The sequence below is a fragment of the Spermophilus citellus genome (genome assembly GCF_964194105.1).
Source record: "Spermophilus citellus genome assembly, chromosome: 5".
Taxonomy (NCBI): Eukaryota; Metazoa; Chordata; class Mammalia; order Rodentia; family Sciuridae; genus Spermophilus; species Spermophilus citellus.
The window spans coordinates 166,663,597-166,782,469 of NC_138186.1; the positions used below are offsets into that span (position 1 = coordinate 166,663,597).

The following is a 118,873-nucleotide window of genomic DNA, read 5'->3' on the forward strand; positions in this document are numbered from 1 at the left end:
TTTAATGGCATTTCTTAATTTCTTCTCAGCTGAAAACACAAAACTCAAGAGTGCTCAGTTCCAAACCAGCCCTCGAGCAACTCAATGTGGAGGGTCCTCAGTGTCAAAGTCTCCTTTTCTCTGGGTCCAGAGGGTCTTGAGGCATTCATGCAAAGAGGTTATCTAAAGGCCAGTCAGCTGCCATTCTTTCTCCAGAACCAAACAGTGCAAGGGGTTATTGTCTGTCCCAACTATTACAGAGGACTAACCGTGGTTCACCTTCCAGATTCATCCTAAGAGGAGCTGGAAGGCTCAGGAGGCCATTATAAGTCCCATCTCTAAGGATGTCCACAGGGAGGTGTGTTCACTTGATCTGCGCACACACGAAAGGGCATGAAGTGGCTGACGCAAATGAATTAAATGGAAAGTGAAATGGGTAACAGTGGAAATCAGAAAAGCACAGGTAGCACCGGAGATGAAGGCCAAGGGGAAAATAAAGATGTGAACATGCAGGCCACGGTCATGTGTGGTCACATTGCACCAGGTACAGGGTGTGGGCTTTCTGCACTCAAAATAAAAAGAAAAACCTGGGGCCGGTGGGGAGTGACCAGCATTCTCTGCAAGCCACCTGGTTCCTGGGTAGGGCTGGTGGAGGAGGCAGGAGACACACGGGCGGCGTTTGCTCTGAACAGTTTCTGCCGTGGATCTTCCTGGGGATACAGGCTTAGAAGCCACCCTACAGTAAACGCAGCTCTGGCTGTTTTAAGCACCTCTATTGAGATCTGCTTCACTAGACATCAAAATCACCCATCTAAAATGTACAGTTTAATGGCTTCTAGAATAATCACAGGCTTACATAACCATTGCCACAATCTATTTTTACAACATTTTCTCCTTCCCCCAAATAAAGCCCATGCCCATTGGCAATCACGCCCCAGATCCCCACAGCTGTGGATCTCTCTCCGGTCTCTATGGATTTGTCCATTCTGTGCATTTCCTATAAACGGAATCAGACAACGCGTGGTCATTTGTGACCAACTTCTTTCTTAGCAGGTTTTCAACCAATATTACAGCATGTATCTGTATTTCATTCCTTTTTATTGCCAAATAATATTCAGTCGCATGGACACTTCTGATGCCTCCTTTCATTAAGCAGAGAGTGATTCTAGGGTGGTGGTGGGGTAGATGGCTTTCTAACTGTCCGTGAAATTAACAGGATATCTAAGGAATTTGATGCATAGTTAGTCTTTCAAATTATGGCTGTACATTTTTTCCAGGTGGGAACTTGATCAAATTTGAGCAGAAACAGCCCGCATATATCCTGGTGGGCAAGACAGATTCTGGGGCTGGCCAACAGTGACACACAAACTTCAAAAATTAACTGATCAGCTGATGGGATTGAGAAACTTTGGGGAAAATTAAGAAGCCTAACCAAGATTCATGCTCACAACAGCAGTTTTCCATCTGTGTATGGAACACCCAGTACACGGAGAAGCACTTACCGTCAAGTTGGGGTTTTACTTAGAAAACATTCTGGCTCTCCCATAGCTTGTGAACAAAAAATGAAGGTACATAGCACAGAGCCCATCTCAGACTTGACCCTGAAGATTTCCAGAGCAGGAGTCAGCATGGCCCATCATGATCATAGAAAAATCTTAACGCACTGACAAAAAGCTTGAATCTGAGAATGTGGCTTCCACATCAACCCAAAAATGACTAGACTGTCAGGCGAACTTCCGAGTGAGAACATGAGTTCCCCTGCTGCATACCCTTCCTGGATACAGACTGATGAAATAGGGGCGAATTATGTGCCCAAACAAAACCATTTTGAGTTTAATGTAGGTGATTTAAAAATCATTCTTCTTATACAATTTAGGTTGTAGGGTCCGTTATCTACTGATTGTGCTCCTAGTTTATGATAAAAATAATTTAGGAGGATACTCATCTTTCTAGTCTGAATGGCTCTTTTTTTCCTGCCCTGGCATCGAAACCATTCCACCTCTTGCTTGTGTGGGAAGCAGAGGACACGGCACAGTTCCTCTCTGTACCTCATGGCCACTACAACTCAGGCATAGGACTGAGGTGCAGCCTATTAGAATCTTCCGGTCAGGACTGTTCCATTCATTAAGCAGATGTCCACTAAGCCCTGCTTGTGCCTGGCACTGTTTAAGGCACTGCAGATAAAAATAATAATAAGTAGAGAAAAAGGACAAAGAGTGACAGAGGTATTATTATGTTTCTGTGGTGGTCAGGGATGGCATCTGTTATTGTTTAGATATGAGGTTCCCCAGAAAAGCTCATGCAAAAGACAATGTAAGAAAATTTGGAGGTGAAATGATTAGGGTGTAAGAGTCTTAACTTAATCAGTGCATTAATCCATTTGAATGGTCAACTGGGTGGTAACGTTAGGCAGGCTGGGCTTGGCTGGAGGAGGTGGGTCACTGGGTGCCCCCATGAGTGGAGCTCTCTGTTTCTCTGCTTCCTGGTGGCCAAGTCCTGAGCTGCTTTCCTCCTCCACACCCTTCTTGAGGTTCTGTGGCACCTCAGGCCCCCCCAAAATAGAGTTGGCTGTCCTGGGACTGAGGCCTCTGAAATCAAGAGTCCTGAATAAACTTCCTCCTCTAATATTGTTCTTGAGGGGTCTTTTGGTCACAGTGATGAAAACAGCATCTCATAGAAGTGGCATCTGAGCAGAGGGCTGGCTGGAGCGAGGAAGCTCCGTTTAGAAATTAGGTGTTGCAGCGGCAGCAGAGCCAAGGGAACAGGAAGGGGCTCCCTGGCTCCTGCCCATCGAAGCTGGGACAACATGGGCACAGAGGTGACAATGGTGATGACGACACGAGACGGTACTGGAATGAGGAACTGACCCGGTTGAGTTCAGAGAAATGGAGCTTCTAAAATCAGAGTGGGACTGAGCAAATCAGGCTCTCCCACGGCTGTGATTTGTCTGCATGTCCTCCGAGGGTCCGTCGTGATTGGAGGCTTGGGCCTTCAGGGTGGGGATATTGGGAGGTAGAGGAGGTTTGGGAGACGGCCTAGAGGAAGGTCTCCCGGTCTTTGGGGGCCAGCCCTCGCAGGGGATTGTGGGACCAGTATATATCTCTTTCTCTGCAGCTCAGGGATGACTGCTGTTCCCACACCTTCCACCATATCCCATCCTCACAAGAGAACAGGCCAGTGTGGCCTCCAAAATTGTGAGCCAAATAAACTTGCCTTCTCTAGTAGGTTAATTGCCTCTGGTGTTCTGTTGTAGCCATGCAAAGCTGGTATTTTCATTTTGCTCTTCTTAGACCTATGACTATGAAAGAGAAGTCGGAGGGTGAGAGAAAGTTGCCAAGCACAGTGAGTGGCCTGTCTTTGTCAGACCAGGAAATGAAATACAGTTTGTTGAAACGTTAAAGAAATAAAATTGATATTGGTTTGTCCTTAGTTGATTGGCAAGGAACAAAAACTGTTCTGTTTCCTCCTTTGTAAAATGGCAATATTAAGAGAATGAACTTTGGATATTTCTAAACTGAGGTTCCCTGTCCCCGCCCATCAAGGCCCTCCATCCATCAAAGCCAGGGACGTAAATTGTCCCAGGGGAAGGTAGGCTACAGCTTTGACCAAAAAGTCACATTCTTGGCTTCTGAGCTTAATTCATACAGAGTTTTGGAAAGATGGAGCAGAGTCGACTGTACGGAAGCCAAAGCGTTCTTGATTTGCAAAAGCTGCCTCTTCAGAGAGGTTTTGTTTTGTTTATTTTTTTCGCATTTCTGACGACTTGGCATGGCATCTCCATAGCAGGCCTCCTGGATTCTGCGGAGTTGACAGGGAAATCATGGGTAGGAAAAAATACACCACGATAAAGGAGCAATTTTCCATCCAAACAGAGATAAGTGCTCGAGCAACCAGGCTGGCGGGAAGCCGGGGCTGGCAGGCCGGGGGTCCAGGGTGGGAGGGGGGCCACAGAAGAAAAGCCTCGATGGGCTGAGGGACTTCAGAGCCAAAAGGCTCTAGAGCACCTTCCTGGGGGCAGTGCAGGACTCTGAGGGCAACCTCCATGGGAAAACCCATAACCAGGGGAAGTCACACTGGATGGGCGAGAGGCCACCCTTGAATTAGGCAGCTCTGTCAGGAAAACAGATACCACCTGCAGGAATCGGACGGGGCCATTTGGTTCTGTAGATGACAGAAGGGCTGAAAGGGCAGACAGGACGTGAGGACCCCCAGAGCCTGTAACATTGGACTTGGCCCCCTGGGGAGGGGCTAGAGGATGGAAGGTGTTGCTGAGGCCAGGAAGCCTGGGTGCTGCCCAGGAAGCCAAGAGGGTGGCTGACATATGCTGGCTCCTCCACTTCTCCTCCTGCCCCTGCTCCAAGGCCTCCAACTGACTAAACCCAGCTGACACCAGCAGGCATGTCACCTGAGAAACACAGCCTCCAGGGCTGGCCCTCTGAGATAGGTGGCTAATTGCTAGAGAGTGGCTCTCAGGACAAATGGGCTCAGAAGTCACCATGACCCAGGGACTGTGTCAGCCCTGGTGGACCAAAGACTTAGGGTGGGAGCCCAGTGAACTCCAGGCCCAGCCAGAACCCAGGTGCCGAGCAAAGGATCCCAACGCATGCCCATGGGGACAGAAGAGACACACAAGGTTTCAATATATTGGTGGCATCGGGAAGAGAGCAGGCAGCAGCAGGGTTGTTCTCTCTCTTCAGCCACCTAAAAACTGGCTTCATGCACCCGTGTTCCAGGATGCCCGCTCTTCTCCTGAGACAGAATCAGCAGTGCCAGAACCCACCAGGCCCCAGCTCTCAGTGCAGGTGACCCTGCAGGCAGGCTGCCCTCCCACAGTCATACTATGTTGTCACTCTGCTCTGACAGCACCTCCTGCTTTTCCTCCAGTGTCTCTCGCTGTTGGAAATGACTTGAATGTTAATTTCAGTGCTGGGCTCCCCTCCTATGCTTCTAGCCCACACTCCTTGAAACTGGACCTCGATGGTTTTGCTGTTCCTTGGATTCCTGGGGCCAAGCCCAATGCCTCCGCAGTATGGTGCTCAGACGGCATTTGCTGAAGGGAATAAATGAGTGATGGAGGAATGGGGACAATGGGGTCTCTTCCCTCAGCTCTGCCAGTCTGTCCAAATAGCCTCTCTCTGCTTGTGCCATCAGACTTTGTTCTTGGAAATGGGGGCCAAGAGGGCTGCAGAGATGGGCTGAGGCAGCAGGACCTGGAGGGGACACCAGCTCCAGGAAGCGGTGCCATGGGTGGGAAGAGCACCCACCAGACCCGAGGGATCTGGAGCCACACAGCAGCTGCAGCCACAGGCCCCCTGTCCCAGAACCAGCTCCGGAAGCGCCCCTCACCTGCTCAGCACTTCGTACACCTCTGAGAGATTGGAGACCCGTGGGAAATGCAGCTCCTGAAATTGTGGAGAACAAATCACCAAGAGAAGAATACTGTCCATCTGCTTCAGGTCTTGTCCAGTGGCCGCTGAAGTGTCCTGGAGAACCCCATGCCCACCACCTCTTCCTTCTCCTCCAGCGTCCCAACTGCCCTCACTCCTCAAGTGCAGGGCCAGGGACCCAGATCCTGGGGTTCCCCAGAGGGCTCCCCACAGTCCAGGCTGGGAACGACTGCCCACCACCACCTCACACCACCTCCCTCCGCAGATGAGCGTCGGGGTCTAGAAATACGGAACCCGAGGCGCTCCACAGAGGCCTGGACACTTGTGGACTACCAGGCATTCTAGAACGAGAGGGACGGGGAGTGCCTGGCCTCGGAGTCCTAGGAGTTCATCAAAGCTAGAAACCATGAAGTACAAAAACTAGAGCCTTTCTGGACAAAGAGGGACCAAGGGACCCACTCCTATTTTTGTGGCTTTTTTTCTTGAATAGCTCAATTTAATTACTTAAGAAAAGCTACCTTGTCCACACTTTAGTATCTCTTCTCTCGGTTTTAATTTCACTTCAATAACTTTTTAATATAAAAAGTTACATAAGGCTCATACCTCAAATCTTAGGTAGGTAGTAAACTTTGTGTATACTTTTCCCTGTTCAACAAAATATATAACTTTCATAGAATTGTGATCACTAAGATACTAAGGTATATATACTGATATTTTAAAATAGGCCATTTCTGATTTTGAAGGGATACAAGCTTATACTGTGAAAACTTGTGGCATACAGAGAAGCCTGAGAAATAAATTAAGAATCTTCCCACGAGATAACATTTTAATGCATGTTATTAGCTTTTTGAAGGTAACTCTGCTCGGAATGCATGCACCCCGCTTGCCCCCACAAGTGTGGTCATGAGGATAGAAAGGGCCTAGAGGTAGCTTCAGTGATGGGTTGTCTATTAGGTCTTCCCCACAAAACACCACCATCCCCTGGAGTCCAACACACAACAGTCCAAGCTATTTCATTAAGTGTCAAGACCCATAAAAATCATCACCCAAGCTCTCTTTGGCCATAAAAACAGACATTGGAGGACCCTGTATGGCTCTGCTCCCACAGAGAACTGGTCGAAAGCAGTTCTCTCTCCACGCTTGGAGCCAGTGAGGGAGCACTTGGCACCAGCTGAGGTTTCCAGAATTGGGTCTCAAGATGACAGCAATTTGACAGCTGGGACATGAGACAACACAATGATGGTAGAGAGGGACAGCAGCAGAGTGAATGAGTCTGGATGACACTGGGACACGAGAGCCACACTTCTGACATGGGGACACCAGAGGCTCTCTTCCAGAACTGGGAGAAAGGAAGTGCCCAGGGAGCCCAGAGGACCAACCACCACCAGGGGGCGTTTGCTGAGGTCCCACAAAAGGGCAAGCCCTGTCCTTATGGTTTTTTAGTTGTAGTTGGACACAGTACCTTTATTTTATTATTTTTATGTGGTACTGAGGATCAAACCGAGTGTCCCACACATGCTCGGTGAGCATTCTACGGCTGAGCCACAACCCCAGCCCCACTCTATTTTTGTTTGATTTTTACTTTTTAAGACAAGGTCTCGCTAAGTTGCCCAGGCTGGCCTTGTATTACTCCTCTCCTCCTGCCTCAGTCGCCTGCCCCTGTAGTGGAATCACCTTTATGCAGCACCACGCCCAGCTTAGCCCTGACCTTCAGATGTTTGTCACGTGTCCTGTTTTCTTAACCTGTTTAAAATCACGCCAGGGTAATTTTGTTGTGATTAACAAAATGGTTGACAGCTCTGATATTTGAAAAAGAAAAACAAACCATTAAGGATATCCAATGGCTCCAGACCCCTGCAGGCAGCGTGGGAAGGAAGAGTTGCCCACCCTGGTGGAGGCCGCTCCTGCTCTGGGTCTCAGAGCCTCTACTCCACAGGGCTGGAAGAGCCAGTGCTCCCCTCCAAGGTCCAGGGAGAAGCAAATGAACCATTTAGCTGCAGTGCAGGGACAGCCGAGTCTAGCGTGCAGCCATTGCCGGACACGACCACAGGTTATTGCTTACAAGGGACAAGAGCGTCCTCCCTGCCACTTGGGGCATCACTCTGTAGGGGCCCTTGCTATGTAGGCGCCAGCCCTCCTCCAGCCGGGACCTGCCAACCTACTGTCACAGTTACTCAGCTTTCCCTCTAGGTGGAGGGCAGCAACTGCCTAGCTTCAGCCTTGAACCATGCCACCAGCCTGCAGGGACAGGAGACTGTCTGCATCCCAAAGGAGCTTACACCGCAAAGAAGACACATGTAACTAGGGACAAAATGGCTTCATAAATAGAAGAAGCACGGCAAATACAGTACAAGGTGACAGAGTAGCACCTCCATGAGGCGGTCACAGGGACCTGGTAGGAGGGAAGGTGTAAGGCACCAGCAGCCCCCAGGAGGCCGACTCCACTCTGAGGCCACCCTGCAGCCACCCTGCAGCCACCAAGCTCATCCTGCACACACTCTGAAGGTGGCAGTCAGCAGCTGGTACAGGAACTGTGGAAACAACAGCCAGGACACGTTAAGTGCTGCCACCTCACGCAGCCTCAGACTAGAGGCCATGGTCTCAGCCTCCCACAAGTAGCCTGGGTGGGTGTTTTCGTTTAGTGCCTTTTAAAAATTTTTGCTGCCATCCTGATCTGACTCCCCAACCTCCAGAACCAGGAGAAATATATACATGTCTGTTGCTGAAGCCCCGCACCCAGTCTGTGGTTCATTTCTCCATCACTCACCATTCTGGTTAATAATACCTGACGACTTTAGTGTTGCTTTTGTGGGTGCATGATATATCCAGTGCCAGACATCTTAGCGCATGACTGTTTTCTCAACAGGTTATTATTGCAGCAGAACTTCTGAAAAATGCAGATGAATTAGTCAGACAGAAAATTCATCCCACATCAGTTATTAGTGGCTATCGACTTGCTTGCAAGTAAGATTGTTTGCATTCTCAGGAATTTTTTATTTGACACAGTACTTATAAATAGTGTTTTAATGTTTTGATTAATAATTAAATTTTGGTTTAAAAAAGTTGTGTTTTAACAACCAAGTAACACTTGAACTAGAGCCAGTAATGATTTTTCCCATATGACTACCACATTTTCTTCTAATAATAGACTTTAGTGGCTATGCTTATGGGATAGATTAAAGTTGCCATGATCTGAAGAGGGAGGATTTTCAAGTGTTCTCCTTCTATAGGAAATGGCTGAACAAAAAGTCCTTTCCTTTGACATTTTGAAACTGTTACATGTGATAACATTAGGGCTGGGATTGTGGCTCAGAGGAGAGCACTGGCCTCGAATTGCATATGTGAGGCACTGGGTTCGATCCTCAGCACCGCATAAAAATAAAACAAAGATATTGTGTCCACTCATAACTAAAAAATAAATATAAAAAGTGTCTTTTTTTAATGTGATAACATTAAAAGGTTTGAGTACTGAATTGACTTTTTTTTTCTGTCCCTTTAAACAGGGAAGCAGTGCGCTATATCAGTGAAAACTTAATTATTAACACAGATGAACTTGGAAGAGATTGCCTAATTAATGCTGCTAAGACTTCCATGTCTTCCAAAATTATTGGAATGTATCCTTGCATCCAAGTAAAGTTTAGCACCCCTACCCCTTTGGTGGGTAGAGTGCTAGGGATTGAACCTGATTTAGGTTTGGGTTTTTTTTTTTTAAACAGTAAAAGTTTTAACTATCAATTTAATGCAAATTGATAAATCTGTCAGAGACATGACATTGTGTTGAAATTGCCTGTTGCTGTCTTTGTATTTCAAGGGTAAAAATATAATGTAAAGCATGTGTAAGTGATATGAACTGTGGATGGTGATAAGTAATAAGTCACTTTGATAAATATTTTTTCTTTGATGAAATTGCTAAAAAGAAAGTCACTTTCAATTGCCTTTGATTTTTATGTGTACCCTTTGTTCATTCGTTCTGTTGTTATCCTTAACTATCAGCTTAGAGATGGTGATTTCTTCTCTAATATGGTAGTAGATGCTGTACTTGCTATTAAATACACAGATATAAGAGGCCAGCCTCGCTATCCTATCAATTCTGTTAATATTCTGAAAGCCCATGGGAGAAGTCAGATGGAGAGCATGCTGATCAGTGGCTATGCACTTAACTGTGTGGTGGGATCTCAGGGTAAGGTTTGAGATTTAATCATAGAATGAGATTTCTATAGTTAAAATACATCTTTTGTAACTTGAGCACATAAAAAAAGTTAAGATGCGTGCAAACTAAAAGAAATATCTCCCCTTAATGCCTTTATATTTAAGGCTTAATAATTTTAATTTTAATTTTAGGGATAGGTGTATTATGTGAACTGAATATTGTTATAGTTATTACAAAATATTATGTTCACTTATAGGCATGCCCAAGAGAATAGTTAATGCAAAAATTGCTTGCCTTGACTTCAGGCTACAGAAAACAAAAATGAAGCTTGGTGTACAGTGATTATTACAGACCCTGAAAAATTGGACCAAATTAGACAGAGGTATGTTGAGGGGTTTTTTGGTTTGGTTTGGTTTGGTTTTTTAATCTGTTAGTACTGGGGATTGAACACAGGTTCTTGGCGACCACTGAGCCACATTCCCAGCCCTATTTTGTATTTTATTTAAAGACAGGGTCTCACTGAGTTGCTTAGCAACTCACTTTTGCTGAGGCTGGATTTGAACTTGTGATCCTCCTGCCTCAGCCTTCCTCTGCCAGGACTACAGATATGCATCACTGCACCCGGCCCTATATTGAGAGATTTTTTACCTTTGTCAGGGGTGTTTGTAAAACTCCTTTGTGTTGAACCAGGCGACAGTAGACTGGAAAGAATGAGTTTTCTCATAGGACAGAATAGTCATCATTCTGATGGCTATAGAACTGGACTTTTTAAGTATCAGAGTTTTAGAAAACTTAACATTTACCCAAATCAAACTGTTCTACATGAACCTCTAGAAAAAAAATAGGAAATGTGATGATGTTTTAAAAGGGATTTGGGGTGCTATGACTTCTGTGAAAATTGAACTTTTTGTGGAATTTTTGGCTTTATGAATTGATTTGAGATTAAAGGTATAAAAGCCAAGAACCTATTTCCTCAAAGAAGCAGTTCAGACTTTTTGCTACTGTATACTGGATACTATGGACTGCAGATGGTGTTACTCGATTGGCATACAGGAAGAGCTAGTTGTGAAGGTAGTTTGCTCCCAGGGATTTTGCCTGCTTTCTTCCACTTTATCCACACTCATTTTATTATTATTATTATCATTATTTTTAACATGTAGTAACTACATATTTGAGTGCAGTGTGGCTTCACTTTGGGTAATGATCAGACCAGAATAATCATTATCTGTTGCCTCAGACATTTATTTGTATTGGGAACATTCAGAATCCTCTCTGCTAGCTATTTTGAAACATTCAGTTAGTTCTTCCTGTCCCTGCACCCATTCAACTTTTTGCATCTCTCCCCCACACCCTTCCCAGACTTTGATAACTGCTGTTCTATTCTCTACTTCTTCTTGGGAGTGTGTTTTTATTTTTATTTATTTATTTACTTTTTGCTGTTTGGTTACTTTGAAGAAACAACTAACCAAAGACTGCAAGAAATCTTTGCAAAAGCTAGAAATGCTGCCCATCTTCGAAATCTATATGCATGTGTATCCTTTTACTCTTTCCTTCTATCATAGGGGAATTCTCCAGCAGTATGTTTTCCAGAGTCTGTTCCCTTAGAGCCCTCCTTCATTGATTGTTCTTTAACAACTGCATCTTTAAGTCAACTCTTCCTTTGCTGGATTCCACTTGGAGCTCTCCTGTCCTTAAAGCATTTTGCTCATCCACCTGACATAGTTACTCCCTGTCCTTTCTTATCAACCAGGTGCCACAAGAGTGATATAAACATGTTTGCTGGGACTTTACTTTTCGATCCCTTTTTCATCCCTCTTCTCCAGTGTCAGGGCCACTAATAATAACACTAGCATGAAAGTCAGTTGACATCTCCAGCCTCCTTTTTCTTGATCTTTATCAAGCCTTTGGCCAATTCTGTCTTAACATGCCTTTAAAGAGGGGAGGCTTTCCCTCAATCTGGGTTATTCCCAGTCTTTGTCTTCTTGGGCTTACACAGTTTCTGCTATGTATACAACTATAATGTGAGTTCTGAATATAGAGATGGAATTATTTCTTTGGCTTTGTAGCCTTGGTTCTTCAGTATCTGGTACACAGTACTTATTTAGTAGACCGGGTGAGTAGTAGTACTCTATAAAATAATAAACTAGCTAAGTATGGTGGTACATCCTTGTAGTCTGTAGTCTCACTTACCTGAGAGGCAGAGGCAATAAGTATGGTAAGTCTACAGATGAGTAACAGTCGTTTTTGATCATTTAAGTTTTATGTACTGTGCTTGATTGTGCTTTAATACAACTGATAAGTGTCATTAGTTTATAATAATCATCACTACATACGTGTGTCCACTGCATTGTGACAAGATAGCTGCTATAATGCTAGTAGGTGATAAGGATTTTTCAGCTTCATTATAATTTTTTATAGGACCACTGTTGTTTATTTGGCCTATCATTGACCAAAATGAATGCATGATTGACTACTTGAAAAAAATCTTTGAATAATCTCATCTACTCCATGACTTCAATTGTATATTGACTTTGAATCTATATTTCCTTACTAGAGTTGCTTATGATTTATATACTGACTTCCTCTTTGCAGCCTTCCCTGAATAACAGAGACTTTAAACTTACAACATCCCAAACTGTGCTCTTGATTGCCCATACCTCCCATTTACCTGTGCCTGTAGTTTGACTTTCGTTCACGCTGTCGGTCCTCATAAGGGATACTTCTGTATCTCCAGTTACTGTCCCCATGTCTTCAGTCCTTCATCTTTCCACTGCAACTTTCATATGGACATTGGCATCCTTTTGAAAATACAGATTCAAAGGATAGCAGGGTATGGTTCAGAGGTACAGTATTTAGTACTTACCTAACATGCATGAGTCCCTGGGTTCAAGTCCTCACTCCATGTAAAAAGAAGCAGATTTGGTAACACTACTGTTGCTTAGAAACACCAGCATCTTAGCCATATAGACTCTTTAATGTGGTCTGCCAGGTTCATATTCTGGTCCTACTTATTTCTGCAGTTTAACTCTTGATCCCTTTATTAAACATTTGCCCTGAGAAATTGGTAATTCCCGATAAGATTCTTGAAGGCAGGGCCTCCTATTTCTTTCTAACCATACTTGATAGGAACTCAAATTGGAGTTGAGGAGAGCAAAGTGGTTAATTTTAATTTTGCTTCTGGGTAGGAAAGAACAGTTGATATAACTTAGCCTACAGTTATTTCATGGTAAGTATTTTGGAGTTTTTAATTTCGTGGTGCTGGTAATTGAACCCAAGTCTTTGTGCATGCTAAGCAAGCACTGTACCATTGAGCTACACTAATCTTTGTGAAAAGTATTCAATGGAAGTTAAGAGTTGTAGTATTAAAAAACACAGAAAGTAACGAGTTAACGAAAATACTTTCTCTGTAGAGAATCAGATATCACCAAGGAGAGAATTCAGAAGATCCTGGCAACTGGTGCCAACGTTATTCTAACCACTGGTGGAATTGATGATGTGTGTCTGAAGTACTTTGTGGAGGCTGGCGCCATGGCAGTTAGAAGAGTTTTGAAAAAGGATCTTAAGCGTATTGCTAAAGCTTCTGGAGGTACTACAACTGCAAGATCTTGAATAAAAAACCTTGTGTGGATATGCATTCTCTGGCACAAGCCTTACATTGGAGTACTGGCACTGAGCAGCTTCAAAAACACTCAGCACTGTCCACGATAAATATAGAGCTATTTTTCATGAACTGGAAAAGTTCTTTAGTTTGTTGGGAATTCATGAACTGATTTTATTCACTTCAAAATGATATAGTTTCATATTAGTATAAAATATAACTTAATTATCTGATAATTAGCTGTAAACCTTTAATTTGTAATGCATCACTTTTATCGTAAATGTTTCTTTATTTAAGACTTTAATATCATGGGAAACAATATTTAGAGATCTTTTTAACTCCTATAGCAACTATTCTGTCAACCCTGGCCAATTTGGAAGGTAAAGAAACTTTTGAAGCTACAATGTTGGGACAAGCAGAAGAAGTGGTCCAGGAGAGAATTTGTGATGATGAATTGATCTTAATCAAAAAGTAAGAGCTACTTTCCAAATTAAAGCTATGCACATTTCATTGAGTAAAAAATTTCCTTCCCATTTATTTGCTGCTGTAGTCTCTCAGTGATATAAGCAGTTATATGCGTGGGATAAAACAATATTGGGCCATTGTAAATTGAGGTGAAGTTAGTTTCTTCTCTTCTGCATGGTCTAGACAGTGTTTTATATTTTATATATATATATTTTGTTTGTTTTTCGTGTGGTGCTGAGGATTGAACTCACAGCTTTGCACTTGCTAGACAGATGCTCTACCACTGAGCCACAACCCAGCCCTCTTTTTTCACTTTTTACAATGCTGGGGATTGAACCCCAATTCCTTGAGCTTGCTAGACAAATGTGGTAGAGCTATCACAAAGCTACATCCCAGCCCTAGACATTCTTTTTGTACAGTATTCATAAATGTTCTTTTTTAACAGTTTTACTTTTTGTTCTTATTAGTACTAAGGCACGAACATCTGCATCGATTATTTTACGTGGGGCAAATGATTTCATGTGTGATGAGATGGAGCACTCTTTACATGATGCTCTTTGTGTGGTGAAAAGAGTTTTGGAGTCGAAATCTGTCGTTCCTGGTGGGGGTGCTGTAGAAGCAGCCCTTTCCATATACCTTGAAAACTATGCAACCAGCATGGTAAGAGTTGATTTTCAAGAGGGGTATAATTGGCATTTTGTTAACATGCTTTGTCTGGGTTCTTAATCGCTGCTGTGAACCTTAGGATTTTCCTTTTTGAAAAGAACCTAATTATCTTTTCCTTTTAGGGCTCTCAGGAACAGCTTGCAAGATCTCTTCTTGTTATTCCTAATACACTGGCAGTTAATGCTGCCCAAGACTCCATAGATCTGGTTGCAAAGTTAAGAGCTTTTCATAATGAGGCTCAAGTTAATCCAGAACGTAAAAATCTAAAATGGTAAGCATATAGTTTTTCTCCTTTTCACAGTGATCATCATGAGAACATTGTAAGGTATAGGCAATAGTAATCATCTTCTAGGAAGGACCAATGTTTATATTTGGGCTTTCATTGACCAAAATGTTATCATGCAGCACATAACGTGTTTTAGATGTCTGGGAACAGGGTTTCTTCCTTTTTGTATTGCACAGTGCTGTGTTTGTTAAGTGTAACCATAAAGCCAGTATTTCAAGATTAATATTTGAATGGAATATTTGGAATTAACAGGCCACCTAAGCAACCTGTGGGAAATCATTTAATCAGCTATCTCACCTTAATTGTAGGATTGGTCTTGATTTGATCAATGGTAAACCTCGAGACAACAAGCAAGCAGGAGTGTTTGAACCAACTGTAGTTAAAGTGAAGAGCTTGAAATTTGCAACAGAAGCGGCAATTACCATTCTTCGGATTGATGACCTTATTAAATTACACCCAGAAAGTAAAGATGATAAGCATGGAGGTTATGAAGATGCTGTTCCCTCTGGAGCCCTTGATGACTGATCTGAATCTCCCTTTTATTTATAACAATGTTAAATGCAATGTCTTATACCTTGAGTAGTATACATTAAAGTACAGCATGCTATCAACTTCTGTTTTGTGAAGATGGTCTCCATCCTCACTTTGGTCATCACAAACTTTATTAGTTTAAAAAGCTCAGATTGCTTTAAGTAGTGTGGTTAAGTATTTCATCCTCTCTGAACACACATTGCTATTCCCATCCCACCTCCCACACACAGGGCAGCAACACCACGGGTTCCACCAGTTCTCTCCAATGTGTGTAACAGCGTCACAAGAATTCTACAGCCAGATGCTCCAAGAGGATGGCCCAAGGCGATGGCCCCTCCCTCAATGTTGACCTAAGAAGAAAAAGATTTGTCTTAGATCCCTTGATCTCCAGATAGAGGTTAAAATCCCAAATATCTTTGTCCACTTAGTGTCAAAACTTTCAAGCTCAATTTTCATCATGACTGCTTAGAAATAAAATCATAACCTTTGATATGCATTGGTGACAACCTTTTGTTATTTTTTAAAATAGTTTTTAGTTGTTGATGGACCTTTATTTGTGTGTGGTGCTGAGAATCTAACCCAGTGCCTCACGCATGCTAAGCAAGTGCGTTACCACTGAGCCACAACTGCAGTCCCCCTTTGTTATTTTGTAATTAATCTGTCCCAATATCATCCACTGCCAAGCGGACAACCCTAAAAATATCTAATTTCATATTTTCATTGTACTGATTTTTCTTTTTATTTACCTTCTCTGGGTTTAATCCAAGTTCTTTAGCTATTGCAACAGAGACAGCTGCAAAGGGTTCATTAATTTCAAACAGATCAACATCTTCCAGGGACCAGCCTGCCTTTGCAACCTAAAGAAAGATAAATGGGATATAGGTCTGGTTGAAAGGCTTAAAGTTAAACCTTGTTTGTTGACTTATGAAGATAATGTTCCACATTTAAGGATCTCTTAAACTACCACTATGTGGTGTTCCTAGATCAGCCCAATGATTTAGTTCTATCCAAAAGGTTAAGGGTGTGCTGTTTAAAAACATCCCTCAAAAGTTCCAAATTCATAAATATTGAACCAGTAGCATCAGTCATGTCCATGTAAGATGATGGAATAGAAAAGAGCCGAATGCTGCTCTTCATGGTAAGAAACAACTCAAAGCTACCAATAAGGACTTGTGTTTTACAAAGGGAAAGAGCAGATGAAACCTGACAAAACCAAGCACAATCCTGGCATCCCAAGTAGTAGGAAGACTAAGCAGAAATTAGAAGTGAAGTGAACTGAATACAGGAACACAGATTATTGGTCTAAAGAGTTCTTACCTAGAGTGAAGGATGAGATCTAAAGTTACACTTACAGCTTGCTTTATGGCTGGAATAGGTCCTATTCCCATGATGGAAGGTTCCACACCTGCTTGTGACCAAGAAACAATCTCTGCTAAAGGTGAAAGCCCACGATTGTTAGCTTCTGACTTCTTCATGAGAACCACAGCTGCTGCACCATCATTCATTCCTATAAAATGGAAGCGACTTGATTTCCACGATGCTCATTAATTTTACTTAAAAGAATTTCACTTTTCCATTTGAAGACATTAAATTACTTGGCCATCTTGGCAAAGCCATTTGCCACAATTCAGACTTTATAGTGTAGAAAAGCCATTTGGGGCTAGGAATGTGGCTCAGTGGTAGAGCATTTGTGAAACATGCATGGGGCCCTGGGTTTGAGCCCCAACACTAAAAAAAAAGTGAATTGGTATGTTTGACCCTGCATGTTGGCATGTGCCTGTGATTCTAACCATAAGAGGCTGAGGCAGGAGGATCACAACTTAAAGGCCAGCCTGAGCAACTTAGCGAGATCCTGTCAAAAAAAAAAAAAAAATTGTGGATGCAGCTTTGGTAAAGTGCCTTGGTTCAGTTACCATATTGGGAATAAGAGAAAGAATGGAGAGGTTATAGAAGTGGAGTAGTAGAGACTTAGGAAGTCTCTACTGGAATAAATATACTCGGGAATCACAGAAGGGTACTAGGAATTTCTGTATTAGAAAAGCATAAAGGCAGCTGTATATCTTTTTTTCCTTTTTTTTTTTTAAGAGAGAATTTTTAATATTCTTTAGTTTTCGGCAGACACAACGTCTTTGTATGTGGTGCTGAGGATCGAACCCAGGCCACAAGCATGCCAGGCGAGCGCGCTACCGCTTGGGCCACTCCCCAGCCTTATACTGTATTTTCTATGTCTAGTTGGACTACCAAGAAATCAAATTCAATATAGGCTAATGATCAAATAGAATTCTTCCTTAAACTAAAATGAATTTTAAGAACCATTTTGTGTATAAAAAGGTATTCACTTCACTTGTTAGACCTTGCAGAAAATAGATCTCCCCAGATACCCATCAAAAATTGAACCTGAAGCATTAGCTGGGGTGATGGTTCCTGTTCCATCCGTAACAAAGTAGGGCTTTAGCTTGGATACGGCTTCAAGGTTAGTCCCATGGCGAGGAAACTCGTCTGTTTTAACTTCAGTGAGACCTACAAGAAGAGAAGCCAAGATTTAGATTGTCCTGGGAATGATAGGTTTCCCAGAAATGAGGATTCATATTTGGCAGAAAGATTGTTAATATATACCCACTCATTCCAGTAGAAGAAAAGTACAATTACTATATGTTCCAACCTTTCCTGAGGGAGATGTCAAAGCAAAAGGTGCTAGAGTTTGCATCATAGCACTTTTGGCTGGTTAAAACTGAGTGAATCAGGATGTCTTACAGCCAATCTCAAGATTGCCTGGAGGTGAGATGTCAGTTATCAATGAAGGAACTTGATTGCAGCATTCTGTGTTAGACAATGACATGTGACCATTCTCTAGAAGATCCATTCTCTAGAATATGAGTCCCACACAGAAGCAACAGGAATTAATGGATGTTGACTTCTGAGGTTTAGTTTAGCTTATATGGGAAATAGGTCAGCTGTTGCCCCTTAATAATCACAAGCCAATGGCTGATAACAGTTTTCTATGTTACCATGTCCCATAAATACAGCATCTCCTCTCCCCTACATTCAGATATAACCAGGATAATATCATTGCAATCTGAAAAACCTAAGATAAAAATGTATAAAAATTCCTATATATGATTCTTACTATAAATAGGTCAAGGTTTAAATTATGATTTTTATTACCCACCTTTTCTAGAAGATACAAATACTGGTACAATCTCTTTATCAAAATGGCCAGCTTTCTGTGCATTCTCCGTCCTGTTCTGGGACAGAACTGCGAGCTTGTCCTGATCTTCTCGACTCACTTGCCATTTTTTGGCTACATTTTCAGCTGTGGAAAAACAAAGTAAAACCCAATATTTTCATAAACTGGCTTTTGGTAGTTCAAGCTGTCCACACTTAAAGCAGTGCTGACCACACCTACTAGCAGGCTTCCTAGTGGGCTGAGGTGCAATGCTGGGCGCTGTCTGCAATGCCCTGTCCTGGCAGCGATCTGAAAATGCTGCAATGACTCAGGCCACTTTTGCCCCATTTGCTTTAACATTCTCTTTCCAAACCATCTGAGTAAAAGCTGGAGATACACTGTCCTTTCACCCCTGAATTTTAATTTCAGTGTACATGTCCCAAAAACAAGGCCTTTTTTTTTTTTTTTTAACATAACCACAGTTATAAAAATCAGAAAATTTAATACTACTGTCTAATTCTTGGTCCCTATTCAAATTTAACCTATCATCCTACTAGTCAATAGGAAGATATTTTCTTCTTCAGTACAGAATCCAATGCAGGAGTATATATTACATCATTTAACTATTCATCTCTAGTATCCTTTAATCTGGAACATTCTTTAGACTACCTTTGTGTTTCATAAACTTGCTCTTCCAGCTCTGAGATTCTTCAGCATGGTCTGCTCTATGAAAAGGACTTTGAACTACACATTTTCTTTTTCCTCTTTAACTGGAAATTTGAACCCAGGGCCTTGTGCATGTTAAATTTGAGGAGCACGGGCCAGCTATTTTATCAAATGTCCTCAATTTGGGCTGTCTCATGTTTCCTCAAGCTTCTATGTGACAATTTTGCTTAAAGGCAGAATACCACCAAATGATGGCATGATCTTTCTGGAATCTTGTCAGGGCATGATCTTTCAGGAATCTTGTCAGGACATGAAAGTAATCAATGTATCCCAGATGACGTCAGATTTGGTCCCTGGTTACAGTGGTATCTGCCAGGTTTCTAACTCTACAGGTACTATTTTTCCATTTATAACTAATCAGTAAGTTATGGGAAGTTGTTCTAAGTCTAGGAAAATATCTTCTTATTAAACTTCTTCATTAGTTTTAGCTTTCATTCATGATTTCTAATGCCAACATTCTTTTGATATGGACTAACTGGTTTTATATCAAAAAGAAGAGTTTGCCTTTACAGACACTACTGAAATTAAAGCCTCAACCCCAGTACAATAATAGTGGATGATCTCAACACACCTCTCCCATCAGTATATTACTCATCCAAACATAAATGCAGTCAAGATTCTTTGGACCTAAAAAATTTAAATCAAATGGACTTAACAGACATCTATAGAACATTTCATTTGACATCAGCTTAATATACTTTCTTCTTAGCTGCTCATGGAAACATCCAAAATAGAATATATTTGAGGCCACAAAGCAACTCAGCATATACACAGACACACAGAAAAAGATACAAGTCCATGCATCTTATCTGATCAAAATAAAATGAAATTAGGAAAAAAAAACTAGAAAAACTATTTTAACACATGGAGATTTAACAACACACTTATGAATGATGAATAAGTAAGTGATAGAAGAAATTGGGAGAAATTTAAAAATTCTTAGAATCCAATGAGAATTGTGATATAACATACCAGAACCTCTGGGACACTATTAGAACAGTTCTAAGAAGAAAGATAGCTGAGTGTCACGTCACATAAGAAAATCAGAGAGGGGGCTGAGGATGTGGCTCAAGCGGTAGCGCACTCGCCTGGCATGTGTGCGGCCCGGTTTCGATCCTCAGCACCACATACCAAAGATGTTGTGTCCGCCAAGAACTAAAAAATAAATATTAAAAAAAAAATTCTCTCTCTCTCTCTCTCTCTCTCCTCTCTCACTCTCTCTTTAAAAAAAAAAAAAAGAAAGAAAAAGAAAATCGGAGAAAACCCAAATAAATCTAATGATGCATTTGACTTGAGGGTCTTGAAAAAGAACAAACCAATTCCAAAACCAATAGATGGAAGGAAATAATTATCAGAGTCAAAAATCAATGAAATTGAGAAAAACATATAAAAAGGAACAATGAACAAAGAATTTTTTTTTTAAAGATAAACAAGATTGATTAGCCCATAGCCTAACAAAAGAAAAAGACCCAAATTAATACGATTAGAGATGAAAAAGGAGAAATCACCACAGACATCACAGAAATTCAAAGGATATTAGGGATTATTTTGAAAACTCCAATAAATTGGAAACCAAGAAGAAATGGATACATTTCTAGATATATATGACCTACTAAAGTTGAATTAAGAGAACAAAAACACCTGAGCAGACCAATAACAAGTAAATGAACATCTAGGAATAACCTAACCAAGGAGATGAAAGACCTCTACAATGAATATTAGAAATTGGAGACAACCCAAGAAAATGGAAAGACCCTCCATGTTCATGGATAATTAATATTGTTAAAATGGCCATTTTGCCAAAATCGATATACAGATTCAATGTAATCTCCATCAAAATACCAATGACATTCTTCACAGAACTAGATAAAGCAGTCCTAAGATTCATTTGAAAGAATAAAAGACTCAGAATAGCCAAAGCAATTTTTTAAAAATATTTTCTTAGTTGGACACAATACCTTTATTTTACTTATTTATCTTTATGGAACCCAATACCCCGCATGTGCTAGGTGAGTGCTCTACTGCTGAGCCACAACCCCAGCCCTAGCCAAAGCAATTCTAAGTAAAAAAAAAAAAGAAAAAAAAATTCTGGAAACATCACAATACCTGACCTCAAATTATACTATAGAGCTATAGTAACAAAAACTGTAAGTGCTGGCATAAAACAGATAATTAACCAACGGTACAGAATAGAAGACAGAGACAAACCCACTCAGATACAGTCATCTGACCCTTGACAAAGGTGCTGAAAACACTAGAGGAAAAAAAACAGCCTTTTTAACAAATGGTGTTATTCATATGTAGAATAATGAGATTAGCTCTACCCTGGATCAAAGACCTAGGAATAAGATCAGAAACTGCAACTTCTAGAAGAAAATGTGGGGTCAACATTCTAACATATAGGTGCAAGCAATAACTTGGTCAATAAGACTCTAAAAGCTCAGGAAATAATGCCAAAAATTAATATATGGATGGCATCAAATTAAAAGCTTCTGCACACAAAAAAAGAAAGAAAAACACCAACAATATGAAGAGAACCTATAGAATGGGAGAGAACCTTTGCTACTCTTCTGACAAAGGATTAATATACAGAATATTTAAAGAACTAAAAAAAACTTAACACCAAAAAACCAAATAACCCAATTAATAAATGGGCAAATGAACTAAACTGACTAAACTGACAGTTCTCAAAAGAAGAAATACAAATAAATGGTCAACCAATACATGCAAATGTTCAACAAAGTTAGCAATTGGGAAAATGAAATCAAAACTACATTGAGATTTAGATTTCATCAACACCAGTCACAATGGCAGTCATCGGGAATACAAACAATAATAAATGCTTGAGAGTATGTGGAGAAAAACGAACACCTTTACACTGGTGGTGGGATTGTAAATCAGTACCACCACTTGGAAATCACTGCAGAGATTCCTCAGAAGACTAGAAATGGAACCATGTGACACAGCTATACCACTTCTCAGTATTTATCCTGAAGAATTAAAGTCGTCATACTATAGCATACACACATACCCATGCTGATGGTAGCAAAATTCACAATAGCTAGCCCAACTAGGGAAACAGCCTAGGTGTCTGTCAATGGATGACTGGATAAAGAAAATGCGGTACATACACACAATACAGTTTTATTCACCCACACAGAAGAATGAAATTATATCATTTATAGGAAAATAAATAAACTGGAGAACACTATGTTAAGTGAAATAAGCCAAATTCTGAAAGTCAAGGGTCGTATGCCTTCTCTCACATGCAAAAGTGGAGAGGAAAAAGGAAAAGGTGGTAGGGTATGGAATCTCATGAAAGTCAAAGGGAGATCAGGAGAGTAAAGAAAAGAGCCAGGGGGAGGCAGGAGGGGAGAACCACTGGGGAATGATATTGGCCAAATAATATTGTCATGTTGTCATGTGCATGTAGGAACATGTAACAATGAATTCCACCATTACATACAACTATAGTACCCCAATAAAAAATATGGAGATGGGTGCAGTGGCACACACCTATAATCCCACCAACTCAGGAGACTGACGTAGGAGAATCACAGATTCAAAGCCAGCCTCAAAAACTTAGCAAGGCCCTCTCACCATAAAATCTTTTAAAAGGGCTGGGATGTATCTCAGTGGCAAAGTGTCCTTGCATTCAATTCCTATCACAAAAAAAAAAAAGCATGAGTTATTTTGATTTAACAATTGCATTATCAATAAACATAAAACCAGGGGCCTTCTAGATAGCTGGCTAATATGTAACGTGGAGTGCAAAAAAATAGTTAAGTACCAGTGCCGCAGTCTGGCAGGGCACAAAATGACCGAGCCTCCACGAGGCTACAACCTTTGGACAAATAGCTTAAGTAAATAAGTGACCTGGAGACGGCACAATAAGCCAGCTTCAGAGAAGGAATTCAGTGCCTTCCCAACCTCTCAGAAGCTACAGCCAGAAGCCATCTTGAGAAAGATCCTGTTATATGCAACTATACTGCTGTAGGGGTACAAAAGCTGGCATAAACACAATCTCCAGGGCTGGGGATGTGGCTCAAGCAGAAATGCGCTCACCTGGCATGCGTGGGGCGCTGGGTTCGATCCTCAGCACCACATAAAAATAAAATAAAGATGTGGTGTCCACCAAAAACTGAACAAACAAACAAACAAACAAAAACCCCTATAATCTCCAGTAACACCCCGCTATGTTGACTGGAAATGCAGTCACATGAGACACTCCTGGTTTGGGGCAGTGTCGCCAACACAAACTTGCCCAGAGCTTTACCCTGCTGAGAGCACTCTGGAATCAGTGGTTCCAGTGAACCTGGCTTCTGTGATGGGGAGCAATACCAGTTGGTCTGGTTTTTGCAGGGCCCAGGTCTGAAGGCACTGGGATTGAGGATAGCAGATCACCTGGTTCCCGGGATCCTCAATCAGCCCAGAACTCAGTGATTCAATTGCCACTCCCACTTTGGGGGCTCTGGCATTTGCCACAATTCTGGGTCACAGACTAAAAACCTCCAGAGCAAATATACTCCTGGGACAGGTGGCTTTCCACCCAAACTTGGTGAGAAGTTCTTGACTGCCACAGCCCAGCATTTGCCAGGCCCTGGATGTGCAGGCTAAACCCTCTGAAGAGAATATACCTCTGGCACAGCCGACGTCTGCATTAACTCACTGGGCAAGAAAGATCTGACACAACCTGCATGCACCCCAACTGGTTTGAGAGCTGAGGAAATTCCAGCAAACTACAGCCCCCATCCCCGACCCTCACCCAGTACTTGATGGATTCCAACCCTAGGAGACCCAGGGAAATGACGGGCACAGCTAATGACCAGCGGCCCTCACTCGCATTTCCTGAGCACCTTGGCCAGGAGGAATTATTGACTCCTGTTATTTTTTTGTCATTGTTACTTTTTATTATTTATTTTCTTTTAGTCTGTTACTTTATTTCATTTTAAATTTTTAAGTGCCTTTCTCGTTTTTTTTCCTTTTTATTTCTATTTGTATCATTATCTTTCTCTTCCTTCTCCTTTTTATTTTTTTATGTAAGTATTCTCCCCTTGGTGTTTTGTCTGTTTTCGTTTTGCTTTATTCTCTCTCTTTTTCTTCCAGTGCTGAAATTGGGCTCAAGGCCTCATGCACACTAGGACAGACGCTCAGCCTCTGAGCTACAACAGAAGCCCGCTCAAATCCTGGCAGAAAGTTCTACTTAAAGAAGAGGGACATGAGCCCTAAGCTGTGAACCTGTCCCCATGCTGGCTCCCAGGCAGAAACCTCCACAGTGGTGCAGAGAGAAGACGCACAACAGTGGCTGACATCGCATCTAAGTGGGTCCTCTACATCAACCACAGCCATACCTGACCCACTGTACACGGCTGGTAGGACGGAAAGCGATTCCCACAGAGGAGCCGTGAATCCAGCTGCTGCCCTTCCTGGTGAAGCACCCAGATCTGCACTAGTCTCCAGTAAAGACAACAAGAGCTTTAGGGCCAGGTGCTGTAGCGCACACCTGTATCCCAGAGGCCCTAAACAACTCAGTGAGACCCTATCTCTACATAAAATATTAAAAAACGGGCTAGGGATGGCTCAGTGGTTAAGTGTCCCTGGGTCCAATCCCCGGTACCAGAAAAAGAGCTTCAGGTGCTTCAACACAACGGAAGCAGCCAGCATCATCATCATTTATAACAGACCTACTATGAATAGCATCTGGAAATCTCCAGCTCCTGATAGGACTGCCACTCTCATGGTAGAAGTGGCCACAGAGGCACATCCCACATATTATGCTGCCCACACCACTCTGAAGCACCAGAGTGTCTCTTGGTATCGCCCACTCTGAAACACTACACTCTGTGCAAACCCACAAATCACAACTAAAGAAGCTACAGGGAGATTACACACTATGGAGTCCAGTTGAAAATAAACTCAACACATACAACAAACCAATATCCCATGTTTCGCTAGCAGAAGAAAGCCTCATACTAAGAAGGACACCACATAAAAGTGGAAGAGAGATTAATCCCAACAGATTTGCAAATCTCAACACAGAAATACAAGAAATAGAAGGAAAAAAAAAGGTAATGCCACCTAAAGTTCATAACTCCATAATAACCGATTTCAGAAATCTTAAAGTGGATGAAATACTAAACAAGGAATTCAAAAGAATGATTTTTTTAAGCACTCAAACAGTTGAATGAATTGAAGAAAACAATGCAGAATGTGAATGAGCAGTTCAAAAATATAGATTTTGAAAAAGAACCAAAGAGAAATCTTTGAAAAGAAATGAAAAATTCATTTGAAAGCCTCAAGAACAGTGGATTAAACAAAAGAAAGTATTGAAGCTTGAAGACAGATGACCTAAAAGTGGAGGAGGGACTAAACGGGACTCTTAGGGGTTAGGAGGAGGTTCAAGCAGCAGCAGCAAAAGCTACACCAGCAGCATTCCAGCAAGTGGTTTTCCAGGGGACACTCTCAGGAGTGCTGCCCTGTGACGTTTCCTACTTTGTTCTTGATTATTCTCTTCACTTTCTTTGCCTTCGTGTATTAAAATAATCAAAATCTGTCATCTTGGCTTTCTTTTCTCTAGCTTCAGTCTTCTTGGCCCACTTTGTGGCCACACATTTTGTACTGATATCTGCCTTCTGCCAGGCCTGTGGGACATACTGCTGGAGGACACTGTGTGGTAACTTAAGGATGGAGTCAGTTAGCCGCAGGCATTTGGGAGGCACGGCCTACTTCCTTGCCTGAATACACTCCATCCTCCAAAGCCCTGTTCTGAACACTGGCATCTACAACTGTGACCACTTTCTGGCATGAGGCCCAAAGGAAATGTAGGCTAGCCAGCCGATCACCATAAAGTACTGAACACCATATACTTATCAGGGTCCTCTGGGTGCCATTCCACACTCAGCTTGCCAGTTAAGACAAAGGTCAAGTAGGCTGGCTGCTGGATCTGGAGGTTGACTTGTTTCAACCTTTTTAAAGTTAGTGTATTCTCAGCTACCTCTGCCTTACCTGTGATACCCATATGATAGTTGTGAAATGCATCTGTCAGACCATCGCAGAGTATACTGTCAGCCAGCGGCATCTCCCCCATTTTTACTCCTGTTCTCAAGTGAGCCAAATGAGGAGCCTGGAAACAAGAAATAAAAGTGGATTTAAGCCAGAAACAGTGGCACATGCCTGTAATCCCAGCTACTCAGGAGGCCGAGGCAAAGGGATCACAAATTCAAGCAGTCTGGGCAACTTAGCAAAACCCTATCTCAAAATAAAAGCAAAGAAAAAAAGAGGCGTGCCGGGGCTGTAGCTCAGCACAAAATGCTCCCAGGTTCAATCCCTGGTCCAAAAAAAAGGGAATGACTACTCTCCCACCTACCCACTACCACGGCTCCCTCAACCCTGTCCATTTGGTGTCTTATTTCCTTAAGAATCCCATTTGTAGCCAGGTATAGTGATGCATACCTGTAATCCCAGCTACTCAAGAGGCTGAGGCAGGAGGAATCAAAGTTCAAGGCCAGAATGCACAATTTAATAAGATCAAAATAAAATTAAAAGAAGTTGAGGATATAGCTCAGCGGTAGAGGGCTTGAGTTCAACTCCCAGTACCACCACCCCCTCAAAAAAAAGAAGCAGAATCCCATTATTCTTTCCAGAGAGGGAACTAATTATCTGTAAATTGAAGCAATCACCTAAGGACTTCCGTAATGCTAACAATGTGTTACTTATTTTGACAGGAGACATAATATATACAATGAGAATAAGTAGGTTGACTAATAAGAGGGATTTCTGGGTAGAAATTTCTTAACTTCCACCAACTCACTGGCACCTGTAACCGAATGGAAAGAGTAATGGGCTTGGATCCAAAGGACTTGTATTTAGCCAGGCAGAGTGGCACATGCCCAAGTTCCAGCACTCAGGAAGCTGATTCAAAAGGAGCTCAGGATTTTGAGATCTGCCTGGAAAACATAGCAAGACCTCTTCTCAAGCTGGGCACAGTGGCACTTGACTGTAATTCCAGTGGCTCGGGAGGCTGAGGTGGGAGGATCGAGAGTTCAAAGTAAGCCTCAGGAATGGTGAGGCGTCAAGCAACTCAGGGCTGGGGATGTGGCTCAGTGGTCAAGTGTCCCCGAGTTCAATCCCTGGTACCAAAAAACAAAAAACACCCATCTCAAAGAAACAAAACAAAAGCTGTGCTTAAATGCTGACTCTGGGCATCAATTTTCTTCCCCGTAAATTGGGAATAATATCATCAATCCTACTGGGCTTTTGTGACGATATGTACAAAAGCACTTAAGAAAGTATATCATAGGATCCCATCAAAACCACCGATCATTTTTGCTACCTTCATTCTGCCTCTTTCTGACTCTCTGCAATAGCTGAGAACTGGCCTCTGACTAGTGGATTCCCAGATCAGACCTGAGCCGCCTCAGGGGATATCCTTTGTCTTTTCACCTCTGTGCCAATTAGAGGATGTGACTTAGTGAGACAATTCCCACCTGGCAAACCTACTGGAGAAGAGCACCGCTTTGCAGTTCTCTTTTCCACATTGTTTACCTCCAAAAGGTCAACAAAGTCTGGTCCCTGGGTTTCTCCTTGGCATATGCAGGAAGATAAAAGTTAACATCTAGGGGCTGGGGATGTGGCTCAAGTGGTAGCGCGCTCGCCTAGCATGCATGAGGCACTGGGTTCGATTCTCAGCACCACGTAAAAATAAAATAAAGATATTGTGTCCACCTAAAACTAAAAAATAAATGTTAAAAAAAATTTAACATCTAAATTTGACTTTCTTCAAAATGGAAAGAAATTTAAAACCAAGGACAAAACTAACATTATGAGTTTGATTCAGAAAATACTGTATGCTTCAGTAACAATACTTTGGAAAAAATGGGTTCTGTTCCAGTTGAGAGGTTTTTTTTCAAATGGAATTTCCCTTCCAATTTGAAGACTAATACACACTTAGGTAGGGTCAAGGTTGAGTCCAATTTTTGTTGACTTACTATCGATTCCAGTTCTGATAGGCATCAGCTTATTCAGCAATGGTATGGGCACAAGTTTATCAGTGAGAGGTCACTGAGAGGCATTTTTTCAAAGGACTTACCTTGCTCATACTTTCCATGCCTCCTGCAACCACAATGCTGGAGTCACCAACCCCTATAGACTGGGCTGCAAGACACACAGCTTTTAGGCCTGACCCACAGATCATTTGGCAGCTCCACGCTGGAACAGGGTATGGAATCCCTGCACCCATACTGGCTTGTCTAGCAGGATTTTGCCCACAACCTGGAAGAAGAACAGAAGACTCTACACAATCAAGGAGAAAGATAAAATATCAGGGTGCAACTACATGTAAAATTGCCAACTATGCCACCTGCCACTTTTGAAAGCCCACTGCTAAGTTGCACTGAAAGCACAAAGGCCTATAAGTCTCCATGAGTCAGTCTAGCCCTTGAATATAGATTGCCTTGTGCTGCTCTTCAGCTATTTAACAGATAGAAGCTTTCTCCTCCACAAAGAAATTCTTAATACCTTAAAAAGACAAAACCCTAAATTTAGGAAATGATTACTGAACATAACAGTGCTAGCATTTAATAGAATGAAAATGAGGATTCCTATCTGACACAGTGCTTATCCCTAACTGTTTGATTAGTGCCTGGCACACAGTAGGTGCTCATTGAATATTTATTACATGATTGTGGAAGATACCTGGTTTAAGAAGTATGGTGGATCTGTGTCCGTGTGCTACCTCCACTTCAAACTGTGACCTTGGGAAGTTACTTGACCTCTCAAAGTCTCATTTACTCATTTGTAAAATGCAGATACTAGGATTCAAGACATTTATTAAAAGGATTAAGTGAGGCAAAAGGGAAACACATAGCATAGAGTTTACAGGCCCCGCACTTAGTAGGCCCTCAATAAACAAAGCTGGGTTTTTTTGTTTTAGGTTTTTTTGTTTTGTTTTGTTTTACCAGGGATTGAACCCAAGGGCACTCAACCGCTGAGCCACATTTCAAATTTTTTATTTTATTTTATTTTTTTTAAATTATTTTATTGTTGGTTGTTCAAAACATTACATAGTTCTTAATCAAATTTTTTATTTTGAGACAGGGTCTCATTAAGTTGCTTAGAGCCTCTCTAAGTTGCTGAGGCTGTCTTTCAACTTGTGATCCTCCCAGCCACTGGGATTACAGGCATGCACCACCATGCCCAAGTTCACAACCATATATTTTTTTTAATTTTTAAAATTATTTAATTACATTTTTAGTTGTAAATGGACACAATACCTTTATTTTATTTATTTATGTGCTGCTGAGGTTTGAACCCAGTGTCTTACACATGCTAGGCAAGTGTTCTACCACTGAGCCACAGCCCCAACCCCCACAACCGTTTATTTTTATCATAATTATGTAAGATATACTATAGAAGTCAGTGAAACAGCTGGGTAGGTATCAGTCACACAACTATAATCCCAGCAGCTTGGGAGGCTGAGACAAGAGGATTGTGAGTTCAAAGCCAGCCTCAGCAAAAAGCAAAGCACTGAGCAACTCAGTGAGACCCTGTCTCTAAATAAAATACAAAAAGAAAATAGGGCTGGGATGTGGCACAGTGCTCAAGTGGCCCTGAGTTCAATCCCTGGTATCAAAAAAAAAAAAAAAAAAAAAAAAAAAGAAGTCAATGAAACATGGAAGGAGGTATGAGAGAAACCAGTAGTGAAGCACCCTATGAAAAATGAAAAAATCTGAATTACAGGTCTGGGAAAACAGGAAGGAGGAAGGGGCCAGAACACAATCAGGCTGAGGTTGTTACAGTCATACTTTAAAGTCTTGGAGAGTCATGATAAAGTGTCACAATTCATACAAATCTTTTAAGGTTCATAAGGAGAAGCTGAGCAGAATTAGGAAGAGGAACTGCAAATATACGTTGAGTATGTCTGTTCTGAAGATACAAAATCCTCCAAAATGTAAAACTTTTTGAGTGCTGACATGTCATAATATTCCACACAAGATCTAATGTGACAGGTCAAAGTTAAAAGTCAGGTTCCCAAGGGGGAAAAACAAAAAAAAAACACCTTCCAGGCTCTTTAGCTGTGACACAAACTTTTCATGAACCAATTAAAAATATTATATAAAATTACCTTCAGGCTGTGTGTATAAGGCATATATGAAACATAAATGAATTTCAGGTTCAGACTTGAGTCCCAGCCTCAACATATCTCAGTATGTATAAGCAAATATTTCAAAATTTGAAAAAAAAAAAACAAAAAACAAATTGAAAACACTTCTGGTCCCAAGCATTTTGAGTAAGGGATATTCTACCTGTACACAGATAAATGCATCAGGTCTCAGACAGGGTAGGGGCAGAAGTTAGTTTTGGGTATTATGAATTATTACTACAATTAATTAGAATTTATACTATTGAGTGAATATGAACTAATATTTTTGTTTGTTTTGGTGCGGGAAAGTGAACCCATTACCACATACATGGTAACCATGCACTCTACCACTAAGCTACACTCCTAGATCCCCAAAATGAGTATTAATATCAAATTAGGTATGGTCACTGATCACTGATTTATAAACCCAGCAGGAACTGGAAGTACGATGGGGGCATTCTCAGGACTCCTCTTCCTCCAGACAGTGACAAGCACAGTGCAGGCACATAGGAGGAATGTAATACATTTTCACTGATGTGTGGAGGACAATGCATTTCTTCTATGTATCAGGCTGGCCCTGCTTCTAAGGAATGGAAAGGCAGTGTAGGTTAGTGATGTAGGAACATGCAAGAAAAGCATGTAAAGAAGCCGAATCCTGAGCTGAAGAAGTTGCAAGGCTGGGAGAAGGAAGATAGGATAAATCCTAGCAGGGGGAATTTGGGGCAAATGTATGGAGGCACTTGTGTGTGGTGTTGTGTGCCCGGGGTCGGGGGACGGGGCTGTTTCTAATAAGCCCATCCTTTCCTGAGGTCACTCAGGAGTTACCTGCTGCCAAAACATGTCCCAATATAACCTCGGAAACCTCTTCCGGAGCCACTGAGGCCCTTTTCAGGACTTCTTTGATGACAGCCGAGCCCAGGTCCTGGACAGGCACAGTAGATAAGGCACCATTGAATGAGCCTACAAAGAATTGTGGAGAGAGCAGAGATCTGAACCCTGGGCGCGCTGCAGAAGCCCACCACGCGCTTCGGGACTCCAGGAGCCTGAGCCAGGGCGATGGGCGCCATCTAGAAAGGCCACGGAAGGTGTGGATGCGGCCCCACGCTGCCCAAAGGAAAGCAGCCGGCGCTCGGGCGGGCCAAGGGTTCTGCCGCACTAAGAGGCAACCACGGCTGACGGTCGCTTTACCAGACCCGCTCCGCCCAGTGCCTGGGCTCAGACCACCAGTGGTTCAGCCCCAGCGACCACAGCTGACAGGTGGCGTGTCCCGGAGCTGGCCAATCAGGGGTCTCTCAAGAAGGCGCCTCCCTGTGCCAGCCAATAGGAGGGCGTGGCAGCACAGTGGCTCTACCACGAGGAGCCAATCCGAGGACGAGGGGCGGAGCGAGCGCAGCAGGCGAGCAGGGGGCGGCGCCGCAGGCCCGGGCTAGGGAGGCGCAGGGCGCTGGAGCCCTCCGGCAGTACTGGGGGTCGCGGGCGGACTATGACCCCTCCTGGCCACCCTTTTCCCACACCACACAGGCCCGACCCTCGGCGCGACTACTGAAGCGCAGGGGGCCCGGACCCCGCGCCTACCCGCCAGTCACTCACCTATGACAGTCCGCGCCGCCGAGACGATGACCACGGGGTCTGGGCCTGCATTCATCTTGCCACGACCACCTCTGCCCAGCGCCGCCTGTGAGTGCGGTAAAGCTCTTCCCGGCGGCTTTCAGGCCGTGCCTGGGGGCGGAGCCTAAGGCAGCTCCGCCCCCGCCGCCTCCGCGTGGTCCGCTCTGCGCAGGCGCGAGCCCGGGCGGCCGGGTGGCTGCAGAACGCGCGGTGTGGTCGGGGCCGCGCTTTCAGGAGATGGGCACCGAGACCAGGCGAGGCGTTGGGGGACCGGGGCCAGGGCGCGGGGTCCGGGTCTGCGGATGCGCACGGACACACCTTGAATCTTTATGTGGACCTCCGAGGGTTTTTCAGAACTAGAGAATGGAGTTAACAAAAGAGTATCTGTCGTCAGCCCAAGACTTAATCCCAAATCCTGCCACCCGTAGGACTGGGGACAGCTCCTGGGTATCCTTTTGCCCCCAGTGTCTTCCAAAGTTCCTCCACATTTTGCCTGGTCGCCAGTAACCCTTCGTTCTCTCTGGGCGCTACATGGGTTCTTTGGCGCGACCGGGAGGACTCACCTTGCCTTTGGTGGGCCGGCACTACCGGCCTCTTCTAGAAGGTAAGGAACTGGACTGTCCTCCTGTCTGACAATCAGAATTTCCTTTGATGGATAGTTGACCGTTTGGATGATGAAAGGCAAAGGGTGTGTGTATTGAGCGGGGTCTCTTCTGTTTCAAACTCTTTCTGTACCCTTTTGGGCCCAAATCAGAATCTCCTAGCTTTTTTTTTTTTTTTAAGATATTGATGAACCTTTATTTGTATGAGGTGCTGAGGATCGAACCCAGTGCTTCATGCATGCTAGGCAAGTGCTCCACCATTGAGCACAACCCCACAACCCCAGCCCCAGAACCTCAGTGCCCTAGTGCCAGCTTTAGCTCTTTCCTCTTGGAAATACCTCTGCAGGCCAGCTGTGGGGCTTCCACTGTTCTGAAAGAATACCCATCCTGTTTGCTTGCCCAGCTCGCTGGCTTGCCTGCAGAGAACTGCCATGTTCTCAGCAAGGCAGAATCTACTATGCTAGGAAGGAAAGGGCTTCTAGGCAAGCACTGCAGTTGGTTGAGAACACTATATGATGGAACAAGAGAACGTGTCACAAGATTGTGGAGGGAAAAGCTGTTGACAAGTCTGGAGAAAGAATCCTCCTGAACTTCAAAGTAGACTGAAAAAAATCATTAGGTACTGGGAACCTACTTTAAGATTTGCAGAGATGTAATGGGTCAAATAAGCCAGAGCAGATAATTGCAGTGTAGGCCCCAGAGATGGGTCTCTGAGAGGGAAAAAATTGAATAGTGGTGTTTCCTTTGAAAGAAATCCTTAGGGTCTGGGGTAGTGATGGGAACAGCAGTGCACTGCAATTCTCTGCTTTCTGATAATCCAGACGCTGTCCCCTATCCCCGAGCGTATGAGAGTCCAAGGAATTCAAAGAACTTTCCCCTGGTTTCAGGTTTATTCTAGCATATTTTCCTCTTAACTCTGGCCAGTCTTCACTCTCCTTTGTGGTTTTGCTCTGCTGCCCCTTAACATAATTCCCAAGGTTCCTACTTTGCATTCGTTCCCTTGTCCCTTACTAACAGGCAATTGCATGGCTTCAGTTACCACCTGATGTTGACAGCTGTGAAGTCCTATCCAACCTCCTTGTCTCTTGAGCTGACTGGTCTTCTCTACTTAAGTTTCCCATCAGCACATCAAATTTAACACAATTAAGCCAAAATCATATCGAACTCTTCCCACCTTTGTTTCTTCTCTATTTAAAATCTCACTGAGCAGTCTAACAACTATCTTCTGTTACGAAACCAGAAATCTACACCCTTTGAACTTCACTTACTTCAGGAAAGCTTCCAATTTCCTGTATTTGGTGACCTCCCACTCCCACCCCCTAGTGTCTTATACCTCACCTTACCTTTCATTTACCATATAATTCCTAATTTCATTTGTCTCCTCTACTAGACTATAAGATCTGCATCATGACCTTGTTATGTAGCTCCTAGCACATCAGGGGCATTAAATATGAATACATTCTTCTGGAGACAAGAATAGATTCACTTGTCTCCTGCCTGGAGGCTCTATCTAGAACCAGCTTAGGAGGAAATCTTGAGAAGGTAACTTTTTGTTGAGTGGCATGCAGCAGCTGTCTTCCAAGAAATCCTCAATATTGACTAAAAAGTATGTATGGGCCAGATGGGGGCTAAGAATATTGAGGAGGAAAGAAGAGAAAAAAAGTCTTAAGTTAGATCTAGAATCATGTTACCTGGGCTGCTTAGCAGAGGAAGTGGGTGGGTAACCACCATAATTTCCAAGTGCTTATAAGTAGCCACCATTTTACTGGTATTACAGAGCTAGTTTGTCCTGCAGAGGCTTTGAAACCATTCTTGGTTGTTTCATAAACAGTTGCAAGGATCCAAGTCAGGTTTTAGATACAAAGCAGAATTCACCAACTTACCAATTAGCAAATTGGTATTCGTGTGAGGAGTGGTGAATCCCCAGTGGATTTGCGTAGGATGGAGGTTGGCAGTGTGCTCTGTACCACTAAGGGTAGCTCCACACTGCCTCGTCACAACTGCCCCATAATAGGTCCAGATCAGAGATAATTACTTTATTCAGGGCTATAAAGTATTCATTATAGCCATGGAGACAGATGAATGCCCAAGACACCATCATCATAGAAGAGTAGTGAATAATGATGGAGTACAGGGAATAAAGAGCTATTTGTGTGAGAAATGGGGAACATCTGAGAGACAAAACTGTCAGCATAACTTTCCATAATTCTGTGAAAGTATCTCGGAAGTGGTCAGCCACATAACAGCTGAGAAAACAAGCTCATCCATGGAGCTCTAAGTAACAAGTACTAACAAAACAGATGTTCTTGAAATCTTCCCTGTAGTAGCATAGAGGCATTCACTACTTTATGTGAATGTCAATTGGTCCATCCTTCAAGGAAGACTTGTTTTTTTGTTTGTTTGTTTTTTGTTTTTTTTTGTTTTTTTCTTTTACTGGGAAATGAACTCGGGGGCACTTTACCACTAAGCTATATTCCCAGCCCTTTGTGAGACAGTCTCACTAAATTGCTGAGGCCTTGCTAAGGCCAAGGCTGGCTTTGAACTTGCACTCCTCCTGCCTCAGTCTGAGTGGCTGGGGTTACATACAGGTGTGCACCACTGCACCTGGCTTGTGAAAGGTTTTTATTCCTCTTATTGGTATTTCCTTCACAGGCCAAATTTGACATTTTTGTCAGTGCTGTGGATAACACCAGCCTAGAGCCTGCCAGGCCAGCACTCTACCATTGAGCTTTGCTCCTAACCACCAAATTACTTCTAAGAGATAGTACTTAACTAAATCCATTAAATTAATCTATGTCTTTAGCTATATACTTAAAATCTGCATAATTGTAGTTTTTTTGGTTATTCCATTGCCATTTCACGTGATTGTGCCCAACTTTTTAAGTATTTGGCACAGCTGTCATTAAGACTGCTTGAGTTGGCATCTCTGGTTCAGGTACAGTTCTTTTTACTGAAAAATGAAGGAAGACTAACAGTGTCTCAATTCTTGGAATCATAGTTCAGCTACCAGCTTTGAGGGGGATATTACTGAGGGAGCTCTAATGGCAACACTCTAAAGGGGCAGCTCTAACACTAACCTGTTGAAAAATTAAAGGATTCTTTAAGTAAAGCTATTATTATCTCTTCTTTTTAAAATCAACTGCTCAAATAAATTTTTTAAAATACTTTTTAATTTTTATTGGACACAATACCTTTTTTTATTTATGTGATACTTAAGATCAAACCCAGGGACACACATATGCTAGGTGAGCGCTCTACCACTGAGCTACAACCCCAACCCTGCAAATAAAAATTTCTATTGGGAGTAGTTTAACAAAGGGAGATGGACTTAAAGGACTGGAACTTCACTGTGATACAGTAGTGGCTGACATTTACTGAGCAGTCACTATGTACTTGGCACTTGCTGTGGACCAAATGTTGGTGCCCCCCCATTCATGTGTTGCATCCCAATGTGAAAGCGTTAGGTGAGTAATTAAGAAGAATGGAGCCCTATGGATAGGATATGAGAAATAGGGCATCATCCTGAAGGATCTAGCAAGAAGGTGGCCCTCTGCAAGCCAGGAGGAGGGCCCTCACTGGGAACCAAATCAACCAGCATGTCAAACCAAACTGATCTCAGATTTCCTAGCCTCCAGAACTGTGAAAAATAAAAGTGTTTGTTGAAGCCACCCAGTCTATAGTGTTTTTGTTAAAGCAGCCCAAGCTAAGACAACATTGTTAAAAAGCATTTAGGCATGTATAAACTCACTTAATGGTATTCTATGGGGGAAAAAAGTGAACCAGAGAGTTTACATAGTTTTTCCCCACTCATGTAATAAGTAAGTGGTAATGACAAGATTCAAGTCCACTAATTCCAGAAGCCGCTTTTTCAACCTGAATATTGTGATATCACCTGTTTTCTTACCAGCAGTCATACCAGCAAACATCATCCAGTTCCAAAAATAAGGAGTATTGACTGTGTACAACCCTAAGTCCTTTATGTTATTCATCAAGGCAGATTCAACAGAAACATGAAAACTGGTAATGTCACATTAAGAAGTCTACACAAGTTTAGTCATAAAATTGCACTACTCCTTGAAAAACTAATTTCCTATTGCACACCAATGATAACAGGAGTGGTGAGTTCCATTCCATAGATATCCCCCCTGCCCCTAGTACTGGGGATCGAACACAGAGGTACTTTACTATGTTGCATGTCTAGCCCTTTAAAAAAACAATTTTTTTTTTGTTTAATCTTGAGACAGGTTCTCACTAAGTTGCCTTGAGCTTGTGATCATCCTGTCTTACCCTCCTCAGTTGCTGGGATAATGGGCATGTACCACCACACCCTGCTCAGGGAATATTAATTTAGCATGTGTCAAAATGTTTAATCAGGGGGCTGGGGATGTGGCTCAAGCGGTAGCGCGCTCGCCTGGCATGTGTGCGGTCCGGGTTCGATCCTCAGTACCACATACCAACTAGGATGTTGTGTCTGCCAAAAACTAAAAAATAAATAAATATTAAAATTAAAAAAAAAAACAAAATTTGAGAGTCATAGGGATTGAAGAAGGCACAGAGATTCAAACCAAAGGAATGGACAGCATATTAAATGAAATAATTCTAGAAAACTTCCCAGAGATGAAAGATGGAATGGATTGCCAAATCCTGGAAGCCTACAGGACCCCAAACATTCAAAACCATAATAGACCAACTCTAAGACATATAATTATGAAGATAGCCAACGTACAGAAAAAGGAGAGAATATTAAAAGCTACGAGAGAAAAGAGGCAGATTACATTCAGGGGTAAACCAATTAGGTTAACGGCCGATTTCTCATCACAGACTTTGAAAGCGAGAAGATCCTGGAACAATGTATTTCAAACGCTGAAAAATAATGGATTCCAACCAAGAATACTGTATCCAGCAAAATTGAGCTTCAAATTTGACAATGAAATTAAAATCTTTCACGTTAAACAAAAGCTAAAAGAATTCGCAGCAAGAAAACCAGCTCTGCAAAGCATTTTGAGCAAAACACTACAAGAAGAGGAATTGAAAAATAGTGCCCAAAACTAACAGCAGGAGGTATCTCAGTAAAGGGGGAGGAAAGTAACCAAAAAGTAAAACTAGCCAAACTAAAATAAATAAATAAAGAAGCATGACTGGAAGTACAAATCATATCTCAATTGTAACCTTAAATGTTATTGGCCTAAACTCACCAATCAAGAGACATAGGCTAGTAACCTGGATCAAAAAAACAAATCCATCAATATGCTGCCTTCAGGAGACTCATATGATAGGAAAAGACATACACAGGCTGAAGGTAAAAGGTTGGGAAAAATCATACCACTCACATGGCCCTCGGAAGCAAGCAGGAGTGGCCATACTCATATCGAATAAAATCAACTTCAAACCTAAGTTAATCAAGAAGGATAAAGAAGGACACTATATACTGTTAAAAGGAACCATCCACCAACAAGACATAACAATCATCAATTTGTATGCACCAAACAATGGAGCTGCAACGTTCATAAAACAAACTCTCCTCAAGTTCAAGAGTCAAATAGACCACAACACAATAATTATGGGTGACTTCAACACACCGCTCTCACCATTAGACAGAACCTCTAGACAATAACTGAATAAAGAAACTATAGAACTCAACAACACAATCAATAACCTAGACTTAACCGACATATATAGAATATATCAACCATCATCAAGGGGATACACGTTCTTCTCAGCAGCACATGGATCCTACTCAAAGATAGACCATATATTATGCCATAAGGCAACTCTTAGTAAATATAAAGGCATGGAGATAATACCATGCACCATATCTGATCATAATGGAATGAAATTGGAAATCAATGATAAAAGAAGGAAGGAAAAATCCTACATCACATGGAAAATGAACAATATGTTATTGAACGATCAATGGGTTATAGAAGACATAAAGGAGGATTTGAAAAAATTCTTAGAGTCAAATGATAATACAGACACAACATACCGGAATCTATGGGACACAATGAAAGCAGTTTTAAGAGGGAAATTCATTTCTTGGAGTTCTTACCTCAAAAAAAGAAAAAACCAACAAATAAATGAACTCACACAACACCTCAAAAACCTAGAAAAGGAAGAGCAAAACAACAGCAAATGTAGTAGAAGACAAGAAATATTAAAATTAGAGCAGAAATCAACGAAATTGAAACAAAAGAAACCATTGAAAAAATTGATAAAACTAAAAGTTGGTTCTTTGAAAAAATAAATAAGATAGACAAGCCCTTAGCCATGCTAACGAAAAGAAGAAGAGCGAGAACTCAAATTACTAACATATGGGATGAAAAAGGCAATATCACAACAGACACTACAGAAATACAGAAGATAATTAGAAAGTATTTTGAAACCCTATATTCCAATAAAATAGAAGATAGTGAAGATATCGATAAATTTCTTAAAGCGTATGATTTGCCCAGATTGAGACAGGAAGACACACACAATTTAAACAGACCAATAACAAAGGAAGAAATAGAAGAAGCCATCAAAAGACTACCAACCAAGAAAAGCCCTGGACCAGATGGGTGTACAGCGGAGTTCTACAAAACCTTCAAAGAAGAATTAATACCAATACTTTTCAAGCTATTTCAAGAAATAGAAAAAGAAGGAGCTCTTCCAAATTCATTCTATGAGGCCAACATCACTTTGATCCCAAAACCAGACAAAGATACTTCAAAGAAAGAAAACTACAGACCAATATCTCTAATGAACTTGGATGCAAAAATTCTCAATAAAATTCTGGCGAATCGAATACAAAAACATATCAGAAAACTTGTGCACCATGATCAAGTAGGATTCATTCCTGGGATGCAAGTCTGGTTCAATGTACGGAAATCAATAAATGCTATTCACCACATCAATAGACTTAAAGACAAGAACCATATGATCATCTCGATGGATGCAGAAAAAGCATTTGACAAAGTACAGCATCCCTTTATGTTCAAAACACTAGAAAAACTAGGGATAACAGGAACTTACCTCAACATTGTAAAAGCTATATAAGCTAAACCTCAGGCTAGCATCATCCTAAACGGAGAAAAACTGAAGGCATTCCCTCTAAAATCTGGAACAAGACAGGGATGCCCTCTATCACCACTTCTATTCAATTTAGTCCTCGAAGTACTAGCCAGATCAATTAGACAGACAAATTAAAGGCATAAAAATAGGAAAAGAATAAATTAAATTATCGCTATTTGCGGATGACATGATAATGTACTTAACAGACCCAAAAGAGTCTACAAAGAAGCTGCTAGAGTTAATAAATGAATTCAGCAAAGTGGCAGGTTATAAAATCAATACGCATAAATCAAAGGCATTCCTGTATATCAGCAACAAAAACTCTGAAATGGAAATAAGGAAACCACTCCATTCACAATATCCTCAAAGAAAATAAGATACTTGGGAATCAACCTAACAAAAGAGGTGAAAGATTTATACAATGAAAACTACAGAACCCTAAAGAGAGAGATAGAAGAAGATCTCAGAAGATGGAAAAATGTACCCTGTTCATGGATAGGCAGAACTAACATCATCAAAATGGCGATATTACCCAAAGTTCTCTACAAGTTTAATGTGATGCCATTCAAAATCCCAACGGCATTTCCTGTAGAAATAGACAAAGCAATCATGAAATTCATATGGAAAAACAAAAGACCCAGAATAGCAAAAGCAATTCTAAGCAGGAAGTGTGAATCTGGAGGTATAGCGATACCAGAGGTCAAACTGTACTACAAAGCAATAGTAACAAAAACAGCATGGTACTGGTACCAAAACAGGCAGGTGGACCAATGGTACAGAATAGAGGACACAGAGACTAATCCACAAAGTTACAACTATCTTATATTTGATAAAGGGGCTAAAAGCATGCAATGGAGGAAGGATAGCATCTTCAACAAATGGTGCTGGGAAAATTGGAAATCCATATGCAACAAAATGAAATTGAATCCCTTTCTCTCGCCATCCACAAAAATTAACTCAAAATGGATCAGGGAGCTAGATATCAAATCAGAGACACTGCGTCTGATAGAAGAAAAAGTTGGCTACGATCTACATATTGTGGGGTCGGGCTCCAAATTCCTTAATAGGACACCCATAGCCCAAGAGTTAATAACAAGAATAAACAAATGGGACTTACTTAAACTAAAAAGTTTTTTCTCAGCAAGAGAAACAATAAAAGAGGCAAATAGAGAGCCTACATCCTGGGAACAAATTTTTACCCCACACACCTCAGATAGAGCCCTAATATCCAGAATGTACAAAGAACTCAAAAAATTAAACAATAAGATAACAAATAACCCAATCAACAAATGGGCCAAGGACCTGAACAGACACTTCTCAGAGGAGGACATACAATCAATCAACAAGTACATGAAAAAATGCTCACCATCTCTAGCAGTCAGAGAAATGCAAATCAAAACCACCCTAAGATACCATCTCACTCCAGTAAGATTGGCAGCCATTATGAAGTCAAACAACAATAAGTGTTGGCGGGGATGTGGGGAAAAGGGTACACTTGTACACTGCTGGTGGGGCTGCAAAATGGTGAGGCCAATTTGGAAAGCAGTATGGAGATTCCTGGGAAAGCTGGGAATGGATCCACCATTTGACCCAGCTATCGCACTTCTCGGACTATTCCCTGAGGACCTTAAAAGAGCGCACTATAGGGATACGGCTGCATCAATGATTATAGCGGCACAATTCACAATAGCTAGACTGTGGAACCAACCTAGATGCCCCTCAATGGATGAATGGATAAAAAAAATGTGGCATCTATACACAATGGAGTATTATGCAGCACTAAGAAATGACAAAATCATAGAATCTGCAGGGAAATGGATGGCATTAGAGCAGATTATGCTAAGCGAAGCTAGCCAAGCCCTAAAAAACAAATGCCAAATGTCTGCTTTGATATAAAGAGAGCAACTAAGAACAGAACAGGAAGGAAGAGCATGAGGAAAAGACTACAGTAAACAAAGACGAATGGGGGGAGAGAAACGGAGAGAGAAGGGAAAGCATACGGAAATGGTAGGAGACCTTCGATGATACATAAAATTATAAGAGGTCATGAGGGGCAAGGGGGAGGGAAAAAAAAGGGAGAGAATTGAACAACAGCAGGGGAGGTAGAGAGGGAAGATGGGAGGGGAGGGGTGGGGAGGGGGGATAGTAGGGGATAGGAAAGGTAGCAGAATACAACAGTCACTAATATGACATTATGTAAAAATGTGAATATGTAACAGATGTGATTCTGCAATCTCTATTTGGGGTGAAAATGGGAGTTCAAAACACAATTTGAGTCAAATGTATGAAAGATGATATATCATGAGCTATGTAATGCTTTAAATAATCAATAAAAAAATTTTAAAAAAATAAATAAATAAATATTAAAATTTAAAAAAAAACCAAAATGTTTAATCATATAAAAATTCAAATTGTATATTATTTTTCATTCACTTTAGAAGACTGAACAAAAGGTTAATCAAAAGTGCAAAAGCTGGGGTTGTAGCTCAGTGGTAGAGCACTTGCCTCTCAGGTGTGAGGCACCAGGTTCGATCCTCAGCACCACATAAAAATTAAAAAATAGATATTGAGATATTGTGTTCAACTATAACTAAAATATATACACATATATATAATTTTTTTTTTTTTTCCTGCAGGCCAGGCAGTGGTACATGCCTACAATCCCAGCAACTAGGGAGGCTGAGGCGGAAGCCAGCCTGGGCAATCTGTATCAAAAAGCAGGGATGGGGCTGGGGATTCAGCACAGTAGACTAGACATCTTGCCTAGCAAGCACAATACCCAATAATGAAGGAAAAAAGGTTTTTCATTTTTTACAGTTCTGGGGATTGAGCCCAGGGCTTTGTGTATGCTATGCAAGTACTGTACCACTGAGCCACATCCACAGCCCAATACATTATTATTATTGTTAATAATTATTTTTAGTTGTAGTTGGACACAATACCTTTATTTTATTTATTTTTATGTAATGCTGAGAAATGAACCCAGGGCCTCGCACGTGCCAGACGAGCACTCTACCATAAGCCACAACTACAGCCCCCCCAGGCAATAATAAATAATTCTCTCTCCTCTCTCACTCTCTCTTTTTTTTTTTTTAAAAATATATATATATATCATACATATATATATATCATATAGATAGATAGATAGATAGATAGATAGATAGATAGATTTTTTTTAAGTCGCCAAACTGGGGCATAAGTTTTAAAATTTAATACTAATATGCAGCTTAGCTTTTACTGATGTGGAAAAAGATTAACTATGAATCACAACGATCAGGGATTACTTAAGACAAATAATGCAAACATAAAAATGTCTACCAAATTAGGAGTGCCTTACTTTCAATAGCTCCATTTCCAAATGCTAGTGCCATATACTGTAGTTCCTATAAGCACATGCACAGCAATGGCAGAAGTAAAATCAGAAGCCCTGATAACAGCTTTACTTCAGCCTCAGCAATACTGACAGAAATTACTGGTACTTTTAAAGGTATTAATTTAAGTATATAACTGTGATAATAACTTTGGGATGTGGATAGGGACAGTATGACATTCTTTTCACTGAATTAAGCTCAAAATGACTTTATTGGTTAAAAATATTTTAATTCTAGTTTTTCCTTGTTCTAGTAGTAATGCACTTTCCTGATACATTACTTCTGAGTGCATCTGATTCTATCAAGACTTAGAACTTTAAAAATGGGAGCACTTGATAGATAATTCTTAATCTTTCAAGTAGTATGGCAAAGTTCTTTTCACTATCACAGCTTATGTTCTAACCCAACAAAAAGCCTGTATAAGTTTCCTTACAAAAATCTGTGGAACAGTAAAACCCACTTTAACACTACTCAAATGAGTACGAGGTGAAACTCACGAGTTAGCACATGACAAGGGTTTTATTCTTTCATATTTCAATTATATTAGCTGGTGTTCTTCATTGCTACTGTAGCTTCAGATTTATCCCATTTTTCATAAGCATCCTCAGACTTACCCTCCACTGAACAAGCACTTAGAAACCAAACAATGAGGAAATAAGATATTACGGACAACAACAACAAAAAAGATATAATGAACACCACTGTCAAAGGCAGTGGAATTCTCCCCACTTGGCTACCAATGCTGCAACAACTTTATCTCTTGCAAGGCATACAGCAATTAAATTGAAAATTCTTTTCTATGAATTTAAAAAAGATTAGGAAAAGAAAGCTGTAAAACACATTAATGACCTGACTTAACCCCATATAAAAACATCGAAAATTCTATTGCAAGCTGGGCATGGTGGTATACGCCTATAATCCCAGCGGCTCAGGAGGCTGAGACAGGAGGATCTCAAGTTCAAAACCAGCCTCAGCAAAAGCAAGGCACTTAGCAACTCAATGAGATCCTGTCTCTAAATAAACACAAAAAAGGGCTGGGAATGTGGCTCAGTGTTCAAGTGCCCCTGATTTCAATCCCTGGCATCCCCCCCAATCAGCTCCCAAAAAAATTCTATTGCAAAAAAAAAAAAAAAAGATTTAAAAAACTCATCTTTTTATAAATAGTTGATCTAAGATAACACTATCACTTCTAAAATTAGTGATAACTCAAACACAAAAACACTTTTCAAAAAAACTCTGTAATTTTATCTCATTTTTATTAATTATCTCATGTAAAATTTATGTGATGCATCACACACACACACACACACACACACACACACACACACACACCAAAAAAAAAAAAAAAAGGCTTGGGGTTATAATCAGGGGTGGAACCTATGTTTAGCATGTGAGGCCCTACATTCAAGCTTCAGCACCTGCCCCCAGCAAACAGGGAGTGGGGTGCAGCTCAGTGATAGAGCACTTGCCTAGCATGTGCAAGGCCTTGGGTTTGATACCCAACACAACTAAATAAGTAAGTAAAATGTTTAGGAAACAAAACATACAAAATAGTTGAAAGTCAGGACTGGAGGGGCAGGTCTATAACCCCAGCAACTGGGGAGGATGAGACAGAAGGATTGCTACATATTGAGCTGGGTTGCAGCTCAGCTGTAGAGCCCTCCTCCTAGCACATGCAAGCCCCTGGGTTTGATCCTCAGCACCACATAAGAATAAACAAAAGTATTATGTTCAAGTACAACTAAAAAATAAATATTAAAAAAAAAGGAGGATCGCACATGAGGCTAGCCTGGCCCTGTTTCAAAACAAAAATTAAAAAGGCCTGGGTTTAATCCCAGTACCAAATAAATAAATAAAAAGTGTTTGAAAGATGAATAAAAAGTCAGGGTCATTCCTCTCATTCAAATGTTTCTTTCTTTTTCTTTTTTTTTCATTCATTCAAATGTTTCTGAAATAATTTCTAAATTATACACACACACACACACCCCATTTCTAAAACCAAATAACTCACAAAACAAATACAATGGGAAATATTTGAAGAGAAGGATTTTAAAAAAGGAATGAAGAAATGAACATTGTATTTCAAGGTGAAGGGAGGCCCGGCAGGCTATTTTGCAGAAATGAGCACACAATTACCTATGTGATTAAATGCAAACTGAAAACTGCCAAATACTAAAACATACCTCTTTAAATGTGCTGAAACACAGGCTAAAATGTATGCATTATACACATGAATGAAATATTTTGACTAAAGTGGAAAATATAACTCAGGAATCTTTCTCCCATAAAATTAAAGCAGAAAAATACTAAAGTGGAAAAAAAAATACCACACATACACAAACTCCCATTCTACTTGAATTATTACACACTGATTATAATCGATGGAGCATTATTATTATTATTTTTAAAGAGAGTGAGAGAGGAGGGAGAGAGAGAGAGAGAGAGAGAGAGAGAGAGAGAGAGAGAGAATTTTTAATATTTATTTTTTAGTTCTCGGCGGACACAACATCTTTGTTGGTATGTGGTGCTGAGGATCGAACCCGGGCCGCACGCATGCCAGGAGAGCGCGCCACCGCTTGAGCCACATCCCCAGCCCCGATGGAGCATTATTTGTTCCAAATTAATAATGTATTTTTAGTACCCAAAGAACTTTGGATTTATAGCCTAATTTTACAGAACAAAATTTCATTAAAATAAATTATGATTCACTAAATGGAAATACTATGTAACCATTAAAATATAGTAAACTATATGTACTAAAAAATGCCCAAGAGAAAAAAGGAAGGTGGTGGGGATCTACAAATCATTTGTATGTAATGGTATAATCACATCTGTTTAAATCAATACACATAAAATGATTGTGTATGCATACAAATTATCTTGATGATACCCAAGAAATTCAACAATGGTTACTACTCCTGGAAAGCAGAGTGGAAGAATGAGGTCACATCCAGGAGTGACACTCACTTTTCATTTCTACCTTTTTCCAAGTGTTTCAATTTTACATACAAGCATCTATTATCTTGTTCATTTAAGAGAAAAGTTTTACAATAACATGAATAATAGCCCACAGACCTCAAAGTGACTGTACCTAAGTGGCAAAGAAAGATGCTAGCTAAATTTGAGTACATGTTAATTGATACATTTGATGAACTACCTTTTGACCTACTATAAATACAGTTAGGCCATAAATCTTAAAAAGCACAAAATAAATACAAAAGACTTAATGTGGGCACAATAAGATAATTTAAAACACAATTTTTAGAAGCAGATTTCTTGCTGCAAAGTCACATAAACCACCTCAACCCACCCTCTGCCCCATAAACTCCCTAAAGCACAAACATACAAGATACCTACAATTGATTTGAATGATTAAGAAAGAACTTAAGTCACCCTTGTTAAAACTGCACTTAAACGATGGGACAAGCTGGAACATTTATCTTCTACTCATCTCAGACTCCATTATCACCAAGCGAAAATTCAAATTGGTGACTTATAGAATGTTCTGATGAAAAAAAAATTCATCTCCAGGATTGGATGGAAGCATGAAGAAAAATAATGCCTCATTTATCTAAATGATCATATGAATTTTCTAGAAATGGTCACTATACCTTTTTTTGGTTCGCAAAATGTCTCACTTAGGCCAGCCCATAGTTCCAACATATTATGTCCCCAATCTTCTGGCAGGCACCCTGTGAGACTGTCCCACATTAATTTCTACTACAATATCCTAGGACAAAGTGTCAAAAAGTAATAAGTATCAAGTCTCCTTGTCTTTTATGATACCAGCTGGAACAAAGTAGGTCTTTTAAAAATGAGATAGCTTTTTCCTTCACTTTGAGAGCACAGCAACCATTTTTCCAAAATGAATCTGCTCTCCATAGCCCCCCAAAATTAAAATGTTAAGAGTACAACAAAATCATAGTATTCCTTGAACTTTGGGGAAAAAAAAGCGACCATTCCAAGGCACATTGAATTTAATATCAAGAGTGTAATACAAAAGGCCCCAATACAAGGAAGGAACACATTCCCCCATTAACACCAGTGACAATGCTCTTTTAACATGTGCCTGTTGAATGGGATGGGGACTCATGAAGTTCACTACTGAGAAAAAATAATGCAGTGAGTCTCATCATCACAGCCAGTGTCCTTATACAATCTAGTTGTGAAATGAACGTTCATAACGCTTCACACAGTTTAAACCTGAAGTTCAATACCACACCTTCATGTCTGCACAGTCCTCAGTTGTCTGCTGTTTTTAAAACCATTCAAAGAGGGCATTATGTAAAATTGTGGATGTGTAACCGACGTGATTCTGCAATCTGCATTTGGGGTAAAATTGGGGGTTCATAACCCACTTCAATCTAATGTATGAAGTATGATATGTCAAGAGCTTTGTAATGTTGTGAACAACCAATAAAAAAAATGTAAAAAAAAAAAAAAGAAGGGAAGAGGATAGTGACATGCCAATTCCCTTGGCAGAAAGAAGCTACCCTCGGATCCCTGCTCCAGCAACCATGAGTCAACAGGTTCAAGGAGATTGTGGAGTCCAAGGTATTTGGAGGTGGAAAAAATCTGTAAAACAGCTCCATCTTTCATTTTATCCACTCAATTTTCTATGATTGTAGGAAGTAAGTGACGATTAGAACCCTGGATCACAGGACCCAGTCAAAGGAACCAACACTAATTTTGCATAGCACCTCTGTCCATCTCTTCTGTCCTCTGGGTACCTTGCTAAGAGAAATGAACATTATTTAGAATTTTGTTATTAGTCCATAATTTATACTTAATATTTTTAACTAACATCCTTTTCATCATCACTTTCTATGACTTAATAGTGTTGAATTTATACTGTGTAAATTCCATCTAATGTAAATGATGTCTTCTTATTTTTTACCCACAAAATATCCAAACTTACAACCAGAGGAAAAACCATTAAAAACTGTTATAGCAGTAAATTTGGGGTGGGACATCATGGGCAAGAATTACTTTCCAATTTCCTTTCACACTATATTTTCACAATTTATGTATTTCAGAAGTAATATGCAAATTAACCACAGGAAATAAAATACCACTTGACAGTAGAATATATGTGTTTTTCTATTTCCCAGGTCTGTTCGTGATTATAACAGGGGTTAGATATTTTGACTACCTTAATCCGTATTTGTATATAAATTATCTAAGCCATTGCAATATCTGTGGTTTATTCATGAGATTATTTTGAACATGAAAAAGATAATTTATATAAAGCATTTAACAGATAATAAACATTTGAAGAGTGTTAGATATTATTAATTAATCTTATAGTATTCAATTTAAATAGACTTTTTATCCAGAAAATGATAGAAGACACTCCTTCTAGCTTTCACAAACCTAAATTATAATGACGAGTTAAAACGATGCATAATAGAAGACACAGGGTGAAATAAACTGTTTTGGAAGCAACAACGATTTTTATGATTTCCTCACTTTATCCTAGAGTGAAAAAAATGAGGGAAAAACCTTGAGTAAATACACCAAGTATTATATTCATCATCTACTATAGGCCAAGTGCTGAAACCTAGTAGTGAGCGACATTGATAGGTTCCCTATCCCTGCTGAGCTTGCACTTCATGATGAAGGACAAATATTAAGTGCATAATGTTCAACTGCGGTGAACATGAAGAAAGAAACAGCAACAAACAGGCCTCTTAATTAGTGAGATCTGAGTCAACACAGACTTCCTTGAGGAGATGGCAAGATTGCGTACCTTACATGGATATAAGATGCCATTTTTTTTAGAGATTTGAAATAATATGAACTGAATTTTCAAACTTACACATGTGGATGTAATAACTGTAATGAAGCCATCTTAAACAGTAGATTCTGAAGTTCTGGGCTATTGAACATAGCTAAAATTGCTTTGGGAAATCCCTCAAGTTGTAAAGGGAAGGAGGGAAGGAAGGAAGGAAGGAAGGAAGGAAGGAAGGAAGGAAGGAAGGAAGGAAGGAAGGAAGGAAGGAAGGAAGGGGGAAGGAGGGAGGTAGGGAGGGAAGAAAAAGGGAGAGAGAGAAAGAGGAAAGGGAGAAAGGGAGGGAGGGAATAAGAATGGGAGAGGGAGGAAAAGAAAAGAAAAGAAATCAGTATATGTAGTAATATTTATGTGATATTGACAAGGTTAAATTTTAACTGAACCCTACTATGTGCCTGGAAAATAGCAAAAGTTAAGAAATCCACCCACTCTTCTGTGTTCCAGGAAAGGATTTAGTTTAAAGAACATATTTTTCCAGATGGCTTAGATAAGACTTTCAGCTGACCCTTATTTACCTATGATGAAACCAGACAGACTCTGCAAGTTCTCTCTCTCTCTCTTTTTTCTTTTTTTTTTTTTTTTTTTTTTGGACTCATATATGATTAGCTAAACTGCACACCCTTACTGACCAATGAGAACAAAATGCTTATTGACCAAATAAGAGCTTTGCTCTTTCCTCAAGGTCTCTGAACTTTAGCCCAACCTCAACTAAATCAGTACACAACTCCCTTTATACAGGCCCTAGAGAGAGGAGGCTGGTCTCAGAGTAAAACATTCTCATGTAACCCTTGCATCTGTCTTCCCCTCAGCAGTCACCCAGTTCTTTCTACTCTTGTTTACTACCCTATTCACCTAACAAGTGAGAGGCTTGCCCTTTTCCCAGCTTGCAATAATCCCTTCAAATAAAGTGTCTCTTTACTAAAGTCCAGATTTGATTTTGGACACTATCTACTGGAATTCAATCCAAAATCTCTCAATAAGTCATGGACAACAGGTTGACTCTAGCATTTGAAGAATTTAATGTTTCTCAGTTACTGAACAGATAAAATGTCTACCTGGTAATGCAGCACACATACCAAAAAAAATAAAATAAAAAATTATGTAGCTCCAAACATAAAAATAAATAAATAAATAAATAAATAAATAAATAAGCTAAAATTACAAATTGTATTAGTCTACTTTTCCATCGCTATAACAAAACACCTGAAGTTAGGTACTTATAAGAAAAGAGTCTTATTTATCTCACAGTTTGGGAAAACAAAAGTTCAAGATCAGCAGGCCCCATTCATTTGACCTCTCTCTGGTGAGAGCCTAGTGATGGATGGCATCATGGCAGGAGAGCATGTGAGAAGCACCTCAGAAGAGACAGGTCAGAGAGAGATTCAGGCGTCAGGCTTGAACTTTTATAACGACATATTCTTTAAGAAACTACCCAGGATCCCATGAGAACTATGTTCATTTTTTCTGAGGACAAACCCCCAATGACCTAACCACCTTGCAGCAAGCCCCACCTCTCAAAAGATTCTGCCACTCAACATGGCCACCCCGAGGGCCCAGCTTCCCACAAACACAAAAACATCCTAACCACACTACCTTTACCATACCTGAGAAAATAGCAGTGTTCTCTAAAGTCATTAAGTATCCACTTGGTGTTATAATATATAAAATACAGCTTGTTGTTGGAGTCGACATCCAGATAAGATTCATTTATGATTCTACATGTCTCTTAAGCCTCCTTTAGTTAGTCTTTAGGTGTCCCCCTTCCCCCTTGCCACGCACACACACCTTTTTTTTTTTCTTGCAGTCTTTGTTGAAAAAACTTGCTCATTTGTTTCATGGAGGGTTCTGAATTCTGGACCTTTGGCCCACATCTCCGGGGAGCTCAGCCACCACCCTGTCTCCATGTGTGAGAACCTCAGTTTGTTTCACATCCAGTCTCTCTGGGGGATTATTTCCTGAGTGTGCACTTCCAGCCACCAGGTTGTCTCGCCTCTGTGGTGCTGTTGGCCATTGATGGTGATCACCTGGATCAGATGGCCGTGGTCCTCCTTCAGCCCCGCCGCCAAGGGACTCTTGGCAACTTCTGGAGACATCTTTGATCACGGTGCCCAGGGAGTGTGGGTGCTCCTGGCACCCAGTGGGAAGAGCTGAGGATGCTGCTGAACACCTGGGAGGCACAGGGTGGTCTCCCCCGACTCCCACCTACAGTTTTCTGGCCAACCTTGCCAGTGGTGCAGAGGTCTATGATCACTTCACGGAGTTTCAGAACAGTGATGTCCTCCGTCTCCCATTCCTTCCTCACTTATTAGCTGGAACAAGTTCAGTGTTTTGCCAGACTTACTTCCTCTACGCCTTCTCTCTCTTTCATTTTTTTTTTTTTTTGTTATTGTTGAAAAACTTAGAAGCAAATCCCACACATCGTGTCGTTTCTCTCCTACACTCTCAAAAATATTTGGCATCCTTTTACATGATCATAATGCCATTGTCACAATCAGAACTAGCAGTGCTCTTGGTCCTTCTCCACTTCCTATTCAAATTTACCTCACTATCTCAAATACGCCGCTCACCCCCTTTTCTTTTTCCATATCAAGATCCAAACAGCCCTCATTGTAATAGGTGTGCCTGTCTTAAGAAGTGTCTAACCTAAAGTGGTTGAGCTCTCTTTCTAAGCCCCTGTAGATCTGAAAATATGTTAATCTGATCCCTAACCTGACTCACAGGTCTGCTGGTGTCAAAGACCCGGGGCTTGTCCTCCCAGGGTCCATGTAAACTTGCTCATTCCTGAGGATTCCTCCCTCTAGAGGCAGCTTGCGCCTTGAGAGGGGAGGGTTCCAAGGTGAGCAGGGTCCCTGTGACAGATCCCATCCCTCCAGCTTCAGACAGGAATGCTTCCCTCAGCTCTGGCTCTGAATCCTGAGCGGATGTCTGCTGAAGGCTTGGGGGAAATGTCCTGGACTCTAAAAGAGCCACTTAGGAGACGATTTCCTTCTGGCATTTCCAGGGGTGGGTGAGACACCTGGGACAGCCCTGTCACCTCAGGATTCAGCTCAGGAGGAGGCAGTACTAAAGATGTCAGAGGGAGACAGGGACAGCACCTGGTCCAGCCCCTCTAGCGCTGCTCTATCTTTGGGCTTAGTGATAGAGCAAGAAAATATGTATTATTTTAAGAACTAATTCCAATGTTAACTTCTGGTATTTTCAGCTAAAACATCCTCACAGATACATTTTTAGTTGAGTTTCTGAGTTTAAATTGATTGACTCTCCAGATCCCTTTAGAAGACTGACCTGATTAGGGCCCACTAGGATAACATTACTTTTCATTAATTTGGTCAATTGATTAGGGACCACACTCCAGGGGAAAGGATTCTACCAGGTGTTTCCACTGGAGGCAGGAATCTGGGGCCATCTTGAAGTTCTGACTCCCAGAGCCAACTATCACTCCCCAAGTGTTGCTCATATTTCTCGTCTGCTAATGTTGCCAGTCCCCTCCCTTTCATCTTAGTGGACTGTAAGTGTGTGTGATTAACTTGTTATCTTTAACTCAAAGTCCTTGAGCAGTTTGTTTTGGAAGCTGTGGATTTATTCTTAATCAGCAAATACTGTTTTATACCACAGACTTGTCTGGGAATAGATGGCTGACCGCCTGCTGGGCACCTTTATAAGAAATCTTCTGGAGGAAAAAATCCATCACTTGATGGCACCCAAAAGTAAGGTACCCAGAGGGGCAGCTCCTTGCCTGCTGGTGAAGTCCCCCAAACTCCACTTTCCCAAGAGAGAGGGAGGGATGCTATTTTTTGAAACGTGTTTTGATGTATTTTTCTTCTCGGAAGAGCTTGTTACCGTGGTGCTCTAGCCCGAGGCTAAGGCTTCTGTGTGTGAACCAGGGCCAGGGCCTGGACCCTGCACACCCTGGCTGGAGTTAGAGTCTAAGAGTTAGCTGCAGCCCTGGTTGAGGGAGCAGGGTTCTGGGAACTTCCAAGGCCTGGCTGGGAGTGTCATTGGCCTCCCCTGGAGCACTGGAGCATGGACAGTTTGTTTTAAGAGGGAGCCTGGGGAGTCGAGGCTGATGAGGGGCGAAGCCGTAGAAGGGAAAGGAGATGTGCTTCTTTCCAGGCTCCCAGGCCCGGCTGATGACAATAGTCAGTTCAGTTCTCTGCAGACTCCTGATGGATATCCTACGACTTAATCCCATCCTGACAGTGTCTGCCTGGAGTCTGCGTCATATCCCACAGAGTGGGCTCCAGCCTACAAGATGCTCCCCACTTCAGAGGTCAGGGACAAGTCTGGGCCTCCCATGTGACTCCTGACTATGAACTTTGGTTCCCAAGACCCCCTCCTCAGGGCGGGGGGATGATTTTCTAGAACGGCTCCCAGAATTTAGGGGAACACTTTCTGTCCATTGACCATTTAACATAAGGCAGAGGCAGCCAGATGACGCACAGGGTGCTGGGAGCAGGACGGGACGGGAGCTTCCAGCACTTCCCACTGGCACCAGCACAGAAACCCTCCAAGCCCGTCTTTGGGCTGTTGGGGAGGTCCTATAAGTAGGACATGAGAGACATCATTGGCTCCTGGCAATGGACTGGACCTCCAGTCCCCTCCTGTTTCCTGAGGGACTTCCCAAAAGTCTCCTCACGAACATAAACTCAGGTGTGACTCAAGGGCTGTGTTATGGTTCCCATATGGGGTGCTCCCCCAAAGCTCCTGAAAATGCAGTGTTCAGAGGTGAAATGGTTGGATGGTGAGAGCTGTAACCTCGTCATTTCTTCCTAGTTTGAATGAACTACCTGTGTAGTATCCGCAGGCAGGCGGGATGTGGCTGGAGGAGGGGGTCGCTGGAGGTATGCCCTGGTTCATCCTTCTGTAGCCCTTGTCCAGACCTGTAGGGGACAGGTCGGGAGCTCAGGGGAGCCCAGCCATTGCTCTGGGGTGGCTTCAGAGTGCAGACAGTAGAGCTAGATGGAGCTAGGGTCCTGAGATGACCTCCCAGGGGGCTTCTGAGCCTGCAGCAATCCCAAGGTCACCTGTCATGGTGCAAATAGTTAAACAGAGAATTGCCATTTGATCCACCAGTGACAGCAGGGACTTGACAGATCCCACTGCGCCGATGTGCACAGTAGCCTGATACACGGCAGCCACTTGGGGAAACAACCAAGTGTCCACCCATGAACGAATGCATGCACACAATGGGGTCTACACACGCAACAGAACACGGTGCAGACTCAAGGAAGAAAGGAATTCTGATACACAATGAATGCTGTGACACGCAAGGACCTTGGGAACAGGCTGAGTGAAGTAAGACAGGTACAAAAGGACAAATGATGGATGATTGTACTTGAGTGTGGCACCTGAACAGGTAAATCCATAGAGACAGAGAAGGGGAGTGGTGGGCGGGGTGGGTGGGGTGGGGAGCTAGTGTTTAATGGTTACCCAGTTGCTGCTCAAGATGATGAACATGTTCTGGGAATGGATAGAAGTGATAGTTGTACAACATTGTGATTGTACCTAAAGCCATTAAGTTGTACACCTTAAAAATGGTTAAAACGGTGATTTTTCATCTTATGTATATTCTACTCCAACAAAAGTTCTTTTTAACAAGCTACTGCACTGTTAAGTGAAATATATTCTATCCCTTATCTTCTTTTTAACATCTTTATTTTATTTGTATGTGGTGCTGAGGATCGAACCCAGTGCTCCGCACATGCCAGGCGAGTGCGCTACCGCTTGAGCGACATCCCCAGCCCCTCTACCCCTTGACACATGCACTTCTGTAACATTTGGAAGTCTAGTTACAAATTTAGAATTTTTAAACTCTTCAGAGCCTTCCTAGGCTCTTCCTGAACTTGGCTCTGCCCCTCACCAGGAGGGGTCTCACTTGCACATTATGGGTACCCCTGGGAACTCCAGCACATCACTGCACACAGCCCCAGCCTGGCCACCGTTAGCCCAGGGGTGTGTGCACAGGCAGCCCTTTATCCTCAAGGGATAAGGCTGAGCTGGCCTGGGAAGCAGGCTCAGAGCTTTCTGGCTGGAATAGCAGGTGCTCTGAATATGACCTCCATCAGGAGGCAGGCACACAGCCTGGGCCCTGGGGCCTCTGATCTTGGGGTGGGACAGGATGGAGAAGGCTATGGGGGAGTCTAAAGGGAGGGCTCAGGGCAGGGACCCCCTTCACTGGCCTAAAGCAGTGTGGGGTAGTCTAGGACCCTTACTGCCTGCCATGAGGAGCCTGACGGGGCTGGAGAGGCCAAGAGAACCTGCAGTGGAGTGTGGTTGCTGCTCTTGGTGTCTGAGCCCCTCTGATGTTGGGGGAACTTCCCGCCGTGGGACAGTCTCCCTTTCCCAGCCCTCCTTCTGCTGGGCATGGACATCTGACGTGCCACAGCCAGTCAGATAGACCTGGTCCTGACTTTGCCTCTGCTGTGCCGCCCAGAAGGGGCAGGGTCACAGGTGCTGTCTGTAGTAGGGGTGACAACAGCAGAAGACGACGCGTGCGTGCAGGGTGCTGGGTACCAGGGTTGTGGGGCTGCACTGGGAAGAGGCAGCAGCGTGTCTTTGCGGGGCTGGCTCTGCTGTCAGGATCGGGCTGTGGTTTCCAGCACCTCCTGATGCCTTTGATTTCGTCCTCCCGGAGGTTCTGAGCTGGTGACGTCTCTCTTTCTACTCCACTTGATGGGTGCCTATTTGTGTTCCTGAGGTTAAGAACCCTGACTCGCAGGTCCCTTGGTGCAGGTGTGATTCAGAGCCAGAGGTACATGTGCCCTGCCTTTTGAGTGGCTTTAGGTGAGGTCTACCAAATGACTGATTCCAAGAGGGTTCCTGAGAACCCATGGAGAGAAAGATGAGTTCAGGAATGATCTAGAAGCATGTTCCACTGGACTGCAATTACTCCAATCTTTCAAAGTAGTTAATAGTGAGGATTTTGAAAGTTTTTAGCACAATATCTGAAGAAATAGATATGTCAATTACCCTGATCTTACCAATGATGTACTGAAATGTCCCACTGTACCCCATGAATATGTATAATTGCTACTATTTTACTAAAGATCCATTAAAATAAAAACTTATTTTTTAAAAGATATCCTCTAACAATCCAAGTGTCCACTAACAGTTACATGGATAAACAAAACATACTTTATACTATGTTGGAATATTTTTCCAAACTTAGAAAGAAGAGAAATTCTAAAACAAGGTACAATGTGGATGGACCCTGAAGGTGCTGTGCCAGTGAAATGAGCCTGTCACAGAAGGACACAGGGTGCCTGGAGAAGTCAGCATCACAGAGGAAGAAAGCAGAACGTGGAAGGGCGGTGGCCAGGAACTGAGGGCAGGGACTTAATGTTTAATGGGTACAGAGGTGCAGAGTCTCAGTTTGGGAAGGTGAGAAGGTTCTGGGGATGGGTGGAGGGTGGAGAGCGTTGCACAGCAATGCCAATGTGCTTAACACTGAACTGCAGCCTTCAGGGTAATCAAGACGCAAATGTTACAATGTGTAGATTTTACCATAGTAAAAATAATGAGGGGAAAGGGGGAGGAGAGGGGGGAGGAGGGAAGGGGAGGGAGAGGGAGGGAGAGGGAGGGTGAGTGGGGGAGCACTCTTTGTCTGAGAGTGAGATTTGAACCTTACGCCATATTGGATTTCGGGTTGGCCCTTCAGAACGGGGTTCAGGACAGTGATGTGGAGTCGCTGTTGGTCATGTCTGAGGTTGATCTTTCACGTGGGACACACCTCAGAGGGAAGGACCCCTGGCTGGGGTCACACAGCGGCTGGGGCCACATGGTGGTCACAGCTATAACTGTTGGGTCCACGAAGGCTGAAGCTGAGTGATGAAGGCCAGGGTCTCATTCCTGCTGTCCTGTCTGCAGGTAACTGAGAGTCTTCCCAGGAAGGGTTAAGTAACCCTGGGCCCAAGGAGGGCAGGAGCTTTTCCTGGGGGAGAATTGGCTAAGATCGAAGCAGAGAGCCCCTCCCCACAGAGTGGCAAAGTCCAGGGCACCAGTGGCTCCGTGCCACTTCAGCTAAGGGAAGACACAGAGGAAGACGGTGGGATGGCCCTGCGCTGAGGGAGTTATGAACAGAGAGCAGATCTTTTTGTTTACAAGGGCCCCACAATTTACTGTGGAACTGGAGTGAAATGCGATCCAGTCCTGAGTACCTCAGAGGCATGTTCTATGGTGCTGGCAAACAGCTGCTCTTTCCCCTGGGAAATGTCTACTAGTTCTGGAGATATTAGATGATATCTTGAGACTTCTAGGAGGCAAATTTTTTATCCAACATGACAGATTATAGTGATTCTTTAAAAAAAAAATCAAGCCAAACCACAGAAGTGTTGGCTTTATTAATTAATTAACTTATACTGAGGGTGAACCCAGGGGTGCAGTATCACTGAGCTACACTCCCAGCCCCTTTTTCGTACTTTCTGACAGGGTCTTGCTAAGTTGTTGAGGTTGGGCTTGAACTTGCAATACTCCCAAATTGCTGAGAAGTTCACAGCACTGTGTTTGACCAGAATAGAGGATTCTATATGAGAGCTCTGGGTCTGCTTGAGGCAGAATCTACCACTGGATTCAGCATCCCAGCATATGGGCTTCCTGCCAGAACCTTCTGGTGTCTGGGTGTGCACGGGGGACACACCTCAGAGGGAAGGGCTCATGCAGAACTGCCCACCAATCACTACCCAGAAGGCCTCGACTGGAGACACGTCATGGAACTTTCCACAGGTCCTGAGCATTGGCATGCCCACAAGTCTCCAGGATGAGACTACAGGCTCCCCCTTTGTGCTGGGGACTCAAGTGGGAGCCTGACCACCCGTTTCTTTTTTGAAGGAGTAAAGAAACAGAAAACCCATTCCACTGTGCGACTGATATCAGGAACAAAACACAAGACCACAGCAAGCAGCCACCAACGTGGTTTGGAGCATCTTGGACTAGAATAGGCCATGGCTGCCTGCCAGACAGAGGGGGTTTGGGAGCTGTTGGCAGAGAGAGTCTCTGGGCTCTAAAGACAGGAACAAAATGGTCAACTGCCAGAACCCCTCTGTGTCTTGAGCTGCAACAGTTTAGGACCTTATTCACTGTAGTGGGCTGCACCATGTCCCCCAGATAAATGTGTTGAAGCTCTAACTCCCAGTACCTCAGCAGGCAACCCATCAAGAGTTAGGGCCTTAAAGGAGGGATTCAGTCAAGATGCGGTCATAAGGGTGGGCTCTGGTCCAAGATGGCTGGTGTCCTCAGAAGAAGAAGAGTTTAGGACGCAGGTGGTTGCACAAATAGAGAAAAGATCTTGTGATGGTGGGTACTCACGTATGAATCAAGGGAAGGTCACTCTGCTAACCCCTTGACCTTGGGCTTCCAACCTCATCCCCCAGCCTGAGTACTTTGTCACGGATGACCTACACAGTGGGCATAGGTAGGAGAGGAGAAGGGAGGTGGACGAGATGTCATGATCCACAGGAGACTCTCTTGCCTGGTGCTGAGCTTTCCCTGTGGGCACCACGTAGACAGATCTGGCTGGACGGATGATTCTGCTTCCTCGGATTGGGGGTGGGACGGTGGTCACCATGTGGGGAAGGAGCTCTCCCGGGTGGGTGTAAGCCTCAAATGCATGCCATCAGGGGCAAGGTGGAGATCCCTAGCCCAGGTGTGGGCTCCAGGGCAGGAGCAGCAACTCCATCCTGCACAGGGCGAGCGGGTACGCAGAGCCCACACACGGCCCGGTGCTGGCCAGTACGCCAGGTGGGAACCCGCCACTCTGGAGAAACAGAGTGGGGACAGTCCAAGCTCCTCTCTGGTTGGGCAAACACCTGGAGGAAAGGAAGTCTGTGGGGCCTCACCACGTTCTCACCATGGGACCCTGAAGGCTTGTCCCTGGCCCAGCCTGCCTCACTCTATAAGGTCATCTGCCGCAGACACGGGAAAGGGGGAAAGGGGGCTATGATTTGAGCAAGACAGAAAGATCAGGAACATCTTGCAGAGCAACCTTTTCCATGGACAGTGAGTGGATGAACCATGACAGGTTGGGAAGAAGGAGAAAGTCACTGGGGTCCAGATGGGGCAGAGCCTCAGGGTGGCCTTCCACATGCAGGGGATGAGGATCTGCTGGGCAAGACTCAGCTTGAGCTGACCCTCTTGCTCCTGGTGTCCCTAAGGTCATTTCATTGTCCACAGTGAAGGAGAGCCTCCTCCATCCCCCAGGCCCTGCCCTGCTCTGCCTGCCTGTGGTGTAGGGGCAGCTGTCTCCTTCACAGTCCTCCACCACAGAGTGGGGAGTTTGAGTATCTACTAAGGGCCTGCAGGGGTCCTGCTGGAGGGGAAAACAAGATAGGGCCATTGGTTATTGGTTCACATACCAATTGCCTGTTTAGGATCTAGCGAGGATATGTGCTAAAAAAGCCCAGAGACAGATCTCCGTGTACCTGTTTCTGCTCACTCCCTGTTTTTTCCTGGACAGTTTGCTTGCTTTAGTCTTTTTAAAAATCAGTTTCATGGATATGTACTTTATATGCAAAGAAATTAGCATGATTCAGGGGGCAGGTCAATGACTATTGATGACCGCACACACCTTGTACCACCACAGACAGGGGACAGGAAGGACGGCGACAGGGGAACTGGTTCCTTTCATCTCAATCATTGCTCCCCCAGGCACCATCCCTCAGCTTGCACATGGGATTTTTCAATAATGTGGAAATGCTTTTGTTTTCTCTGAACACATAACTATCAGAGGGCTGGGTTGGGGTCCAGAAGAATCCTGTGTGCTCAGGGAGCTGGCCAGGCCCCACGGGAAGCCCACACCTCCTACCTGGGGACGTTGGGTCTCCAGAGTTACCTGAGCAGGTCAGGAGAATGTTCTCCAGTGCCTTCCTGGTGCAGAAGCAGGTGTTACAAGTTGAATTTGTGTCCCCCAGAAAATATGTTGAAGTCCAACCCACGGTATGTTGGGATGAAGCTCATTTGGAAACAGGGTCATTGCAGATATAATGAATCCAGATGAGGTCATCCTGGGGTGGAGTGAATTTATATTGGGTTAATCCAACATGTGGTCATAGAGGCAGAGACTGGGGTGCTGTAGCCCAGACAAGGACACCAAGAGTGGATGGCCACCTCCAGAGGCTTGGAAGGGGAAAGGAAGGATTCTTTCCAGTCTGGAGAGGCCTGACCCTGCTCACGCCTGGACTTTGAGCCTCCATAGTGTCAGAGAACGCAGTTCTGCTCGCTGTTCCAGCAGCCCTGGAAAACTGGACTTTTTCATTGTACGGTCCCCACCACACCACTCCAGTGATCTTCCGTTACCTTCTTCCCAAGTCCCACCAGTTCTATTGAGTTGGCTTTTTTACAGTTTGTATTGTAAAAACAAAGAAGTGACTTATTGAAGATTTAGACAGAAGTTCAGATGGCACATTCTCTGACCCTCACTGGCCTGCCCACCACAGCAGAGGGGCAAGGACTCTGCAACAGCAGCTCAGGTTGGCAAGCACCTACTGGGAGGATGTCTTGCACCACCCCACTTCCTTCTTTGCAGCTTCATGAGATGGGCATGTCATTGTCTCCATCTTGCAGTTGAAGAAACCCAGGCTTCACTCGAGGTCGATAGTGGTAGAATGGGGTGGAAAACACGGGCAGGTCCCACACAGGAGGCCACGTGTGTCCCACTGCCCCCTCTTCCCTGGGCACATCCACCAAGAACCACCACGCAATGTTTGCTGAGCCCTGCTCTGGCCACGGGAACTCAGGTGTTCAGGTCTGGCTGGAGGTGGAGACGGGAATGGGTGACTGGGTTGTCCCTCTGTGCACGTTGGGGTAGAAGGAGTATAAATGGGTCCATTTGCAGAGTATGAGGCTTAAAAATCACCTGGTAGCAGCCTGTGGTCAGGTCCCACTGGCCGCAAGCTTCCCTGTTGTGCTCATGTCCAGCAAGGCGGCTCCCAGGAGGGCGCATCTCCATGAGGGAAGCTGTGAGTGCAAAGGTGGCTTCTCTCTCTTGTGTGCTCAGGGTGGGAGAATGCAGCTTCAGAGGAGCCATGCTGGAGATCTTGGTCAGGAAAGGCTTCCTGTTCTAGAGCCTTCTAGATCGTTCACCTCAGTTTTGTTTTGTTGACAATCCCAGGGTATGAGAACTATTTAAGGGATTTGAATGTAATTCAAGTGAATCTTGATAAGAGCCTGGATTGGGCTTGGTTTGATCTACATCCACAAGCCTCTGTCCTCTGACCTGACCTTTCTGCATGGTTCCACGGATTCCTTGGGGGGTGGGGAGCCCTTGGCAGGGCTCATGCATCTTGCCCTGTTTGTGGGGGTCTCCTGCATTCATCATCATCCATCCTTCCCCCTCAGCACATAGGATTCCAAACTCTCACGCCCACTTCTGAACCTGCCCTGTCTCAGGCCTCGGAGGACATATTGACACTGGCGTCTTCTGACTCAGTCAGTGACCTGAGGTGGCCTAACATGGGCCCGTGGTCAACTGAATTTTCCTTGTCACCAGAGCATAGGGGGAGAGAACTCAACAGGAAATGCTGAAAATCCCTTGTCTCTCATTGGACAATACAGGCTCCTCGGCAGGGTGGGCTTGACAATCTTGTTTCTTAGCCACTTTACGTGGTGGTGAGTCTGCAGAATAAAGAGCAAATCTCCAAAGGTCAAGGTGACATGCAGTCACACACGCACGGTCAAGTCAGCCTCTGGAAGTTCACCGTACTTTCTTTTTTCCCTTGAATAATGATGAAAATTGAGACCAAGTTGTCTATTTTACACTTTTGTAGGCAACACTCATTTCTAATTTTGTTTACTACAATATTTTTTTAGGAGTAACTGATGGTAGCTGGGTAGCTTGTCTGTTGTCACAGTTACCCGAAATATTGAACCATTCTTTTCTGGGTTGCAGATGTTAAGTATCTCTCTTTGGGACACTCAGCAATGGGCCCTGTATGTGGTATAGCATTTGGGTGTTGTGCAAGTTAATTTTAGACCGATGCAGCAAGTTCTTTGCAATTTTTTACCAAAATTGCTTAGTAAATGCACACTGCGTCATGATACATCATTCTGGTTTTAATAAAGAAAGTTAGCAAGTTGCTTACCCTCTAAAATATGAAGGTAATGACAAAGATGTCCCACATATACCCTAAACAAACATAAGTCATTAGTGTTGTGTCATGCCACATCCAGGGAAAGTACTTGCTAAGCGTTAGTTATGATCAACAGAGACAGATTGGTCCAACGAAATATCAACAAGGGCTCTGATAGGTTTACTAACCGTCACAGGGAGCCAGACATCTGTGAGACCATCTATCAGTAATCAGCCCTTACTTTATTCTCAGCCCTGTGGACTCAATACAGTTCCTTTCCCAAATGACTTAGAGTCTGGCTGGAAAAATTAGACCAACATGATAAAAAGAATGAGAAGACAAGCAATATTGGAAATTAGGGTACCAATTCTAAACATACTTGATTTATTCAACTTATCTGTTGGCTCAACCAACATTAAACAAGTAAGACAGTTCCTGCTTCAAGGAGCAAATTTTTGTGAGAAAACAGATCCATAAACAAGTAACTCTAATGTAATTTAATGTATGCAACCATGGAATTTAGAGAACTCCCTCTGCTAGGATTCAGTGTTGCCACCATTTAAGTTTCTTGTAGCATCCCTAGCATGCAGTATACTATCATTTGGAGGTGTCTTTTTTTTTTCTTTTCTCAGTATCTTTAAGGATTTTTTGGATGAAAAGGCATTGTTTGCCAAAATCCACAGTTATTGGCAGAAAGCTGACTTCTGACTAAATTAGTAATTTTGAACATTTTTCTTTTATGGTACATTTGCAAAGGCAGGTCAAATATGTGTCTTAAGACTTCTGAGCATGAAAAGGAAAAAAAAAATACCCTATTACCCAATTTATAGTATTCCATCAATACAAAGTAATTGGCTGCTGCTCAGGAGAAATGCAACTATTCCAGGTGCAGAAATTGGAGAGGCGACTCTGTTAGTGTGGTGGGAAGGGTGTTAGTCAACCTGTGAACACAGTTTTGATTCTTTTACATCTCTTTTCTGTAGAGCCTCGGAATGCTGATCATTATCTCCAAAGGAAAATTTAGAAGTTACAGTTCTGTGAACAGCCCAAATACTGCTGGCCAAGTATGCGGCTGCACCCAGGGAATATTCAGAACAGCCAGCAGAATGAACCCAAGGCAAGGCTCCAAAAATATTCTTTCTCAACTTGATTTTTGCATGATGTTTAGACAAGGGAGAGCATGTGATGATAATCTAGGTAGGGGACAGAGGGCCAAGTGTCTCTGTAGCAGATTGGGTGCTGATCCAGAGGACAAGGAAATTTTCCAGTTATTAAAATGATGGAAACTGCTTGATACTTTGGTCTCTACCGATGGCCACTGTTGGGGCCCAGAAAGGCCCTAGCGATTCTGCCAGGTTGCTTACCAGAATTTATTAACGACTATTTGCATTAGCAACATCTATGAGCACCTCTCAGGGAACCCTTTCCAGCATTGGGAATTTTAATTTTTAAACCTTTGAAATCAGTAAATACATTTGGTAAAATTTGCATTTGTTTGGCTAATCATGAGAGGGGATATTTTCTGTGTCTTTGCTCATTTTTCTGTTGGGAGTCAGTAGTTTTTCTTATAAATTGACATGAGCTTTCTGTAGACTGAGCATGTTCATCTGTTTTAGCCTGGACCCAGAGAGTCTCCCCAGGGGAAATCTTAAGTGGGCCAGAGAAATCCAGGGCCAGTTTAAGGAGTGCTGGGCTTAGATGATTGAAGTGTTCTGATGCTGCGAGGCTTCAGGCTGATGCTGAACTCCTCTACTTGCAATTAATTTTTTAGTCTTATTCCACCCCACAAAATTGTTGCAGATACCATAAGCTACTTGAGTAATAATTTGGGCGTGGAGCAGCTGGAAAGAAGAAACGGAAGTGAGGAAACAGCAGGGAACTTTAGTGTGTCACTTGGAATCACAGAAGAAATAAATCCAGAATCTTATTTCTCCTCAGAGTTTGCAAAGAAGGCATTTCCATTTGATACAGTGTGGGCTCCTGCCTGAATGTGTATATTGCAGTTTAGTAGCAAATCACTCAAATCTTTTTCCTTAGCCACTGAGGGAAAAATGTGTGAAGATTCCGGTGACTAAACTCAGCTATAACACTTTTTTTTGAGCTAAGAAATACTCTCATTGAAGTCAAATTTATATGTAGTGAAATACACAAATTTTTATTATTCTCCTGGGTCCATTTTGGTAGATGCATACACCCACACAGGCCACACCCCCACCAAGACCTGGCACATCCTCACCTCTGAAAGTGCCCTCATGTCCCCTGCCAGCCAGCCTGCCATTTCCAGTGGAAAATGATCAGGTTTCTATTACTATAGACAAATTTCACCTCTTCTAGAATTTTACAAACTATCTTTGTGTGTGTGTGTGTGTGTGTGTGTGTGTGTGTGTGTGTAACTTCTGTCACTCAGCACCATGATTTTGGGATTTATCCATGTTGTTACAAAAGGTTGCTCCTTTTTATTACTAAATAGTACTCCATTGTATGAATATACTTCAGTTTGTAGATCCAGTTTCCTCCTGATGGACATCTGCACTGTTTCCAGTTTTGAGTTTTTATAAGTAAGATGGTTATAAACATTCTTATCTGAATCTTCATGTGGATATAGGTTTGAATTTCTCATAGATAAATACCCAAGAGTAAAATTTCAGGGTCACATGGCAGATGTCTGTCTCATGTTTCAGGAACTCCCACTCAGTTTTCCAAAGTGGTGGTGCAACACCAGGGAGCTAAGGAAAAACCTTCAGATTTCTAATTATCCACATCTTCACCAACATACGGTGTGAACAGCCTTTGGTTCATAATCTTTTGCACCTGCATTTTAATGGCTATGGAATAGCCTTTCATAGCTTTTAATCTGCAGTCCCCGGATGTTTAATGAGGTCGAGCACTTTCTCAGGAGCTTATTGGCCAATAGTATGTCTGCTCTTGTAAAGTACTTGTTCAAGACTTTTGCCCATTTCTGAAAACCAAATTATCTTTCAAATGTCCTGTTTTCTTTTTTTCCAGTTGAAGAAAGTCTTCATACATTCTGTGTATAAATCCTTTGTCAGAAATCTTGCAAGAATTTTCTCTGAGAGGCCCAGTCTCACAGCCTGCATGGATACCCTGCTCAGAGGAGGCACTGGGTGGCCTTGGCGTCAGAGCCAGGGCATCAAACATTACTGTTAACATAGAGTCCATCTTTTTTGGTAAGATTGATAAAATATTAAGGTTTTAGAATCCATGTCCCCAAGAAAGAAACTATAGCTTTGAGCATCTGCTTCAAGTTTTAAATCATAAAGTCCTTTCAGTTAACTATGTCTTTTACGATTAATTGAAAGTTATTTTTCTTTCCCCTTCCAATGCCAAAGTAGAAATCAAGGAATTCTGCTGCATGTAGATGCCTTAATTAACTCACTGGTCCTCTGGTGGAAGTACCCAAGAATATAAGCTGTGTCATAGTCTTTCTCCCCAAACTGTGTGTTTATATGTGACATCTGTAGCTTTATGGAAAGACATGGGGGAGGGAGATATCATACCAACAATTGAGAAAATCATAAAAAGAAAAAAGTTTTTTTAAAAAAAAGCATTTTCTCTGAGTCTGTGGCTTGCCTGGAATTTTTTTTTTTTAACTGTGCCTTTGATGAGCAGAGGTTTTTAATTTTGAAGGAGTTCATTTTATCAGTTTTTCTTCCTTTGTTTTTTCTCTCCTCCCTCCCTTCCTCTCTCTCCCTTTACTCAGGATCGGGACCACACCTACAGGAACAGACCCACTTTCCTGGTGGAAAATGAGCCACTGAACAAAGGAGGGGACTGGGCTTATATAGGTTGTGGGTGATTTAGTGAGCGTGTCAGTCTGGGCACTGAGGAATTTGAGTTCGGGGCTGGGGGTCAGTGGCCAGCACCTGAAGAGGCATTATCTTGGAAGAGATTAGTGCTCCCTAGAGAATACCACTTTAGGATTGATGACACATTTTTTCCCCTACCTGCGGCCAGCATCTGAAAGAGATTTACCTTGAGAAAGTCTGGCTTTTCCATTCCCTTTTCCCAGGCCTCATTATTTGGGGGGTTTCATTTTCCATATCCAATAGCTCCTGCCCACTCTGTCAACCATGGCACCCTCAAAGTCACCACATGGGTTAGGCGTTGGTGGGTTCCACCACACTCTGTCCCCTGTGTGAGTGTGTGTGAGTGTGTGTGTGTGTGTGTGAGTGTGTGTGTGTGTAGGGCTGTTCAAACCTGGGCTCAGATCCCTCCATCAATGCTTGATTGTGGTCCTGGGCAAGTTCCCTGAGTCCCCAAGGCTACCTGCTTCTTCATGCTGGTGGGCATCTGCCTCCCAGGACACAGAAGGATGTTGCATCCACTATCAGAAGGGCTTGTCACAGCAACTGTCAGTAGTGAGGACCATTGTGGACAGTTTTTAAAATTCCACTCTTGGTGCCTTCCGGGGATCACCTGTGGGGTTTGACTGAAACTTTGGTTTCTTGATGCAAACAGTGTTGTGGGGGCCCAGGTGACAGGGTGGGACACATTTTACTAAACCAAGTTCAGGGAAGGTATCAGGAAGTTTTCCTCAAATTCTCCTCAGGTAGCAATTCCACCAGCAACACGTCTCTGTGGCTCGAGCGCCGGCTCACTCTCCCGAGACCCCGCAAAGACAGTTCAGGGCTAGGCAGAAGAATCTCACCTGGGGTGCATTGAAGGAAAGGACAGTGTTGAGAGTGAAAATCAATTGCAAGGAAAAGTCAAATCAAAGGTAAGACGAAAGAAAGAAAACAATCCTATTTGGTTATTTCTTTGCAAAGATATCTGGAAAGAAACCAGGAAGGAAGAATGCAATAATATTTTGCCCACTGAATATTTTTTCCTAGCTGTAGATGGACACAATGCCTCTATTGTGTTTATTTTTATGTGGAGCTCACACATGCTAGGCAAGTGCTCTCCCACTGAGCTACATCCCCAGCCCCACACACTGAATACTTTCAAAAGAATATTTCTGTAGAAAAGTTTTATCATGGGCTGGGGTTGTGGCTCAGCAGTAGATGGCTTGCCTCTCACGTGCAAGACCCTGGGTTGGATCCTCAGCACCACATAAAAATAAATAAGTGAAATAAACGTGTTGTGTCCAACTACAACTAAAAACTAAAATATTTTTTAAAAAAGAAAAGTCCTATCATCACACAAAAAAGAGAGCAGTTGTGTTTACAACAAAAACAACATTGACCAGTGTAAAACCCTCTTATGTTCCCTATTTTTGTGCTATTACGTGGCCTTTCTGTTCTTAATAAATAATTCTAACGATGATATTCATTACTCTATTTCTTATAATCTTTCTAACCCTTCTGGAAATAATTGAAATGATCCCTTCCTGAACTTTGATCACTTTCTTAAAAGTATAGAACTTTTTAAAGAGGTGGCTGTTTCTCTTGAGGGGTAGGATTGCTAGATGGAGTTAACAAAAATATTAGATATACATGATGCAAACTTGTCAACCTACCAGACTTTTTTTAATGGCATTTCTTAATTTCTTCTCAGCTGAAAACACAAAACTCAAGAGTGCTCAGTTCCAAACCAGCCCTCGAGCAACTCAATGTGGAGGGTCCTCAGTGTCAAAGTCTCCTTTTCTCTGGGTCCAGAGGGTCTTGAGGCATTCATGCAAAGAGGTTATCTAAAGGCCAGTCAGCTGCCATTCTTTCTCCAGAACCAAACAGTGCAAGGGGTTATTGTCTGTCCCAACTATTACAGAGGACTAACCGTGGTTCACCTTCCAGATTCATCCTAAGAGGAGCTGGAAGGCTCAGGAGGCCATTATAAGTCCCATCTCTAAGGATGTCCACAGGGAGGTGTGTTCACTTGATCTGCGCACACACGAAAGGGCATGAAGTGGCTGACGCAAATGAATTAAATGGAAAGTGAAATGGGTAACAGTGGAAATCAGAAAAGCACAGGTAGCACCGGAGATGAAGGCCAAGGGGAAAATAAAGATGTGAACATGCAGGCCACGGTCATGTGTGGTCACATTGCACCAGGTACAGGGTGTGGGCTTTCTGCACTCAAAATAAAAAGAAAAACCTGGGGCCGGTGGGGAGTGACCAGCATTCTCTGCAAGCCACCTGGTTCCTGGGTAGGGCTGGTGGAGGAGGCAGGAGACACACGGGCGGCGTTTGCTCTGAACAGTTTCTGCCGTGGATCTTCCTGGGGATACAGGCTTAGAAGCCACCCTACAGTAAACGCAGCTCTGGCTGTTTTAAGCACCTCTATTGAGATCTGCTTCACTAGACATCAAAATCACCCATCTAAAATGTACAGTTTAATGGCTTCTAGAATAATCACAGGCTTACATAACCATTGCCACAATCTATTTTTACAACATTTTCTCCTTCCCCCAAATAAAGCCCATGCCCATTGGCAATCACGCCCCAGATCCCCACAGCTGTGGATCTCTCTCCGGTCTCTATGGATTTGTCCATTCTGTGCATTTCCTATAAACGGAATCAGACAACGCGTGGTCATTTGTGACCAACTTCTTTCTTAGCAGGTTTTCAACCAATATTACAGCATGTATCTGTATTTCATTCCTTTTTATTGCCAAATAATATTCAGTCGCATGGACACTTCTGATGCCTCCTTTCATTAAGCAGAGAGTGATTCTAGGGTGGTGGTGGGGTAGATGGCTTTCTAACTGTCCGTGAAATTAACAGGATATCTAAGGAATTTGATGCATAGTTAGTCTTTCAAATTATGGCTGTACATTTTTTCCAGGTGGGAACTTGATCAAATTTGAGCAGAAACAGCCCGCATATATCCTGGTGGGCAAGACAGATTCTGGGGCTGGCCAACAGTGACACACAAACTTCAAAAATTAACTGATCAGCTGATGGGATTGAGAAACTTTGGGGAAAATTAAGAAGCCTAACCAAGATTCATGCTCACAACAGCAGTTTTCCATCTGTGTATGGAACACCCAGTACACGGAGAAGCACTTACCGTCAAGTTGGGGTTTTACTTAGAAAACATTCTGGCTCTCCCATAGCTTGTGAACAAAAAATGAAGGTACATAGCACAGAGCCCATCTCAGACTTGACCCTGAAGATTTCCAGAGCAGGAGTCAGCATGGCCCATCATGATCATAGAAAAATCTTAACGCACTGACAAAAAGCTTGAATCTGAGAATGTGGCTTCCACATCAACCCAAAAATGACTAGACTGTCAGGCGAACTTCCGAGTGAGAACATGAGTTCCCCTGCTGCATACCCTTCCTGGATACAGACTGATGAAATAGGGGCGAATTATGTGCCCAAACAAAACCATTTTGAGTTTAATGTAGGTGATTTAAAAATCATTCTTCTTATACAATTTAGGTTGTAGGGTCCGTTATCTACTGATTGTGCTCCTAGTTTATGATAAAAATAATTTAGGAGGATACTCATCTTTCTAGTCTGAATGGCTCTTTTTTTCCTGCCCTGGCATCGAAACCATTCCACCTCTTGCTTGTGTGGGAAGCAGAGGACACGGCACAGTTCCTCTCTGTACCTCATGGCCACTACAACTCAGGCATAGGACTGAGGTGCAGCCTATTAGAATCTTCCGGTCAGGACTGTTCCATTCATTAAGCAGATGTCCACTAAGCCCTGCTTGTGCCTGGCACTGTTTAAGGCACTGCAGATAAAAATAATAATAAGTAGAGAAAAAGGACAAAGAGTGACAGAGGTATTATTATGTTTCTGTGGTGGTCAGGGATGGCATCTGTTATTGTTTAGATATGAGGTTCCCCAGAAAAGCTCATGCAAAAGACAATGTAAGAAAATTTGGAGGTGAAATGATTAGGGTGTAAGAGTCTTAACTTAATCAGTGCATTAATCCATTTGAATGGTCAACTGGGTGGTAACGTTAGGCAGGCTGGGCTTGGCTGGAGGAGGTGGGTCACTGGGTGCCCCCATGAGTGGAGCTCTCTGTTTCTCTGCTTCCTGGTGGCCAAGTCCTGAGCTGCTTTCCTCCTCCACACCCTTCTTGAGGTTCTGTGGCACCTCAGGCCCCCCCAAAATAGAGTTGGCTGTCCTGGGACTGAGGCCTCTGAAATCAAGAGTCCTGAATAAACTTCCTCCTCTAATATTGTTCTTGAGGGGTCTTTTGGTCACAGTGATGAAAACAGCATCTCATAGAAGTGGCATCTGAGCAGAGGGCTGGCTGGAGCGAGGAAGCTCCGTTTAGAAATTAGGTGTTGCAGCGGCAGCAGAGCCAAGGGAACAGGAAGGGGCTCCCTGGCTCCTGCCCATCGAAGCTGGGACAACATGGGCACAGAGGTGACAATGGTGATGACGACACGAGACGGTACTGGAATGAGGAACTGACCCGGTTGAGTTCAGAGAAATGGAGCTTCTAAAATCAGAGTGGGACTGAGCAAATCAGGCTCTCCCACGGCTGTGATTTGTCTGCATGTCCTCCGAGGGTCCGTCGTGATTGGAGGCTTGGGCCTTCAGGGTGGGGATATTGGGAGGTAGAGGAGGTTTGGGAGACGGCCTAGAGGAAGGTCTCCCGGTCTTTGGGGGCCAGCCCTCGCAGGGGATTGTGGGACCAGTATATATCTCTTTCTCTGCAGCTCAGGGATGACTGCTGTTCCCACACCTTCCACCATATCCCATCCTCACAAGAGAACAGGCCAGTGTGGCCTCCAAAATTGTGAGCCAAATAAACTTGCCTTCTCTAGTAGGTTAATTGCCTCTGGTGTTCTGTTGTAGCCATGCAAAGCTGGTATTTTCATTTTGCTCTTCTTAGACCTATGACTATGAAAGAGAAGTCGGAGGGTGAGAGAAAGTTGCCAAGCACAGTGAGTGGCCTGTCTTTGTCAGACCAGGAAATGAAATACAGTTTGTTGAAACGTTAAAGAAATAAAATTGATATTGGTTTGTCCTTAGTTGATTGGCAAGGAACAAAAACTGTTCTGTTTCCTCCTTTGTAAAATGGCAATATTAAGAGAATGAACTTTGGATATTTCTAAACTGAGGTTCCCTGTCCCCGCCCATCAAGGCCCTCCATCCATCAAAGCCAGGGACGTAAATTGTCCCAGGGGAAGGTAGGCTACAGCTTTGACCAAAAAGTCACATTCTTGGCTTCTGAGCTTAATTCATACAGAGTTTTGGAAAGATGGAGCAGAGTCGACTGTACGGAAGCCAAAGCGTTCTTGATTTGCAAAAGCTGCCTCTTCAGAGAGGTTTTGTTTTGTTTATTTTTTTCGCATTTCTGACGACTTGGCATGGCATCTCCATAGCAGGCCTCCTGGATTCTGCGGAGTTGACAGGGAAATCATGGGTAGGAAAAAATACACCACGATAAAGGAGCAATTTTCCATCCAAACAGAGATAAGTGCTCGAGCAACCAGGCTGGCGGGAAGCCGGGGCTGGCAGGCCGGGGGTCCAGGGTGGGAGGGGGGCCACAGAAGAAAAGCCTCGATGGGCTGAGGGACTTCAGAGCCAAAAGGCTCTAGAGCACCTTCCTGGGGGCAGTGCAGGACTCTGAGGGCAACCTCCATGGGAAAACCCATAACCAGGGGAAGTCACACTGGATGGGCGAGAGGCCACCCTTGAATTAGGCAGCTCTGTCAGGAAAACAGATACCACCTGCAGGAATCGGACGGGGCCATTTGGTTCTGTAGATGACAGAAGGGCTGAAAGGGCAGACAGGACGTGAGGACCCCCAGAGCCTGTAACATTGGACTTGGCCCCCTGGGGAGGGGCTAGAGGATGGAAGGTGTTGCTGAGGCCAGGAAGCCTGGGTGCTGCCCAGGAAGCCAAGAGGGTGGCTGACATATGCTGGCTCCTCCACTTCTCCTCCTGCCCCTGCTCCAAGGCCTCCAACTGACTAAACCCAGCTGACACCAGCAGGCATGTCACCTGAGAAACACAGCCTCCAGGGCTGGCCCTCTGAGATAGGTGGCTAATTGCTAGAGAGTGGCTCTCAGGACAAATGGGCTCAGAAGTCACCATGACCCAGGGACTGTGTCAGCCCTGGTGGACCAAAGACTTAGGGTGGGAGCCCAGTGAACTCCAGGCCCAGCCAGAACCCAGGTGCCGAGCAAAGGATCCCAACGCATGCCCATGGGGACAGAAGAGACACACAAGGTTTCAATATATTGGTGGCATCGGGAAGAGAGCAGGCAGCAGCAGGGTTGTTCTCTCTCTTCAGCCACCTAAAAACTGGCTTCATGCACCCGTGTTCCAGGATGCCCGCTCTTCTCCTGAGACAGAATCAGCAGTGCCAGAACCCACCAGGCCCCAGCTCTCAGTGCAGGTGACCCTGCAGGCAGGCTGCCCTCCCACAGTCATACTATGTTGTCACTCTGCTCTGACAGCACCTCCTGCTTTTCCTCCAGTGTCTCTCGCTGTTGGAAATGACTTGAATGTTAATTTCAGTGCTGGGCTCCCCTCCTATGCTTCTAGCCCACACTCCTTGAAACTGGACCTCGATGGTTTTGCTGTTCCTTGGATTCCTGGGGCCAAGCCCAATGCCTCCGCAGTATGGTGCTCAGACGGCATTTGCTGAAGGGAATAAATGAGTGATGGAGGAATGGGGACAATGGGGTCTCTTCCCTCAGCTCTGCCAGTCTGTCCAAATAGCCTCTCTCTGCTTGTGCCATCAGACTTTGTTCTTGGAAATGGGGGCCAAGAGGGCTGCAGAGATGGGCTGAGGCAGCAGGACCTGGAGGGGACACCAGCTCCAGGAAGCGGTGCCATGGGTGGGAAGAGCACCCACCAGACCCGAGGGATCTGGAGCCACACAGCAGCTGCAGCCACAGGCCCCCTGTCCCAGAACCAGCTCCGGAAGCGCCCCTCACCTGCTCAGCACTTCGTACACCTCTGAGAGATTGGAGACCCGTGGGAAATGCAGCTCCTGAAATTGTGGAGAACAAATCACCAAGAGAAGAATACTGTCCATCTGCTTCAGGTCTTGTCCAGTGGCCGCTGAAGTGTCCTGGAGAACCCCATGCCCACCACCTCTTCCTTCTCCTCCAGCGTCCCAACTGCCCTCACTCCTCAAGTGCAGGGCCAGGGACCCAGATCCTGGGGTTCCCCAGAGGGCTCCCCACAGTCCAGGCTGGGAACGACTGCCCACCACCACCTCACACCACCTCCCTCCGCAGATGAGCGTCGGGGTCTAGAAATACGGAACCCGAGGCGCTCCACAGAGGCCTGGACACTTGTGGACTACCAGGCATTCTAGAACGAGAGGGACGGGGAGTGCCTGGCCTCGGAGTCCTAGGAGTTCATCAAAGCTAGAAACCATGAAGTACAAAAACTAGAGCCTTTCTGGACAAAGAGGGACCAAGGGACCCACTCCTATTTTTGTGGCTTTTTTTCTTGAATAGCTCAATTTAATTACTTAAGAAAAGCTACCTTGTCCACACTTTAGTATCTCTTCTCTCGGTTTTAATTTCACTTCAATAACTTTTTAATATAAAAAGTTACATAAGGCTCATACCTCAAATCTTAGGTAGGTAGTAAACTTTGTGTATACTTTTCCCTGTTCAACAAAATATATAACTTTCATAGAATTGTGATCACTAAGATACTAAGGTATATATACTGATATTTTAAAATAGGCCATTTCTGATTTTGAAGGGATACAAGCTTATACTGTGAAAACTTGTGGCATACAGAGAAGCCTGAGAAATAAATTAAGAATCTTCCCACGAGATAACATTTTAATGCATGTTATTAGCTTTTTGAAGGTAACTCTGCTCGGAATGCATGCACCCCGCTTGCCCCCACAAGTGTGGTCATGAGGATAGAAAGGGCCTAGAGGTAGCTTCAGTGATGGGTTGTCTATTAGGTCTTCCCCACAAAACACCACCATCCCCTGGAGTCCAACACACAACAGTCCAAGCTATTTCATTAAGTGTCAAGACCCATAAAAATCATCACCCAAGCTCTCTTTGGCCATAAAAACAGACATTGGAGGACCCTGTATGGCTCTGCTCCCACAGAGAACTGGTCGAAAGCAGTTCTCTCTCCACGCTTGGAGCCAGTGAGGGAGCACTTGGCACCAGCTGAGGTTTCCAGAATTGGGTCTCAAGATGACAGCAATTTGACAGCTGGGACATGAGACAACACAATGATGGTAGAGAGGGACAGCAGCAGAGTGAATGAGTCTGGATGACACTGGGACACGAGAGCCACACTTCTGACATGGGGACACCAGAGGCTCTCTTCCAGAACTGGGAGAAAGGAAGTGCCCAGGGAGCCCAGAGGACCAACCACCACCAGGGGGCGTTTGCTGAGGTCCCACAAAAGGGCAAGACCTGTCCTTATGGTTTTTTAGTTGTAGTTGGACACAGTACCTTTATTTTATTATTTTTATGTGGTACTGAGGATCAAACCGAGTGTCCCACACATGCTAGGTGAGCATTCTACGGCTGAGCCACAACCCCAGCCCCACTCTATTTTTGTTTGATTTTTACTTTTTAAGACAAGGTCTCGCTAAGTTGCCCAGGCTGGCCTTGTATTACTCCTCTCCTCCTGCCCCAGTCGCCTGCCCCTGTAGTGGAATGACCTTTATGCAGCACCACGCCTAGCTTAGCCCTGACCTTCAGATGTTTGTCACGTGTCCTGTTTTCTTAACCTGTTTAAAATCACGCCAGGGTAATTTTGTTGTGATTAACAAAATGGTTGACAGCTCTGATATTTGAAAAAGAAAAACAAACCATTAAGGATATCCAATGGCTCCAGACCCCTGCAGGCAGCGTGGGAAGGAAGAGTTGCCCACCCTGGTGGAGGCCGCTCCTGCTCTGGGTCTCAGAGCCTCTACTCCACAGGGCTGGAAGAGCCAGTGCTCCCCTCCAAGGTCCAGGGAGAAGCAAATGAACCATTTAGCTGCAGTGCAGGGACAGCCGAGTCTAGCGTGCAGCCATTGCCGGACACGACCACAGGTTATTGCTTACAAGGGACAAGAGCGTCCTCCCTGCCACTTGGGGCATCACTCTGTAGGGGCCCTTGCTATGTAGGCGCCAGCCCTCCTCCAGCCGGGACCTGCCAACCTACTGTCACAGTTACTCAGCTTTCCCTCTAGGTGGAGGGCAGCAACTGCCTAGCTTCAGCCTTGAACCATGCCACCAGCCTGCAGGGACAGGAGACTGTCTGCATCCCAAAGGAGCTTACACCGCAAAGAAGACACATGTAACTAGGGACAAAATGGCTTCATAAATAGAAGAAGCACGGCAAATACAGTACAAGGTGACAGAGTAGCACCTCCATGAGGCGGTCACAGGGACCTGGTAGGAGGGAAGGTGTAAGGCACCAGCAGCCCCCAGGAGGCCGACTCCACTCTGAGGCCACCCTGCAGCCACCCTGCAGCCACCAAGCTCATCCTGCACACACTCTGAAGGTGGCAGTCAGCAGCTGGTACAGGAACTGTGGAAACAACAGCCAGGACACGTTAAGTGCTGCCACCTCACGCAGCCTCAGACTAGAGGCCATGGTCTCAGCCTCCCACAAGTAGCCTGGGTGGGTGTTTTCGTTTAGTGCCTTTTAAAAATTTTTGCTGCCATCCTGATCTGACTCCCCAACCTCCAGAACCAGGAGAAATATATACATGTCTGTTGCTGAAGCCCCGCACCCAGTCTGTGGTTCATTTCTCCATCACTCACCATTCTGGTTAATAATACCTGACGACTTTAGTGTTGCTTTTGTGGGTGCATGATATATCCAGTGCCAGACATCTTAGCGCATGACTGTTTTCTCAACAGGTTATTATTGCAGCAGAACTTCTGAAAAATGCAGATGAATTAGTCAGACAGAAAATTCATCCCACATCAGTTATTAGTGGCTATCGACTTGCTTGCAAGTAAGATTGTTTGCATTCTCAGGAATTTTTTATTTGACACAGTACTTATAAATAGTGTTTTAATGTTTTGATTAATAATTAAATTTTGGTTTAAAAAAGTTGTGTTTTAACAACCAAGTAACACTTGAACTAGAGCCAGTAATGATTTTTCCCATATGACTACCACATTTTCTTCTAATAATAGACTTTAGTGGCTATGCTTATGGGATAGATTAAAGTTGCCATGATCTGAAGAGGGAGGATTTTCAAGTGTTCTCCTTCTATAGGAAATGGCTGAACAAAAAGTCCTTTCCTTTGACATTTTGAAACTGTTACATGTGATAACATTAGGGCTGGGATTGTGGCTCAGAGGAGAGCACTGGCCTCGAATTGCATATGTGAGGCACTGGGTTCGATCCTCAGCACCGCATAAAAATAAAACAAAGATATTGTGTCCACTCATAACTAAAAAATAAATATAAAAAGTGTCTTTTTTTAATGTGATAACATTAAAAGGTTTGAGTACTGAATTGACTTTTTTTTTCTGTCCCTTTAAACAGGGAAGCAGTGCGCTATATCAGTGAAAACTTAATTATTAACACAGATGAACTTGGAAGAGATTGCCTAATTAATGCTGCTAAGACTTCCATGTCTTCCAAAATTATTGGAATGTATCCTTGCATCCAAGTAAAGTTTAGCACCCCTACCCCTTTGGTGGGTAGAGTGCTAGGGATTGAACCTGATTTAGGTTTGGGTTTTTTTTTTTTAAACAGTAAAAGTTTTAACTATCAATTTAATGCAAATTGATAAATCTGTCAGAGACATGACATTGTGTTGAAATTGCCTGTTGCTGTCTTTGTATTTCAAGGGTAAAAATATAATGTAAAGCATGTGTAAGTGATATGAACTGTGGATGGTGATAAGTAATAAGTCACTTTGATAAATATTTTTTCTTTGATGAAATTGCTAAAAAGAAAGTCACTTTCAATTGCCTTTGATTTTTATGTGTACCCTTTGTTCATTCGTTCTGTTGTTATCCTTAACTATCAGCTTAGAGATGGTGATTTCTTCTCTAATATGGTAGTAGATGCTGTACTTGCTATTAAATACACAGATATAAGAGGCCAGCCTCGCTATCCTATCAATTCTGTTAATATTCTGAAAGCCCATGGGAGAAGTCAGATGGAGAGCATGCTGATCAGTGGCTATGCACTTAACTGTGTGGTGGGATCTCAGGGTAAGGTTTGAGATTTAATCATAGAATGAGATTTCTATAGTTAAAATACATCTTTTGTAACTTGAGCACATAAAAAAAGTTAAGATGCGTGCAAACTAAAAGAAATATCTCCCCTTAATGCCTTTATATTTAAGGCTTAATAATTTTAATTTTAATTTTAGGGATAGGTGTATTATGTGAACTGAATATTGTTATAGTTATTACAAAATATTATGTTCACTTATAGGCATGCCCAAGAGAATAGTTAATGCAAAAATTGCTTGCCTTGACTTCAGGCTACAGAAAACAAAAATGAAGCTTGGTGTACAGTGATTATTACAGACCCTGAAAAATTGGACCAAATTAGACAGAGGTATGTTGAGGGGTTTTTTGGTTTGGTTTGGTTTGGTTTTTTAATCTGTTAGTACTGGGGATTGAACACAGGTTCTTGGCGACCACTGAGCCACATTCCCAGCCCTATTTTGTATTTTATTTAAAGACAGGGTCTCACTGAGTTGCTTAGCAACTCACTTTTGCTGAGGCTGGATTTGAACTTGTGATCCTCCTGCCTCAGCCTTCCTCTGCCAGGACTACAGATATGCATCACTGCACCCGGCCCTATATTGAGAGATTTTTTACCTTTGTCAGGGGTGTTTGTAAAACTCCTTTGTGTTGAACCAGGCGACAGTAGACTGGAAAGAATGAGTTTTCTCATAGGACAGAATAGTCATCATTCTGATGGCTATAGAACTGGACTTTTTAAGTATCAGAGTTTTAGAAAACTTAACATTTACCCAAATCAAACTGTTCTACATGAACCTCTAGAAAAAAAATAGGAAATGTGATGATGTTTTAAAAGGGATTTGGGGTGCTATGACTTCTGTGAAAATTGAACTTTTTGTGGAATTTTTGGCTTTATGAATTGATTTGAGATTAAAGGTATAAAAGCCAAGAACCTATTTCCTCAAAGAAGCAGTTCAGACTTTTTGCTACTGTATACTGGATACTATGGACTGCAGATGGTGTTACTCGATTGGCATACAGGAAGAGCTAGTTGTGAAGGTAGTTTGCTCCCAGGGATTTTGCCTGCTTTCTTCCACTTTATCCACACTCATTTTATTATTATTATTATCATTATTTTTAACATGTAGTAACTACATATTTGAGTGCAGTGTGGCTTCACTTTGGGTAATGATCAGACCAGAATAATCATTATCTGTTGCCTCAGACATTTATTTGTATTGGGAACATTCAGAATCCTCTCTGCTAGCTATTTTGAAACATTCAGTTAGTTCTTCCTGTCCCTGCACCCATTCAACTTTTTGCATCTCTCCCCCACACCCTTCCCAGACTTTGATAACTGCTGTTCTATTCTCTACTTCTTCTTGGGAGTGTGTTTTTATTTTTATTTATTTATTTACTTTTTGCTGTTTGGTTACTTTGAAGAAACAACTAACCAAAGACTGCAAGAAATCTTTGCAAAAGCTAGAAATGCTGCCCATCTTCGAAATCTATATGCATGTGTATCCTTTTACTCTTTCCTTCTATCATAGGGGAATTCTCCAGCAGTATGTTTTCCAGAGTCTGTTCCCTTAGAGCCCTCCTTCATTGATTGTTCTTTAACAACTGCATCTTTAAGTCAACTCTTCCTTTGCTGGATTCCACTTGGAGCTCTCCTGTCCTTAAAGCATTTTGCTCATCCACCTGACATAGTTACTCCCTGTCCTTTCTTATCAACCAGGTGCCACAAGAGTGATATAAACATGTTTGCTGGGACTTTACTTTTCGATCCCTTTTTCATCCCTCTTCTCCAGTGTCAGGGCCACTAATAATAACACTAGCATGAAAGTCAGTTGACATCTCCAGCCTCCTTTTTCTTGATCTTTATCAAGCCTTTGGCCAATTCTGTCTTAACATGCCTTTAAAGAGGGGAGGCTTTCCCTCAATCTGGGTTATTCCCAGTCTTTGTCTTCTTGGGCTTACACAGTTTCTGCTATGTATACAACTATAATGTGAGTTCTGAATATAGAGATGGAATTATTTCTTTGGCTTTGTAGCCTTGGTTCTTCAGTATCTGGTACACAGTACTTATTTAGTAGACCGGGTGAGTAGTAGTACTCTATAAAATAATAAACTAGCTAAGTATGGTGGTACATCCTTGTAGTCTGTAGTCTCACTTACCTGAGAGGCAGAGGCAATAAGTATGGTAAGTCTACAGATGAGTAACAGTCGTTTTTGATCATTTAAGTTTTATGTACTGTGCTTGATTGTGCTTTAATACAACTGATAAGTGTCATTAGTTTATAATAATCATCACTACATACGTGTGTCCACTGCATTGTGACAAGATAGCTGCTATAATGCTAGTAGGTGATAAGGATTTTTCAGCTTCATTATAATTTTTTATAGGACCACTGTTGTTTATTTGGCCTATCATTGACCAAAATGAATGCATGATTGACTACTTGAAAAAAATCTTTGAATAATCTCATCTACTCCATGACTTCAATTGTATATTGACTTTGAATCTATATTTCCTTACTAGAGTTGCTTATGATTTATATACTGACTTCCTCTTTGCAGCCTTCCCTGAATAACAGAGACTTTAAACTTACAACATCCCAAACTGTGCTCTTGATTGCCCATACCTCCCATTTACCTGTGCCTGTAGTTTGACTTTCGTTCACGCTGTCGGTCCTCATAAGGGATACTTCTGTATCTCCAGTTACTGTCCCCATGTCTTCAGTCCTTCATCTTTCCACTGCAACTTTCATATGGACATTGGCATCCTTTTGAAAATACAGATTCAAAGGATAGCAGGGTATGGTTCAGAGGTACAGTATTTAGTACTTACCTAACATGCATGAGTCCCTGGGTTCAAGTCCTCACTCCATGTAAAAAGAAGCAGATTTGGTAACACTACTGTTGCTTAGAAACACCAGCATCTTAGCCATATAGACTCTTTAATGTGGCCTGCCAGGTTCATATTCTGGTCCTACTTATTTCTGCAGTTTAACTCTTGATCCCTTTATTAAACATTTGCCCTGAGAAATTGGTAATTCCCGATAAGATTCTTGAAGGCAGGGCCTCCTATTTCTTTCTAACCATACTTGATAGGAACTCAAATTGGAGTTGAGGAGAGCAAAGTGGTTAATTTTAATTTTGCTTCTGGGTAGGAAAGAACAGTTGATATAACTTAGCCTACAGTTATTTCATGGTAAGTATTTTGGAGTTTTTAATTTCGTGGTGCTGGTAATTGAACCCAAGTCTTTGTGCATGCTAAGCAAGCACTGTACCATTGAGCTACACTAATCTTTGTGAAAAGTATTCAATGGAAGTTAAGAGTTGTAGTATTAAAAAACACAGAAAGTAACGAGTTAACGAAAATACTTTCTCTGTAGAGAATCAGATATCACCAAGGAGAGAATTCAGAAGATCCTGGCAACTGGTGCCAACGTTATTCTAACCACTGGTGGAATTGATGATGTGTGTCTGAAGTACTTTGTGGAGGCTGGCGCCATGGCAGTTAGAAGAGTTTTGAAAAAGGATCTTAAGCGTATTGCTAAAGCTTCTGGAGGTACTACAACTGCAAGATCTTGAATAAAAAACCTTGTGTGGATATGCATTCTCTGGCACAAGCCTTACATTGGAGTACTGGCACTGAGCAGCTTCAAAAACACTCAGCACTGTCCACGATAAATATAGAGCTATTTTTCATGAACTGGAAAAGTTCTTTAGTTTGTTGGGAATTCATGAACTGATTTTATTCACTTCAAAATGATATAGTTTCATATTAGTATAAAATATAACTTAATTATCTGATAATTAGCTGTAAACCTTTAATTTGTAATGCATCACTTTTATCGTAAATGTTTCTTTATTTAAGACTTTAATATCATGGGAAACAATATTTAGAGATCTTTTTAACTCCTATAGCAACTATTCTGTCAACCCTGGCCAATTTGGAAGGTAAAGAAACTTTTGAAGCTACAATGTTGGGACAAGCAGAAGAAGTGGTCCAGGAGAGAATTTGTGATGATGAATTGATCTTAATCAAAAAGTAAGAGCTACTTTCCAAATTAAAGCTATGCACATTTCATTGAGTAAAAAATTTCCTTCCCATTTATTTGCTGCTGTAGTCTCTCAGTGATATAAGCAGTTATATGCGTGGGATAAAACAATATTGGGCCATTGTAAATTGAGGTGAAGTTAGTTTCTTCTCTTCTGCATGGTCTAGACAGTGTTTTATATTTTATATATATATATTTTGTTTGTTTTTCGTGTGGTGCTGAGGATTGAACTCACAGCTTTGCACTTGCTAGACAGATGCTCTACCACTGAGCCACAACCCAGCCCTCTTTTTTCACTTTTTACAATGCTGGGGATTGAACCCCAATTCCTTGAGCTTGCTAGACAAATGTGGTAGAGCTATCACAAAGCTACATCCCAGCCCTAGACATTCTTTTTGTACAGTATTCATAAATGTTCTTTTTTAACAGTTTTACTTTTTGTTCTTATTAGTACTAAGGCACGAACATCTGCATCGATTATTTTACGTGGGGCAAATGATTTCATGTGTGATGAGATGGAGCACTCTTTACATGATGCTCTTTGTGTGGTGAAAAGAGTTTTGGAGTCGAAATCTGTCGTTCCTGGTGGGGGTGCTGTAGAAGCAGCCCTTTCCATATACCTTGAAAACTATGCAACCAGCATGGTAAGAGTTGATTTTCAAGAGGGGTATAATTGGCATTTTGTTAACATGCTTTGTCTGGGTTCTTAATCGCTGCTGTGAACCTTAGGATTTTCCTTTTTGAAAAGAACCTAATTATCTTTTCCTTTTAGGGCTCTCAGGAACAGCTTGCAAGATCTCTTCTTGTTATTCCTAATACACTGGCAGTTAATGCTGCCCAAGACTCCATAGATCTGGTTGCAAAGTTAAGAGCTTTTCATAATGAGGCTCAAGTTAATCCAGAACGTAAAAATCTAAAATGGTAAGCATATAGTTTTTCTCCTTTTCACAGTGATCATCATGAGAACATTGTAAGGTATAGGCAATAGTAATCATCTTCTAGGAAGGACCAATGTTTATATTTGGGCTTTCATTGACCAAAATGTTATCATGCAGCACATAACGTGTTTTAGATGTCTGGGAACAGGGTTTCTTCCTTTTTGTATTGCACAGTGCTGTGTTTGTTAAGTGTAACCATAAAGCCAGTATTTCAAGATTAATATTTGAATGGAATATTTGGAATTAACAGGCCACCTAAGCAACCTGTGGGAAATCATTTAATCAGCTATCTCACCTTAATTGTAGGATTGGTCTTGATTTGATCAATGGTAAACCTCGAGACAACAAGCAAGCAGGAGTGTTTGAACCAACTGTAGTTAAAGTGAAGAGCTTGAAATTTGCAACAGAAGCGGCAATTACCATTCTTCGGATTGATGACCTTATTAAATTACACCCAGAAAGTAAAGATGATAAGCATGGAGGTTATGAAGATGCTGTTCCCTCTGGAGCCCTTGATGACTGATCTGAATCTCCCTTTTATTTATAACAATGTTAAATGCAATGTCTTATACCTTGAGTAGTATACATTAAAGTACAGCATGCTATCAACTTCTGTTTTGTGAAGATGGTCTCCATCCTCACTTTGGTCATCACAAACTTTATTAGTTTAAAAAGCTCAGATTGCTTTAAGTAGTGTGGTTAAGTATTTCATCCTCTCTGAACACACATTGCTATTCCCATCCCACCTCCCACACACAGGGCAGCAACACCACGGGTTCCACCAGTTCTCTCCAATGTGTGTAACAGTGTCACAAGAATTCTACAGCCAGATGCTCCAAGAGGATGGCCCAAGGCGATGGCCCCTCCCTCAATGTTGACCTAAGAAGAAAAAGATTTGTCTTAGATCCCTTGATCTCCAGATAGAGGTTAAAATCCCAAATATCTTTGTCCACTTAGTGTCAAAACTTTCAAGCTCAATTTTCATCATGACTGCTTAGAAATAAAATCATAACCTTTGATATGCATTGGTGACAACCTTTTGTTATTTTTTAAAATAGTTTTTAGTTGTTGATGGACCTTTATTTGTGTGTGGTGCTGAGAATCTAACCCAGTGCCTCACGCATGCTAAGCAAGTGCGTTACCACTGAGCCACAACTGCAGTCCCCCTTTGTTATTTTGTAATTAATCTGTCCCAATATCATCCACTGCCAAGCGGACAACCCTAAAAATATCTAATTTCATATTTTCATTGTACTGATTTTTCTTTTTATTTACCTTCTCTGGGTTTAATCCAAGTTCTTTAGCTATTGCAACAGAGACAGCTGCAAAGGGTTCATTAATTTCAAACAGATCAACATCTTCCAGGGACCAGCCTGCCTTTGCAACCTAAAGAAAGATAAATGGGATATAGGTCTGGTTGAAAGGCTTAAAGTTAAACCTTGTTTGTTGACTTATGAAGATAATGTTCCACATTTAAGGATCTCTTAAACTACCACTATGTGGTGTTCCTAGATCAGCCCAATGATTTAGTTCTATCCAAAAGGTTAAGGGTGTGCTGTTTAAAAACATCCCTCAAAAGTTCCAAATTCATAAATATTGAACCAGTAGCATCAGTCATGTCCATGTAAGATGATGGAATAGAAAAGAGCCGAATGCTGCTCTTCATGGTAAGAAACAACTCAAAGCTACCAATAAGGACTTGTGTTTTACAAAGGGAAAGAGCAGATGAAACCTGACAAAACCAAGCACAATCCTGGCATCCCAAGTAGTAGGAAGACTAAGCAGAAATTAGAAGTGAAGTGAACTGAATACAGGAACACAGATTATTGGTCTAAAGAGTTCTTACCTAGAGTGAAGGATGAGATCTAAAGTTACACTTACAGCTTGCTTTATGGCTGGAATAGGTCCTATTCCCATGATGGAAGGTTCCACACCTGCTTGTGACCAAGAAACAATCTCTGCTAAAGGTGAAAGCCCACGATTGTTAGCTTCTGACTTCTTCATGAGAACCACAGCTGCTGCACCATCATTCATTCCTATAAAATGGAAGCGACTTGATTTCCACGATGCTCATTAATTTTACTTAAAAGAATTTCACTTTTCCATTTGAAGACATTAAATTACTTGGCCATCTTGGCAAAGCCATTTGCCACAATTCAGACTTTATAGTGTAGAAAAGCCATTTGGGGCTAGGAATGTGGCTCAGTGGTAGAGCATTTGTGAAACATGCATGGGGCCCTGGGTTTGAGCCCCAACACTAAAAAAAAAGTGAATTGGTATGTTTGACCCTGCATGTTGGCATGTGCCTGTGATTCTAACCATAAGAGGCTGAGGCAGGAGGATCACAACTTAAAGGCCAGCCTGAGCAACTTAGCGAGATCCTGTCAAAAAAAAAAAAAAAATTGTGGATGCAGCTTTGGTAAAGTGCCTTGGTTCAGTTACCATATTGGGAATAAGAGAAAGAATGGAGAGGTTATAGAAGTGGAGTAGTAGAGACTTAGGAAGTCTCTACTGGAATAAATATACTCGGGAATCACAGAAGGGTACTAGGAATTTCTGTATTAGAAAAGCATAAAGGCAGCTGTATATCTTTTTTTCCTTTTTTTTTTTTAAGAGAGAATTTTTAATATTCTTTAGTTTTCGGCAGACACAACGTCTTTGTATGTGGTGCTGAGGATCGAACCCAGGCCACAAGCATGCCAGGCGAGCGCGCTACCGCTTGGGCCACTCCCCAGCCTTATACTGTATTTTCTATGTCTAGTTGGACTACCAAGAAATCAAATTCAATATAGGCTAATGATCAAATAGAATTCTTCCTTAAACTAAAATGAATTTTAAGAACCATTTTGTGTATAAAAAGGTATTCACTTCACTTGTTAGACCTTGCAGAAAATAGATCTCCCCAGATACCCATCAAAAATTGAACCTGAAGCATTAGCTGGGGTGATGGTTCCTGTTCCATCCGTAACAAAGTAGGGCTTTAGCTTGGATACGGCTTCAAGGTTAGTCCCATGGCGAGGAAACTCGTCTGTTTTAACTTCAGTGAGACCTACAAGAAGAGAAGCCAAGATTTAGATTGTCCTGGGAATGATAGGTTTCCCAGAAATGAGGATTCATATTTGGCAGAAAGATTGTTAATATATACCCACTCATTCCAGTAGAAGAAAAGTACAATTACTATATGTTCCAACCTTTCCTGAGGGAGATGTCAAAGCAAAAGGTGCTAGAGTTTGCATCATAGCACTTTTGGCTGGTTAAAACTGAGTGAATCAGGATGTCTTACAGCCAATCTCAAGATTGCCTGGAGGTGAGATGTCAGTTATCAATGAAGGAACTTGATTGCAGCATTCTGTGTTAGACAATGACATGTGACCATTCTCTAGAAGATCCATTCTCTAGAATATGAGTCCCACACAGAAGCAACAGGAATTAATGGATGTTGACTTCTGAGGTTTAGTTTAGCTTATATGGGAAATAGGTCAGCTGTTGCCCCTTAATAATCACAAGCCAATGGCTGATAACAGTTTTCTATGTTACCATGTCCCATAAATACAGCATCTCCTCTCCCCTACATTCAGATATAACCAGGATAATATCATTGCAATCTGAAAAACCTAAGATAAAAATGTATAAAAATTCCTATATATGATTCTTACTATAAATAGGTCAAGGTTTAAATTATGATTTTTATTACCCACCTTTTCTAGAAGATACAAATACTGGTACAATCTCTTTATCAAAATGGCCAGCTTTCTGTGCATTCTCCGTCCTGTTCTGGGACAGAACTGCGAGCTTGTCCTGATCTTCTCGACTCACTTGCCATTTTTTGGCTACATTTTCAGCTGTGGAAAAACAAAGTAAAACCCAATATTTTCATAAACTGGCTTTTGGTAGTTCAAGCTGTCCACACTTAAAGCAGTGCTGACCACACCTACTAGCAGGCTTCCTAGTGGGCTGAGGTGCAATGCTGGGCGCTGTCTGCAATGCCCTGTCCTGGCAGCGATCTGAAAATGCTGCAATGACTCAGGCCACTTTTGCCCCATTTGCTTTAACATTCTCTTTCCAAACCATCTGAGTAAAAGCTGGAGATACACTGTCCTTTCACCCCTGAATTTTAATTTCAGTGTACATGTCCCAAAAACAAGGCCTTTTTTTTTTTTTTTTAACATAACCACAGTTATAAAAATCAGAAAATTTAATACTACTGTCTAATTCTTGGTCCCTATTCAAATTTAACCTATCATCCTACTAGTCAATAGGAAGATATTTTCTTCTTCAGTACAGAATCCAATGCAGGAGTATATATTACATCATTTAACTATTCATCTCTAGTATCCTTTAATCTGGAACATTCTTTAGACTACCTTTGTGTTTCATAAACTTGCTCTTCCAGCTCTGAGATTCTTCAGCATGGTCTGCTCTATGAAAAGGACTTTGAACTACACATTTTCTTTTTCCTCTTTAACTGGAAATTTGAACCCAGGGCCTTGTGCATGTTAAATTTGAGGAGCACGGGCCAGCTATTTTATCAAATGTCCTCAATTTGGGCTGTCTCATGTTTCCTCAAGCTTCTATGTGACAATTTTGCTTAAAGGCAGAATACCACCAAATGATGGCATGATCTTTCTGGAATCTTGTCAGGGCATGATCTTTCAGGAATCTTGTCAGGACATGAAAGTAATCAATGTATCCCAGATGACGTCAGATTTGGTCCCTGGTTACAGTGGTATCTGCCAGGTTTCTAACTCTACAGGTACTATTTTTCCATTTATAACTAATCAGTAAGTTATGGGAAGTTGTTCTAAGTCTAGGAAAATATCTTCTTATTAAACTTCTTCATTAGTTTTAGCTTTCATTCATGATTTCTAATGCCAACATTCTTTTGATATGGACTAACTGGTTTTATATCAAAAAGAAGAGTTTGCCTTTACAGACACTACTGAAATTAAAGCCTCAACCCCAGTACAATAATAGTGGATGATCTCAACACACCTCTCCCATCAGTATATTACTCATCCAAACATAAATGCAGTCAAGATTCTTTGGACCTAAAAAATTTAAATCAAATGGACTTAACAGACATCTATAGAACATTTCATTTGACATCAGCTTAATATACTTTCTTCTTAGCTGCTCATGGAAACATCCAAAATAGAACATATTTGAGGCCACAAAGCAACTCAGCATATACACAGACACACAGAAAAAGATACAAGTCCATGCATCTTATCTGATCAAAATAAAATGAAATTAGGAAAAAAAAACTAGAAAAACTATTTTAACACATGGAGATTTAACAACACACTTATGAATGATGAATAAGTAAGTGATAGAAGAAATTGGGAGAAATTTAAAAATTCTTAGAATCCAATGAGAATTGTGATATAACATACCAGAACCTCTGGGACACTATTAGAACAGTTCTAAGAAGAAAGATAGCTGAGTGTCACGTCACATAAGAAAATCAGAGAGGGGGCTGAGGATGTGGCTCAAGCGGTAGCGCACTCGCCTGGCATGTGTGCGGCCCGGTTTCGATCCTCAGCACCACATACCAAAGATGTTGTGTCCGCCAAGAACTAAAAAATAAATATTAAAAAAAAAATTCTCTCTCTCTCTCTCTCTCTCTCCTCTCTCACTCTCTCTTTAAAAAAAAAAAAAAGAAAGAAAAAGAAAATCGGAGAAAACCCAAATAAATCTAATGATGCATTTGACTTGAGGGTCTTGAAAAAGAACAAACCAATTCCAAAACCAATAGATGGAAGGAAATAATTATCAGAGTCAAAAATCAATGAAATTGAGAAAAACATATAAAAAGGAACAATGAACAAAGAATTTTTTTTTTTAAAGATAAACAAGATTGATTAGCCCATAGCCTAACAAAAGAAAAAGACCCAAATTAATACGATTAGAGATGAAAAAGGAGAAATCACCACAGACATCACAGAAATTCAAAGGATATTAGGGATTATTTTGAAAACTCCAATAAATTGGAAACCAAGAAGAAATGGATACATTTCTAGATATATATGACCTACTAAAGTTGAATTAAGAGAACAAAAACACCTGAGCAGACCAATAACAAGTAAATGAACATCTAGGAATAACCTAACCAAGGAGATGAAAGACCTCTACAATGAATATTAGAAATTGGAGACAACCCAAGAAAATGGAAAGACCCTCCATGTTCATGGATAATTAATATTGTTAAAATGGCCATTTTGCCAAAATCGATATACAGATTCAATGTAATCTCCATCAAAATACCAATGACATTCTTCACAGAACTAGATAAAGCAGTCCTAAGATTCATTTGAAAGAATAAAAGACTCAGAATAGCCAAAGCAATTTTTTAAAAATATTTTCTTAGTTGGACACAATACCTTTATTTTACTTATTTATCTTTATGGAACCCAATACCCCGCATGTGCTAGGTGAGTGCTCTACTGCTGAGCCACAACCCCAGCCCTAGCCAAAGCAATTCTAAGTAAAAAAAAAAAAGAAAAAAAAATTCTGGAAACATCACAATACCTGACCTCAAATTATACTATAGAGCTATAGTAACAAAAACTGTAAGTGCTGGCATAAAACAGATAATTAACCAACGGTACAGAATAGAAGACAGAGACAAACCCACTCAGATACAGTCATCTGACCCTTGACAAAGGTGCTGAAAACACTAGAGGAAAAAAAACAGCCTTTTTAACAAATGGTGTTATTCATATGTAGAATAATGAGATTAGCTCTACCCTGGATCAAAGACCTAGGAATAAGATCAGAAACTGCAACTTCTAGAAGAAAATGTGGGGTCAACATTCTAACATATAGGTGCAAGCAATAACTTGGTCAATAAGACTCTAAAAGCTCAGGAAATAATGCCAAAAATTAATATATGGATGGCATCAAATTAAAAGCTTCTGCACACAAAAAAAGAAAGAAAAACACCAACAATATGAAGAGAACCTATAGAATGGGAGAGAACCTTTGCTACTCTTCTGACAAAGGATTAATATACAGAATATTTAAAGAACTAAAAAAAACTTAACACCAAAAAACCAAATAACCCAATTAATAAATGGGCAAATGAACTAAACTGACTAAACTGACAGTTCTCAAAAGAAGAAATACAAATAAATGGTCAACCAATACATGCAAATGTTCAACAAAGTTAGCAATTGGGAAAATGAAATCAAAACTACATTGAGATTTAGATTTCATCAACACCAGTCACAATGGCAGTCATCGGGAATACAAACAATAATAAATGCTTGAGAGTATGTGGAGAAAAACGAACACCTTTACACTGGTGGTGGGATTGTAAATCAGTACCACCACTTGGAAATCACTGCAGAGATTCCTCAGAAGACTAGAAATGGAACCATGTGACACAGCTATACCACTTCTCAGTATTTATCCTGAAGAATTAAAGTCGTCATACTATAGCATACACACATACCCATGCTGATGGTAGCAAAATTCACAATAGCTAGCCCAACTAGGGAAACAGCCTAGGTGTCTGTCAATGGATGACTGGATAAAGAAAATGCGGTACATACACACAATACAGTTTTATTCACCCACACAGAAGAATGAAATTATATCATTTATAGGAAAATAAATAAACTGGAGAACACTATGTTAAGTGAAATAAGCCAAATTCTGAAAGTCAAGGGTCGTATGCCTTCTCTCACATGCAAAAGTGGAGAGGAAAAAGGAAAAGGTGGTAGGGTATGGAATCTCATGAAAGTCAAAGGGAGATCAGGAGAGTAAAGAAAAGAGCCAGGGGGAGGCAGGAGGGGAGAACCACTGGGGAATGATATTGGCCAAATAATATTGTCATGTTGTCATGTGCATGTAGGAACATGTAACAATGAATTCCACCATTACATACAACTATAGTACCCCAATAAAAAATATGGAGATGGGTGCAGTGGCACACACCTATAATCCCACCAACTCAGGAGACTGACGTAGGAGAATCACAGATTCAAAGCCAGCCTCAAAAACTTAGCAAGGCCCTCTCACCATAAAATCTTTTAAAAGGGCTGGGATGTATCTCAGTGGCAAAGTGTCCTTGCATTCAATTCCTATCACAAAAAAAAAAAGCATGAGTTATTTTGATTTAACAATTGCATTATCAATAAACATAAAACCAGGGGCCTTCTAGATAGCTGGCTAATATGTAACGTGGAGTGCAAAAAAATAGTTAAGTACCAGTGCCGCAGTCTGGCAGGGCACAAAATGACCGAGCCTCCACGAGGCTACAACCTTTGGACAAATAGCTTAAGTAAATAAGTGACCTGGAGACGGCACAATAAGCCAGCTTCAGAGAAGGAATTCAGTGCCTTCCCAACCTCTCAGAAGCTACAGCCAGAAGCCATCTTGAGAAAGATCCTGTTATATGCAACTATACTGCTGTAGGGGTACAAAAGCTGGCATAAACACAATCTCCAGGGCTGGGGATGTGGCTCAAGCAGAAATGCGCTCACCTGGCATGCGTGGGGCGCTGGGTTCGATCCTCAGCACCACATAAAAATAAAATAAAGATGTGGTGTCCACCAAAAACTGAACAAACAAACAAACAAACAAAAACCCCTATAATCTCCAGTAACACCCCGCTATGTTGACAGGAAATGCAGTCACATGAGACACTCCTGGTTTGGGGCAGTGTCGCCAACACAAACTTGCCCAGAGCTTTACCCTGCTGAGAGCACTCTGGAATCAGTGGTTCCAGTGAACCTGGCTTCTGTGATGGGGAGCAATACCAGTTGGTCTGGTTTTTGCAGGGCCCAGGTCTGAAGGCACTGGGATTGAGGATAGCAGATCACCTGGTTCCCGGGATCCTCAATCAGCCCAGAACTCAGTGATTCAATTGCCACTCCCACTTTGGGGGCTCTGGCATTTGCCACAATTCTGGGTCACAGACTAAAAACCTCCAGAGCAAATATACTCCTGGGACAGGTGGCTTTCCACCCAAACTTGGTGAGAAGTTCTTGACTGCCACAGCCCAGCATTTGCCAGGCCCTGGATGTGCAGGCTAAACCCTCTGAAGAGAATATACCTCTGGCACAGCCGACGTCTGCATTAACTCACTGGGCAAGAAAGATCTGACACAACCTGCATGCACCCCAACTGGTTTGAGAGCTGAGGAAATTCCAGCAAACTACAGCCCCCATCCCCGACCCTCACCCAGTACTTGATGGATTCCAACCCTAGGAGACCCAGGGAAATGACGGGCACAGCTAATGACCAGCGGCCCTCACTCGCATTTCCTGAGCACCTTGGCCAGGAGGAATTATTGACTCCTGTTATTTTTTTGTCATTGTTACTTTTTATTATTTATTTTCTTTTAGTCTGTTACTTTATTTCATTTTAAATTTTTAAGTGCCTTTCTCGTTTTTTTTCCTTTTTATTTCTATTTGTATCATTATCTTTCTCTTCCTTCTCCTTTTTATTTTTTTATGTAAGTATTCTCCCCTTGGTGTTTTGTCTGTTTTCGTTTTGCTTTATTCTCTCTCTTTTTCTTCCAGTGCTGAAATTGGGCTCAAGGCCTCATGCACACTAGGACAGACGCTCAGCCTCTGAGCTACAACAGAAGCCCGCTCAAATCCTGGCAGAAAGTTCTACTTAAAGAAGAGGGACATGAGCCCTAAGCTGTGAACCTGTCCCCATGCTGGCTCCCAGGCAGAAACCTCCACAGTGGTGCAGAGAGAAGACGCACAACAGTGGCTGACATCGCATCTAAGTGGGTCCTCTACATCAACCACAGCCATACCTGACCCACTGTACACGGCTGGTAGGACGGAAAGCGATTCCCACAGAGGAGCCGTGAATCCAGCTGCTGCCCTTCCTGGTGAAGCACCCAGATCTGCACTAGTCTCCAGTAAAGACAACAAGAGCTTTAGGGCCAGGTGCTGTAGCGCACACCTGTATCCCAGAGGCCCTAAACAACTCAGTGAGACCCTATCTCTACATAAAATATTAAAAAACGGGCTAGGGATGGCTCAGTGGTTAAGTGTCCCTGGGTCCAATCCCCGGTACCAGAAAAAGAGCTTCAGGTGCTTCAACACAACGGAAGCAGCCAGCATCATCATCATTTATAACAGACCTACTATGAATAGCATCTGGAAATCTCCAGCTCCTGATAGGACTGCCACTCTCATGGTAGAAGTGGCCACAGAGGCACATCCCACATATTATGCTGCCCACACCACTCTGAAGCACCAGAGTGTCTCTTGGTATCGCCCACTCTGAAACACTACACTCTGTGCAAACCCACAAATCACAACTAAAGAAGCTACAGGGAGATTACACACTATGGAGTCCAGTTGAAAATAAACTCAACACATACAACAAACCAATATCCCATGTTTCGCTAGCAGAAGAAAGCCTCATACTAAGAAGGACACCACATAAAAGTGGAAGAGAGATTAATCCCAACAGATTTGCAAATCTCAACACAGAAATACAAGAAATAGAAGGAAAAAAAAAGGTAATGTCACCTAAAGTTCATAACTCCATAATAACCGATTTCAGAAATCTTAAAGTGGATGAAATACTAAACAAGGAATTCAAAAGAATGATTTTTTTAAGCACTCAAACAGTTGAATGAATTGAAGAAAACAATGCAGAATGTGAATGAGCAGTTCAAAAATATAGATTTTGAAAAAGAACCAAAGAGAAATCTTTGAAAAGAAATGAAAAATTCATTTGAAAGCCTCAAGAACAGTGGATTAAACAAAAGAAAGTATTGAAGCTTGAAGACAGATGACCTAAAAGTGGAGGAGGGACTAAACGGGACTCTTAGGGGTTAGGAGGAGGTTCAAGCAGCAGCAGCAAAAGCTACACCAGCAGCATTCCAGCAAGTGGTTTTCCAGGGGACACTCTCAGGAGTGCTGCCCTGTGACGTTTCCTACTTTGTTCTTGATTATTCTCTTCACTTTCTTTGCCTTCGTGTATTAAAATAATCAAAATCTGTCATCTTGGCTTTCTTTTCTCTAGCTTCAGTCTTCTTGGCCCACTTTGTGGCCACACATTTTGTACTGATATCTGCCTTCTGCCAGGCCTGTGGGACATACTGCTGGAGGACACTGTGTGGTAACTTAAGGATGGAGTCAGTTAGCCGCAGGCATTTGGGAGGCACGGCCTACTTCCTTGCCTGAATACACTCCATCCTCCAAAGCCCTGTTCTGAACACTGGCATCTACAACTGTGACCACTTTCTGGCATGAGGCCCAAAGGAAATGTAGGCTAGCCAGCCGATCACCATAAAGTACTGAACACCATATACTTATCAGGGTCCTCTGGGTGCCATTCCACACTCAGCTTGCCAGTTAAGACAAAGGTCAAGTAGGCTGGCTGCTGGATCTGGAGGTTGACTTGTTTCAACCTTTTTAAAGTTAGTGTATTCTCAGCTACCTCTGCCTTACCTGTGATACCCATATGATAGTTGTGAAATGCATCTGTCAGACCATCGCAGAGTATACTGTCAGCCAGCGGCATCTCCCCCATTTTTACTCCTGTTCTCAAGTGAGCCAAATGAGGAGCCTGGAAACAAGAAATAAAAGTGGATTTAAGCCAGAAACAGTGGCACATGCCTGTAATCCCAGCTACTCAGGAGGCCGAGGCAAAGGGATCACAAATTCAAGCAGTCTGGGCAACTTAGCAAAACCCTATCTCAAAATAAAAGCAAAGAAAAAAAGAGGCGTGCCGGGGCTGTAGCTCAGCACAAAATGCTCCCAGGTTCAATCCCTGGTCCAAAAAAAAGGGAATGACTACTCTCCCACCTACCCACTACCACGGCTCCCTCAACCCTGTCCATTTGGTGTCTTATTTCCTTAAGAATCCCATTTGTAGCCAGGTATAGTGATGCATACCTGTAATCCCAGCTACTCAAGAGGCTGAGGCAGGAGGAATCAAAGTTCAAGGCCAGAATGCACAATTTAATAAGATCAAAATAAAATTAAAAGAAGTTGAGGATATAGCTCAGCGGTAGAGGGCTTGAGTTCAACTCCCAGTACCACCACCCCCTCAAAAAAAAGAAGCAGAATCCCATTATTCTTTCCAGAGAGGGAACTAATTATCTGTAAATTGAAGCAATCACCTAAGGACTTCCGTAATGCTAACAATGTGTTACTTATTTTGACAGGAGACATAATATATACAATGAGAATAAGTAGGTTGACTAATAAGAGGGATTTCTGGGTAGAAATTTCTTAACTTCCACCAACTCACTGGCACCTGTAACCGAATGGAAAGAGTAATGGGCTTGGATCCAAAGGACTTGTATTTAGCCAGGCAGAGTGGCACATGCCCAAGTTCCAGCACTCAGGAAGCTGATTCAAAAGGAGCTCAGGATTTTGAGATCTGCCTGGAAAACATAGCAAGACCTCTTCTCAAGCTGGGCACAGTGGCACTTGACTGTAATTCCAGTGGCTCGGGAGGCTGAGGTGGGAGGATCGAGAGTTCAAAGTAAGCCTCAGGAATGGTGAGGCGTCAAGCAACTCAGGGCTGGGGATGTGGCTCAGTGGTCAAGTGTCCCCGAGTTCAATCCCTGGTACCAAAAAACAAAAAACACCCATCTCAAAGAAACAAAACAAAAGCTGTGCTTAAATGCTGACTCTGGGCATCAATTTTCTTCCCCGTAAATTGGGAATAATATCATCAATCCTACTGGGCTTTTGTGACGATATGTACAAAAGCACTTAAGAAAGTATATCATAGGATCCCATCAAAACCACCGATCATTTTTGCTACCTTCATTCTGCCTCTTTCTGACTCTCTGCAATAGCTGAGAACTGGCCTCTGACTAGTGGATTCCCAGATCAGACCTGAGCCGCCTCAGGGGATATCCTTTGTCTTTTCACCTCTGTGCCAATTAGAGGATGTGACTTAGTGAGACAATTCCCACCTGGCAAACCTACTGGAGAAGAGCACCGCTTTGCAGTTCTCTTTTCCACATTGTTTACCTCCAAAAGGTCAACAAAGTCTGGTCCCTGGGTTTCTCCTTGGCATATGCAGGAAGATAAAAGTTAACATCTAGGGGCTGGGGATGTGGCTCAAGTGGTAGCGCGCTCGCCTAGCATGCATGAGGCACTGGGTTCGATTCTCAGCACCACGTAAAAATAAAATAAAGATATTGTGTCCACCTAAAACTAAAAAATAAATGTTAAAAAAAATTTAACATCTAAATTTGACTTTCTTCAAAATGGAAAGAAATTTAAAACCAAGGACAAAACTAACATTATGAGTTTGATTCAGAAAATACTGTATGCTTCAGTAACAATACTTTGGAAAAAATGGGTTCTGTTCCAGTTGAGAGGTTTTTTTTCAAATGGAATTTCCCTTCCAATTTGAAGACTAATACACACTTAGGTAGGGTCAAGGTTGAGTCCAATTTTTGTTGACTTACTATCGATTCCAGTTCTGATAGGCATCAGCTTATTCAGCAATGGTATGGGCACAAGTTTATCAGTGAGAGGTCACTGAGAGGCATTTTTTCAAAGGACTTACCTTGCTCATACTTTCCATGCCTCCTGCAACCACAATGCTGGAGTCACCAACCCCTATAGACTGGGCTGCAAGACACACAGCTTTTAGGCCTGACCCACAGATCATTTGGCAGCTCCACGCTGGAACAGGGTATGGAATCCCTGCACCCATACTGGCTTGTCTAGCAGGATTTTGCCCACAACCTGGAAGAAGAACAGAAGACTCTACACAATCAAGGAGAAAGATAAAATATCAGGGTGCAACTACATGTAAAATTGCCAACTATGCCACCTGCCACTTTTGAAAGCCCACTGCTAAGTTGCACTGAAAGCACAAAGGCCTATAAGTCTCCATGAGTCAGTCTAGCCCTTGAATATAGATTGCCTTGTGCTGCTCTTCAGCTATTTAACAGATAGAAGCTTTCTCCTCCACAAAGAAATTCTTAATACCTTAAAAAGACAAAACCCTAAATTTAGGAAATGATTACTGAACATAACAGTGCTAGCATTTAATAGAATGAAAATGAGGATTCCTATCTGACACAGTGCTTATCCCTAACTGTTTGATTAGTGCCTGGCACACAGTAGGTGCTCATTGAATATTTATTACATGATTGTGGAAGATACCTGGTTTAAGAAGTATGGTGGATCTGTGTCCGTGTGCTACCTCCACTTCAAACTGTGACCTTGGGAAGTTACTTGACCTCTCAAAGTCTCATTTACTCATTTGTAAAATGCAGATACTAGGATTCAAGACATTTATTAAAAGGATTAAGTGAGGCAAAAGGGAAACACATAGCATAGAGTTTACAGGCCCCGCACTTAGTAGGCCCTCAATAAACAAAGCTGGGTTTTTTTGTTTTAGGTTTTTTTGTTTTGTTTTGTTTTACCAGGGATTGAACCCAAGGGCACTCAACCGCTGAGCCACATTTCAAATTTTTTATTTTATTTTATTTTTTTTAAATTATTTTATTGTTGGTTGTTCAAAACATTACATAGTTCTTAATCAAATTTTTTATTTTGAGACAGGGTCTCATTAAGTTGCTTAGAGCCTCTCTAAGTTGCTGAGGCTGTCTTTCAACTTGTGATCCTCCCAGCCACTGGGATTACAGGCATGCACCACCATGCCCAAGTTCACAACCATATATTTTTTTTAATTTTTAAAATTATTTAATTACATTTTTAGTTGTAAATGGACACAATACCTTTATTTTATTTATTTATGTGCTGCTGAGGTTTGAACCCAGTGTCTTACACATGCTAGGCAAGTGTTCTACCACTGAGCCACAGCCCCAACCCCCACAACCGTTTATTTTTATCATAATTATGTAAGATATACTATAGAAGTCAGTGAAACAGCTGGGTAGGTATCAGTCACACAACTATAATCCCAGCAGCTTGGGAGGCTGAGACAAGAGGATTGTGAGTTCAAAGCCAGCCTCAGCAAAAAGCAAAGCACTGAGCAACTCAGTGAGACCCTGTCTCTAAATAAAATACAAAAAGAAAATAGGGCTGGGATGTGGCACAGTGCTCAAGTGGCCCTGAGTTCAATCCCTGGTATCAAAAAAAAAAAAAAAAAAAAAAAAAAAGAAGTCAATGAAACATGGAAGGAGGTATGAGAGAAACCAGTAGTGAAGCACCCTATGAAAAATGAAAAAATCTGAATTACAGGTCTGGGAAAACAGGAAGGAGGAAGGGGCCAGAACACAATCAGGCTGAGGTTGTTACAGTCATACTTTAAAGTCTTGGAGAGTCATGATAAAGTGTCACAATTCATACAAATCTTTTAAGGTTCATAAGGAGAAGCTGAGCAGAATTAGGAAGAGGAACTGCAAATATACGTTGAGTATGTCTGTTCTGAAGATACAAAATCCTCCAAAATGTAAAACTTTTTGAGTGCTGACATGTCATAATATTCCACACAAGATCTAATGTGACAGGTCAAAGTTAAAAGTCAGGTTCCCAAGGGGGAAAAACAAAAAAAAAACACCTTCCAGGCTCTTTAGCTGTGACACAAACTTTTCATGAACCAATTAAAAATATTATATAAAATTACCTTCAGGCTGTGTGTATAAGGCATATATGAAACATAAATGAATTTCAGGTTCAGACTTGAGTCCCAGCCTCAACATATCTCAGTATGTATAAGCAAATATTTCAAAATTTGAAAAAAAAAAAACAAAAAACAAATTGAAAACACTTCTGGTCCCAAGCATTTTGAGTAAGGGATATTCTACCTGTACACAGATAAATGCATCAGGTCTCAGACAGGGTAGGGGCAGAAGTTAGTTTTGGGTATTATGAATTATTACTACAATTAATTAGAATTTATACTATTGAGTGAATATGAACTAATATTTTTGTTTGTTTTGGTGCGGGAAAGTGAACCCATTACCACATACATGGTAACCATGCACTCTACCACTAAGCTACACTCCTAGATCCCCAAAATGAGTATTAATATCAAATTAGGTATGGTCACTGATCACTGATTTATAAACCCAGCAGGAACTGGAAGTACGATGGGGGCATTCTCAGGACTCCTCTTCCTCCAGACAGTGACAAGCACAGTGCAGGCACATAGGAGGAATGTAATACATTTTCACTGATGTGTGGAGGACAATGCATTTCTTCTATGTATCAGGCTGGCCCTGCTTCTAAGGAATGGAAAGGCAGTGTAGGTTAGTGATGTAGGAACATGCAAGAAAAGCATGTAAAGAAGCCGAATCCTGAGCTGAAGAAGTTGCAAGGCTGGGAGAAGGAAGATAGGATAAATCCTAGCAGGGGGAATTTGGGGCAAATGTATGGAGGCACTTGTGTGTGGTGTTGTGTGCCCGGGGTCGGGGGACGGGGCTGTTTCTAATAAGCCCATCCTTTCCTGAGGTCACTCAGGAGTTACCTGCTGCCAAAACATGTCCCAATATAACCTCGGAAACCTCTTCCGGAGCCACTGAGGCCCTTTTCAGGACTTCTTTGATGACAGCCGAGCCCAGGTCCTGGACAGGCACAGTAGATAAGGCACCATTGAATGAGCCTACAAAGAATTGTGGAGAGAGCAGAGATCTGAACCCTGGGCGCGCTGCAGAAGCCCACCACGCGCTTCGGGACTCCAGGAGCCTGAGCCAGGGCGATGGGCGCCATCTAGAAAGGCCACGGAAGGTGTGGATGCGGCCCCACGCTGCCCAAACGAAAGCAGCCGGCGCTCGGGCGGGCCAAGGGTTCTGCCGCACTAAGGAGGTGGAGGCAACCACAGCTGAAGGTCGCTTTACCAGACCCGCTCCGCCCAGTGCCTGGGCTCAGACCACCAGTGGTTCAGCCCCAGCGACCACAGCTGACAGGTGGCGTGTCCCGGAGCTGGCCAATCAGGGGTCTCTCAAGAAGGCGCCTCCCTGTGCCAGCCAATAGGAGGGCGTGGCAGCACAGTGGCTCTACCACGAGGAGCCAATTCGAGGATGAGGGGCGGAGCGAGCGCCGCAGGCGGGCAGGGGGCGGGCCGCAGGCCCGGGCTAGGGAGGCGCAGGGCGCTGGAGCCCTCCGGCAGTACTGGGGGTCGCGGGCGGACTATGACCCCTCCTGGCCACCCTTTTCCCACACCACACAGGCCCGACCCTCGGCGCGACTACTGAAGCGCAGGGGGCCCGGACCCCGCGCCTACCCGCCAGTCACTCACCTATGACAGTCCGCGCCGCCGAGACGATGACCACGGGGTCTGGGCCTGCATTCATCTTGCCACGACCACCTCTGCCCAGCGCCGCCTGTGAGTGCGGTAAAGCTCTTCCCGGCGGCTTTCAGGCCGTGCCTGGGGGCGGAGCCTAAGGCAGCTCCGCCCCCGCCGCCTCCGCGTGGTCCGCTCTGCGCAGGCGCGAGCCCGGGCGTCCGGGTGGCTGCAGAACGCGCGGTGTGGTCGGGGCCGCGCTTTCAGGAGATGGGCACCGAGACCAGGCGAGGCGTTGGGGGACCGGGGCCAGGGCGCGGGGTCCGGGTCTGCGGATGCGCACGGACACACGTTGAATCTTTATGTGGACCTCCGAGGGTTTTCCAGAACTAGAGAATGGAGTTAACAAAAGAATATCTGTCGTCAGCCCAAGACTTAATCCCAAATCCTGCCACCCGTAGGACTGGGGACAGCTCCTGGGTATCCTTTTGCCCCCAGTGTCTTCCAAAGTTCCTCCACATTTTGCCTGGTCGCCAGTAACCCTTCGTTCTCTCTGGGCGCTACATGGGTTCTTTGGCGCGACCGGGAGGACTCACCTTGCCTTTGGTGGGCCGGCACTACCGGCCTCTTCTAGAAGGTAAGGAACTGGACTGTCCTCCTGTCTGACAATCAGAATTTCCTTTGATGGATAGTTGACCGTTTGGATGATGAAAGGCAAAGGGTGTGTGTATTGAGCGGGGTCTCTTCTGTTTCAAACTCTTTCTGTACCCTTTTGGGCCCAAATCAGAATCTCCTAGCTTTTTTTTTTTTTTTAAGATATTGATGAACCTTTATTTGTATGAGGTGCTGAGGATCGAACCCAGTGCTTCATGCATGCTAGGCAAGTGCTCCACCATTGAGCACAACCCCACAACCCCAGCCCCAGAACCTCAGTGCCCTAGTGCCAGCTTTAGCTCTTTCCTCTTGGAAATACCTCTGCAGGCCAGCTGTGGGGCTTCCACTGTTCTGAAAGAATACCCATCCTGTTTGCTTGCCCAGCTCGCTGGCTTGCCTGCAGAGAACTGCCATGTTCTCAGCAAGGCAGAATCTACTATGCTAGGAAGGAAAGGGCTTCTAGGCAAGCACTGCAGTTGGTTGAGAACACTATATGATGGAACAAGAGAACGTGTCACAAGATTGTGGAGGGAAAAGCTGTTGACAAGTCTGGAGAAAGAATCCTCCTGAACTTCAAAGTAGACTGAAAAAAATCATTAGGTACTGGGAACCTACTTTAAGATTTGCAGAGATGTAATGGGTCAAATAAGCCAGAGCAGATAATTGCAGTGTAGGCCCCAGAGATGGGTCTCTGAGAGGGAAAAAATTGAATAGTGGTGTTTCCTTTGAAAGAAATCCTTAGGGTCTGGGGTAGTGATGGGAACAGCAGTGCACTGCAATTCTCTGCTTTCTGATAATCCAGACGCTGTCCCCTATCCCCGAGCGTATGAGAGTCCAAGGAATTCAAAGAACTTTCCCCTGGTTTCAGGTTTATTCTAGCATATTTTCCTCTTAACTCTGGCCAGTCTTCACTCTCCTTTGTGGTTTTGCTCTGCTGCCCCTTAACATAATTCCCAAGGTTCCTACTTTGCATTCGTTCCCTTGTCCCTTACTAACAGGCAATTGCATGGCTTCAGTTACCACCTGATGTTGACAGCTGTGAAGTCCTATCCAACCTCCTTGTCTCTTGAGCTGACTGGTCTTCTCTACTTAAGTTTCCCATCAGCACATCAAATTTAACACAATTAAGCCAAAATCATATCGAACTCTTCCCACCTTTGTTTCTTCTCTATTTAAAATCTCACTGAGCAGTCTAACAACTATCTTCTGTTACGAAACCAGAAATCTACACCCTTTGAACTTCACTTACTTCAGGAAAGCTTCCAATTTCCTGTATTTGGTGACCTCCCACTCCCACCCCCTAGTGTCTTATACCTCACCTTACCTTTCATTTACCATATAATTCCTAATTTCATTTGTCTCCTCTACTAGACTATAAGATCTGCATCATGACCTTGTTATGTAGCTCCTAGCACATCAGGGGCATTAAATATGAATACATTCTTCTGGAGACAAGAATAGATTCACTTGTCTCCTGCCTGGAGGCTCTATCTAGAACCAGCTTAGGAGGAAATCTTGAGAAGGTAACTTTTTGTTGAGTGGCATGCAGCAGCTGTCTTCCAAGAAATCCTCAATATTGACTAAAAAGTATGTATGGGCCAGATGGGGGCTAAGAATATTGAGGAGGAAAGAAGAGAAAAAAAGTCTTAAGTTAGATCTAGAATCATGTTACCTGGGCTGCTTAGCAGAGGAAGTGGGTGGGTAACCACCATAATTTCCAAGTGCTTATAAGTAGCCACCATTTTACTGGTATTACAGAGCTAGTTTGTCCTGCAGAGGCTTTGAAACCATTCTTGGTTGTTTCATAAACAGTTGCAAGGATCCAAGTCAGGTTTTAGATACAAAGCAGAATTCACCAACTTACCAATTAGCAAATTGGTATTCGTGTGAGGAGTGGTGAATCCCCAGTGGATTTGCGTAGGATGGAGGTTGGCAGTGTGCTCTGTACCACTAAGGGTAGCTCCACACTGCCTCGTCACAACTGCCCCATAATAGGTCCAGATCAGAGATAATTACTTTATTCAGGGCTATAAAGTATTCATTATAGCCATGGAGACAGATGAATGCCCAAGACACCATCATCATAGAAGAGTAGTGAATAATGATGGAGTACAGGGAATAAAGAGCTATTTGTGTGAGAAATGGGGAACATCTGAGAGACAAAACTGTCAGCATAACTTTCCATAATTCTGTGAAAGTATCTCGGAAGTGGTCAGCCACATAACAGCTGAGAAAACAAGCTCATCCATGGAGCTCTAAGTAACAAGTACTAACAAAACAGATGTTCTTGAAATCTTCCCTGTAGTAGCATAGAGGCATTCACTACTTTATGTGAATGTCAATTGGTCCATCCTTCAAGGAAGACTTGTTTTTTTGTTTGTTTGTTTTTTGTTTTTTTTTGTTTTTTTCTTTTACTGGGAAATGAACTCGGGGGCACTTTACCACTAAGCTATATTCCCAGCCCTTTGTGAGACAGTCTCACTAAATTGCTGAGGCCTTGCTAAGGCCAAGGCTGGCTTTGAACTTGCACTCCTCCTGCCTCAGTCTGAGTGGCTGGGGTTACATACAGGTGTGCACCACTGCACCTGGCTTGTGAAAGGTTTTTATTCCTCTTATTGGTATTTCCTTCACAGGCCAAATTTGACATTTTTGTCAGTGCTGTGGATAACACCAGCCTAGAGCCTGCCAGGCCAGCACTCTACCATTGAGCTTTGCTCCTAACCACCAAATTACTTCTAAGAGATAGTACTTAACTAAATCCATTAAATTAATCTATGTCTTTAGCTATATACTTAAAATCTGCATAATTGTAGTTTTTTTGGTTATTCCATTGCCATTTCACGTGATTGTGCCCAACTTTTTAAGTATTTGGCACAGCTGTCATTAAGACTGCTTGAGTTGGCATCTCTGGTTCAGGTACAGTTCTTTTTACTGAAAAATGAAGGAAGACTAACAGTGTCTCAATTCTTGGAATCATAGTTCAGCTACCAGCTTTGAGGGGGATATTACTGAGGGAGCTCTAATGGCAACACTCTAAAGGGGCAGCTCTAACACTAACCTGTTGAAAAATTAAAGGATTCTTTAAGTAAAGCTATTATTATCTCTTCTTTTTAAAATCAACTGCTCAAATAAATTTTTTAAAATACTTTTTAATTTTTATTGGACACAATACCTTTTTTTATTTATGTGATACTTAAGATCAAACCCAGGGACACACATATGCTAGGTGAGCGCTCTACCACTGAGCTACAACCCCAACCCTGCAAATAAAAATTTCTATTGGGAGTAGTTTAACAAAGGGAGATGGACTTAAAGGACTGGAACTTCACTGTGATACAGTAGTGGCTGACATTTACTGAGCAGTCACTATGTACTTGGCACTTGCTGTGGACCAAATGTTGGTGCCCCCCCATTCATGTGTTGCATCCCAATGTGAAAGCGTTAGGTGAGTAATTAAGAAGAATGGAGCCCTATGGATAGGATATGAGAAATAGGGCATCATCCTGAAGGATCTAGCAAGAAGGTGGCCCTCTGCAAGCCAGGAGGAGGGCCCTCACTGGGAACCAAATCAACCAGCATGTCAAACCAAACTGATCTCAGATTTCCTAGCCTCCAGAACTGTGAAAAATAAAAGTGTTTGTTGAAGCCACCCAGTCTATAGTGTTTTTGTTAAAGCAGCCCAAGCTAAGACAACATTGTTAAAAAGCATTTAGGCATGTATAAACTCACTTAATGGTATTCTATGGGGGAAAAAAGTGAACCAGAGAGTTTACATAGTTTTTCCCCACTCATGTAATAAGTAAGTGGTAATGACAAGATTCAAGTCCACTAATTCCAGAAGCCGCTTTTTCAACCTGAATATTGTGATATCACCTGTTTTCTTACCAGCAGTCATACCAGCAAACATCATCCAGTTCCAAAAATAAGGAGTATTGACTGTGTACAACCCTAAGTCCTTTATGTTATTCATCAAGGCAGATTCAACAGAAACATGAAAACTGGTAATGTCACATTAAGAAGTCTACACAAGTTTAGTCATAAAATTGCACTACTCCTTGAAAAACTAATTTCCTATTGCACACCAATGATAACAGGAGTGGTGAGTTCCATTCCATAGATATCCCCCCTGCCCCTAGTACTGGGGATCGAACACAGAGGTACTTTACTATGTTGCATGTCTAGCCCTTTAAAAAAACAATTTTTTTTTTGTTTAATCTTGAGACAGGTTCTCACTAAGTTGCCTTGAGCTTGTGATCATCCTGTCTTACCCTCCTCAGTTGCTGGGATAATGGGCATGTACCACCACACCCTGCTCAGGGAATATTAATTTAGCATGTGTCAAAATGTTTAATCAGGGGGCTGGGGATGTGGCTCAAGCGGTAGCGCGCTCGCCTGGCATGTGTGCGGTCCGGGTTCGATCCTCAGTACCACATACCAACTAGGATGTTGTGTCTGCCAAAAACTAAAAAATAAATAAATATTAAAATTAAAAAAAAAAAACAAAATTTGAGAGTCATAGGGATTGAAGAAGGCACAGAGATTCAAACCAAAGGAATGGACAGCATATTAAATGAAATAATTCTAGAAAACTTCCCAGAGATGAAAGATGGAATGGATTGCCAAATCCTGGAAGCCTACAGGACCCCAAACATTCAAAACCATAATAGACCAACTCTAAGACATATAATTATGAAGATAGCCAACGTACAAAAAAAGGAGAGAATATTAAAAGCTACGAGAGAAAAGAGGCAGATTACATTCAGGGGTAAACCAATTAGGTTAACGGCCGATTTCTCATCACAGACTTTGAAAGCGAGAAGATCCTGGAACAATGTATTTCAAACGCTGAAAAATAATGGATTCCAACCAAGAATACTGTATCCAGCAAAATTGAGCTTCAAATTTGACAATGAAATTAAAATCTTTCACGTTAAACAAAAGCTAAAAGAATTCGCAGCAAGAAAACCAGCTCTGCAAAGCATTTTGAGCAAAACACTACAAGAAGAGGAATTGAAAAATAGTGCCCAAAACTAACAGCAGGAGGTATCTCAGTAAAGGGAGAGGAAAGTAACCAAAAAGTAAAACTAGCCAAACTAAAATAAATAAATAAAGAAGCATGACTGGAAGTACAAATCATATCTCAATTGTAACCTTAAATGTTATTGGCCTAAACTCACCAATCAAGAGACATAGGCTAGTAACCTGGATCAAAAAAACAAATCCATCAATATGCTGCCTTCAGGAGACTCATATGATAGGAAAAGACATACACAGGCTGAAGGTAAAAGGTTGGGAAAAATCATACCACTCACATGGCCCTCGGAAGCAAGCAGGAGTGGCCATACTCATATCGAATAAAATCAACTTCAAACCTAAGTTAATCAAGAAGGATAAAGAAGGACACTATATACTGTTAAAAGGAACCATCCACCAACAAGACATAACAATCATCAATTTGTATGCACCAAACAATGGAGCTGCAACGTTCATAAAACAAACTCTCCTCAAGTTCAAGAGTCAAATAGACCACAACACAATAATTATGGGTGACTTCAACACACCGCTCTCACCATTAGACAGAACCTCTAGACAATAACTGAATAAAGAAACTATAGAACTCAACAACACAATCAATAACCTAGACTTAACCGACATATATAGAATATATCAACCATCATCAAGGGGATACACGTTCTTCTCAGCAGCACATGGATCCTACTCAAAGATAGACCATATATTATGCCATAAGGCAACTCTTAGTAAATATAAAGGCATGGAGATAATACCATGCACCATATCTGATCATAATGGAATGAAATTGGAAATCAATGATAAAAGAAGGAAGGAAAAATCCTACATCACATGGAAAATGAACAATATGTTATTGAACGATCAATGGGTTATAGAAGACATAAAGGAGGATTTGAAAAAATTCTTAGAGTCAAATGATAATACAGACACAACATACCGGAATCTATGGGACACAATGAAAGCAGTTTTAAGAGGGAAATTCATTTCTTGGAGTTCTTACCTCAAAAAAAGAAAAAACCAACAAATAAATGAACTCACACAACACCTCAAAAACCTAGAAAAGGAAGAGCAAAACAACAGCAAATGTAGTAGAAGACAAGAAATATTAAAATTAGAGCAGAAATCAACGAAATTGAAACAAAAGAAACCATTGAAAAAATTGATAAAACTAAAAGTTGGTTCTTTGAAAAAATAAATAAGATAGACAAGCCCTTAGCCATGCTAACGAAAAGAAGAAGAGCGAGAACTCAAATTACTAACATATGGGATGAAAAAGGCAATATCACAACAGACACTACAGAAATACAGAAGATAATTAGAAAGTATTTTGAAACCCTATATTCCAATAAAATAGAAGATAGTGAAGATATCGATAAATTTCTTAAAGCGTATGATTTGCCCAGATTGAGACAGGAAGACACACACAATTTAAACAGACCAATAACAAAGGAAGAAATAGAAGAAGCCATCAAAAGACTACCAACCAAGAAAAGCCCTGGACCAGATGGGTGTACAGCGGAGTTCTACAAAACCTTCAAAGAAGAATTAATACCAATACTTTTCAAGCTATTTCAAGAAATAGAAAAAGAAGGAGCTCTTCCAAATTCATTCTATGAGGCCAACATCACTTTGATCCCAAAACCAGACAAAGATACTTCAAAGAAAGAAAACTACAGACCAATATCTCTAATGAACTTGGATGCAAAAATTCTCAATAAAATTCTGGCGAATCGAATACAAAAACATATCAGAAAACTTGTGCACCATGATCAAGTAGGATTCATTCCTGGGATGCAAGTCTGGTTCAATGTACGGAAATCAATAAATGCTATTCACCACATCAATAGACTTAAAGACAAGAACCATATGATCATCTCGATGGATGCAGAAAAAGCATTTGACAAAGTACAGCATCCCTTTATGTTCAAAACACTAGAAAAACTAGGGATAACAGGAACTTACCTCAACATTGTAAAAGCTATATAAGCTAAACCTCAGGCTAGCATCATCCTAAACGGAGAAAAACTGAAGGCATTCCCTCTAAAATCTGGAACAAGACAGGGATGCCCTCTATCACCACTTCTATTCAATTTAGTCCTCGAAGTACTAGCCAGATCAATTAGACAGACAAATTAAAGGCATAAAAATAGGAAAAGAAGAAATTAAATTATCGCTATTTGCGGATGACATGATAATGTACTTAACAGACCCAAAAGAGTCTACAAAGAAGCTGCTAGAGTTAATAAATGAATTCAGCAAAGTGGCAGGTTATAAAATCAATACGCATAAATCAAAGGCATTCCTGTATATCAGCAACAAAAACTCTGAAATGGAAATAAGGAAACCACTCCATTCACAATATCCTCAAAGAAAATAAGATACTTGGGAATCAACCTAACAAAAGAGGTGAAAGATTTATACAATGAAAACTACAGAACCCTAAAGAGAGAGATAGAAGAAGATCTCAGAAGATGGAAAAATGTACCCTGTTCATGGATAGGCAGAACTAACATCATCAAAATGGCGATATTACCCAAAGTTCTCTACAAGTTTAATGTGATGCCATTCAAAATCCCAACGGCATTTCCTGTAGAAATAGACAAAGCAATCATGAAATTCATATGGAAAAACAAAAGACCCAGAATAGCAAAAGCAATTCTAAGCAGGAAGTGTGAATCTGGAGGTATAGCGATACCAGAGGTCAAACTGTACTACAAAGCAATAGTAACAAAAACAGCATGGTACTGGTACCAAAACAGGCAGGTGGACCAATGGTACAGAATAGAGGACACAGAGACTAATCCACAAAGTTACAACTATCTTATATTTGATAAAGGGGCTAAAAGCATGCAATGGAGGAAGGATAGCATCTTCAACAAATGGTGCTGGGAAAATTGGAAATCCATATGCAACAAAATGAAATTGAATCCCTTTCTCTCGCCATCCACAAAAATTAACTCAAAATGGATCAGGGAGCTAGATATCAAATCAGAGACACTGCGTCTGATAGAAGAAAAAGTTGGCTACGATCTACATATTGTGGGGTCGGGCTCCAAATTCCTTAATAGGACACCCATAGCCCAAGAGTTAATAACAAGAATAAACAAATGGGACTTACTTAAACTAAAAAGTTTTTTCTCAGCAAGAGAAACAATAAAAGAGGCAAATAGAGAGCCTACATCCTGGGAACAAATTTTTACCCCACACACCTCAGATAGAGCCCTAATATCCAGAATGTACAAAGAACTCAAAAAATTAAACAATAAGATAACAAATAACCCAATCAACAAATGGGCCAAGGACCTGAACAGACACTTCTCAGAGGAGGACATACAATCAATCAACAAGTACATGAAAAAATGCTCACCATCTCTAGCAGTCAGAGAAATGCAAATCAAAACCACCCTAAGATACCATCTCACTCCAGTAAGATTGGCAGCCATTATGAAGTCAAACAACAATAAGTGTTGGCGGGGATGTGGGGAAAAGGGTACACTTGTACACTGCTGGTGGGGCTGCAAAATGGTGAGGCCAATTTGGAAAGCAGTATGGAGATTCCTGGGAAAGCTGGGAATGGATCCACCATTTGACCCAGCTATCGCACTTCTCGGACTATTCCCTGAGGACCTTAAAAGAGCGCACTATAGGGATACGGCTGCATCAATGATTATAGCGGCACAATTCACAATAGCTAGACTGTGGAACCAACCTAGATGCCCCTCAATGGATGAATGGATAAAAAAAATGTGGCATCTATACACAATGGAGTATTATGCAGCACTAAGAAATGACAAAATCATAGAATCTGCAGGGAAATGGATGGCATTAGAGCAGATTATGCTAAGCGAAGCTAGCCAAGCCCTAAAAAACAAATGCCAAATGTCTGCTTTGATATAAAGAGAGCAACTAAGAACAGAACAGGAAGGAAGAGCATGAGGAAAAGACTACAGTAAACAAAGACGAATGGGGGGAGAGAAACGGAGAGAGAAGGGAAAGCATACGGAAATGGTAGGAGACCTTCGATGATACATAAAATTATAAGAGGTCATGAGGGGCAAGGGGGAGGGAAAAAAAAGGGAGAGAATTGAACAACAGCAGGGGAGGTAGAGAGGGAAGATGGGAGGGGAGGGGTGGGGAGGGGGGATAGTAGGGGATAGGAAAGGTAGCAGAATACAACAGTCACTAATATGACATTATGTAAAAATGTGAATATGTAACAGATGTGATTCTGCAATCTCTATTTGGGGTGAAAATGGGAGTTCAAAACACAATTTGAGTCAAATGTATGAAAGATGATATATCATGAGCTATGTAATGCTTTAAATAATCAATAAAAAAATTTTAAAAAAATAAATAAATAAATATTAAAATTTAAAAAAAAACCAAAATGTTTAATCATATAAAAATTCAAATTGTATATTATTTTTCATTCACTTTAGAAGACTGAACAAAAGGTTAATCAAAAGTGCAAAAGCTGGGGTTGTAGCTCAGTGGTAGAGCACTTGCCTCTCAGGTGTGAGGCACCAGGTTCGATCCTCAGCACCACATAAAAATTAAAAAATAGATATTGAGATATTGTGTTCAACTATAACTAAAATATATACACATATATATAATTTTTTTTTTTTTTCCTGCAGGCCAGGCAGTGGTACATGCCTACAATCCCAGCAACTAGGGAGGCTGAGGCGGAAGCCAGCCTGGGCAATCTGTATCAAAAAGCAGGGATGGGGCTGGGGATTCAGCACAGTAGACTAGACATCTTGCCTAGCAAGCACAATACCCAATAATGAAGGAAAAAAGGTTTTTCATTTTTTACAGTTCTGGGGATTGAGCCCAGGGCTTTGTGTATGCTATGCAAGTACTGTACCACTGAGCCACATCCACAGCCCAATACATTATTATTATTGTTAATAATTATTTTTAGTTGTAGTTGGACACAATACCTTTATTTTATTTATTTTTATGTAATGCTGAGAAATGAACCCAGGGCCTCGCACGTGCCAGACGAGCACTCTACCATAAGCCACAACTACAGCCCCCCCAGGCAATAATAAATAATTCTCTCTCCTCTCTCACTCTCTCTTTTTTTTTTTTTAAAAATATATATATATATCATACATATATATATATCATATAGATAGATAGATAGATAGATAGATAGATAGATAGATAGATTTTTTTTAAGTCGCCAAACTGGGGCATAAGTTTTAAAATTTAATACTAATATGCAGCTTAGCTTTTACTGATGTGGAAAAAGATTAACTATGAATCACAACGATCAGGGATTACTTAAGACAAATAATGCAAACATAAAAATGTCTACCAAATTAGGAGTGCCTTACTTTCAATAGCTCCATTTCCAAATGCTAGTGCCATATACTGTAGTTCCTATAAGCACATGCACAGCAATGGCAGAAGTAAAATCAGAAGCCCTGATAACAGCTTTACTTCAGCCTCAGCAATACTGACAGAAATTACTGGTACTTTTAAAGGTATTAATTTAAGTATATAACTGTGATAATAACTTTGGGATGTGGATAGGGACAGTATGACATTCTTTTCACTGAATTAAGCTCAAAATGACTTTATTGGTTAAAAATATTTTAATTCTAGTTTTTCCTTGTTCTAGTAGTAATGCACTTTCCTGATACATTACTTCTGAGTGCATCTGATTCTATCAAGACTTAGAACTTTAAAAATGGGAGCACTTGATAGATAATTCTTAATCTTTCAAGTAGTATGGCAAAGTTCTTTTCACTATCACAGCTTATGTTCTAACCCAACAAAAAGCCTGTATAAGTTTCCTTACAAAAATCTGTGGAACAGTAAAACCCACTTTAACACTACTCAAATGAGTACGAGGTGAAACTCACGAGTTAGCACATGACAAGGGTTTTATTCTTTCATATTTCAATTATATTAGCTGGTGTTCTTCATTGCTACTGTAGCTTCAGATTTATCCCATTTTTCATAAGCATCCTCAGACTTACCCTCCACTGAACAAGCACTTAGAAACCAAACAATGAGGAAATAAGATATTACGGACAACAACAACAAAAAAGATATAATGAACACCACTGTCAAAGGCAGTGGAATTCTCCCCACTTGGCTACCAATGCTGCAACAACTTTATCTCTTGCAAGGCATACAGCAATTAAATTGAAAATTCTTTTCTATGAATTTAAAAAAGATTAGGAAAAGAAAGCTGTAAAACACATTAATGACCTGACTTAACCCCATATAAAAACATCGAAAATTCTATTGCAAGCTGGGCATGGTGGTATACGCCTATAATCCCAGCGGCTCAGGAGGCTGAGACAGGAGGATCTCAAGTTCAAAACCAGCCTCAGCAAAAGCAAGGCACTTAGCAACTCAATGAGATCCTGTCTCTAAATAAACACAAAAAAGGGCTGGGAATGTGGCTCAGTGTTCAAGTGCCCCTGATTTCAATCCCTGGCATCCCCCCCAATCAGCTCCCAAAAAAATTCTATTGCAAAAAAAAAAAAAAAAGATTTAAAAAACTCATCTTTTTATAAATAGTTGATCTAAGATAACACTATCACTTCTAAAATTAGTGATAACTCAAACACAAAAACACTTTTCAAAAAAACTCTGTAATTTTATCTCATTTTTATTAATTATCTCATGTAAAATTTATGTGATGCATCACACACACACACACACACACACACACACACACCAAAAAAAAAAAAAAAAGGCTTGGGGTTATAATCAGGGGTGGAACCTATGTTTAGCATGTGAGGCCCTACATTCAAGCTTCAGCACCTGCCCCCAGCAAACAGGGAGTGGGGTGCAGCTCAGTGATAGAGCACTTGCCTAGCATGTGCAAGGCCTTGGGTTTGATACCCAACACAACTAAATAAGTAAGTAAAATGTTTAGGAAACAAAACATACAAAATAGTTGAAAGTCAGGACTGGAGGGGCAGGTCTATAACCCCAGCAACTGGGGAGGATGAGACAGAAGGATTGCTACATATTGAGCTGGGTTGCAGCTCAGCTGTAGAGCCCTCCTCCTAGCACATGCAAGCCCCTGGGTTTGATCCTCAGCACCACATAAGAATAAACAAAAGTATTATGTTCAAGTACAACTAAAAAATAAATATTAAAAAAAAAGGAGGATCGCACATGAGGCTAGCCTGGCCCTGTTTCAAAACAAAAATTAAAAAGGCCTGGGTTTAATCCCAGTACCAAATAAATAAATAAAAAGTGTTTGAAAGATGAATAAAAAGTCAGGGTCATTCCTCTCATTCAAATGTTTCTTTCTTTTTCTTTTTTTTTCATTCATTCAAATGTTTCTGAAATAATTTCTAAATTATACACACACACACACACCCCATTTCTAAAACCAAATAACTCACAAAACAAATACAATGGGAAATATTTGAAGAGAAGGATTTTAAAAAAGGAATGAAGAAATGAACATTGTATTTCAAGGTGAAGGGAGGCCCGGCAGGCTATTTTGCAGAAATGAGCACACAATTACCTATGTGATTAAATGCAAACTGAAAACTGCCAAATACTAAAACATACCTCTTTAAATGTGCTGAAACACAGGCTAAAATGTATGCATTATACACATGAATGAAATATTTTGACTAAAGTGGAAAATATAACTCAGGAATCTTTCTCCCATAAAATTAAAGCAGAAAAATACTAAAGTGGAAAAAAAAATACCACACATACACAAACTCCCATTCTACTTGAATTATTACACACTGATTATAATCGATGGAGCATTATTATTATTATTTTTAAAGAGAGTGAGAGAGGAGGGAGAGAGAGAGAGAGAGAGAGAGAGAGAGAGAGAGAGAGAATTTTTAATATTTATTTTTTAGTTCTCGGCGGACACAACATCTTTGTTGGTATGTGGTGCTGAGGATCGAACCCGGGCCGCACGCATGCCAGGAGAGCGCGCCACCGCTTGAGCCACATCCCCAGCCCCGATGGAGCATTATTTGTTCCAAATTAATAATGTATTTTTAGTACCCAAAGAACTTTGGATTTATAGCCTAATTTTACAGAACAAAATTTCATTAAAATAAATTATGATTCACTAAATGGAAATACTATGTAACCATTAAAATATAGTAAACTATATGTACTAAAAAATGCCCAAGAGAAAAAAGGAAGGTGGTGGGGATCTACAAATCATTTGTATGTAATGGTATAATCACATCTGTTTAAATCAATACACATAAAATGATTGTGTATGCATACAAATTATCTTGATGATACCCAAGAAATTCAACAATGGTTACTACTCCTGGAAAGCAGAGTGGAAGAATGAGGTCACATCCAGGAGTGACACTCACTTTTCATTTCTACCTTTTTCCAAGTGTTTCAATTTTACATACAAGCATCTATTATCTTGTTCATTTAAGAGAAAAGTTTTACAATAACATGAATAATAGCCCACAGACCTCAAAGTGACTGTACCTAAGTGGCAAAGAAAGATGCTAGCTAAATTTGAGTACATGTTAATTGATACATTTGATGAACTACCTTTTGACCTACTATAAATACAGTTAGGCCATAAATCTTAAAAAGCACAAAATAAATACAAAAGACTTAATGTGGGCACAATAAGATAATTTAAAACACAATTTTTAGAAGCAGATTTCTTGCTGCAAAGTCACATAAACCACCTCAACCCACCCTCTGCCCCATAAACTCCCTAAAGCACAAACATACAAGATACCTACAATTGATTTGAATGATTAAGAAAGAACTTAAGTCACCCTTGTTAAAACTGCACTTAAACGATGGGACAAGCTGGAACATTTATCTTCTACTCATCTCAGACTCCATTATCACCAAGCGAAAATTCAAATTGGTGACTTATAGAATGTTCTGATGAAAAAAAAATTCATCTCCAGGATTGGATGGAAGCATGAAGAAAAATAATGCCTCATTTATCTAAATGATCATATGAATTTTCTAGAAATGGTCACTATACCTTTTTTTGGTTCGCAAAATGTCTCACTTAGGCCAGCCCATAGTTCCAACATATTATGTCCCCAATCTTCTGGCAGGCACCCTGTGAGACTGTCCCACATTAATTTCTACTACAATATCCTAGGACAAAGTGTCAAAAAGTAATAAGTATCAAGTCTCCTTGTCTTTTATGATACCAGCTGGAACAAAGTAGGTCTTTTAAAAATGAGATAGCTTTTTCCTTCACTTTGAGAGCACAGCAACCATTTTTCCAAAATGAATCTGCTCTCCATAGCCCCCCAAAATTAAAATGTTAAGAGTACAACAAAATCATAGTATTCCTTGAACTTTGGGGAAAAAAAAGCGACCATTCCAAGGCACATTGAATTTAATATCAAGAGTGTAATACAAAAGGCCCCAATACAAGGAAGGAACACATTCCCCCATTAACACCAGTGACAATGCTCTTTTAACATGTGCCTGTTGAATGGGATGGGGACTCATGAAGTTCACTACTGAGAAAAAATAATGCAGTGAGTCTCATCATCACAGCCAGTGTCCTTATACAATCTAGTTGTGAAATGAACGTTCATAACGCTTCACACAGTTTAAACCTGAAGTTCAATACCACACCTTCATGTCTGCACAGTCCTCAGTTGTCTGCTGTTTTTAAAACCATTCAAAGAGGGCATTATGTAAAATTGTGGATGTGTAACCGACGTGATTCTGCAATCTGCATTTGGGGTAAAATTGGGGGTTCATAACCCACTTCAATCTAATGTATGAAGTATGATATGTCAAGAGCTTTGTAATGTTGTGAACAACCAATAAAAAAAATGTAAAAAAAAAAAAAAGAAGGGAAGAGGATAGTGACATGCCAATTCCCTTGGCAGAAAGAAGCTACCCTCGGATCCCTGCTCCAGCAACCATGAGTCAACAGGTTCAAGGAGATTGTGGAGTCCAAGGTATTTGGAGGTGGAAAAAATCTGTAAAACAGCTCCATCTTTCATTTTATCCACTCAATTTTCTATGATTGTAGGAAGTAAGTGACGATTAGAACCCTGGATCACAGGACCCAGTCAAAGGAACCAACACTAATTTTGCATAGCACCTCTGTCCATCTCTTCTGTCCTCTGGGTACCTTGCTAAGAGAAATGAACATTATTTAGAATTTTGTTATTAGTCCATAATTTATACTTAATATTTTTAACTAACATCCTTTTCATCATCACTTTCTATGACTTAATAGTGTTGAATTTATACTGTGTAAATTCCATCTAATGTAAATGATGTCTTCTTATTTTTTACCCACAAAATATCCAAACTTACAACCAGAGGAAAAACCATTAAAAACTGTTATAGCAGTAAATTTGGGGTGGGACATCATGGGCAAGAATTACTTTCCAATTTCCTTTCACACTATATTTTCACAATTTATGTATTTCAGAAGTAATATGCAAATTAACCACAGGAAATAAAATACCACTTGACAGTAGAATATATGTGTTTTTCTATTTCCCAGGTCTGTTCGTGATTATAACAGGGGTTAGATATTTTGACTACCTTAATCCGTATTTGTATATAAATTATCTAAGCCATTGCAATATCTGTGGTTTATTCATGAGATTATTTTGAACATGAAAAAGATAATTTATATAAAGCATTTAACAGATAATAAACATTTGAAGAGTGTTAGATATTATTAATTAATCTTATAGTATTCAATTTAAATAGACTTTTTATCCAGAAAATGATAGAAGACACTCCTTCTAGCTTTCACAAACCTAAATTATAATGACGAGTTAAAACGATGCATAATAGAAGACACAGGGTGAAATAAACTGTTTTGGAAGCAACAACGATTTTTATGATTTCCTCACTTTATCCTAGAGTGAAAAAAATGAGGGAAAAACCTTGAGTAAATACACCAAGTATTATATTCATCATCTACTATAGGCCAAGTGCTGAAACCTAGTAGTGAGCGACATTGATAGGTTCCCTATCCCTGCTGAGCTTGCACTTCATGATGAAGGACAAATATTAAGTGCATAATGTTCAACTGCGGTGAACATGAAGAAAGAAACAGCAACAAACAGGCCTCTTAATTAGTGAGATCTGAGTCAACACAGACTTCCTTGAGGAGATGGCAAGATTGCGTACCTTACATGGATATAAGATGCCATTTTTTTTAGAGATTTGAAATAATATGAACTGAATTTTCAAACTTACACATGTGGATGTAATAACTGTAATGAAGCCATCTTAAACAGTAGATTCTGAAGTTCTGGGCTATTGAACATAGCTAAAATTGCTTTGGGAAATCCCTCAAGTTGTAAAGGGAAGGAGGGAAGGAAGGAAGGAAGGAAGGAAGGAAGGAAGGAAGGAAGGAAGGAAGGAAGGAAGGAAGGAAGGAAGGAAGGGGGAAGGAGGGAGGTAGGGAGGGAAGAAAAAGGGAGAGAGAGAAAGAGGAAAGGGAGAAAGGGAGGGAGGGAATAAGAATGGGAGAGGGAGGAAAAGAAAAGAAAAGAAATCAGTATATGTAGTAATATTTATGTGATATTGACAAGGTTAAATTTTAACTGAACCCTACTATGTGCCTGGAAAATAGCAAAAGTTAAGAAATCCACCCACTCTTCTGTGTTCCAGGAAAGGATTTAGTTTAAAGAACATATTTTTCCAGATGGCTTAGATAAGACTTTCAGCTGACCCTTATTTACCTATGATGAAACCAGACAGACTCTGCAAGTTCTCTCTCTCTCTCTTTTTTCTTTTTTTTTTTTTTTTTTTTTTGGACTCATATATGATTAGCTAAACTGCACACCCTTACTGACCAATGAGAACAAAATGCTTATTGACCAAATAAGAGCTTTGCTCTTTCCTCAAGGTCTCTGAACTTTAGCCCAACCTCAACTAAATCAGTACACAACTCCCTTTATACAGGCCCTAGAGAGAGGAGGCTGGTCTCAGAGTAAAACATTCTCATGTAACCCTTGCATCTGTCTTCCCCTCAGCAGTCACCCAGTTCTTTCTACTCTTGTTTACTACCCTATTCACCTAACAAGTGAGAGGCTTGCCCTTTTCCCAGCTTGCAATAATCCCTTCAAATAAAGTGTCTCTTTACTAAAGTCCAGATTTGATTTTGGACACTATCTACTGGAATTCAATCCAAAATCTCTCAATAAGTCATGGACAACAGGTTGACTCTAGCATTTGAAGAATTTAATGTTTCTCAGTTACTGAACAGATAAAATGTCTACCTGGTAATGCAGCACACATACCAAAAAAAATAAAATAAAAAATTATGTAGCTCCAAACATAAAAATAAATAAATAAATAAATAAATAAATAAATAAGCTAAAATTACAAATTGTATTAGTCTACTTTTCCATCGCTATAACAAAACACCTGAAGTTAGGTACTTATAAGAAAAGAGTCTTATTTATCTCACAGTTTGGGAAAACAAAAGTTCAAGATCAGCAGGCCCCATTCATTTGACCTCTCTCTGGTGAGAGCCTAGTGATGGATGGCATCATGGCAGGAGAGCATGTGAGAAGCACCTCAGAAGAGACAGGTCAGAGAGAGATTCAGGCGTCAGGCTTGAACTTTTATAACGACATATTCTTTAAGAAACTACCCAGGATCCCATGAGAACTATGTTCATTTTTTCTGAGGACAAACCCCCAATGACCTAACCACCTTGCAGCAAGCCCCACCTCTCAAAAGATTCTGCCACTCAACATGGCCACCCCGAGGGCCCAGCTTCCCACAAACACAAAAACATCCTAACCACACTACCTTTACCATACCTGAGAAAATAGCAGTGTTCTCTAAAGTCATTAAGTATCCACTTGGTGTTATAATATATAAAATACAGCTTGTTGTTGGAGTCGACATCCAGATAAGATTCATTTATGATTCTACATGTCTCTTAAGCCTCCTTTAGTTAGTCTTTAGGTGTCCCCCTTCCCCCTTGCCACGCACACACACCTTTTTTTTTTTCTTGCAGTCTTTGTTGAAAAAACTTGCTCATTTGTTTCATGGAGGGTTCTGAATTCTGGACCTTTGGCCCACATCTCCGGGGAGCTCAGCCACCACCCTGTCTCCATGTGTGAGAACCTCAGTTTGTTTCACATCCAGTCTCTCTGGGGGATTATTTCCTGAGTGTGCACTTCCAGCCACCAGGTTGTCTCGCCTCTGTGGTGCTGTTGGCCATTGATGGTGATCACCTGGATCAGATGGCCGTGGTCCTCCTTCAGCCCCGCCGCCAAGGGACTCTTGGCAACTTCTGGAGACATCTTTGATCACGGTGCCCAGGGAGTGTGGGTGCTCCTGGCACCCAGTGGGAAGAGCTGAGGATGCTGCTGAACACCTGGGAGGCACAGGGTGGTCTCCCCCGACTCCCACCTACAGTTTTCTGGCCAACCTTGCCAGTGGTGCAGAGGTCTATGATCACTTCACGGAGTTTCAGAACAGTGATGTCCTCCGTCTCCCATTCCTTCCTCACTTATTAGCTGGAACAAGTTCAGTGTTTTGCCAGACTTACTTCCTCTACGCCTTCTCTCTCTTTCATTTTTTTTTTTTTTTGTTATTGTTGAAAAACTTAGAAGCAAATCCCACACATCGTGTCGTTTCTCTCCTACACTCTCAAAAATATTTGGCATCCTTTTACATGATCATAATGCCATTGTCACAATCAGAACTAGCAGTGCTCTTGGTCCTTCTCCACTTCCTATTCAAATTTACCTCACTATCTCAAATACGCCGCTCACCCCCTTTTCTTTTTCCATATCAAGATCCAAACAGCCCTCATTGTAATAGGTGTGCCTGTCTTAAGAAGTGTCTAACCTAAAGTGGTTGAGCTCTCTTTCTAAGCCCCTGTAGATCTGAAAATATGTTAATCTGATCCCTAACCTGACTCACAGGTCTGCTGGTGTCAAAGACCCGGGGCTTGTCCTCCCAGGGTCCATGTAAACTTGCTCATTCCTGAGGATTCCTCCCTCTAGAGGCAGCTTGCGCCTTGAGAGGGGAGGGTTCCAAGGTGAGCAGGGTCCCTGTGACAGATCCCATCCCTCCAGCTTCAGACAGGAATGCTTCCCTCAGCTCTGGCTCTGAATCCTGAGCGGATGTCTGCTGAAGGCTTGGGGGAAATGTCCTGGACTCTAAAAGAGCCACTTAGGAGACGATTTCCTTCTGGCATTTCCAGGGGTGGGTGAGACACCTGGGACAGCCCTGTCACCTCAGGATTCAGCTCAGGAGGAGGCAGTACTAAAGATGTCAGAGGGAGACAGGGACAGCACCTGGTCCAGCCCCTCTAGCGCTGCTCTATCTTTGGGCTTAGTGATAGAGCAAGAAAATATGTATTATTTTAAGAACTAATTCCAATGTTAACTTCTGGTATTTTCAGCTAAAACATCCTCACAGATACATTTTTAGTTGAGTTTCTGAGTTTAAATTGATTGACTCTCCAGATCCCTTTAGAAGACTGACCTGATT

The 118,873-nt window shown here is 41.9% G+C and overlaps 2 protein-coding genes and 2 pseudogenes across 4 annotated transcripts; 2 read left to right on the top strand and 2 right to left on the bottom strand.

Annotated features, from left to right (window-relative positions):
- The first annotated feature begins 8,186 nt into the window (after nt 1-8,186).
- On the top strand, nt 8,187-15,142 carry LOC308649910 (T-complex protein 1 subunit alpha-like; annotated as a pseudogene). Its single transcript, XR_014024432.1, has 9 exons — nt 8,187-8,330; nt 8,870-8,980; nt 9,365-9,546; nt 9,773-9,898; nt 12,927-13,102; nt 13,462-13,585; nt 14,047-14,239; nt 14,368-14,516; nt 14,840-15,142. The product of XR_014024432.1 is annotated as a T-complex protein 1 subunit alpha-like (transcript).
- On the bottom strand, nt 15,050-31,823 carry LOC308649907 (acetyl-CoA acetyltransferase, cytosolic-like). Its single transcript, XM_081295803.1, has 9 exons — nt 31,685-31,823; nt 30,920-31,054; nt 28,043-28,224; nt 25,960-26,077; nt 18,232-18,375; nt 17,460-17,582; nt 16,415-16,569; nt 15,809-15,919; nt 15,050-15,412 (listed from the first exon to the last, which is right to left on the bottom strand). Exons 1-9 carry the CDS (start codon nt 31,737-31,739, stop codon nt 15,242-15,244), a joined length of 1,194 nt encoding a protein of 397 aa, XP_081151929.1. The 5' UTR covers nt 31,740-31,823; the 3' UTR covers nt 15,050-15,241.
- On the top strand, nt 31,507-82,207 carry LOC308649909 (T-complex protein 1 subunit alpha-like; annotated as a pseudogene). Its single transcript, XR_014024433.1, has 10 exons — nt 31,507-31,780; nt 75,298-75,395; nt 75,935-76,045; nt 76,430-76,611; nt 76,838-76,963; nt 79,992-80,167; nt 80,527-80,650; nt 81,112-81,304; nt 81,433-81,581; nt 81,905-82,207. The product of XR_014024433.1 is annotated as a T-complex protein 1 subunit alpha-like (transcript).
- A 94-nt stretch (nt 82,208-82,301) lies between these two features.
- On the bottom strand, nt 82,302-98,894 carry LOC308649908 (acetyl-CoA acetyltransferase, cytosolic-like). The gene is made up of 9 exons (XM_081295804.1): nt 98,756-98,894; nt 97,985-98,119; nt 95,108-95,289; nt 93,025-93,142; nt 85,297-85,440; nt 84,525-84,647; nt 83,480-83,634; nt 82,874-82,984; nt 82,302-82,477 (listed from the first exon to the last, which is right to left on the bottom strand). The coding sequence occupies exons 1-9, from the start codon at nt 98,808-98,810 to the stop codon at nt 82,307-82,309; spliced, it is 1,194 nt and encodes a 397-aa protein (XP_081151930.1). The 5' UTR covers nt 98,811-98,894; the 3' UTR covers nt 82,302-82,306.
- Nucleotides 98,895-118,873: the final 19,979 nt, after the last annotated feature.

Coding starts and splice junctions, on each gene's coding strand:
- LOC308649908 (XM_081295804.1), bottom strand. CDS start 98,810: ATGAATGCAGGCCCAGACCCCGTGGTCATCGTCTCGGCGGCGCGGACT. Junction 82,985..83,479: donor TTCCAGCCATAAAGCAAGCT/GTAAGTGTAACT, acceptor ATCTTTCTTTAG/GTTGCAAAGGCAGGCTGGTC. Junction 82,478..82,873: donor TTGGATTAAACCCAGAGAAG/GTAAATAAAAAG, acceptor TTTTCTTCTTAG/GTCAACATTGAGGGAGGGGC.
- LOC308649907 (XM_081295803.1), bottom strand. CDS start 31,739: ATGAATGCAGGCCCAGACCCCGTGGTCATCGTCTCGGCGGCGCGGACT. Junction 18,376..25,959: donor CTATCATATGGGTATCACAG/GTAAGGCAGAGG, acceptor GTTTTTCCACAG/CTGAAAATGTAGCCAAAAAA. Junction 15,920..16,414: donor TTCCAGCCATAAAGCAAGCT/GTAAGTGTAACT, acceptor ATCTTTCTTTAG/GTTGCAAAGGCAGGCTGGTC.